Raw genomic sequence first — 139,552 nt, forward strand, 5'->3', positions numbered from 1 at the left:
TTGTTTTGCTCTGTGTAAAATTGATGGAAAGGATGTGTTTTGATGACCATTACGCCTTTAAGATCAAGCTACATCCAGACAAGGTTCTACAAGTGTAAATTATCTTTTTTACTCCAAACCATTTGATGTTCAAATGAAGTATGGTACGACAGATGCCACCTTATATATTGTTCCACATTGCCATTTTATTCAGACTTGTGGTCAATGGCTTCCAGTGATGGCGATGTTAGGCTGACCAAAAGTTAACAGTCGTTTTTTTTTTTAATCTGAAATTTTAACACAATGGAAAGAGTTGATTTAACACTAATTCTGACAAGGACCAAATACACTCAGACACAGTGTTAAATTTAACACTGCAAACTGTACTTTGTGTTTGGAGGACCGGATCATGATCAACAGGCACCCAGGCCAAGTCCTACCCTGGAACGACCTGTCAGCGGGCTGATTGGAGCAGATCTTCTGAGTTTCCTGAGCGTGAAAAAGGGGCACAAAGGGAGAGAGTACGACGAGAGCGGCTTGACTCTCTTGAACAAACAACAAAAGGCATAGATGCCATTCTATTATCTTATTTCCTCTGAACGAGTTGTAATTGAATGGCTGAAAGCAGCGCCTTGTAATGCAAGTTGAATTTCATTTGAGAACTATTAGATTTGAAGATTTTTTTGTTCTTCACAGTTAATAATAAATAAGAATGCATCAAATTTATATAGTCCTTTTCCAAGTGCTCAAAGGTTAGCAAATTGTTCTGCTAGTCAGGGGTGCAGATACCATCTCAGGCGAGGGTGCCTGTATCCAACCCGTACCATGCCCCCATAAATCCCAGCTTGGTAGAGGCTCACCATATCATTAAAACAGTTCTGCATATGGAATCATTACTGTTCTTACATTTCTTGTTTATTTGTCCTAAACAACCAACAGAGTATCACTGTTTATTCACTGTTATATTAGTAAATCATCATTTTAACTGTTACATTAGTAAATCATTATTTTACTGAACTGTTATATTAGTAAATCATCATTTTAACTGTTATATTAGTAAATCATCCTTTTATTTAACTGTTATATTAGTAAATCATCATTTTACTGAACTGTTATATTAGTAACTCATCACTTTACTGAACTGTTATATTAGTAAATCATCATTTTAACTGTTATATTAGTAAATCATCATTTTACTGAACTGTTATATTAGTAAATCATCATTTTAACTGTTATATTAGTAAATCATCATTTTAACTGTTATATTAGTAAATCATCATTTTAACTGTTATATTAGTGAATCATCATTTTATTTAACTGCTATATTAGTAAATCATCATTTTAACTGTTATATTAGTAAATCATCATTTACTGAACTGTTATATTAGTAAATCATCATTTTAACTGTTATATTAGTAAATCATCATTTTAACTGTTATATTAGTAAATCATCATTTACTGAACTGTTATATTAGTAAATCATCATTTAACTGTTATATTAGTAAATCATCATTTTACTGAACGTTTATATTAGTAAATCATCATTTTACTGAACTGTTATATTAGTAAATCATCCTTAACTGAACTGTTATATTAGTAAATCATCATTTTACTGAACTGTTATATTAGTAAATCATCATTTTAACTGTTATATCAGTGAATAATCATTTTATTTAACTGTTATATTAGTAAATCATCATTTTACTGAACTGTTATATTAATAAATCATCATTTTAACTGTTATGTTAGTAAATCATCATTTTACTGAACTGTTATATTAGTAAATCATCATTTTACTGAACTGCTATATTAGTAAATCATTATTTTAACTGTTATATTAATAAATCCTCAGTTTAACTGTTATGTTAGTAAATCATCATTTTACTGAACTGTTATATTAGTAAATCATCATTTTACTGAACTGTTATATTAGTAAATCATCATTTTAACTGTTATATTAGTAAATCATCATTTACTGAACTGTTATATTAGTAAATCATCATTTTAACTGTTATATTAGTGAATCATCATTTAACTGTTATATTAGTAAATCATCATTTTACTGAACTGTTATATTAGTAAATCATCATTTTACTGAACTGTTATATGAGTAAATCATTATTTTACTAAACTGTTATATTAGTGAATCATCATTTTACTGAACTGTTATATTAGTAAATCTTCATTTTACTGAACTGTTGTATTAGTAAATCATCATTTTAACTGTTATATTAGTAAATCATCATTTATTGAACTGTTATATTAGTAAATCATAATTTTAACTGTTATATTAGTGAATCATCATTTAACTGTTATACTAGTAAATCATCATTTTACTGAACTGTTATATTAGTAAATCATCATTTTACTGAACTGTTATATGAGTAAATCATTATTTTACTAAACTGTTATATTAGTAAATCATCATTTTAAATGTTATGTTAGTAAATAATCATTTTACTGAACTGTTATATTAGTAAATCATCATTTTACTGAACTGTTATATTAGTAAATCACCATTTTACTGAACTGTTATATTAGTAAATCATCATTTTAACTGTTATATTAGTAAATCATCATTTTACTGAACTGTTATATTAGTAAATCATTATTTTACTGACCTGTTATATTAGTAAATCATCATTTACTGAACTGTTATATTAGTAAATCATCATTTACTGAACTGTTATATTAGTAAATCATCATTTTAACTGTTATATTAGTGAATCATCATTTAACTGTTATATTACTAAATCATCATTTTACTGAACTGTTATATTAGTAAATCATCATTTTAACTGTTATATTAGTAAATCATCATTTTAACTGTTATATTAGTGAATCATCATTTTAACTGTTATATCAGTGAATCATCATTTTATTTAACTGTTATATTAGTAAATCATTGTTTTACTAAACTGTTATATTAGTAAATCATTATTTTAACTGTTATATTAGTAAATCATAATTTTACTGAACTGTTATATTAGTAAATCATCATTTTACTGAACTGTTATATTAGTAAATCATCATTTTAACTGTTATATTAGTGAATCATCATTTAAACTGTTATATCAGTGAATCATCATTTTATTTAACTGTTATATTAGTAAATCATTATTTTACTAAACTGTTATATTAGTAAATCATTATTTTAACTGTTATATTAGTAAATCATCATTTTACTGAACTGTTATATATGTAAATCATCATTTTAACTGTTATATTAGTGAATCATCATTTTAACTTTTATATCAGTGAATCATCATTTTATTTAACTGTTATATTAGTAAATCATTATTTTAACTGTTATATTAGTAAATCATCATTTTACTAAACTGTTATATTAGTAAATGATCATTTTTACTGTTATATTAGTAAATCATCATTTACTGAACTGTTATATTAGTAAATCATCATTTTAACTGTTATATTAGTAAATCATCATTTTACTGAACTGTTATATTAGTAAATCATCATTTTAACTATTATATTAGTAAATCATCATTTAACTGTTATATTAGTAAATCATCATTTTACTGAACTGTTATATAAGTGAATCATCATTTAACTGTTATATTAGTAAATCATCATTTTACTGAACTGTTATATTAGTAAATCATCATTTAACTGAACTGTTATATAAGTGAATCATCATTTAACTGTTATATTAGTAAATCATCATTTTACTGAACTGTTATATTAGCAAATCATCATTTTACTGAACTGTTATATTAGTAAATCATCATTTACTGAACTGTTATATTAGTATATCATCATTTTATTTAACTGTTATATTAGTAAATCATCATTTTACTGAACTGTTATATTAGTAAATCGTCATTTTAACTGTTATATTAGTCAATCATCATTTTATTGAACTGTTATATCAGTAAATCATCATTTTAACTGTTATATTAGTGAATCATCATTTTACTGAACTGTTATATTAGTAAATCTTCATTTTACTGAACTGTTGTATTAGTAAATCATCATTTTAACTGTTATATTAGTAAATCATCATTTATTGAACTGTTATATTAGTAAATCATAATTTTAACTGTTATATTAGTGAATCATCATTTAACTGTTATACTAGTAAATCATCATTTTACTGAACTGTTATATTAGTAAATCATCATTTTACTGAACTGTTATATGAGTAAATCATTATTTTACTAAACTGTTATATTAGTAAATCATCATTTTAAATGTTATGTTAGTAAATAATCATTTTACTGAACTGTTATATTAGTAAATCATCATTTTACTGAACTGTTATATTAGTAAATCACCATTTTACTGAACTGTTATATTAGTAAATCATCATTTTAACTGTTATATTAGTAAATCATCATTTTACTGAACTGTTATATTAGTAAATCATTATTTTACTGACCTGTTATATTAGTAAATCATCATTTACTGAACTGTTATATTAGTAAATCATCATTTACTGAACTGTTATATTAGTAAATCATCATTTTAACTGTTATATTAGTGAATCATCATTTAACTGTTATATTACTAAATCATCATTTTACTGAACTGTTATATTAGTAAATCATCATTTTAACTGTTATATTAGTAAATCATCATTTTAACTGTTATATTAGTGAATCATCATTTTAACTGTTATATCAGTGAATCATCATTTTATTTAACTGTTATATTAGTAAATCATTGTTTTACTAAACTGTTATATTAGTAAATCATTATTTTAACTGTTATATTAGTAAATCATAATTTTACTGAACTGTTATATTAGTAAATCATCATTTTACTGAACTGTTATATTAGTAAATCATCATTTTAACTGTTATATTAGTAAATCATCATTTACTGAACTGTTATAGTAGTAAGTCATCATTTTAACTGTTATATTAGTGAATCATCATTTAAACTGTTATATCAGTGAATCATCATTTTATTTAACTGTTATATTAGTAAATCATTATTTTACTAAACTGTTATATTAGTAAATCATTATTTTAACTGTTATATTAGTAAATCATCATTTTACTGAACTGTTATATTAGTAAATCATCATTTTAACTGTTATATTAGTGAATCATCATTTTAACTGTTATATCAGTGAATCATCATTTTATTTAACTGTTATATTAGTAAATCATTATTTTAACTGTTATATTAGTAAATCATCATTTTACTAAACTGTTATATTAGTAAATGATCATTTTTACTGTTGTATTAGTAAATCATCATTTACTGAACTGTTATATTAGTAAATCATCATTTTAACTGTTATATTAGTAAATCATCATTTTACTGAACTGTTATATTAGTAAATCATCATTTTAACTATTATATTAGTAAATCATCATTTAACTGTTATATTAGTAAATCATCATTTTACTGAACTGTTATATAAGTGAATCATCATTTAACTGTTATATTAGTAAATCATCATTTTACTGAACTGTTATATTAGCAAATCATCATTTTACTGAACTGTTATATTAGTAAATCATCATTTAACTGAACTGTTATATAAGTGAATCATCATTTAACTGTTATATTAGTAAATCATCATTTTACTGAACTGTTATATTAGCAAATCATCATTTTACTGAACTGTTATATTAGTAAATCATCATTTACTGAACTGTTATATTAGTATATCATCATTTTATTTAACTGTTATATTAGTAAATCATCATTTTACTGAACTGTTATATTAGTAAATCGTCATTTTAACTGTTATATTAGTCAATCATCATTTTATTGAACTGTTATATCAGTAAATCATCATTTTAACTGTTATATTAGTAAATCATCATTTTACTGAACTGTTATATTAGTAAATCATCATTTACTGAACTGTTATAATACAAATGAAAGGACACTAAGTTCATTAATTGATGCAACATGCCAAGAAATGAAGGGGCAGATGCGAGGGGCCCTCAGAATTTACCTGAAACCACATGTCGTTTCCTGCAGGGTGGGAATCACATCAGTAGGGACAACAGAGTGCGAAGCCCGATGATGACAGACAAGTGTTTGGAAATAATTCAAACAGGCAGCCGGACTTCTTTTTGTTTGACGGGAGGATTTATTGCGTATGTAAACCTAATGGTCCACTGGTTTAATTGAGCTTAAAGAGGAAGAGGCCGGTGTGCGCGTGTGTGTGTGAATGAAAAGAGGGGGAGAGCCAGACACGCAGAAGCACCGAGCTGTGCTTTTATTTTGAAAGCAGACTGTATTTATGCGTGTGTTTGTGTGTGTGTGTGTGTGTGTGTGTGTGTGTGTGTGTGTGTGTGTGTGTGTGTGTGTGTGTGTCTGTGTGTGTGTGTGTGTGTGTGTAAGGAAGAAAGGGGGAGAGCCTTCCAGACATGCAGAAGCTCCGAACTGAGCTTTTATTTTGAAAGCAGACTGTATTTGTGTGTGTGTGTGTGTGTGTGTGTGTGTGTGTGTGTGTGTGTGTGTGTGTGTGTGTGTGTGTGTGTGTGTGTGTGTGTGTGTGTGTGTGTGTGTGTGTGTGTGTGTGTGTGTGTGTGTGTGTGTGAAAGGGAAAAACAGAAGAGTCTGTGCCTGTTGCGCACTTGGCGGCGCACACAGACGCAGCGCACCGCAGCTGCGTGGACGCACGGAGACACTACGGAGCCCCTCACTTACACCGTTACTATTGGATGCGTGTCGGCTCGGCGTGTTCTTCAGCAGGAGCTCAGTATAACGTGCCACCTCTGAGCGGATCTAGTCTTTACTCATCCCGGGACCCGGGGCAAAAGGAACTCTGGAGGTGCGTGTGCGTGCGTGTGTGTGTGCGAGAGCTTGGGTTTAGATTGGACTGTTTTAAAGCATGCACAGGTGTGTTCTTGTGTGTGACGCATGTTAATGTGGGTGCCACTGGTGGTGGCCTTCAGATGCCCAGCAGTACTTTCACTCAAGTTATTTATTGATTGATTTATTTATTACAAGTGGCGCTTTATTCTGGCAGAGGGCAGTGGCAACACGGCCCGCCGGGGATGTTTGCGCGGTAAGATAAAGTCAGCCTGCGTGGAGTTATGCAAACCAGTCGCAACTTCACCAACCTCGCAGCAGCTGTAGGCTAACAGATCATGTAGATAAGTTGGGACCCGGCTGGTCCCACTGGGGGACCCCGGCTGATCCCACTGGGGGACCCGGGTCCGCGCAGCACGAGTACAGTAGACTGTCAATATCAGTTTCAGTCGCAGCAGGTTTAAAGAAAGCGCCCGTGCTGCTGGATTCACGGGCTGAGGCTAAGCCAGCACCAGAGCACATATCCATCATGGATGAAGTAACTGTGAATCAGCAGTCCTCCCCTCAGGATCTATTCAGGGGTGCAGATACGATTTCAGGACTGGGAGGGACACAAAAGTGCTTTTTTTTTCTTTCTTTTTGCCATGCCACCATAAATCCCTACTTGTTAGAGGCTCACCATATCTTTAAAAAGTACTGCACATGGAATCACTGACTGTTCTGGTAGAAGCAAGCGGCAGAGAAGAGTACACCTAGCCTCAAAAACCATGGGTTGTATGTAGGAGGAAGTGCTTAGGAACAAAGCTGTCAAAATAGCAAACCATCCCTCTCATCACCTCAGTAGGCAGTTTGAACTTCTTCCCTCTGGTAGACGATATAAATTTCCAAGGGAAAATCGTAATATTTTTTAAAGAAAATTCCTTCATCCCTAATGCCATTGGGGCACTGAACACCATGTCCCGTTGATGCGTTTTAATGGAACTGCCACTGCTGTCCTGAAGATGTTTGTGTGTGAGTGTTGTTGTTGCCGCCCTGCTTGTTGTTTTTATGAGACCAAAGACAATTTCCACATTGTGGACAATACATGAAACTAACTGACTAACTTTCCTTTCGTGTTTATTTGCCCTAAACGGCCAACAGAGTATCACTGCTTACTGAACTGTTATATTAGTAAATCATCATTTTAAGGGTCTTTAAGGGTCTTTATGTAATGTCTGCTCACCCCCGTTCTTCTCATTGTCTTCCTTTTCTCCCAGTGTAGGGGACTACTTTATGCATGATTCATTGATATGGATGAATATGAAAATATGAACCCTTTTTTTTTAAAGCCTGCTGATCATCAGTGTCTGTGTAACAAACTTCCCGTTCATTTGTGTTGTAGTGGAGCAGAGCAGAGATGGATGTGGAGTCACAAATAGATTATTTCTTCCACCATTTTAATCATTTCTTTTAAGATGTGAATCTAAAATGTGAAGAATGTGAAGTCTGAAAAGACATTTGTTCAATTTTGAATCATTTAGGGTCTTTTTTATTGGAGGGGACAATTCATGTTTTTCAGCCCCCCGGGGGTCTGCACCCATGGGTCTATTAGCCTTAGTGTGAAGTAATCACAGGGTTACAATGGGAACATGGCCAAAGTTAGAGTGAATGAGGATTTTTTCCTTTCAGTTCCCAAGCTAAGTCCCTATGGACTGAGCCATAGTTCAAGTCTGCCGTTGGTCTGGTCTCAGCCTGCCTTGTTCACTTCTCTTTATGTAGAGTGTCTTGAGATAACATTTGTCGTGATTTGGCCCTATAAATAAAACTGAGTCGAATTTAATTGATGATAGGACTGAAGGATGCTATACTGCTCAGAGCAGCTCTAAGCTGGTGAGCTGATCCAGATCAAAATTAAATGGTGAAATGGAAAGAGAGAGTAGAGTGCCGGAGACACCGTATACTGTATAATCCTTTATAAAGTACATTGTTTGTATCTGCAACATAATATCAGAAGAGTATTAATAAGATGAGCCAAATCCAAGGCTTTGAATGCTAAAGAAACTGTGCCTAAAAAAGAATTCCGCTTATATCTGATTTTATTATTTATGTTTTACTCAGATGTGTAGTATACAGGCTGTCTGTAGGCTCATGTTTTAATGTCAAGTCTTTCAAAAGTAATAATTTTTGATTTGTGAGATGACCACTGTTCAGGTCTTGTTCAGAAGTTGCTGTAGTGTTGTGAATTTAGTGTAGTGTGCTGGCAAACTGGTGAACTCACAGACATAGAGCAGATCTGAGCTGGTGAGCTGATCCCGAGCAAATGAAACAGACTTTAATACAATAAACTGAAGGAGTGATTAGGCAGTATGTAGATAGAAGCAATAGGGTAAGGGAAGGCAATGATCATACAGAAGGTGGGTTTCCACCATGGTTGAATACCCAGAATGAGGCGGGTCTAACTTACCCCTAATTAGCATGTGAGTCGCTCGAGTGGCCGTTTGTTGACCCTGGGGGAGAGCAGGGCCAACAAACGGCCGCTCAAACCCCTGAGAGAAGCCTGGTTGCAGGAAAAGAAGCCTGGATGTAGCTCTCTGCAGGATGTAACATGTGGTAGTACAGACGCCACAACAACACAGTGAAGTAGAGTAGACACTTTTATCCTGTGGTGTAGTAGAACGCAGCACAGAAAAATGATCTGTGCACGCACAACTTTGCACATCTCTCTCTCTCCCTTTTAAACACACACACGCACACGCACACGCACACACCCACACACACTGACAGCCTGTCTGTCAACGAACGCTTTTACAGCGCCCAGAATTTTTAAGGTGTAGTGTTTTCTTTCATGTTACTTGTACATAAGTTGACGTTGTGAATTCTACGAGCCACCTTAAATCAAACTACAACTATTCTGTATTTCTCTTGAGGAAGAACGCGCTGCTGTATCACTGATCAGCTGATCACCGGCGATCTAAACCCATTCAGAGTGATACGTCACCTCCAGAGTCTTCTAAATCCCTCTGGGGCCTTTTTTTATAATGGAAAACACGGTGAGTGAACAACCATTTGAGAGGGCGTGTCCTGAAACTTTCCCAGCGGCCACATTTTACCCTAATGGAAACACGGCTAGAATGCTATCTGCATTTGCATTCAGACCTGGAGTTGGAGGGTGGGGGCGGCATATGACAAGCTCAAGGGGACCAAACCAGGAACTTGATTTGCAAGCCAGAACTTCCAAATGTGAATATCCCCATCACCATACATGCTGTGATTCTGGCTCTGAAATTAACATTTGGGTTCAGTCATTTGTAGATCTGTGTGGCTTGGCTACCCTCCAGAGTGACTTCACCATTGGTGGCACAGCCAACCAGCCAGGAAGTCATCGGGTTAGTCAGCTGGCTTCTCACTGAGGTAACGTGCAGCTGTTGAGTGCTGGAATGATTATTGGCAAATGCACGAGGGTGGGAAAAAGAGACATGAGGAGGAAGGCAAAGATCTGAAGAGAGAAGAGGAGAAGTAGAAGAGGGAGGGGGGAAACAGACAGGGAAAAATGACTCATCTTTAGTTATGGTTTATTGTCTGGATAAATAGTTTAGTCAATACTGAGACAGTTTAAATGCCTTTTCAATTAGCTATGAAAAATACTATTGGAACGTCATCATTATTGATGTGGAACTTTTTGTCACAAGACTGACCCTTTTCGCTTGCATGTGTGTGACAAATCAGTGACATTCACCGGTGGTTATACAGTTTAGTTCCTGTGCGTTTCATCAGAGGCATTCCTTCTTTGTTGGAGTTAACTTGAGATTGGAACAATCGTGACACGGAAAGCCACGGTGGGTGTGCTGCTCTGAAAGTCTTTAAATCATACGCGGGATGCCTCTGCTCACCCCGAGATGTTTCTAATCTGCGTAAGTAATAGAAATTATGAAACACATTTGAATATAATGCACTCCGGTCCAAGAACACCAAAAAACCACAGCCTCTTAAAGATCACAGAGCTGACAAAGCACCTCTCCAACAGCGTTTATAATGCACATGTCATTTGAATCTTTATGCTGCTTCCTGTGAAGTTGCCCTGAGCTCCAGAGTTGCATCTAAAAATCACCTCATTCGTCGGAGTGATGCAAGGATTTTTATTCTGTGACAGGACAAACATATTGTCTTCAAACCCCAATTCCAATGAGGTTGGGGCGTTGTTTAAAGCAGGTGCATCACTAGCTCATGAAAACATCTGGGGCTGTAGCCTAGAAGTCAGAGTCCTATCCAGACAGGGTTCGGGGATCTCTCCCCTGAAATGCTTGAAATTGGGCTGATGAACATGCAGTTGTGACGTAGTTTGGGAATTAAAGGAAAGACCTGGTCAAGTGTGACTCCTGTGGGGGCAGGTCTACTGAGTAGATTAATGTTTAGGTCAGCACAGACCCCAGCAGCAGAATGAGACATGAGAACAGTCTACAGCCTCAGAAACACTGACATGCACCGACCTGATGTCAAGTGGACCGGGCTGAATCCACAGCAGGTCTCCTAAAATTGTGCAAACTAGAAGACATCACTGCTCCGATGGACGCTTTCTCTCCTGACCGGTATGTGGGTTTAACCAGTGACCTGTTAACCTGACACTTTCAGCTGAAAGCGACCGCGGTTGCCATAGTGACGGCAGATGCGTAGCTGTCCTTGTGAATGCCTCTATGCTTAGTTTTTCATGAATGTTAAACATAACCTCACCTCCCTGATCAGTCTTTATAGTTCTGTTTGAGTAAATGTGTCAGTAGAGTTTATATGTTGATTGTTGTTACAGTAAACAGGAAGAGAGAGAGTCCTACTTATATCTATGTCTAATTAATTTTCTAAATTAATCTATTTGTCTTTGAAACCTGCCTTTGTAAACACGTGCACGTAGAATTTTATTCACCACTTCAAAAAAGAAAACTTTTTTAGGAGATTTGTAGTCATGCTGTTGTAGGAAAATAAATGAAAGTTAAGAGATTAACTCAAGATTAAGTTTGATTTAGAAGTTATCAAGTCAGTCTGCTTTAAGTTTGATTCTGAAGTTATCAAGTCAGTCTGCTTTAAGTTTGATTCTGAAGTTATCAAGTCAGTCTGCTTTAAGTTTGATTCTGAAGTTATCAAGTCAGTCTGCTTTAAGTTTGATTCTGAAGTTATCAAGTCAGTCTGCTTTAAGTATGATTCTGAAGTTATCAAGTCAGTCTGCTTTAAGTTTGATTCTGAAGTTATCACTTGTCAGTGTGTGGACACGTCAGAATTTTGCGGTTTTCACTGCTACAATGTTGCATCTGTGGCTGCTGGTAATGCAACCACTTAAAAGTCTACTATACTGGGCTATTTTCATCATCATAATGTTTTTTTATGATGGCAGAGAGGTCCGGGGATATTTCCAAGAGATCCGGGGCTATAGCCCCGAATGCCCAGATCTAACAAACGCGCCTGGTGTAAAGCATAAATAAATAAAAACAGAATACCAAGATTACAAGTTTATACAGACTAGCCCTCACCTTAAAACCGATTTGACCACACAAGCCTGGGATCAGCTTCATTGGCTGTTGGTCCAGAAAACTATGATGTGGACAGGCAATGGCCTGAATTAATCCAGGAGGGGATAAAGGGTGCTGGTTCCACAAAAAGGAGTGAGGAGAGGCTGTTTTCATGCAGTATATTGCAGTCTTGCTGTCAGTGTTAGTGTCAGCAGAAAACCCTCTCACACTCTGATGAGGTGGCGAGATATGTCCTGTTTGCTGTACACAGCTTTTCCAATGTTTTGCCTGTTGCTTTATCTTGTAACTTCCAGTTGTGGAACTCATCTACTGCCTCTCTAGCTGACGCCCCAAGTTCTTTAGCTATTGTCTGTACTTCATTTTCTCCAAACAGGAACAATGCGTTGTGGAGGTGATTATCCAGGGGCTTTAACATGTGGACATCTGGCATTCACCTTTTAAGGCTGTCAATCACAGACTGATAAAACTGACGCTGGTTGATTTTCCCCCTCCACCCAACAAGTTGAACATCTTTAAACAGGCCCAGGGATGTGCGCTGTTCGGTCTTCAATGTGGATTTACCGCCACTCAAATTCATGGCTGTGATATGTCTCTCTGCTGAAGTTTCAATGAGAGGACCTGCACCTCACGTAGTATGTTTTTCATAACAGCCAGATATGTTAAAAACCCGGAGTTAGTGAGATGTTTGTGTAGCCCCAGGAATTTCTACCTCTCGGTGTCATTGCGACATGAATCCTCGCTTGATGTCTTGAAGTGGTGTGCCGATGCAGGGTAGTTATTCTAGAATGCTTTTTACAGTGTTAAAACTACTCGCCACCCACCTGATGGTGAATATCTGCCCAATACTCAAATTTCTGTACGTATATGCTGTGCAATATGGCCTATAATTTCAGCACATGACTTATCTGATTTATACACAGTGCCTACTTTTGCACCATTGAGCCCCTTTAGTTTCATTCAAGCTGGTAGCTTTTTATATGCCAGCCTTTCCTTGGCCACCATATAAGCCGATTTGAATGAAGATGCCGTTTCTTCTTTTAACTAATCTCCTGTTGCTTGGTTTCTGTGACTTCAACAGCTCTTTATTTTTTACGCAAACCTTTTTGTGTGGCAGCTTACATCTCAGTTAATCCACTGTTCTGATAACTGCATGCCAATTACCTTTTCAGAAGGCAGAAGAGTTTTGCAGCGGTGGTGGCGGTTGTCCTCAAGCTAGCACTTGTTCAGGAACACATTTTACTTTACTGTTTAGCTGTAATTTGCGAAACTTTGTGATCACTGATCAATGCCCCAACTTGCATTAGTCGATCAGTGCCCTTTTGTGTGTTGCCCTGATGGTTGTAGGTCTACCAAAAACTGCATCACTGTTGTCTGTCTCATTGTGCTGTAAGGATATATTGACAATTTCAGCAAATATGAAAAAAAAGAAAAATATTCAGAAAAAGCTACTCACTTCAGCTTTAAAAGACACTATGACAGGAGTTATGACCAGGAATCTTATGAGGGCCTTTGCCAAAAACGTAGATAAAGTTAACAAATAACTAGATGCCTTCTTTAGTTAGCAACAACTAAAAGTAGCTAATAGTAGCTTAAAATTTAACCTCTGAACCTCTGCTAAAGATATGTAGCAATGCCAAAAACTACTTCAACTAGGCTTTTTTAACATCAATACAATACTATACCAATATATCTGTTAGATAATCGCCACAACATGTAAGTGCATCAAAACAAGTTAGCTAAGTATTACTTAAAAGGTACTGCGCTTGATTACACCACATAACTTTAGTGTTTAGGATATCAGATACGTCATTCATTTCACATTTTAAACCTGATATAAATTCAGAAATGGACCAGATAACAATGATGTAAGATCAATAAACTAATGTTAGCTTAGCTATCGGTCTAAGATCATAAAGTAAAACATCATTAAAGAAAAAGGTCTTATGAACGTTATAGCGTTTCTTATCCATTATAATGAATGAGTTCCACTGCCGTTTTGAAGAACAATGCAGGCCTGACACCATCCCCCGTATCTTCAGCCATCAGCCCCGATCATAACCCCCTCCTCCCCCACCTCAGTACGACCCCAGGCTTTGAGACCCCCCCTCTCCCCCATTTAAACACAAACATACACACACACACACACACAAACACACACACACACACAGACACACACACACACACACACCGTACTGCAAGCAGGGTGCAAGCAAAGTGCAAGCAAGGTGGGAGCCTGTCTGTCAACAAACACTTTTATAGCGCCTCAAATTTTTAGGGTTGAGTGTTTTCTTTCATGTTACTTGTACATAAGTTGACATGATTAATACGGGCCACCTTAAATCCAACTAAAACTATTCTGTAATTGTCTTGAGGAAGAACACTCCGCTGTATCACTGATCAGCTGATCACCGGCGAACAAAACCCAGAGTGATACGTCAAATCCTTTGCGGGCCTTTTTTTTGTAAAGGAAACACGGCGAGTGAACGGCCATTTGAGAGGCAGTGCTCTGAAACTGTCCAACGGCCACTCTGTAGGGCTAGTGGAAACACGACTCATCTTGGAGGGAGACGTCAACAGACTCTTCAGGAGGCAGAAAGACTCTGTCTCCCCCTCCACCCTGAAGCATTGTGTTGATCAGTTGCCTCCAGTGTTCACAGAAACACCATGCTGGAGAGACATGCCACAGACCAGCCACTTAAAATCCTTAACCATCATCAACGTCCCCCAAATATCAAGGCCCACCAAACTCAGTGAGTACAGACCTGTTTCCTTGACCTCTGTGGTCATGAAATCCTTTGATTGCCTTGGCCTGTCCCACCTCAAATCCATCCCAGAACCACTCCTGGACCCCCTGTAGTTTGCCATCAGAGCCAACAGGTCTGTGGACAATGCTGTAAACATTGCCCTCCACTTCCGTGGTCATCAGCCAGGACCTCAAGTGGGAGCAAAATATCAGCTGCATCACCAAGAAAGCACATCAGAGGATGTACGTCCTGCGGCCGCTGAAGAAATCAACCTGACAAAGGTAATGATGGTGCACTTCTACACCGCCATCATTGAGTCCATCTTCTCCTGAATTCCTGCACTGGGAAGACTTCCTGCCTGGTACCTATCCATAGACTATATAAAAAATGGACATATCCTCTCCATCGAGGTCCGTTCTCTCAATTTAATCCAATTGTACTCGCCTACAGGAATCACCATCTTGTCAGACTTTGACTCTGCCTCATTTCCGCATACCAAAAAAGGGCATTGATGTGACGTTGGGGGATGGGAGATACCTCCATCTGGCTGACCTATACTTCCGAGGCGAAGTGAGGGCCAGCGGCTAGCTGTCACTTAAGAGGCCACGCCTAATTATTTATAAACTTTATCCTCAAATAAAACAAAAACTAGCCTGGTACAAAAAAAATCACCCCCCTCAGTGTTGTCATGGAGAAATTACCTAAACATACAGACTAGAATGTTTTTTGTTTTTTGCATTATTAATTATGCCGTGAAAACGGCCTGTTTAACGTGGAGGTCAATGAGAAACTGCTCTGTTATGAAACCAACTTTTTGGACTGATGCCAGCGGAACTGCCTCCAGATAAACGTTGGGAAAACAAGAGAACTGGAAATGCAAATACACTCCCCCCTGACATCAGTGAACATCCAGGGAATGGACATAGAGATCGTGACATCTTATGTCAAGTACCTGGGTGTTCACCTGAACTATAAACTTGACTGGACACACAACACAACTACACTTTACAAGAAAGGCCAGAGCAGACTCTATCTGCTCAAGAGACTTAGGTCTTTTGGGGTGCAGGGGGTACTCCTGAAGACCTTCTATGACACTCTGGTGGCATGCGCCATTTTCTATGGTTTGGTCCTCTGGGGGAGCAGCATCTCTGCAGCCAACAGGAAGAAGAAGAAGACTTGACAGATTGATCAGGAGGGCCAGCTCTGTCCCGGGATACCCCCTCAACTCTGTGGAGGTGGTGGTAGAGAGGAGGAGGATGGCAAAGCTGTCATCCATGATGGAGAATGACTCCCACCCACTGCAGGAAACTCTGACAGCACTGGAGAGCTCCTTCAGTCAGTCCACGTATACATGAGAAGGGGTTGAATGGGAAAATGATGGTACAGTAGTTGGTGCTCCGCCAACAAACATCTGGTCGGAATACAGCTTTTTTTCTGGTTCACCTATGTCAAACTCACAAGCGGGGGGAAAATGGCTGACTTTTGGACAAAGCTCTCAATCTACCGGTCAATCTTCGTTCCTACCCTCACCTATGGTCATGAAAGCTGGGTCATGACGGAAAGAACAAGGTCGGCCGAAATGGGTTTTCTCAGGAGGTTGGCTGGAGTCTCCCTTAGAGATAGGGTGAGAAGTTCAGCCATCCGGGAGAAACTCGGAGTAGAGCCGCTGCCCCCTGGGCGCCTCCCTAGGGTGGTGTTCCAGGCACGTCCAGCTGGGAGGAGGCCTCAGGGAAGACCCAGTACCAGGTGGAGAGATTATATCTCCACACTGGCCTGGGAACGCCTCGGGATCCACCAGTTAGAGCTGGTTAATGTGGCCCGGGAAAGGAAGTTTGGGGTCCCCTGCTAGAGCTGCTGACCACACGACCCGACCCTGGATAAGCGGTTGAAGATGAGCTGAGATAAATATGGTATATATTGTTCCCATTATTTTAATATTTCCTTGTGTTTATATAGTTCATATTTATCTACAATTTATTGTTTATTATTAATGCTTCTTCTATGTTTGCTATCCATTTTGCTGCTGTAATAAGGAAATTTCCTCTTTTTGGGACTAACAAAGGAATGTCTGATGTTATCATGGTGTGTCACATTAATGCCATTGCCTGCACTAGGGATGCAAACAATTAGTAGATAAGAAATTAATCGATTACTCACTCACTCATCTTCAAACGCTTTTCCGGGGTCGGGTCGCAGGGGCAGCAGCTCCAGCGGGGGACCCCAAACTTCCCTTTCCCGGGCCAAATTAACCAGCTCTAACTGGGGGATCCCGAGGCGTTCCCAGGCCAGTGTGGAGATATAATCTCTCCACCTAGTCCTGGGTCTTCCCCGAGGCCTGTTCCCAGCTGGACGTGCCTGGAAGGCGACCAGGGGGCTTAAATTAATTGCAAATAATTGCGCTTTGAACACGTAATTCCCCGCCTGTCCATGTGAGGTCGTGCTCGACGCCAGACGTGCTTGACGCACACGTGGGAACACAAGCGAACGGACGGGACATGGAGGTATACCTGAGATTATCAGTGAACTACGAACGTGCGAATGAACGATGGAATATTTTCTGGCCCTTTGAGTAGAAGCCTGTGAAACCTCTGGTTAACAGGTATGTTCATTTAACAAGAATTGTTTTTTGACATGGTTGTTGAGTTGGCCTGTCACAGTTGGCTTTTATGCTGTTGCACTTTGAGGCCTTTAGCTACTATTTATATTGATAAAAAAAAGAAAATATATGCACTGCTACTGTATGTCGCTGTAGTGTTTTACAATATCCATTAATGTGACGCTTATATTTTTCCGGACCCTCATTTTTGGATTATTTTCATCAACCGGCCTCAATTCCAAATTAATTGAATAGCCCTGATCTAATATATATATTCATACTTATTATTTTTTCCTTCAAAATGCATCAGTGTGATGCTTTTAGGGGGAGCGCAGTATGGAGCCACTTTAAGTTGGTTGATGACAACAACAAATACAGCAAATGCACAATATGTGGAAGTATTTTAAAGTACAACAATTCCACAACTTGAATTACCACCTAAATATGTCACAGATTCAGCCGTGCTACAAGCAGCGAGTGGTTTTCAGCCTACAATCACCACAGCATTGGGACGAAGGTTATGTGACTCTATGAAAGCAGAGGACCTTACCCAGCAGATATGTAACATGGTTACTACAGACATGCTGACCATAAATGTCGTTGACGGACAGGGATTTTGAGAGGTAATAAAATACATGGAGCCAGGGTACAATATCCCCTCTCGAACAACCATACCCACCCGCCTGGAAGCAAGCTACGCGAGGAAGAAGGCTGAGTTGAAAACACAACTTGCAAACGCGAATGTGGCCCTCACAACAGACTGTTGGACTTCCTTGACTACAGAAAGCTACATCACAGTTACATGCCACTACATTGAACCGGACTGGCAGGTAATGTCAGCAGCAAAAGATTTTTATGATGCCGTTATTAATGTTTCCAATGTCGCAGATGAGAGAATGCCCAGTGTAGTTTCATGTTTAGTAGCCTGTGTAATATTTTGATATTTTCTATTCAGAAAATGTTTGATATGCTGCCAAAATGTTATTCCCTGCCCTCAAGTGAGTGATTAAGGAATATGATTTGCATTTTTTCTTTATATCATAAGGAAGATAGCATTTTATGTTATGTATAGACCTACATAAACATTCTAAATGTGTCCAAGTTTGATTCCTGTTGCAGTGAATGTGAACGACATCAGCTGACAGGAATTTGACAAGGACCAAGGCTGTTGCGTATTAATGGAATTCCATTAAAAAGGTCTAGAGTATGTCTAGTTTTTTTTCAGCAATACTGAATGGGTTAACTGTAGTAATACATGCTATTACAGTTAACCTATTTAGAGGGAAAGTCAGCTTCTCAGAAGAATATGCACATTTAATTTATATTTTATATTCAATATTTATAACCTTTTAATGTCTTATTTTTTATATAGTAGTTATTGCTAAATTATGCTAAATTTTAAATTTTGTGTATTCTTTATGTGTTTCTATGTGTATATTTGTATGCATCCGCTAAGCACAAAACCACCAGGTCAAATTCCTGGTATGTAATCTGTGTACATACTTGGGGATCAAGTTGATTCTGATTCTTATTCTGGTAACACCAACCACATTACCCCACTCAGACAGGTTTTTTCATGCCCTTTTATTCACCTTCTTCTGGTCACATACAGCCACACATCACTTGACGTCCATTACATTCCTCCTCTTCTTAGATGACAACTTACATCAATAACTTCATAACACAAACAGTTTATCCAGAAACTCAGTTCATCATCTCTGTTGATGATAAAAACATATAACCCTTGAGGTAGCAACTTCAACCTCAACTTATAATATCGATATAAAGTTTAAAATGTCTGTTACATAATGCTGATATCATATTGTTGTTTTTTGCAAAAAGAAATGAGAAACAATATTGCTGAAAAAAAACATACTGTATATCTCTTTTAATACCATGGCAAAAAAATGTCACCGACTTTCTGTCAGACAACCATCCCAAAAGACAAATCTGATCCCAGTTGAACTCGTCGGCAGTGAGAGTAGGGGCAGAAGGTACCCATACAATAGTTTTTTGAGCACTGTGAGCTAGTTTTGCTGTTTGAAGGCTTATTGACACAAAGGGCAGGTCTAACTTCAATCAACAGCAGGCTGCAGTTAATCGATGGCGATTATCTCAAAATGGCTACTGCCGTAGGGCTCATGCGCGTGCGCGTGCACGCGCGCACGCTCGTGCTCGTGCATGTGCAAACGGCTCCGCTAAAGCCCACCTCTTTCAAGCGGGCCGTGGCGGCCCAGCTGGCCCCAGTTGAGCGCGGAGCGGGTGCGCTCACACTACTTAAAGGTACTAGACTTTAGCTGAAAAACCGGTTTTGGCCGCGGCCAAAAGGATAGTGTGAGCACGCTCTAAGGGCGCTCTCACACTGTCCATCCGTACTGTGCCCCCTGCTTTAGGGTACTTGTCCCCCATCCCTCTCCCCCCGCGCCCCAGACCCGTTTGTACTCACACTACCTGGGCCTCGGCGAATGCTTCTTGCTGCCTATACGTCATCACGCCGTAACACGTCACACGCATTGATTGACGTCATCACGATGCGTCGCTTTGTTTAAAAATCTTTCCATAGACCTCAGAGTTTTTGTGCGTCTTGTCGACTGTTTTTGAACATTTTCATCCGACCAAATCTGCAGTAAACACTCCACCTCTGCATCACACCACCGTGAACTTTCACCGCCATTGTTGTTAAATGTCCATGCATGGTCACTCCATCTTTTTTCTATGTCCGAACAGGCGCACATAAAATGACGTCAGAACCGCCGTAGGCCTCGTGCTCGTACACGTGCGCATGCTCGTGCTCGTACATGTGTAAACGTGCTTTACAAAAGCCCACCTCTCCCAAACGGGCCGTGGCCAACATGCGTCTAGGCGCGGTACGGTTGCACTCACACTGGTCAAATGAACTAGACGGTACGGATGGACAGTGTGAGTGCGCCCTCAGAGTCCTTCCCTCTCCCTACTGTGTATTATATATTCATATGAAAGTTATCTGTAGATACTTTCAAGTATCAAGTACTCAAGTAGTTTAGAAATCATTAATAATAATCAGACACACAAAGCAAATCCTACATATGTTTAGTTGACTGCTGATCCCCCTTTGTGAACAATTGCGCTGCAGTAGCGACACGTCACCACAGTATTATTTATTTCTGGCCACTAATGTATGAAAATCTCTATCTGGCTCCCTGACTGGTTTTTGTCTTTGTTTTCAACAGGGAAAAACAGAAGAGCTGTAAAAAACAGGATCTGTCTCTGCTGGTGTGTTCCAGAGATTCTCACGATGCAATGAAGATCTGGAGGCTGACAGCCCATGTGAGTCCCACCAAACACACACACTGAAGAATTGCAGACACCAGTGTTGTGTGCGTGGCCAGCCTTGTGTCTGTGCTGAGATTAAAGCACTGTGGAGCCAAGGACTCAAGATCAAGAGTATGGTCCAACACTCCACCTCAGTCTACCTGCTGGGAGGCATTATGGGTAAGAGACCTGTGTGTGTGTGTGTGTGTGTGTGTGTGTGTGTGTGTGTGTGTGTGTGTGTGTGTGTGTGTGTGTGTGTGTGTGTGTGAGAGAGAGAGAGAGAGAGAGAGAGAGAGAGAGAGAGAGAGAGAGAGAGAGAGAGAGAGAGAGAGAGAGAGAGTGTGTGAGTATTCCCAATTGGGAAAAAGCAGAGCTGCAATGTAATCAAACAATATACGTCAACTGTGAGTATCAGTATCAGTATCAATATCCTTATCATGCACGGATTGTTATCATAAGTGTCCGTGTCTACATGTAGTGTCTACATTGTGGAAAGATGAGAGAGAAGTTGCTGTTATCCTGCCATGCCTGGCTATGGTGACCAGATTTTTTAGGCAAAATCTGGGGACATTTTCAGTTCAGAGGCTCAAAACATGTAGCTTTTTCCTGTTTGAAAAACTAAAAACAGGGTCACCGCCCTTACCATTCAGTAAAGCAAACGAAACGATTAACATTGAGTTTTTTTTTTGTCTGATCAAAGTAGCTGAGATCAAGAACATCCATAAAAGCAGCGGTAATAAACAGGTATCAGACACTTCACCTAAACTAAGGCCTCCTCCTCACACCACATGATTTTCACAAGATTTGGGCAAGAGTTTGAAATGGAAAATGACACAATTCATGTTGAATGACAACCTGGGGTATATGGTTTTAGAATAGATATGGTTTTAAGGTCATCATCACCTGCTTTCAGGTTTCCCTTTCTTTACTAGAGCCTAACTAAACTGGATAAAATATGTAGCATACCCATTATGAACGGAAGTCTTTTTAAACTTTTAGTTCATCCTGCTGCTGTTGGAATATTACTCTAAAGATTGTTTAGCTCTAAGCATTTGAACCATGCTAACGCAACTGGGTAAGATGTCTTGTCAGAGCAAAAACAACTCAGCTCAAAAATATTTACATTGAAGAGTTGGGTCTGTCATGCTGATGTGGAAATAGTAACGTGTTGGACTAGCCTCGTCACTGAAAAAAAGGAGTCAGACTAGAGTAGCGTTACTAAGTAGGCTAACATGTTAGTGGCCTCACTGGTCGTCACTGACACTGATGTTCAAGTTTGTGATGAATAGTTCGTTATAATAAGTTTCTGGTTTTATTTAATGACAAGTTACCAACTACCTCTAAGGAGCTACAGTGAAACTGAAATGTCATAGAAATAAAACTGTGTGACCTAAAGTAGTGTTAAGCAGTTAGTTGCATTGCTGCTAATAATGTTAGCAATAGCTGTGGCTGACAGACAAACAGATCTGTTTTATCACATACATTGTAGATAATAAATGAGCTGGATAACCCACTTTTGCAGAGTACGACTATGATACGAGTAATACGCGTCAATATCCGTGCTTGGATTGAATTAAAATCCTCATTAGAGGACTGTGTCTGCCTTCTGTGATAGGCTTTACACAGCCCCGCTCTGCTGCTGTGTCCCCCTCCCAACACACACACACACACACACACACACACACACACACGCTCTTTCTCTCCCTCACTCACAGGTCTTTTCCTTTAACTTTTAAGTTTCTTCAGCTTCAGGTCTGTTTTAACTTTGGTTTGTACTCACTTATTAACAACAGAGTTCTGTAAACGTGGGTTTGTTCAGACGTGCTGCTTGGTAGAATGGGACTCATGTTGCATCTCTGCCTGTTGGAGATTAGTTTCTTTTTTCTATTTTAACCGAGTGTCTGACACGTTCTTGCTGTATTCAATAAAAAATAAAGGTAGTAGTGGTATAAATGTTACAAATTAATTAGGCTGCACACACACACACACACCCAAACACACACACACACACACACACACACACACACACACACACACACACACACACACACACACACACACACACACACACACACACACACACACACACACACACACACACACACACACACACACTCACACACACACACACACACAATGCTGTTGAGATAAAAAAGTACCAAACAAAAGTTATTCCCACTGATCATAAAAAATGAAAAGTTAGAAAAAGAAAGTTATGTTAAGTATGTTAACTCTTGTTCGTTACATTCATGTGTTGTATTCATTGTTGTTTGTTTGCTGTCGTGATCAAAACCATGGATCTGAAGCTCGATGCTGATGCTGTCCTGGAAATAATTTTCTAATCAGCAATAAACATAACTATTTCTGATCAACTATATCAATATTATGCTTAAAATTACATACTGGTTAAAGGCCTGGCCATTTCAAGACAACTCAACCAACGTGAGGGTTAAATCCCGCCCACCACTGGGTTAGGTTCCGCCCACCCTGAGTACTGAAACAGATAATGCTGTAGTTGCTCATTCCTAATAAATACAGATAACGTTAAATAACATATAACATAGATGATAAACAGTAACACTTAAAGGAACACCTTTAGTACACCAATCAGTGATATTTCTGCTGTGTGTACTATAGCTGGATGAATGAATGCATGAATTCCATGAAAGAATCTCGTACCTGTAGCTGCCTCTCGCGAAGGGAAATAATATTCTACCCTGCAGCTATTGCACCAATCAAAATCCCAGAAATATTGGCGTTCTAGATGGACATTCTGCTCTGGGCTGGGCTTTTTTTCCTATACTCCATTTTGGGATCTCTCAGTCACAGTGGGGACATTTCTGGGGACAGCAGTAGCTGGGGACAGGTCACTGAAAGCGAGGACAGCATTTTTCTGGATGAAAATGTGTTTTGGTAGGATGTCTTTTCTTTGTCTGGCAGTAGTGTCCCAGTCAAACTGCATACCTGATGGCTTTATGATGGTCTTTTATTATTATTATTATTATTATTATATAATATTATTATATAATTATTACTGTAGAAATCAATGCAGCGTAAGTCAAGTGTATTTCACGTATTTATTTTGTGTGTATTCCACATTTTAAAATGAGGTGCCGTAGTATAATGGCTGGTTTCCACCAGCCGCTGAAGCGTAGTGAAGACCCACAATAAATAGAAAGACTGGCGAGCAGGCAGCTTTGCCGTGTGCAATCTCAGGCATTCGCAGCAAATGGTTGGCGCTTGCCACTTGGCAGCCATCTGCGCTTTGCAGCCATTCATGCCGCTTCAGTGGCTGGGGGAAACCTGCTGACCACTTTTCTTAGCTTAGGGAGGTAGGTTGCGCTGGTGGATGGGTTCCAAAACAAGAGGGTGACCGGAGTTTGTGTCCCATCAGTGTTCGTGTCCTTGAAGTACTAAGCCAAACCACAACCTTTTCCTTTTTAATACAATCCTAGCCTTGTCCTTTTGGTGGCTTAATCCTAACCAGCTACTGTTGTTCCTTAATGTAACTGTCGCCAGACCCGCCGCGTGTCCTCCCTTTGCCCGGGACAAGATTTTCTTTATAGTATAGTGATAGTAATCAGGCCCTATGCTGTGTGGGCACAGTTCGGCTCTGACGCACATAACTTCTGCTCACTCTGGGTCTGACTCAGAGGCCGACGCATTGTCTCCCTCCACCCTCTGTCAGGCTCAGCTCGCCTCTTCTGCTCCGCTCTCATCTGCAGACTGACTCTCCCCTCTCTGTCTCTCTCTGTCCACCTGCTCTGGCACTTCCTCTATCCCTCCAGCGCAGCTGGCCTTAACAGCAGTGCTATCTGCATCTGCAGCCTGGCTCCTTTCTCCTCTTTGCCCCTCTCTGACATTTGTACAACAGACATTGCTACAATTCCGCTAATGGTTAAGTAATGGTAAGCGCCCTGGAGATGAGAGGGGCCCAAGAAGACCTTTTCTTCCGACGGTCTGCTTGGTCTGTTTCAGTCCCTTCCAGACCGCAGGGACTTTCCCCAGAGACTCTGAACCCTTGAGGGGCTCGTTGTGTTTGACCGCAGGGACCAGGGTCTAAATCAGGGACATTTTACCCTGCCAAAAAGTACCTGATTGGAGGATGGTACTTTCTGAACCTTCGGGGTGGAGTTAGCAGGGATTGGTTAAACACAGTGTTGCTGCTTCAACTTGTGTTCTGCTTCATTTATAAAACAAGGGACAAGGACTTATGAACATTTCAGGATGAGTGAAGAGGATTTCTATTTGTTTGTTTGATAACATTGAAAGAAAAGTTATGCTTTGTTGTCAGCTTCCTTAAAGAGAGAGAGAGAGAGAGAGAGAGTTGTGAAAGAGTTAAATGTTATTTTCTGATTTTTCTTACAGTGGTTAGATTCTAGCACAAATATATATCCGTTAAGTACTCAACAGATGATTTACTGTGGAGACAGATGCTCTTACCCTGCATTTCATTTATTACGTCCAACATGCAGCAGTAAATTATGCAGTAAATGATGCAGCAGTAAATGTCAGTGAGAAAAAATCAATGATTTGTTTTTCAAAGTCTCATGTAATTGCGACGGACAGGCCAGCAGGCTGCAGTGTTTACTGCTGCGACTATTAGGAGCTTGGGCTGGACGATATGGCCAAAATCTTCTATCATTTCATATTTCAATAACGATAAACGGTATATCATGTAATAGAATAGTTTCTACTAATTTAATATATAAAATAATGGTAAAGTCTATTTTTGTGAGCTACTGTGTGAATACAAATACACATTTTGACAATTTGATTAAGAAAAGTTTCATGTGAAATCATAGAGAAAAAAACAAGTAAACTCTGACCTTGTTTAAATGCATGCACACAAATTGCGTGATCTATTAACAAAACCACAATTTTCAAATGATACTCAAAAAATATATCTTTATTTTCAGAGAAACTTGAGTTAGTATGGGCCGTTATCATTCATTTAGATGATGTAATCGAGTGTCACCATATCAGATATATGATTTCATTGAAAGAAGATAAATGATCATATAAAATGCCCTAGCAGTCCTCGTCACATCTGTTTTTCATACATTAGTGGACTAATTTGCCTAATCTTCACAGAGGTCGAAACACAGACAACTATGGACTAAAGTACCCAAATTGTTCTTATTATTGTTTTTCCTGGACTAAAGGTAAAATGTGTAATATTTCCCTAAAAAATGTATAAACTAATACAAAATGTATCTCATCAATTATCTTATGACCCACTAAGTGGGTGCTGTTAAACGTCTCTGCCCTCTAGGGCCGGGGAGTCACTTTAAATTCTTTACCGTGTTATTCAAAGACTTCATGTTTTCAATCATTGAATCCCTGTCATGTATAGAAAAACATCAGAATCAAAAATACTTTAATAATCCAAGGGGGAAATTATTTTCGTTACAAAACTCCAGATATACAAACAAATATTATACAGACAACATATATTAGAAAAACAGAATATAAATATATATAACATATAACTATATATATATATATATATATATATATATATATATATATATATATATATATAAATATATATATATGACTGACACTGAAATTTCTTAAAATGCAGAGTAAACACAGGCTCAGTGACATTTAGAAACAAAAACTTCTGTCCATTCTCTGGTGAACTGGTGGTTTTCTGTGTCGACCTTTCATTTTTCAGAGTAGAAAGAGACATTGATGTGTTGATTTAACCACAGATTTGACCAGACATAAGCGATTGAGAACAACAACAGAGCGGAGCTTAGCCAGCTGTTGCCAAGAGGATTCAGACTCATGAAACATCCTCAGCATCATCCGGCAGATGTTAAAGGACCTCAGCCTCCTCAGGGAGAAGGAGGCTGCCTTTTTGTAGACAGCATTTCGCATTTCTAGTCCAGTTCAGTTTATTATTTAAGTTCACCCCCAGGTTATACTCCTCTACAGTGTCCACAGGGACCCCCTGGATGGAGACAGGCATTACAGGTGTTTTCACCCTCCTCAGATCCACTACATGCTCCTTTGTTTTAGTCACGTTGAGGTGCAGATGATTCAGCTCACTCCAAGTGACTCACAACAGTCCTGTTTCACTTTCATCCCCCTTTCCAATGCAGCCAACTACTGCTGAGTCATCAGAAAACTTCTGAAGATGGCCGGACTGCAATAGTTGAAGTCTGAGGTGAAGAGGGTTGAAGAGAAAGGGAGAGAGGACAGTCCCCTTTCAGGCCCCAGTGTTGCTGACCACCTTGTCAGACACAGATCTGTAGGCGTACATACTGTGGTCTGCCCATCAGGTAATCCACAATCCAGGACACGATGGGGGCCTCCATCTGCATCGCAGCATCTTCTCACCCAGTAGAGTTGGACGGATGGTGTTGAATGCACAGGAGAAGTCAAAGAACATCACTCTCAAAGTGCTCACAGGCTTGTCCAGATGACTGTAAACTGTAGTGGATCAGTGAAGGGCCTGACCATAGGCCTTAGCTGCTCCAGGACGAGTCTCTCCATGGTCTTCATGATGTGGGACGTCAGGGCCACCGGTCTCTAGTCCTGAGGGCCACTTGGACGCGGTGTCTTTATCACAGGCACGCAGCAGGACTTCTTCCATAGCACAGGGACCCTCTGGGGGTGCAGGTCCAGGCTGTAGAATTGACTCAGTACTCCACACAGCTGGGGGGCCTAGGCTTTAAGCACCGTGGGAAATACGCCATCGGGGCCTGCAGCTTTGCCAGAGTGGAGTCTCGTCAGCTGTCTTCTCCCCAGGTCAGGCGTGAAGGATACTGTAAAGGTGTCCGTTGGGGGAGGGCTGAGGTCGTCAGGTTGTGGAGGACATGATGTAGAGATGGGGGGAAGGGTGGAATAGGTAGGTGTGAAGTGAGGTGGTGAGGGGCAGACAAGGGGTCTGTAAAGAGGAGGAGTAGGTGGCGGAAAAGTGACATTGGTTGAGGGGCCAGCAGCAGCAGATTCACGTGGGGTATGCGCCGCTGTATCAAACCTATTGAAAAATAGGTTCAGTTTTTTTGGCCTGGTCCACACGGTCCTCCAACCCTGTGCTACCAGTGTTCTGGAACCCGGTGATGGTTCTCATGCTCACTCTGCACATCCCTCATGTTGTTACGCTGGAGTTTATTATTTTGATGTATGCATCCTTAATGTTAGCATACATCAGGTCCAGAGTCCTCTCCTCTCTGGTAGGACAGCTCACATACTGTTGAAAAGTCGACAGAACTCTATCCAAAGTGACGTGGTTAAAGTCTCCCAACATGATGATGAGGGCACTGGAGTCTGGAGTCTGTAGATGGTGGTTTGTATGATGCTGCAGGAAGAAGTCGGGTTTTCAGAGGGAGGGATGTGCAGAGCAACAGGGATTACATGCGGGATCTCTCTAGGCAGATGGTCAGCAGTTCAACATTCGGGCTATAGGGCTGCTGTGATATGATCAGGATTACACTATCTGCGGTTTACTAGAACGGAAAGCGCCCTTCCTTTCCGCTTACCGATCTTGGTGCTAACCCGTTTCTTCCCACCTCTGTTTCCCCGGTGTGTATTTCTCCAGAGTTTGGGTGGAATATCAGCTGGTCTTGCCGCTATGCCGGCAGGCATTAGCGTGATCAGCTGTTCACCGGAGTAAACAAAGAGAGCGTGTCCTGGTGGAAGCGGCATTGATAAAAACAGCGCAAAAAGAAACACGAAAGCAATCGAAAGTAACCTCATTGTAGAGGGCAGAACTTCACAGAAGTTAGGGTGAAGAAACAGAACAAACAAAAAGAGAATAAAAGTTTAGAAAGTTAAAAAAAGCGAACTCAAAGACTGGAGCAATAACAGGCTTTCGCTGTTTAAGGTAATTCAGTATTGGGTCCCATGTTTTATCAAACGTATCCCCTCTTCACTGTAGAATCTGTCTCTCCCGATGTAAAGTGTTTAACAGTTCTCCTAACCATAAGTTAAAGGTAGGCACAGAGTCCGTTTTCCACACTCATAAAATCAGCTTTTTAGCGATCAGCATCCCAAATTAAACTGCTCTTCTTTCAAATTTATTGACAGGCGACAGGACACTCGTCGACCCCAGGATAGCAACCAGAGGGTTGGGTGCCAAATTTTTTACCATAATCCTTAGAAAAACACTCAAAAATACATTTCCAAAATAAATGAAGTTTACTACATGCCTAGAATAAATGTGCTAGAGTACCTACCAAGGATGTACATTGGTCACATGTTGGTGGGACATCCGGGTAAAATTTCTGTAGCTTTTCTTGTGAGTAATGGAGTCTGTTGAGCAATTTATACTGTATTAAGTTGTGCCTGGTGTTAACTGAACACTTTTGTACGTTTCTTAGACATTCTTCCCAAATCTCATCAGTTATTTCCATATTCAACTCGTCTGTCCATGCTTTTTTATAAGTTTCTCAATTCACTGGAGCTCCATCATGAGGCATTCAATAGAAAACATAGATTGCCCCACACGTGCCCAGGTCCAGACTATTAATAGTCTCCATTGTGTTTTTTTCAAAACTTTAAAGCTTTGTACCCCCCCCCCCCCCCCAATACAAATCATGTATGTTATTAATACCTTTCCATTTCCAGGCAAAAAAAGCAATACCATTTAGGCTAGGTACGAAAGTGTGATTTTCACAGATTGGAGTATCAATATATACACTTGGGGCTTTGATATGAAGTTTTATCTGCTCCCATGTACGTAGTGTACCATTGATTACAAAGCTGTTATTATACTGTGACTTCCTAATTTTGGCAGGGATGTTGAGCAATGCTAGCAAGGAGGTCTTGTTACATAGCGATTGTTCTAAGCATAACCAGGCAAGGCGTAGACAAATGAGCTGCCTGGCAATACATTTTAAAGTTTGGTAAAGCAAAGCCACACACAGGTGTTTTTTGGAGATCCTGATGGCTAAGGTACAATTATTGAATGTAATTGTTGAAAGTAGTACTGGGCAATGTAACATGGAAGAGACTGAAAAAGATGTAGGAAATGTGGCAACACAATCATCTTAATTGCATTAATCTTCAAGAGAAATTAGAAGAGTCTTCCAAAAATGTATACTTTGTTTAAGTTTCTCAACTTTATTCTACCAATTCTTTTGTAGGACACCCTCAGGGTTTTTGTGCCAATTATACCAATATATACATATCAGATTATATTTCTGAGTATATAATTTGAGCAGGTAAAAGCTATTATACATTATCTGTTCAATATTTCAGATTCCCTGGTCTTATGATCAAAGTATGACAGCCAGGTGAAAAAATGCACACACAATGTGACCGGTGATCCATTTCAAATGTCAAGGCAAAAGTCAGTTTACTACATAAGCAGTTGGACATCTGTTATATATTTGCTTCAGATGTTTCTATAGTAATGCCAGAACACAGGACTGTACAAAGAGAATATTAGCATATTTCCCAATCACAGTAAAATACTCCATGTACCTTTTGTAAAACTGCTTAACCATAAATAAAATAAAATAAAATAAAATATGAGATGCTGTTAAATGTGACCGATTATGTCGAGTTTCAATCATTGCAAATGGATTTATTCCTTCTCAAAATGAAAGGAAGCAGATGGCTGTCTGGATGCTCAGAGAACTTTTAAAACCATTGCATGAATTACCATGTTCGGATATGCTTCTTTAAACTTGTGTAAGAAAATCTAACAGAGTAAATGTTCAGTTAAACAGCAGGGTCTTTTGTAGAGATAATGATGGATGAGTCGCAGCAGATAACTGACAGCTCTTCATGATACAACATCCACGCAAATCAACTGTGTGTGAAGTTTCAGCGTAGCCTGGCAGTATTGTTGCTCAGGAATGCTTTGTGGTGGTAACATACAGTGAAGACTGTCAGGAGAGTCAATATGTGGCTTTTTTCCCAGCAATGTAAACATCCACGCAAGGATACAATGTGTTTTTAATTTAGGTTGTGGCCCATCTGCATTCATCCATTTGCTGCAGTTATCAATCCACATTATAAAGTGTTTACATTGTGTGTGTGTGTGTGTGTGTGTGTGTGTGTGTGTGTGTGTGTGTGTGTGTGTGTGTGAGTCCCTCAAGTTTAAGCTGCTGTGACTGATGGGGTCCACATTTAGCTGGAGTGCATTGGTTTTTGTACTTTATTTGTTTTATTCTGCTCACTTGCTTCACAGCAATAAAGTCCCGGGCTTTAACCAGATCTGATCTTGACATGGGACCCAATACTGAATTACCTTAAACGGCGAAAGCCTGTTACCGCTCCAGTCTTTGAGTTCGCTTTTTTTAAGTAAGGTGAACACGAGTGTGAATGTGTTTGTCGGAATTTGTATGTTATCACTGTGGTATTCTAGTGACCAGACCAGTGTGCATGCTATGATAGGATCATCGTGTTCTCATGAACTCAAAAGTTCCAAAACATCTATTGTGTTATTTTTATTGATGCACTATATAAACATAGTAATTATGATATGTACAATAATACATGAAATGTGATTGGAGACAAGTCTCACTTTGTCCCACAGCAACACTACAACAAATAGTTAAGATGTGTGTACACTGTTTCTGTTAGTAATTTATTGTATTAAGTGTCCATTTCATTATAATATTCAGATTTATCATGAATAATTCAACATGCACATGTATTTTAAGTTCTGTTAAAGAGGGGTAAAATGCTTTGACACATTTGAGCATTTCAAAATTGACTTTAAAGTAACTTTCAATAGTAACTTTCTATAGTAACTAGTTACTTTTAGAACTTGTAAGTCAGTATCTAATTCAGTTACTTTTTGGTAGAAGTAACTAGTAACTGTAACTTACTACTTTTTTAAAGTAACATGTCCGACACTGATCCTGAATATGATCATAACCAGGATAAGCCATGGATATTCATGTCCGGGTAAACACAGTCATTTGTGAATATGCAGAGATCAGAGAAAGAAAAGGAAATATGCAATGTTTATAGTTTATAAAAGATAAGAGAACATTTTTTTTGTAGATATTAATAGAAGGGATCAATCAAATTGTATCGTCAACTCAGTATCGAGAATCGAGTCGAATCGTGAGTCCATTGTATCGTTATATCCCTATTACATCGCATGCAAAGTCGGAGGAACACAACATGCCCACAAAAAAGCCAGCAGCAAACGCCAGCCTACTACAGGATGAGGTTTTTTTTTCTTCTTCGGTTAGATTAACAATGTATAGTGCAAAAGTGATTTTTGAGTGTAAAACGATTCTGTAATGTAACATTGCACTTCTGTTGGTCATGTTCATAAATACACTGACTTGGCAAGTAATTCTGGGACTCAGATTTTCCTTCATGTGCTTCATAATTTTTTGTCAGTATGGATGTGAAATGGGATTAATCTGCATTTATGATGCTTTTACAAAGGTCTAAAAAGTCTTAAATTTAACTTTAAACCTGCAAAGACCCTGTAACTAACACCATAACATAAATCAGTCAATCAATCAATAAAATGTTTACACTGCAGAACCGCATATGGAAAAAGGACTGTTGAGCAATTGTGGTCAAATGAAAAAAATTTCAAAAGCATGCACATCCAATTGGTGCCTGTGGGTTTCCTTAAATATACAGTTACATTACTCCATCCTCTTCCATCCCTGTGGAACATAACACTGTATGTGCTTCCATCTGGCCCTATCCTTTGCAGCATGTTGTGCCTTGACCCATGTTAAACAAGCCGTTTTCAGTTCCAAGGTCACAGTTCTCAGCCAGGTTGTTTTTGGCCTCCCTTGTTTAATCTTTCCAGGTGGAGTCCATCTCAAAGCTACTTTGGGAATGCACTCATATATGCCTTCCAACTTTATCATCCATGGGCGGCAGTTCAGAGTTTGAGATTAGTGTGTGCTGCAGATTTGCGAGGAGACTGGCAGCGTTAAGAAATGCCTTTGCAACTCTACTTGTGGCCGCTTCTTGCGTTAAATAGCAGTCCATTTCCGTGTCTTAGTACAGTTGGTTTTAATGGGAAATGTACCGGAGCACACATAAACTGTATTCAAGACCATCTTTTCAAGTGGACCTGAGCACAGATCAATGAGCTGAACTGGACTTTGGGGTCCCTGATGTGAAAGCCTTGCTAAAGCAAGAGATAAATGAAAATCATTGGCAGCCAAGATTACAACAACAACAGATGTTACTGCAGTGTTTTCACATACCATTACACTGCTACATGTAGCTACATGCTAACACCAGGGAAAGCTTTAATCTTGGTTGGAGATGTTCATTTTTCCTCAGCTTCAGATCACGTTCCTGCTGTAACATGTCCAGTTGCGTAGTTTTTGATTAAGAAGCCTTTATTGTTGACGCCTGTAAAGTATGACAGTGTTGACATCACTGTACAAAAATTAAGCTAACGATACCTGCTTATCATAAATTTCAAACCAGAGTCTCCGCAGTAGTAGTTTAGCATTGCCTGATCAGCAAAAAAGGCTTGGGCTTGTTTCTGTTTCTTTAAACCAATAACAATTATCTTGGGCAGAGCTAATGAGATGATGCCCTTGCAAAACAGATAGCATGTTCCTCATAATCAGTCTTTATTCCACCACTGTGAATGGACTAGCGCAGTAGTGATCGGGGAGTGGAGCCGCTGTATCAAAGTCCCGTCCATACACACAACCAATCGCGATTCAACTTCAGCTGTCAATCACAGCTGTCAATCAAAATGTTATACTGTTACGAAAGCTCCTAACACAAGGACCAGTTTGGAATCAAAATCCAGTCATAATATAAGTGAAATTTATTCTAAGTTATCTCAGCTCTTCCCATAGCAATATGTAGTCTCGCAGACTCTCCTGCCGACTCTCCTCAACATGCACATGGCCAACATGTGGAACACAAAACAAGGAATACAGCCAGAGTTCACACATATAACTCATAATAACGACTGCATTTTGCCATCATGCACCCCATTTTTTAAGCATCAAATAACACACATCAAAGTGATCAGAACTACTGTACATAAAATGACAGAAAACATCTTTGGAAAAAGGTATTTGAGGTGTATTTTGACTTGTTAGTTTTGTCCCCATGTCCTAGCCATAAATATGGAGGGGGGGGGGGGGGGGCACTTTGGGGAGCTGTGAAGTGGTATTTATATACACTGAATGATCCAAACAAAAGTCATGTCTGTTCTTTCCTGAGTAGCTTTTGCCTGTGTTATCGTACAGTAATCAGTGTTGTGTCAATGTTTTTTCTACTGTGCTGTTTACATGCAATGATTTCCAGATGGTGTAGCAGCACTTTCACTCTCCCACCCACATTCAAAAGAAATCAAAATTCAAAATCTTTTTTTAGAAAGTGGAATACTGTAGTCAGGGGTAGAGAAATTCAAATCCACTTCAGACATATAAAGGGGGTTACCATTTATTTAGTTTCCATAATTAATTACAAGTGAAAATCTGTCACATCAATAGCTGGAGAAAGCTTCTTTTCTGGCTTAAATTAGCTTGAGCTGCAGCTGAATGGTGAATGTGACCTACGGTATGAATCGTACAGATTGTATGTATTCATGGTGAAGGTTGGATAGAGTGGTATCTATAGTAAAGCTATAGCTACTTAGGTTTCTTAGGGTGCACTCACACTTGGCCCAGATCTTCCCCCACCGCCCGCTTGTACTCACATTACATGAAATGATCTGGGCCTCGGCTCGAATGCTTCTTGCTTATACGTCATCACCCCTCAGAGTTTTGTCAGACTGTTTTTTGTTTTTTTCATGTGACCAAATCTGCAGTAAACACTCCACCTCTGCATCAACCGCAGCGAACCGTTCGGTGGCATCTTTTTAAAGGTCTAACACAGGAACCGACGTATATAAATAGACATCAGGACTCATAGCCGTGCGCATGCTCGTGCTCATACATGTGCATCCGTGCTTTTCAAAAGCCCACCTCTCTCAAACCGGGCCTTAATAGTTGATAAATGGCAGTGTTTCCCCTAGAATGGAGTTGTAGCAGTGGAGGTGAAGAGCATGGGAGAAAAAGATGTGAGCCTGCAAAGCGTTCACTGCTGGGATGTGCACAGTAATGGGAAAATGTCTAGCATACTACTTTAAAACTTGGTACGTCCAAAACCTTTACCCTGCCTAACCTATCTAACCTCATTCTCCCCATGGTCATCACTCGCCTTTCTTATAATCAGCCATTCGCTTATACTCATCTGGAAATTAAAACATGTGATTTGACAAACAAGCAGTTATGAGTGATCCGTATCACCCAGTGTTCACTTTGGCAGCCATTTAAAATTAAGTCAAAGTCTTTTGAGTTGAAAATGTAATTTAACACATTCTTATTTTAAAGTGGTTTTAGTTTATCAAAATATTTTAAATACAGTGAATGTCTGGTTTTTATATTAAGATACAATTTAAGCAAAAATGCCTATATTTAAATTCATTTTCTTAAACCAAAACATATTATTGATCAAATAAATGTGAATAAAGTGTCTTCATGAATAAATCAATAATACTTCGTAGCTTGATATAATTTGTAGCATCATAAAATATAAAGAGATAGAGAGAAACTTGATGAAACAGCGAGAATACCATTTTTCCCCAGATTCACTGTTTGTTCTTGATTAAGGCTGTTGTAAAAGTAGCGTATCTCTCAGAGAATAGCAGACCAGTACGTAGTGCATGCGTGTACTATGGTGTGTACGCAGGGAGAGTGAGTGGTGGAGCGAGTGAGAGAGTGACGTTGAATGCAGAACATACATGCAGGGCAGAGTGGAGTTTTGTCTTAGTTAATGCTAGTAGAAAAGTTGAGACCAAGTGAATGTTAAGTAGTGCACTGAGCTAAGAAATGCTGCAGCGTCTCAAGACAAAAGACGATTCCCGTGTGATATTTTGCCAGCTGCTAAGTGAACTAAAGGGATTTAACTACTGAGCGTGTGAACACTCCGTCCCTGGACATATAGAAAGTGGGCGTTTCTTAATACCAAGTATGCCAAGTTCTGACTTGGGGGCTACTGGAATGATTTTACGCCAGAATTTCACTTTAACTCCCACTGAATATGCCCACATTGTTTGATTCACCCACTATTGACCCAACTACTTCTCCAACTATCTCTGTATTGTTTATGTAGCCTATTGCTTATCATTATAGTTGATTTCAAGCTCTCAAACAAATATGCAACTCATGAATTGCCACAAACCAATTGACCCTTTTCTAAATCTAGCCTTAGATTGGTCACAGAGAGTATCCTCAGTACAGTTTTGATAGGGATGCTCGATATTGGCTTTTCTGCCGATATCCGATATTCCGATATACCGATATTGTCCAACCCTTAATTTCCGATACCGATATCACCCGATACCATTATATGCTGTCTTTTTAAAACAAAATTGTTAAGATAACAACATCACATATCACCTATTATGGAATTAACACATTATGCCTAATTTTATTGTGATGCCCCACTAGATGCATACATAAATGCAACATGGCTTTTCAAATGTAAACACTGTCTGTACAAAATAAGTTATTGAAAAAAGTGCCATTTATTTGTTTGTGTTTTTAGAGAGAATATTTTGCCTCAAACAATACTACAGACATTATCAAAACAAGGAAGACGCATATCTTCAGTCAAGAGTAGTTAACAAACATAGTCCTCTTTTTCCAGACTGAGTAACTGTCCATAACTTGGCAAATAATACAATCAATAAATTAGCAGTCAAGCAGTCAAGCTCAACATGCTGACCTGGTTAACGCTTGAAGACCAGATATCTGTAGTGGATCTAATGGATACAGCAACAGAAAATTAGCTTCTCGACGTGACTGTAAACAATGCTGTACAATTCGGCTAAGCACTGGTCTGAGAAATACTTGCGACTGGGCATGGCATAACGTGGCTCGAGGAACTATACGTCATCAAGCACGCGCCTGTAAACGTCCCATGTTGCATTCATGCAGACTCGGAAATGCTGAAGCCTACAGAACAAATATCGGTTGTAAAAAACCTGATACCGATAATTCCCGATTATACATTTTTAACTCAATATCGGCAGATAATATCGGAGGGCCGATATTATCGGACATCCCTAGTTTTGACCAATCAATTTGTATAGGTTTCCATTCTAGGTAAGAATTATTACTACTACTATTACTACAACTACTACTACAGTACTATTGTAACTACTGTGTCTCTTAATGTCAGAAATGTAAATATGTATAATGTTGTCATAAACACTGACAGATTTGTAGTTGAGTAGCCTTTACTTGGGCTGGACCCAATTATTTGGATATTCGTTTTGTTATTTTTATTCTTTACACATTCCTTAGCACAGTGTTTGCATTTCAGCTCAGTGTGAGTCTTAACTGCGTTTTGCTGTAATTTACAGTGGCTTTTCTTTTCTCTTTTCCTCTCCTCACGCTTGGATGCTGTGTACGCAACACAGAGCACCTAAAGCCCCCCTGATCTGGGCTAATTGTTGGTAATTTTCAACTGCAGTTAAAGTTTGAGCCCTCTGAGGGCCTACTCACACTGTCCTTCCAGACCGCGACCCGGACTTTAGGGTACTTGTCCCCCCTCCCTCTCCCCCCCGCGCCCCAGCCCCGTTTGTACTCACACTGCCAGGGCCGGCCAATGCTTCTTGCTGTCCATACGCCATCACGCCGTAACACGTCACACGCATTGATCGCGTGTGTGTGGCTTTGTTTACAAATCTTTCCACAGACCTCTGAGTTTTTGTGCATTTTCATCCGACCAAATCTGCAGTAAACACTCCACCTCCGCATCACACCAACGTGAACCTTTCACCACCATTGTTGTTGTTGTTAAATGTCCGCGCATGGTCCGTCCTTCTATTTACATGTCCGAACAGGGGGACATAACGATACTGCCGTAGGGCTCGTGCTCGTGCTCGTACACGTGCGCACGCTCGTGCTCGTACATGTGCAAACGGCTCCGCCAAAGCCCACCTCTTTCAAGCGGGCCGTGGACGGTCCGCTGGCCGCAGTTGAGCGCGGAGCGGGTGCACTCACACTGCTTAAAGGTACTAGGCTTTAGCTGAAAAAACGGTTTTGGCCGCGGCCAAAAGGACAGTGTGAGTAGGCTCTGACACCATCCTTAGTGTAATTGATACAGCCTCTGTGGATCTGAGGTGAACTATCACTAGTTGTGATTGACACACAGATTAGTCTTTTAGAAAACCACAGACCATCTGGAGGCCATCTGGTTTTAAATCTATTTTCTGTCAGTATACATTTTAGCAGTTTAGTGTGAGGAATAATAAAATGTCCTCACATCTTTATTCTTAACAGAATGCATTACAGCAATTTCAGAAACTCTTTTGAACCTAAACAGCGATTCATCAAGTTTGATCCACACCTGCAGAGCTGCTGGCTGGATGGAGACCTGGTTTGGGTCTGTAAAGAGGCTCCCAGGACTGGACCTTAGATTTGGAGTAGTGAAGTCCATGAAATACTGAAATGACAGCTGAAGCATACCAGAAATGAACACTCCACATACTATCAGCAACAGGATGAGTTTTAAAAGGGTATCAGAGGTCAGGGTGAAACCAGATATTTGAAGTGAATAGTATGAATACACAAAGATTGGACATCTTAACAGAAGGTAAAACATTATTGGAGTCCTTAAATAGGAGAAAACACTTTGATTCGTTATAGATTCAAATGCATGTAATGAGCTGTTGCTAACAAAACAGAGGCAGAAGTCATGACGTTCTTCTCTGATTATAGAAGAGAAAGAGATGTTTTCAAGGTTTTATTACAAAGAGGTACGGGGAGTCATATTCAGCAAGGGATGGCGATGTTGGTTGGTTCACCACTTTGATCCAGACTAAAAGATTGATTTGCATGAATTTTTCGAGAGGAGAGAAGTTTTCCAAGAGTCCAACCCAGTCATAGAGTGCTGCAGTGAGTTCTAAAAACCAAAAAGTAAGTTCGTATTTTTGAACTTAAACGTGCTGTCAGCAACATTTGTTTGATCACATTCACTGAAGTCGACACTATGCTCTGATGGAACTACGTAAATCATCCGGTTTTAGGTTTTTGTTTTGCAAGATTCACCGTGCAAGTATCCTCCTGTCCACTCATCACAGAGCTGTGTGAGAGCTTACTGTCAGTCACAGTTCGTGCACACGCCACAGGTCCCCGCTCTTGCATGTTACTATATCACAGGCACACGCCTCAAGCTAGGCATATGCTAAATTACGTTAGCAGGCTGCAGAAAGCAGTGTGGTGGTGGAGCAGGTCGGTGAGCAGGTGGTGTTATTTGTTTATAGCCTAACATTAGCTTTTCACTTCTGGTGATTACATTTACTTCAAAAATCACAAAAGTGGTGCTCATTTGTGAAGAGTACATTCTTTGAAGATGGAGCCGCGCTAGTGGCAGCCTGTAACGGTTGAGCTCTTTTCCTTCTACTTAATATATTCTTTTAGGGTGTTTGGGTTTTTGAATGTGCCAGTGCACCATGGAGAACAAAGTCGGCGTATTTACTCTCTTTTGTTTTCTGCATTTTTCACATCTTTGTCTGAGGACTGCGATCGCAGCCATGGCCCTATTGTTTACAGTAGGGATCAGCTGTTGACGCTTTGCAACACAGTGGTGCTGCCCCATGAGAGACCAGATGTTTCCTGTGAACTAAAGAGGAGGAGAAGGGGGAGCTGCGCCGCCCCAGGAGAAGGAGATACAGACCAGTCCTCCCGTCCATCATCATGGGGAATGTGAGATCTCTCCCCAATTCAAGCTGCTGTGGGCGGACAGGACGAGGGAGAGTGGTAAGAGGAAAGGTGGAGGGCAGGCAGTGTTTGTGAATGATAGATGGTGTAACTCCGGGCACATCACTATTAAGGAGCAACTCTGCTGTAAGGACATTCAAGATTCAAGATTCAAGAAGCTTTATTTATCCCGAGGGAAATTATTTTGCAACAGTTTCAATACAAAGGTGGAAAAGGATCGAATTAACAATAAGCATAAACATAAATCAAATCAAATAAAGCTAACATCAGATAAATCAAGCAATGAACTAAGTGTGACAGAGTGCAACAGACATTGTGGTTAAGCGTAGGTATATACAATATACAACAATACGCAGCGTGCAGTTTAGCAGCAGATTGAAATGAAATAAGTACAAACTAATAAGTGAAAAGGAGCGATAAGTTATAAGTGTTAAAAATGTTAAAAATGTAGCAGCATTTCCTACATAACTAAGTGACAGTATGGCACAGTGGAGTGTAGCAGCATTTCGTACTGAAGTTAGTTACAATAAGTTACAGTAAACCACAGTGAAATGTAGCAGCATGTCCTAAGCACAGTTAATGTATCAGCAGATAGTTACAGTACCATTAATAAATTAATAAAGTGATGTAGTGGTGATATAAAGAGACAGTGTAAAGTGTAGCAGCAGTAAGTTACAGTACCACAAAAATAAGTGATGTAGTGGTGGTATAAAGTGACAGTGTAGTATAGCAAAATTTCTTACTGAACTAAGTGACAGTACAACTGAATAAAGTGGTGCAGTGATGATATAAAGTGACAAAGTGACATTTTCAGGATACAGTGTCTCCACTGTTCCTTACCTGACCAGGGGGAGATGAGTTATAAAGTTTGATGGCCGCCAGAAGAAAAGACTTTCTCCGGCGTTCAGTATTACACTGGGGGAGAATGAGTCTGTGGCTGAAGGTGCTTCTGCTGGAGGTCAGCAGTTGGTGGAGAGGGTGAGAGTTGTTGTCCAGGATGCTGTGCAGTTTAGACAGCATCCGCCTCTCAGACACCGCCACCAAAGAGTCCAGTTTGACCCCAAGGACGGAGCCAGCCTTCCTGACGATCTTACTGATCCTCTTTGCGTCTGCTGCCCTCAGTCTGCTGCCCCAGCACACAACAGCAAAGAAGATGGCACTGGCTACCACCGACTGATAGAACATCCGCAGCATGGTGTTACATACATTGAATGACCGGAGCCTCCTCAGGAAATAGAGACAACTCTGGCCCTTCTTGTAGATAGCCTCAGTGTTCTTGGACCAGTCCAGTTTGTTGTCCAGGTATACTCCAAGGTATTTGTAATCCTGGACAACATCCACAGTCACGCCGTTGATGGAGATGGGTGTGGGGGCAGATTTACTCTTAGTCTTGGTGGCGTTTAGAATCAGGTGATTAGCTGCACACCAGTCGACGAAAGGAGTCCACAACACCCCTGTATTCCTCCTCCTTTCCCTCACTGACACAGCCAACAATTGCAGAATCGTCAGCAAACTTCTGCAGGTGGCAGGCCTCAGAGAGGAACTGAAAGTCTGAGGTGTACAGGGTGAACAGAAATGGGGAAAAACAGTTCCCTGTGGAGCTCCAGTACTGCTGACCACAGTGTCAGACACTCCGTCCTGCAGTCTGACATACTGTGGTCGACCCGTCAAGTAATCCGTAATCCAGGAAACCAGGGGAAGGTCCACCTGCATCGCCGTCAGCTTATGTCCCAGCAGAGCAGGCCGGATGGTATTGAACGCACTGGAGAAGTCCATGAACAAGATTCTCACAGTGGTTCCCGCTCTGTCAAGGTGGGTGCAGGCACGGCTGAGCAGGAAGATGATAGCGTCCTCCACACCTAGACTTGGCTTGTAGGCAAACTGTAGAGGGTCCAGTGATGAGCTGACCAAGGGCCGAAGAAGTGAAAGAACCATTGAACTGTTAGCCGTTGGTATGAGGCCATATTACCTGCCGCGGGAATTTCCGCACGTTATTGTGATAGCTGCGTACATCCCCCCCTCTGCCAACGCTGATGCAGCCTGTGATGTCGTCGACTCTGTCACAGGCAGGCTGCAGACAGAGCACCCACAGGCCCTTCTTCTTATCTCTGGGGACTTTAATAATGCCTATCATTCCTCCACGCTGACAGACAGTAAAATACTGGACTTGTGTTATGCCAACACCAAGGAGGCATACTTCATCACCCCTCCCTCCCCTAGGAAGATCGGACCACAACCTGGTTCATCTCCAGCCTGTGTACAAACCTCTGGTACACAGGCAACCAGCTGTGGCCCACACAGTGCAGAGATGGTCCGATGAGGCTGACGAGGCTCTGAAGGACTGCTTTGACACAACTGTGTAGGAGGAACTCTGTGATTCCCATGGGGAGGACATCGACAGTCTCACTGACACCCGTATCACAGAGTACACCAACTTCTGTGTGGAAAACACCGTACCCACCAGGATGGTGCTTTTCTAACAACAAACCCTGGATTAATACTGATATAAAGACTCTCCTAAAGGAGAAAAAAGGGCCTTTAAGTCAGGTAATAAGGATGAGCTGAGGGCTGTGCAGAAGAAGCTCAGGCAGAAAATCAGAGAGGGGAAGAAGAGCTACAGGAGGAAGATGGAGGATCAGCTGCAACAGAACAACATCAGTGGAGTTTGGAGAGGCCTTAAAACCATCTCTGGCCATAAGAAACCAAACTCCCAGGCTGTGGGGGACCAAAAGTGGGCAAATAACCTGAACTTATTCTTCAACGATCAGTCATCAGACGGCATCAGCTCCCGGCTCCTGATGTCCTGCGCAAACCAGCTATGCGGGATAGTTGAACACATGTTCTACCTGAGCCTAAAGCTGGGGACGGTGCCACAGCTGTGGAAAACATTCTGGGTGGTGCCTGTCCCAAAGATGCCACACCCCAAGGACCTCAGCAGCTACAGGCCGGTGGCACTAACATTCCACCTGATGAAGACCCTGGAGTGGCTGGTCCTTGTCCTTCTCCGCCCCCTGGTGAGCTCATTGATGGACCTGCTTCAGTGTGCCCACCAGCCTGGCATTGGGGTGAACGACGCAGTCATCTTCCTCCAACACCAAGCTCTATCTCACCTGGAAAAGCCTGGGAGCACTGTGAGAATCATGTTTTTTATTTCTCCAGTGCTTTCAACACGATGCAGCCTCCACTTCTGAGGGATAAGCTGGAGCATGCAGGAGCGGACTTTCACCTCACATACTGGATTTTGGACTACCTCACCAACAGTCCACAGTATGTGAGGACACGGGACTGTGTGTCTGACATGGCTGTCTGCAGTACGGGGGCCCCCACAGGGAACGGTCCTGGCTCTGTTCCTCTTCACCCTCTACACTGCAGACGTTTCCCAAAACTCATCCACATGTGCCCTACAGTCTGATTGTTATCCCCAAAGCAATTTCAGTCAAAAGCAAATGGACTTGGTTAGTTGTTTAGGAAGACATTTCACTGAACTGATGAAGCCTCTTGGATGAGAGGTCTGGCGTGTCTCTGCATAACATTGCTGAAACAGTCATCCAACATTATAATCCGTACTTAGGTCCGTTTGTTTCTAAATTAGCTTCTTTCTATCCTTTTGGTTTGTCTTTAGCATGTTTAATCTGACTTTAGATCATCTATCCTTCTGTCACACTGCTGCTAGCCAATGTGAGTAACACGACTCACATTGCCATCATTATCACACGCTATTTTTCAGAACATTTTAACAAATTATTAACGTGGTGGGGAGTGGGGACAAAATTGGCCATTTCAAAAAGTGGTAGGGACATGTCACCTATGTACACAGAGAACCTTGTCGATGTAGATCCAAGTCACCTGTGCCTGCCGTGTTTTAATGAACAGAGACACTACAGTGTTTGATTTTACCTAACCACAGCAGGTGAGCAATGGCTTCTGGTGGGTTATGGCAACTCAGCAGTACATCTAGGACCTGTAGAAATAATGGCAATTTGAGAAGATATGAATATAAGGGAAAGATGTGTGTCCCCCAGTGCATATTATATTTACTGTCTTTGTTGAATGACGCTGGACTTCTGTAACCTGTGGTTATTTTGATGGAAAAAAAGCTGGGATCTTTACTCTGACAACAGCTGCTAAAACAATAACAAGGCTGATTAGATCAGATTAAATGACACGGACACAATTTCCCAATAGCGACTCCTGAGGAGTGGCGTGAAATCTAATATTTCTCCTTATTCATAGTGAGGGTCTAGGGATAGAAAGTCAGACCATATAATTCTGTTCTGTAAAGAAGAGGGAAATCATTTCAACACGTATATGCTTTTTAACTGTACTTTGACTGTATTCTCTATAATATGGTTGATCGGGACACTCCACAAGTGTGAAAAGTAAGAATAAAAGGTTGGTTAATGCAGTTAATCTCATGCTCTGTGGTTTTCTGGTTGCTTTAGGCCTGTTTCTGCTGTCGCCTGTTCTGACGGACCCAACACCAGCCAGCATGTGCACCCCCTTGAAGACTCTCAACGACAGCCTCAGCCACAGGCAACGGTACATGGTGAGAGAAGGATGGCATGTTTGCAAACAACACTGAATATCATCCATGTATGAAGTTTGGCGTATTATAGTTTTTTTTTACTTTTTTTTCACTTTCAGTCAGTCAGTGATTTTCCATGATTCCAACAATAATAACAATATAATGATATGATAATGATAACAGGAAAAAAATCTTCAACTGAAAGTGAAATTTAATAGGGGCACCCCATCGATTTGATGAAATGTTAATGAAATTGGGGCACTTGCGAAAAACACATCCAGACTTTTATTTCCTAAATTTGGAAAGGCTCCATAAACACTTGTTCTTACAATTCCTACAATAGTTTCTTTCTTACCTTCTCTACCTGGTAAATGGTGATGTCTTTACGATGTCTGTTAAAAATGTGTAGTCCTCAAGCCCTAGTTGAGATGACCCTAGTCTGGATGTAGATTGTTTGGATAAAGCCATGGACTGCCTATTTCCCTCTTCTCTATTTCTGTTGTCTATTTTGCAAGGGCAATGTTGCTGCATCTATGGCTTAGCGCCGGCAATAGACTATTTTGATTGGTTTAAAGAAATACAAACACAAAAGTCTGAACATTTTTTTCCTATAAGCGGTGCAGTCAGACTTTTCTTCAGCGCAGTGGAGAGGTCTGGCAATGCAAGATTAAGGTCACACTCACACTGTCCTTCCGTACCGTGCCCAACCAGGTTTCACAGCTAATGTCTAGTTCGTTTGACCAATGTGAGTGCAACCGTACCACAACTAGTTGCTGCACGCTTGCCTTCCACGACCCGTTTGGGAGAGGTGGGCTTTTATAAAGCACATTTGCACATGTACGAGCACGAGCATGCGCACGCGCACGTGTACGAGCACGACTACGAGCACGACTACGAGCACGACTACGAGGCCTACGGCGGTTCTGACGTCAATTTATGTGGGCCTGTTCGGACATAGAAAAATAAGGAAGGACCATGCGCTGACATTTAAAACAATGGCGGCGAAAGGTTCACGTTGGTGTGATGCGGAGGTGTAGTGTTTACTGCAGATTTGGTCAGATTAAAATATTAAAAAACAGTCGACAAGACGCACAAAAACTCAGAGGTCTATGGAAAAATTTGTAAACAAAGTGACGCATTGCGATGACGTCATCAATGCGTGTGACGTGTTACGGCGTGATGACGTATAGGCAGCAAGAAGCATTCGCGCGAGGCCCAGGTAGTGTGAGTACAAACGGGCTGGCCAGCGGGGGGACAAGTACCCTAAAGCACGGGGCACGGTATGGACGGACAGTGTGAGTGCGCCCTAAGATGACCCTAATGACACATCACAGACTTGACAAAGCTCCACCTGAGCAGCATTACATTAGTTGTAATCTTGTTGTATAAAATTGATGGGGTGGCCTTTTAAATTGTCTTTCTAAGTTGATAATTGTCCTGTACAATAAAACTGAAGCAGAAAATGGATCCGTTTTTTCTCTTAATCCATCGTGCACAATATCTTGGATGCCTTTTATTAGATCAGAAGTGTGTGAGATTAGTAGAGTCAGATCGATAGCAGCCAGCTGATATTGGCCTATCACAGACATATGGATATGCGTGGCACAGAACACATAATGCAGGAAATCATTCTTGGGGTGATTTACTATTTTTTTTACTAACTATGTCATATAGCTATTTTTTATGTAAACATTAAGCCTTTGACTGAGTCTAACAAATGAATGATACTGAACATAAATTAATGTTTTGCAATTTAATTTGTTTTATATATTTTTTGTTTCAATTGTGAGAAATTAACTGATACTAACTATTTATTAAGCTATTTGGTTTCTTTTTATCTATTCTTTATTTTCTGTGTCCATTTCTAGAATTTGTTGACAATATAATACATTGCTACGTTATTTGTCTAGGAAAGCAGCCTTCTAAGTACCTTTTTAGAGTCATATCGGTGCAAAATTGATGTACAATCCACACAGAAAAGGTTTATTTTCTCAAATTTACTATATCAACTGCCATGTTGGTAATCTGTGATTTTTTGCCCCTCTAAAATCGGTCTCTACCTCAAAAATCCCATATGGGTCAGGTACGAGAGAGAGGACAAATTTCTTTTTTTCCATGTAATGTTATAAGCAGGAAGTGATGTTATTTGCTCACTAATTTCACTGCAACAGTATTTTTTTTAAAATAATCTGAATCCACGTGGAATTTATATGTACATGATACAAATAAACTAAATTTACAACTCCTCCTAATCCAATTTTGACAAATTTATGGAAATTATTAATGATTGGCCAAGATGGGGATGTTATGATCAATAGAACATGACATATTTATGACTTATTATTGGACAATTTGGATTTAAGAGTGATTTTGTAAGAAATTGATGAAATGTGCTTGGTTTGATAGTAAATGTCAAAACCAATTTGTGAAAGATATGAAGCTCCCTGATTTATGAAATGCACATGCTCATTCTTTTCTCTCTCTTATTCTTTGCATTACAGAAGCACAACTTCCCCATCAACTACACCATCAGGGTCCATCATAACGAAGTCTTTAAACTGTCAAACATCATCACAATGGTAAAGGTCAAGAATCAGTGGCCCCTCTTCTTTTCTCACAAGGCAACAAAGGTCTTGCTATGCAGGCTAATACAACTCCAATAACACCTGAACCTGCATAACTTGTGTCTACCTTGTCTACACTGTTTAGTGCTATATGCTGATGTACTGAAGATTACATGCTGAACAATAGGACATGTTTTAAACTTTGTTATTTAGCATTCTACTTAGTGTTGCAGATTCACATAATCAGATGAATGTATTTATTACACTTCTCTCCTCTTCTCAACCCATCAGAGGTTACAGGTGGAGGGGTTGGATGAGCTAGTTCTCCAGAGGCTGTGGTTCCAGGTCAACCAAGGCGTGTTAAAAAAGGTATGTAGGTTATTGCCTACACTAGTGCCTCTTTTCCTTCTCTCCCAACTGTGTGAAACTGTCAAAGTCATCATAGCACCTGTCATTTATATTGCGTGTGGTCATAGAGCTGGTTGATAATTCAATATGATAATTTATCTTCTTTCAATGGACCTACGGGTGCACAGCTGAAACCATTGCTGTAACTCTTCTAAAGGTTGCACAAAGCATAATTTTGTTTGATGCGAAGAGTGCAACGGCTGAGGCGAGCTGTGAGTGTATTGAGAGCATAGACTGTATAAAAACCGGACCTAGCCTCTCCGTCGAGGTCCGTTCTTTCAAATTGATCCAATCATATTCGCGTCTGGGAGCAGCCATCTTATCAGACTTCTCCTCCTCATTTCCTTTTACCAAAAAGGGCATTGATGTGACGTTGGTAGGTTGACGTTTACTGAATTAACAACATTAGCACCACCTACTACATAAACGGGAGTGGGAGACAATGTTGATTTTTTTTCCGGGACCGGAAGGGAACAGGAGTCATTTTTTTTTAATTTCCTGTGTCTCTAGTGGGGGGGGGGGGGGGGGGGGACAAGTACCGTAAAGCACGGGGCACGGTACGGACGGACAGTGTGAGTGCGCCCTAAGATGACCCTAATGACACATCACAGACTTGACAAAGCTCCACCTGAGCAGCATTACATTAGTTGTAATCTTGTTGTATAAAATTGATGGGGTGGCCTTTTAAATTGTCTTTCTAAGTTGATAATTGTCCTGTACAATAAAACTGAAGCAGAAAATGGATCCGTTTTTTCTCTTAATCCATCGTGCACAATATCTTGGATGCCTTTTATTAGATCAGAAGTGTGTGAGATTAGTAGAGTCAGATCGATAGCAGCCAGCTGATATTGGCCTATCACAGACATATGGATATGCGTGGCACAGATCACATAATGCAGGAAATCATTCTTTGGGTGATTTACTATTTTTTTTACTAACTATGTCATATAGCTATTTTTTATCTAAACATTAAGCCTTTGACTGAGTCTAACAAATGAATGATACTGAACATAAATTAATGTTTTGCAATTTAATTTGTTTTATTTATTTTTTGTTTCAATTGTGAGAAATTAATTGATACTAACTATTTATTAAGCTATTTGGTTTCTTTTTATCTATTCTTTATTTTCTGTGTCCATTTCTAGAATTTGTTGACAATATAATACATTGCTACGTTATTTGTCTAGGAAAGCAGCCTTCTAAGTACCTTTTTAGAGTCATATCGGTGCAAAATTGATGTACAATCCACACAGAAAAGGTTTATTTTCTCAAATTTACTATATCAACTGCCATGTTGGTAATCTGTGATTTTTTGCCCCTCTAAAATCGGAGAGAGGAGATTAGTGGAGATTACACCAGTTTTAGGAGTAAAGTGCAGGCAGCATTTATGATCTATGATTTAAACTGATATTCAACACAGTCCCATGCTCATAGACTGTAGAACACCGACCCTCATGGCCAGAATCCTCCCGCTGCTCCAGATTAGCCTCTAGTGTATGTAAGCAGGCTGTATTGCAAGTCATTGTGCAAGTGCGGCTACTTAATAAACATAACAGAGCTAACGCTAACATGTTGTGTTCCTAAACCACCTGTTTGTACAGTTGATCGAAGAGAAAACCATCTTGTCACTTATGGAAACACCATCACAGGAATGACCGCAGTCCAGGTCGAGATGACGGAGTTAGCATGCTAATGATGCTAATCCTGACAACTAGCCTCCGAGGAGAAGTGAGTGCCAGAGGCTAGCTGTCACTCAAGAGGCCATGCCCCTAATTATTCATAGATTTTAACTTCCAACAAAATAAAAACTAGCCTGGTACACGCCCCCCTCCCCCCTCCTCAGTGTTGCCATGGAGCTATGACCTAAACATACAGACTAGAATGTTTTTTTGTACCAGGCCTTAAACAGGTTTAATGATGATGTGAAAATGGCCTGTTTAACATGGAGGTCAATGAGAAACTGCTCTATTATGAAACCTGCAGTTTTTGGCACTTCCTGATTGGATCATCCAGGAAGTGGCTGTGGTGGGGGCTTGGTTGAGAGATGACCCCTATTAAGAGTTCTAACTTTTAACACAACAATTACATCACCAAACGTAATTTTCTTTAATATTCTATTTACTCCTTGTCTCACATTGCCAGACTGCCACAGTGCTATGACAGCGCTTGAGTATGGTCTGGCTAGAGGGTGGAGCTAAGCGGCCTGAAGGGGTCTGACATGTGAGCCTGTTTCAGAAAGCAGAGCCTACTCCTGAACTCTGTGTTGATCTATCCTGAGATGGGAAACTCTGAGTTTTCGGTTCCAGAACAGCTGATCAGAGTTACTTAAATCAACTCTGAGTAGGTTGAACCTGAACATATAAAGCTATCATCAATGGAGCTCTGATACAACGATTCACCATGGCAACAGGCGAATAAAAGGCAGATCCTCCTTTTGAATCCAGTGGATGCAGAGATATTAATGCATTTAGGGCGCACTCACACTGTCCTTCCGCACGGTGCCCAAACAGGTTTTACGGATACAGCCTAGCTCGTTTGACCAGTGTGAGTGCAACCTCTCCGCGCCTAGCTGCGGCCAGCTGGCCATCCACAGCCCGTTTGAGAGAGGTGGGCTTTTGTAAAGCGTGTTTGCACATGTACGAGCACGAGCGTGCGCACGTGTACGTGTACGAGCACGAGCAGGACGCCTACGGCGGCTCTCACGTCATTTTATTTGCGCCTGTTCGGACATAGAAAAAAGAAAAAAAAGACGGACCATGTGCGGACATTTAACAACAACAACAATGGCGGCGAAAGGTTCACGTTGGTGCGATGGGGAGGCAGAGTGTTTACTGCAGATTTGGTCGATGAAAATATTCAAAAACAGTCGGACAAGACGCACAAAAACTCTGAAGTCTATGGAAAGATTTGTAAACAAAGCGACGCATCGCAATTATGTCAATCAATGCGTGTAACGTGTTGGACAGTGTGACGTGATGGACAGGCAAGAAGCATTTGCGCGAGGCCCAGGCAGTGTGAGTACAAACGGGCTGGCCAGCCGGGGGAGAGGGGGGGGGGGGACAAGTACCCTAAAGCCCGGGGCGCGGTGCGGAAGGACAGTGTGAGTGCGCCCTTATATGCAGACTGTGCATGGTAGAGCAGGGAAAGTGTCAATATGTTAAAACAATAAAGTTTAATTCTGTGTTCTCTATTAATTCATCATTTGAAAATATAGTTGAAAATTAAAAACATATTTAACCTAGATCAAAGACATAGACATGATTGTGTGATCACTGATCCAGTAATAGTAAAGTGTTTGGGATTTGCAGGTTAAAATACAGTAGATTTAAATTAATTTGAACAGTGGTGTGCACAGACTTTTTGAAGGGCCGGGGTGAAAAGGAAAAAGAGGGCAGATATAGCGCTTCCTCGCCACTGAAGAGAGCACTTTAACATGCGTTTTGGCTTCTAGAGAGCACTTTAGCACACGTTTTTGCTCCTAGAAGGCACTTTAGCACACGCCTTGGCTCCTAGAAGGCACTTTAGCACACGTTTTTGCTCCTAGAAGGCACATTAGCACACGTCTTGGCTCCTAGAGGGCACTTTAGCAAACGTTTTGGCTCCTACGAGGCACTTTAGCACATGTTTTTCACCCCGTCTACATGCGACTGAATTTATTTGAATCTTGCCTCAACCGCATTTAGTATGTACTCGATTTAAACACAGTAAGGTGAGATGCTGTTAAAACAGTTCAGACTGTATCAGACTATTTAAAAAACTCACTTTCAAACTTCATTCTGCAGCTCCACCACGAACCTGTTCACTATATTGACATGTAGCTGCTCTCTAATAATAAAGAAATTAAGTTTCATTGTGGAGGCCGATCACATCACAAGTGATAGAGACAATTATTCATTGATCTACTGTCTAAAGCTTCATACTGATTTTCACTATTTAAACTGAGATTACAGTTTTTCTCGATTGCTAAGACACATTTCTTGAAAGCTTCTCTCCTGTTCTCTAAACTGTGAACACAAACCCCAATTTTCAAGCTACATTCACAAAACCTCAGACTCTTCTTGCAAAACCAAACTTTCACCTCAAAACAGTTCAATCTGTGCCCAAAACTGAACTTTGTTGTCAAATCGTGCCCCAAGTCAATCAAAATTAAAAACACTACTGAGCAGTCACTAAAGACTACATAGAAAAATAGAAAACACAATGCTCAGTACATGAAGCTGAATGCATGTTGCAAAACAAAAAACCTGTGCATTTAGCACTTGTACACAAAGACAAAAAACAGAAATCTTGTGCATTTACATGCAGCACTTGTACAAAACAAACAGAAATTGTATGCATTTGCCACTTGTGTACATGTGCCACCTGTCCTCCCACCCCCATGTGGCAGTCTTTCAATTCTACAAAAAGAGAACATGCAGTTACAAAACATATACATGGAATACTAGGCCTACAGACAGTTAGACTAACCCTCCATTACAATACTACAGTACATTGGCACAGTGATGTACTGAAACATATATTTACTTACAGTATACTGTGGGACAGTATATACTGTAATATGTCATACAGTAATTTGCTCTTAACATTCACATACTGTACTATAATGTCAAAAAAGATAATTACCTGTTCTCTTCTCTAAATCTGCGGATTATGGTGGACACGGTGAATCTACCGATGTTTGGTTGTACACTTTGTCCGGCCTCCCTCATGCTCATACCATGGACAAGAACATGGTCAATCACAGTAGCTCTGATTTCATCAGATATTACTGTTCTTTGTCTTTGCTGACCACCTTGACCACCTCGACAACCTCGACCTCCTCAACCTCCTCTCACACAAACTCTTCGTCTCAGATTTCTATCCATTGTAGTGCCTCACAAATCAGTGCTCTCTGAACTGGCTTTAGATATCCCCTCTCATCATTAGCCACAAGTGTGATCAATTTTGAGTTGTTGTGTTCAAGTAGTGACAACTGTGCTTTAATTGTGTTTGACTTTTGCCACCTGTGCTTACCATTATGCAGCACAGGTGCATCACAATGAAAATGTGTTGGGAAGTTGTGTCTAAACAGGTGAAAAGTGCTCATGGTTTTGCCAAAAGTGTGATTGATTCAATCAGTGGGTTCAGGCAACAGAGAAATTGGTTCAGACAACAGGGTTTAGTGTTTTACCAATTGAGAAAAACTGTAATACACATAATGTGCCATAAACATTTTAGTGGAATTGCTCTTACAAACTGACCGCTGTCTGCACAGTCACAGTGTTAATAAAAAAAGGACATGCAGATTTGCATGCACATCAGTAACCTGAAAATGGCCTTACCCCAGTTAAGGGAATAATCAGGTTATTGAAGTTCACCTCGCATACAAGAGCAGGGGGTTGAATGGGAGAATGACGGAGTAACTCTTCCTCCGGTACAGTAGATGGCGCCCCGTTAACATACAGCTGGACTGAATACAGCTTTATTTTCCATTCCCCCTTTGACAAAACCACAAATGGCCGACTTTTGGACGGAATTATGACAGAAACGGGTCTACTTGGTAGTGATGTTAGTTACCATTGCAAAGTCTTCCCTCGGTTTAAAGGTAACTATTATTGTTGTTTTTTTCATGTTGTTTTCGCCGCTGTTGCTTCCTGGTTTATTCTATTTCATGCTCAAGATACAACGAAGCCTGACCAATAAGAGCTTTGTAGGTAAGGAGAACGGTTTTAAATTCTATTCTAGATTTTACAGGTAGCCAGTGCAAAGAAGCTAATACGTGCTTTGTCTGAAGCTATTAGAAGGTCGTTAGTAATTTTTACCAGTGCTGCCTCAGTGCTATGATTCGCTCTAAATCCTGACTGGAAGTCCTCAAATAACTCATTATTATGTAAAAAGTCACACAGCTGATTGGCGACTAATTTCTTGAGGATCTTAGAGAGAAAAGGAAGGTTAGATAAAGGTCTATAGTTGGCTAGGACCTCAGGATCAAGACTGGGCTTTTTAAGAAGAGGTTTTATTACAGCTACTTTGAAAGGACTGTGGTACATAACCTGCTGATAAAGACATGTTAATCATATCTAATACAGGAGGGCTAACTAAAGGTAACACTTCTTTAAGTAACCTAGTTGGAATAGAGTCTAGGAGACAAGTAGAGGGCTTTGATGCTGAAATAGTAGAGGTTCATTTGTTAAGGTCAACTGTAGAAAAGCAGTCCAAGAATATATCAGGTCGTACAGTTGGTTCTAAGGATCCTTGGTTTAAAGACAAATTGGTGCCAAGCGAGTTGATTTTGTCTCTAATATTTATACTTTTGTCATTAAAGAAGGTCATGAAGTCGTTACTACTGAGGGTTATAGGAATACATGGCTCAATAGAGCTGTGGCTCTCTGTCAGCCTGGCTACAGTGCTGAAAAGAAATCTAGGATTGTTCTTATTCTCCTCTATTAAAGATGAGTAATACGCTGCTCTGGCATTAGAAAGGGCCTTCCTATATGTTTTTAGACTTTCATGCCAAACTAAGCGAGATTCCTCCAATTTAGTAGAGCGCCATTTACTTGCTAATTTTCGCAACACTTGTTTTAGTTCACGGGTTTGTGAGTTATACCATGGAGCTAACTTCCTCTGTTTCATTATCTTCTTTTTTAACGAGCAACAGAGTCGAGTGTTGTTTGTAGTGAGCCTGCAACACTGTCAACAAGGTGATCAATTTCAGAGAAACTAACGTTAGTATAAGAATCTTGAATATTAGGATCTGGCATTAAATTAAATGCAGATGGAATCGCTTCCTTAAATTTAGTTACAGCACTATCAGATAAACATCGAGTGTAGAAACGTTTGCCCAGAGGTGAGTAGTCCTGTAATATGAATTCAAAAGTTATTAAATAATGGTCTGATAAAATAGTATTCTGTGGAAAGACTATTAAGTCATTGATTTCCACACCATAAGCCAAAACAAGGTCGAGGGTGTGATTAAAACAGTGAGTAGGTTTATGTACACTCTGACTAAAACCAATCGAATCTAATAGAGAGATAAACGCAATACTAAGGCTATTATTAACAACATCCACATGAATATTAAAATCTCCTACAATGATTACTTTATCAGATTTAAGGAATAAATTTGACCGAAACGCTGAGAATTCAGACAGAAATTCAGAGTACGGACCAGGAGCACGGTACACTTTAACAAGTATGATTGGCTGCACAGTTTTCCAGGTTGAATGTGAAAGACTAAGAACAGGACTTTCAAATTAATTATAATTTAGTTTAGGTTTAGGGTTTATTAATAGGTCTGAGTCATAAATAGCTGCAACGCCTCCTCCTCGACCACTGCCTCGAGGAATATGAGTATTAATATGACTGGGAGGAGTGGATTCATTTAGGCTAACATATTCTTCATGACACAGCCAGGTTTCAGTCAGACAGAGTAAATCAATATGGTTATCTAATATCAAAACATTTAATAATACAGCTTTAGATCTGATGTTTAAATGTCCACATTTTATTTTACAATTTTGTTGCATTATCGCAGATTTGGTGTTGCTCCTCTTCTTTTCATTTTTGATTTAATAAATTTAGATGATTGCGGGGCAGACAGCGTTTGTATAGGATACTGAGCTGGAAAGTGATCCACATGCACTGGGTTGTTGTCATGGTTTTAGACCGCTAACAACATTGCCCAGATTCTTAGATATGAGAGCGGCACCCTCCAAAATTGTATCTCTCCTAATAAGACCAGGTTTTCCCCAGAAAGACTGCCAATTGTGCCCATTATTTACTGGGCACCATCCAGAAAGCCAGAGGTGGAATGATGACATGCGGCTATACATGTCATCGCTAGTCAAGTTGGGCAGGGGACCAGATAAAATTACGGAGTCTGACATAGTTTATGGCGCTCTGGCCCCTGGGAGGCATTTTACTATGGTCCCGTTTCTCAGATTGGAGCTGCCAATAACCAGTGTTGTTCCCTCAGCAGGTGTGTCACTGAGTGGAGAAAACTTGTTTGAAACGTGAACGGGTGGATGGTTTACCATGGGCACCCAGGAGCACCCTGGCTGTTCAGGGATCGGAGGGCTAGCAGAAGCTAATGCTATACTGTGCGGCTCCGCACCGGCTATAATTATAGGTGGCCGGCTAGCTACTGTAGCATAAGACTGAGCTTCCAACTGCTAAGCTAAAGTGGCTAACAGATAGCGTGTGACACTATGGAATTAGCAAGAAAGTTGCTGAAAGAAGGAGAGCTGTGAGGGCTTGAGTAGAACTAGTGGATGTTTAAATGTTAAGCGGTAGTTAGCCTCTGTGGTGGATATTACAGCAAAAACAGCTGAATTTAGTGAGAGCAGCAAACAGTGAAACTACGAGTGACCAACATACACAGAAGCACCGGAAGTTACGCAATACGCTCACCGTAACACGTCAGCACACCTAGCCGTCGTAGCCAAGCCAAGAAAACTGATATGTTAAATAGTCTGATAGTCTAAATCAGTGGTTCTTAACCTTGTTGGAGGTACCGAACCCCACCAGTTTCATATGCGCATTCACCGAACCCTTCTTTAGTGAAAAATAAAATATGATTTTTTTCAAATTCAAGACATAGGTATATGTTTTTTTACTGGTGCACAAAATGAATCGTGCATGAATATCACCTTGTTCAAAGAACAAAACCAACACAGTGCATGAACTCACAACAAATTACATACCTGCAAATCAGTGTGACTTCTGCTGTTGCCTTTGAGAGACCAGTTCAGATATGCGTGGCTTCACCTTGGCAAGTGCCACTCTCATGTCATTCTCACAGCAAAGTCTGTTCCTTTTCTTCGCTTTTATGTCCAGCATCCTCGAAAAGGATTGCTCGCAAAGATATGTTGTAACAAATGGTATGAAAAATTCCAGGGCTTTCTTAGCAATAACTGGATACTTTTCCATTTGTTGACACCAAAAAGTTGAGAGTGTTGTTGTTCTGAAGAGTTGCTGTTGAACCTGGCTCTGCTGAATTTCAATGATTTTGTCGAGGTGTTCATCATTGACATCTGCTGTCTCAACAGCAAACGTGAACGGCTGTCTCACCCATGCTGGATATGACTCTCTTGTAGGGAAGTATCTGTTGAGAGACTTTGCAAGCTCACCTAAGTGCGTAGCAAATGTTTGCTTCAGTTCCATGGGTACAGAAATGTCTCCGATTCCAGACACATCTTCGATCTTACTTACACAGTCGTCCAGAAGGGGAAAGTTTGCGAAGTTATTGTTCTCTGTTCATCGTTTCCATAACGGTAGCTTTTTTTGAAAAACCTTCAGGTTTTCTTCCGCTTCCATGATGTTGACTCCACCACCCTGCATCTGCTGATTGAGATGATTGAGAGCTGCGAATATATCAGCCATGTATACTAAAATGAGAATGAACTCAGAATTTTTTAAGCAATCTGCTTGACAATGTTGGCGCTCTTGCAAAAAAAGGGCTAATTCCACACGCATGGCAAAAACACAACTCAGCACCTGTCACCGGGATAACCACCGAACATTAGAATGGTACAGAAGTACCTCGAATTCAGAGCCCATTTCTTTATACAGCTCACTGAAGATGCGGTGCCTCAGAGCACTATTTCACACATAGTTCACACATTCCACTACAGTTTTTAATACTTCTGCCATTTTTAGAGGCAAGGTTTTTGTTGCCAACGCATGCCTGTGCAGAATACAATGCGTAACAATGGTGTGTTGTGCATCGGCTTTTACTAGCGCGCCAAAACCAGACTTTCTTCCCAGCATCACTGGAGCTCAGTCCACACAAACTGCAGAAACCATATCCCAGGAAAGATTGTTGTCTCTGAAGAAGTCATCCACAAGCTTCTTCACATCGGCTGCCTTAGTTGTTGTTGTTGTAAGAGGCTTACAAAATAAAAATTCTTCTTTTATCATGTCGTCTTTCACATAGCGTACAAAAACAGCAAGCTGGCTTAGATTAGAAACGTCTGTGGACTCATCGAGTTGAAGGCTGAATTTTGCCGGGCTTGAAATCAGATCTGCGACTACTTGAGCCAAGATGTCTTTCCTCATATACTCTATTCTGTCGCTGATGGTGTCATTTGAAAGAGGAATTTGGGTTAATTTACCTTCGGCCGCTGTTCCGAGTATCAGATTCGCCATCTTTAACGCAGCTGGTTTTATGAATGTTTCACCAATGGTGTGTGGCTTGCCCTGCTTTGCGATCAGGTAAGCAACTTCGTACGATGCTGTGAGGAACGGTTTGTTAATGGGTACAAATCCAAAAGCAGGCAGAGTGGCCTTTTCATCGAATCTGGCTCTCTTCACCTTGCAGCGTTGTATTCTTGTATTCCCCATCTCCATGCAGCTTCAAGAAGTGTTCCTTTAGTTTTGCCAGTGCGAGACTAGAGTTGCTCAACTTGGCATTGCAAATCATGCAGATAGGACGCTGGGTCCCATCACGTTCCGTTATACATGTAAATCCATGTTGTACATATTCATCCGACCACTTTCTTTTTTCTAAATATATTTTGATAATGTGTTCAAATAACATCTTATATGATAATGTACAGTATGATCACATGGCACATGCATACAGAATGGGACAAACAAAAATATATTTGTTTGTTTTTTTGATTTCCTAATACAGTACAGAACAGTACAGTATCATTTAGGTATCACAACATTTCTGTAACTTTGGCAATATACGATGTAGAAAAAGTCATTTCAAACAACACATTTTTCTTTAGAGATTAATAAAAATTCACTTTATCACAGTTTACGCTTCTTTTGATGGTTATTTAACTTATTATTATTTTACTTTACATACGCTTTGGCCTGGCGCTGCCTCAGGCGGCAGCTTTTAGCAGCAGCTCCTGTCATGTTTTTTAATACTTTGTTATTTGTTGTTTCAGTCTTTTCGTTCGTTTTGTCAAATTGATCACATTCTGTGCATACACGTTTTTCTCATAAACTGCACCTTAGATTATTATATGATTACATTTTCACTACAATTAGTCCGCTTATTTATACGTTTAAGTACCCTAAAGTCCGGGTCGTGGTCCGGGAGGACTGTGTGAGCAGACCCTTAAGCTGTGAAGCGTGCTTTGGTGCGGTACGGATGGACAGTGTGAGTGCGCCCTAAGAGGGAGGAGACTCAGAGAAACTCAGGGTTTGTGCCACCTGCCAGCGAGCAGGTTTGGTTCACAGAGTCACTCTGTGAATTTAAGTTAATCTCTTTCTTGAACTGAAAATCCAGGGTTTCCCTCACACACTGGATTTTCTCTGAGTAAATGTTGTGTTAAAAGATAAAAAAGGCTTTTGAAGTTGTTTGTTTTTTATAATCTTTTTAATGTGAAAGAAGGTTTATTTAAGTTTGTTTGTGTGATGGAATTTGTGCTCGATAATGGGAATAAATAAAAACAAAAACAAAATAAACAGCAAAAACACATATGGGCCAAATAGTTCTTTTAAACAATGGGTATCGCCCGAGAATTAGTGCATCACTTCTAATGAGTCACTCAATCCATCACAGTGTACTAGCTAGGAAGGAGTAACTGAGGCTGGTTTGCCGACTACAAGTAATCAACAAAAAGTTGATTCCATTAGATTCATCCCATATTGTATTAAGCTTGATTTCGAGAAAGTACAATGATTCTGATTTTAGTTAAATTATTGTTCTCGCTTATTTGTTCTGTATTTGAAAACTTTGAAAAGAAAATGAGTGAGGAGACATATTTGCATGAGCGACAAGACCTCAGCTAATTACAACAGTAAGAAAGGGGATTTGAAAACAATGCTTACATGTATGTACCTAAAGGCCCGTCCATACAAAGACTCGTTTTCCTGTAACCGCACAACTGTAATTGTAACCAGGTCCCAGAGTGAAACCACACACTTTGTTAAACTATGGCATCATCGCCCCACCTCCGACCTCTAACCTTGTGGCGTCACATAACAACAACAGTGCTGCTGCGTAAGAGGAGAGAGACAGACCCATAGACTGTTTACTAAACTGGACTCTGAGCCACATGCATGGGAATGAATTAGGCCGACCACAGATTTCTCCCTTTCCCTGATGCTCTTAATAAGTTGCTAAATTGGTCACTGGTAGCTTTTTATAAATAAAGTTGATAAGAAGGTGTGAAAAGTCTCTAAATGTGGTGAGAAAGTGGCGCCTGTGAGTGCTTTGGGACGGGGAAGGGGTTCCCAGCAGCACCCTCTGCTCGTTGAGGACACTAACTGCTGAGTGATTGGTGCATCAGAGTCCAAACAGCACAAAAGTCTCCACTCACACCAGAAACAGGGACACATTTGTCTCTAGGATGGAGGAGGATTTGGGAAGTCTCCAAATTTGGAGAGAATCTCTCCGGTGTTTGTATTCTCTATAGCGTCCCGTCTCTTCTTCTCTGTTGTTGGTGTATTTCTGTGGCAGTTACAGTGCCACATCCAGGCCTGGCATGTGTACTAGTCGGTTTCACTGGTTTCGCTTGGACACAGATATTTATGAGCCGAGACCGCGTGGACGTAAAACTTTTTAAGAACGATGGAGAAAAAAATACTTTTTTTTGAATGTGTGGAAAAGTGAGGTCCTGCCTGCAGTTCTTTCCCTTTGTCCTGCAATGCTCCCACTTGTTACACAGTCCAAAGCAACCAATCTAAAGCACCCCCTCTCAGTTGAGTCACATCAGTAGTTATTGAGAGGTCAGAACTCTACCTTTCTATGCCTCCAAGCTGGCAACAGCTTGTCATCCCATCCTTGTGAACCCAATAGCTCAGGAACTGAAGAAAATGTATTCAAATTTGGCACAAATGTCCACCTGGACTCAAAAATGACCTGATTTTGGAGGTCAAAGGTCAAGGTCACTGTGACCTCACAAAACGTGTTTTTGTCCTTCCTTCACTAATTCTAATTCTGTCACATTTCACACAGATGTCTGACAGGATAAAATGATGAAGCGATGATATTTTCCATCTAAAAGGTCAAAGGTCAACTTCACTGTGACATCAGAATGTTTCATCACTCAGAACAGAAGAGGAGACATTTGGTCATATACTGAGCTGGAGACACTAATGTTGAAACTGTGCTGATTGTAGAGATCTGAAGATGAGAAGCATCAACGTTTCACTGAAAACCACACATTTATTAAATTCCTTCAGTCTTTATTACATATTTTATTTAAGTGTGGACTGTTTGGATGTAAACTGTAACTTGACTGTTGACTGTGGAATACAAGCACAAGGCAGTAATTACATTTTTTTTCACTTTTTGGTATTATTTTGGAGGGTTTGCAGGCTGGACATATGTTTACTGTTTTTTATTAGATATATTCTAGGGGTGGAGCGGTTTATTAAAAAGATCTGTCCCGTTCGGTACGCTTGTCACGGTTCGGTACACATGTGTAATGTTCGGTTTATGAGGTGCAACGTAGCGTAAGGCTTCATGACCGCTGTCCTCTCTTGTGTCTCAGCGCTACGTCTCAGCACTACGCCTCAGCGTGTCAAATACCGGCTGGGAGACTTGCTCCACGCGCTCCCTGTAGGCACGCGGCCACAATGCTCTGCATGCTCCCGCGCTATGCACGCTCCCGCGCTACGCTCTTCTTCGTGGGTTTCTGAATCCTCTTGGCAACAGCTCGCTAAGCTTTGCTCTGTTGTTGTTCTCAATCATTTCTGTCTGGTTAAATCCGTGGTTAAATCAACACATCAGTGTCTCTTTCTACTGTGAAAAAAAGAAAGGTTGTCACAGAAAACCTTCAGTTCACCATAGAATGGACAGAGAAGTTTTAGTTTCTGTCACTGTGAAGCCTGTGTTTACTCTGCAGCCATATCAGTGTGTAAAGAGGAGAAGTTGATGGGGCATTTTCAGAAACTGGTTAACAGGATTCTTCATTCAACAAGGATTGTTTTTGACAAGCTTGTTGCACTTTGAGGTCATGACTAATATTTACATTGATAAAATAAAGACAATATACTGTATGCACTCCTATGTCCCTGTAGTGTTTTACAATATCCATTAATGGGATGCTCATATTTTTACGGCCCCTCATTTTGGATCACTTTCGTCAACCGGTCTCAATTCCAAATTACTTGAACAGCCCTGATGTCGCCTATTTCAGTCAGTTCAGTGATTGCTGTTTGTGCGTATTTTAGTGGCAAACTAAGTGTTTACCTTTTTGCCAAATAAATATATAAATGCGTAAATGCAGCAATGTCTCTCCTACTGTTTCCAAATCTCACTTCACTTTAATTTAGGATTGTTACAGTAATCCCTAAGCAAGCTGCCTCATGATTGCATGACCTTAAAAATATCTGATTCAAAAATAATCCAATTATTAGGCTTTAGATCTGATACATGGTATTTTTAGAATCTAAAAGAAATAGAAAAAAACAGCTGAACCGAAGCAAAAAACGTTACCCCAAAACCGTGATATGAACCAGTGGATTTTGTGAACCGTTCCACCCCTAATATATTCCGTATAGTGCATATGAATTGTGAATTTCAAACTTTTCCCTGATCTTTCTTTATCTCTGTTCAAGAGGTCAAAGAGCTGAACGGAGAAGATAGTTGAGAGTGTTGTCTTTTAGTTTGAGAGAATCTTGTTGTCTTAAACTAAAGACAAATTGAAATTTCAGATCATCCGGGTTATGCCAGAGAGACATCCTTCACGCCCGTACACCACAGAGTTGGAAAGACGCTTCAAGGATGCAGAGGGCGTGTTTGTACAGTCACATCCCGCTGAGGTAAGCTCGAGTTCACATATCTGTACCACCACAGTATTACGTTCTTCTGCAAATGAAGCAATTCACTTAGTAAGTAAGCCTCCCTCGGACCGTAGGGGTCATGTGACGGGAGATGGATGTCACATTGTTCCTATCTATCAATATTGGGAATGAATGTGACTTCTTTTTAGAGTTCAGTGAATCGAGTACGTTCACTGATCATTCAGTGCAGTTTCTATAAGGGATATTTTGCACGGTAATGAGTACTTGGGAGGTTCTCTAAATTTAGTTTCCTTGAATGATGAGTCATATGTGCTGTTATTTTATCAAACATTTAATATAGGGGTGGTCGATATGGCAAAAATATCATATCACAATTTTTTTAAAAGCAAAATAACTAGGGATGCTCGATATTGGCTTTTCTGCCGATGTCCGATATTCCGATATTGTCCAACCCTTAATTTCCGATACCGATATCACCCGATACCGATATCACCTGATACCGATATATGCAGCCTTTTTACACCAAAATTCATCACATATCACCTATTATGGAATTAACACATTATGCCTAATTTTATTGTGATGCCCCACTGGATGCATACATAAATGCAACACGGCTTTTCAAATGTAAACACAGTCTGTACAAAATAAGTTATTGAAAAAAGTGCCATTCATTTAATTGTTTGTGTTTTTAGAGAGAATATTTAGCCTCAAACACACTACAGACAAAATCACAACAAGGAAGATGCATAGCTTCAGTCCACAGTAGTAAACAAACTTAGTTTTCTTTTCCCAGACTGAGTAACGACTGAGCCGGAACTTGACAAATAATACAATCAATAAATCAGCAGTCAAGCTCAACATGCTAACCTGTATTGGATCTAATGGATACAGCACCAGAAATTACCTTCTCGACGTGACTGTAAACAACGCTGTACAGTTCGGGTCAGCACCGGTCTGAGAAATACTTGCGACTGGGCGTTATACAGACATAACGTGGCTCGAGGAACTCCACACGTTTGGTGAATCCGGCATCCTGAACAATAGAAAAAGTTTGTTTCTCGGTGTCGGCTGTTGCTTCTTTTCATCACTGTGCTGCACAAATGTAGCGTTTAACTCCGCATGGTTCTTCTTGCGGTGGGTTTAAATGTGATGTATTAAAGGGAGACGCCTTGTTTCCTCCTCTCATAACTAACGCCTTGCAGTCATTGCAAAGCGCACATTCACTGTTAGGAGGTGACACTTGGAAAAACTTCCAAACCACGGACATCTCATGCACCGGGAGAGCTGAAGCTTGTTAGCCACGGTTAGCAACCTACGAGTGAGCGTGTTGTTGTTGTTATACGTCATCAAGCACGCGCCTGTAAACGGCCCGTGTTGCATTCAGGTACACTCGGAAATGCTGAAGCCTACGGCCCGTGTTGCATTCAGGTACACTCGGAAATGCTGAAGCCTACAGAACTAACATCGGTTGTAAAAACCCGATACCGATAATTCCCGATATTACATTTTTAACTCAATATCGGCCGATAATATCGGTGGGCCGATATTATCGGACATCCCTAAAAATAACGATTTACGATTTTACCACAGGTTTTGACATTGATTTTTATTATTTTGCAAGTTACTGAACAGTGCAATCAAAGTGTTCCCTATGTAAAAATAGGCTATAACCCTAAAAGAGAAAAAATAGAACAGATAATTTAGGCCAAAGAAGCTTTCTGAACAGATTTGAATCAGTTTGTCTAATTTTGCCAACTTGTTCCAAATACAGTGGACATTTTAACAAAGCTGCTGCTCTGCTGTGGTGAGGCTGGACTTCTCACTGTTTCACTCTCAGCAGACTGTGTAGGATGCTGTCTCTTTAGGTGGTTGAAAAGGTTTGTTGTGTTACCATCTGATGTGTGCACCTTGTGTGACTGTGTGTGTGTGTGTTGCATGTTTGGAAAGAAAGCGGCATCTGTGAAGGTGTGAATAAGGTGCCTCCTTATTAAACACATTAGGAGTCCGCTGGTGCACGGGACATTTATCTGTTTTAAACGCGTATTTTACAGCTTGTTCCACACATTCTAGCGTGCTGTTAAACACGGTAGTTTTGTTTTCATGTTCTGACGAGACATCCTCGTCACTGCCTGTAGTTCGCAATGATTGGTTAATCCGTGTGTGTTTATGGCGGTGCATGAGGCGGACTAGCCAACAGTGTGATTTGGCTGAGGGAGAAAAAGAAACTGATGCGTCTGTGCAGAGAATAGAACAGTAATAGATAGACACGATACTACAATCTCTCTGCTTTGGCAGATCGTCAACACACTCCAATCCTTCACTCACCCCTAATTTAATATCCCTGTCCAGTTTATTCAGTTTGAAAATGTTCCCTCTTCGTCCCCTGTGTTTAACCGCGTTGGCCCAGCGATAGCAGACTTTACATGATAGACATGGACGTTTGAACAATCTACCTACTTTTTGCAGTTTGTCTCAAAAATGCAGCACATGAGGCAGCTTTGCTTATCGGATTAATTTCATGTCCTCACATGATTCTTACTGTTTTTGGGGTGGTTTTGTAATTCAATTGACATACCATAGTCCTATCAGTCATCTTCCTTGCAAAGCCCTGTTGCCTTGTGTTGAAGTAGACAGTTAGTCTAGAGTCAGCAGACAGTAAGTCTGGACTGACTCCAGGCCAGACAGGTCAGATGTCTTAATTGTGATCCATATCTGGTTTGTTCTTTCTTGTGATTTGCAGTAAAACATGTATCCTCTCCCATCATATTTACTCAGGGATTTGCTTACTTGAACTCCTTGTTCTTGAAGTCCTTGACTTTAAAGTCAGCCGGCCCCTGTCTTTTACTCTTACGGCGCACTCACACTGTCCGTTTGTACCGGGCCTTGTGCTTTAGGGTGTGTCCCTCCCTCCCTCTCCCCCCAGGCCCACTTGTACTCACATTACTTGAAGTAATCTGGGCCACGGCGTGAATGCATCTTGCTTTTACGTCATCACCCCTCAGAGATTATTTTTTTCTGACTGTATTTTAACATTTTATTTGACCAAATCTGCTGGAAACATCAGGCCACCACATCAGAACACCGCAAATCAGTCGGCGGCATACGCATATAAATAGACATCAGGACCGACGTCGGCCTCTTGCTCGTTCACGTGCACATGCTCGTGCTCGTACAAAAGCCCACGTCTCCCAAACAGGCGGCTGGCAGGCGTGTCGTGCCTGGGCGCGGTAAAGTTGCACTCACACTGGTCAAACGAACTAGACTTGAGCCTTAAAACGTGCTTGGGCACGGTACGGATGGACAGTGTAAGTGCGCCCTTAGTTTTTACCACTCCAGCTGGATGGCTGCAATGGTCTGACCTCCCTCAGAGTGCCAGATCCACATTCACAAAGCATTTTATCTTGAGTGAGTGATAACACTCCTTGTACTAAATACTACTACTTAAATCAAATTATTTGAGACTTTTGAGAGCAACGTTAATTAATTAAGGAACTGTGATCATATTAAGATAAGAGAAACCGTGGAGTTAGCTTCTATGATTTACATCACACTTCATGAATGCCTGTACTTAAAGTCCCTCTCCACTCAAAAAGTGTTTTCCTTCTGTTTCTGTCCTCTAGAATGTCTAAAATGACACTGACTATAGTGACTTGTATCTATCAAAATTTTTCACTAGAGAGGTGTTTTCACATATTCCTCTACTGAAGGAGGAGAAATCTGACATTCAAACATATCCTGGGCAGCTTTAGTTGGTTTGTCACTAATCCATATACCGATCACTGTCTAAAATGTGAAACACTATTCCACAGCAGAACAGCTTCAACACAACGCCGGCAAAGAAACCTGAAACTTCCAGCTCAGAGTGGACTGTCAGTACAGAGCGAAAACACAACGCCATCATAGCTGTAAGCCACTGACAGTTACAAGCTAACAGACAACAGACACTAATAAAAGACGCTGACTACACTTACCATTCTGATACGTCTCCTAGTCCACCTTTTTAGTGCACAACATAATCCTCATATGAGTCTGGGTCTGACTGACGCCGGGTTCAGGACGAGCTCTGTGAGTCAGCCATCCACCTGCAAGTCTCAGTGAGACAGTCATCTCCCGTAACAGGCTCAAACATGCAGGGTGGATCCTTTCCAGTGTTTAGCCATCTTCAACGAAGAGTCTAAATCTAGCACAAGCACGTGAGTGGGGTGAGGCCAGACCCAGAATTTCTCAATGAGGGAGAAATTGAAGATGTGCTTCCAGCTGCTTTCTATGTGGAAAAAACATGTTAAAATCATATAACAGCTAGGCACAATTAAAGTACATTGTCAACATAATGAAAATTAAGGTGACTGCAACCAAAAAGGGGCAAGCAAAAGGTACGTCTCCATTAGGGTTGAATACCCGGAATGAGTCTATCTCACCGAAATGCCCCTAATTTGCATGTGAATCGCTCGAGAAACCTGGTTGCTGATTGGATATAACCCTAAGTGATGTCACTTGTGGTAGTACAGACGCCACAACAACACAGTGAAGTAGAGTAGACACTTTTCAGAAACAGAATCAGAAATACTTTAATAATCCCAGGGGGAAATTATTTTCCTTGCAAACTCCAGCTATACAAACAACATATTAACAACAACAATATATACATACAATAAACTATATGTTTGGAAAAACAGAAATATAAAACAATATGTATAACTATATAAATACTGTATATATAAAATATCAAATTTACAATAGTAATATATACAAAAGTACTGTAATAATGTGCAAAGTACCATATATGTGCAAAGAACAGATTGTTTATGATTGAGTCCGTGTAACAGAGGGGTGAAAGACTCTCCTAGGGATGCGTTGTATAGTTTAATGACCACAGGCAGGAAAGATTTCCTGTGGTGCTCCGTAGTGCATCTGGGTGCGAGGAGTCTTCTGCTGAAGGTACTCCTCTGCTGGGCCAGTGTGTCGTAGAGAGGGTGGGAGACATTGTCCAGCATAGACCGGAGCCTGGGCAGCATCCTTCTCTCTGCCATGGTCGTCAAGGTGTCCAGCTCCTCCCCCACGACATCACCGGCCCTCCTGATCAGTGTGTTCAGTCTGTTGGTGTCTGCGACCTTTAGCCCACTGCCCCAGAATGTGACAGCAAAGAAGATTGCACTGGCCACAACAGACTCATAAAACATTATCAGCATCGTCCGGCAGATGTTAAAGGACCTCAGCCTCCTCAGGAAGAAGAGTCGACTCTGGCCCTTTTTGTAGACAGCCTCAGCGTTTCTAGACCATTTCAACTTATTATTGAAGTTCACCCCCAGGTTATACTCCTCTACAGTGTCCACATGGACCCCCTGGATGGAGACAGGGGTCACAGGTGTTTTCACCCTCCTCAGATCCACTATGAGCTCCTTTGTTTTAGTCATGTTGAGGTGCAGGTGATTCAGCTCAATCCAAGTGACAAAGTTGCCCACAACAGTCCTGTATTCACTTTCATCCCCCTTTCCAATGCAGCCAACTATTGCTGAGTCATCAGCAAACTTTTAAAGGTGGCAGGACTCAGTTCAATAGTTGAAGTCTGAAGAGGGTGAAGTGGGGTAGTAGAATGCAGCACAGAAAGTGATCTTGCACAGGCTTGATAAAATGAGTGCTGCAGCGGCCGGGTTTGATTCTGACCTGGAGGCCTTTGCTGCATGTTCTCTCTCTCTGTCTCCCTCTCTCTGTCTCCCTCTCTCTATCTCTCTCCCATTTACTTACAACACACACACACACACACACACACACACACACACACACACACACACACACACACACACACACACACACACACACACACACACACACACACACACACACACACACACACTGTAGTACTGCAAGCAGGGTGACAGCCTGTCTGTCAACAAACCCTTTTACAGCGCCCAGAATTTTTAAGGTGGAGTGTTTTCTTTCATGTTACTTGTACATGAGTTGACGTTATGAATCATACGGGCCACCTTAAGCCTCATTCACTAACGCTGGTACCCCTCATGGCTGAAAACGTCCAGACACAAAGCACTGCTATAAAATCATCACATATCAATATTTTTTTTCAGATTTCTTTAAAATTAATCTCTTAAACAAATTCAAACCTGCTCAAAACTACCAGACATTCAATCATTTTCAGGATTTTAACCTTTTGAATGACAGCTTTATTAGTGTTAGTGATTTATCACAAAAAAAACACAAGATATGAAATATTTTCCATATAAAAATAGTTGGTTGATGAAACATTGCCGGTGATTAGAGTCTTGGATATGTCAAAGTTTGGAGAAGAAAATTGATTTGATACATTAGTATTTTTTATGCAGTTCAAGATACCGACTCTGGTCCCCCTCGTGGCTGAAAACGTCCATGCACAAAAACTGCTATAAAATCCTCATACATCAATTTTTTATTTATTTTTTTCACTTAAATCACTTTATCAACATCATCCCTGATCAAAATGATCGAATATTCAATAATTTTTGGGATTTTATCCCTTTAAATGCCTGAAGTTTGAGTTATTTATTAATTTGATTTTATAGCAGAGTTTTGTGCGTGGACGTTTTCAGCCACGAGGGGTACCAAAGGTAGCAAAATGCATTGCAAGAGTAGAAAAGACATGTCAGAGAAAGACACTGGATTTCACAACTTCGGCTAATTAGAGTTTTTACCAAAATACCTGCCGCAAGCTATAACACAGCCAAAATGATCACAAAATTCCCAAAAGCTTGTGAAAAATAGCCTTTTCTGCCCGAGGGAGGCATAAGGGTCGAATGAAACTGCAACTATTCTGTATTTCTCACTTTGAGAAAGAGTGAGCGCCGCTGTATCACTGATCAGCTGATCACCCTCCAGAGTCTTGTAAATCCCTCTGGGGCTTTTTTTTTGTAATGGAAACAGGGCGAATGAGAGGACTTTTGAGAGAGCGTGGCCTGAAACTTTCCCAGCAGCCACATTTTACCCCAATGGAAAACGCTCCTAAAGTGACCCCACATGTCCTTTTATTGAGGGCCTGCATGTGGGTGGATGTAAGGTGTGAGGACACGCAAGTTCTATGTGGACACGTGTGAATTAAAAGCATCTGTTGGCTTTCTCCAAATACATGGTTGAAAACTGTAGCAAGAAGTGATTCACTGCTCAGGGACTTTTTTTGCTTTTTCTTCCATTAGGCCACGATGAACCACCATAATCATCACATTTTGAAATGCCCATGGTGAATATATTTTTTGACGCCAAGTCACGCTGTTGTTGATTGATAACTTATGAGATACTGACTTTTATTGATGTAAACCTCGTGGACCACTGGCATGCATGTGTTTTTTATGTGTGTCCAGGTGTTTCAGCGGGAGCTTCCAGAGACTATCCAGGATACTTGGGATAATTTAACAGAAGAACCTGACAGAGTGCCAGAGTCCAGCTGGCGATTTGCATCCCCAAAGTCCCTCCTGGACAACTTCTGCCACACCATGTCCTGCCTCTTCAGGGAGTGCTTCACCAGCACAGAAGCACAGCAGGACTGTGAGTATAACAAAGGAATCCCTCCAGTGACACCCCAGGTTCTATCTTCAAACTTCAAATAGTTATATTTTCTCATGTGACTGTATTATAATTATTATAATAACAGGATCAAACACACACGCAGGCTGTGGAAAGAGAAAAGAAAAACTATAAGCTTGTCTAAACTCCCCGAGCAGGACATTCTAACACGTTGTCCTGATGTCAAAGGCTCCATCAACATTTTCTTCTTCATTTTGGGTCAGCCAGTGGACAAGACACAATATGGGGTTGAAAATAATGTGAAGCAAATGTCAGAATCAGATTAGATTTGATATTTAAACCCAGTTCAGTGTTGAGTTTAGGATATCATGTCCATCATTTCTTGTTGCTGGGCCTCTTTTGCTCTTCGTCCAAGCATCGCCAAGTCTTTGATGCTCCGGGTCAAGACTTTGCCAATTGGAAAAAAAATTTTTGGCTCCAGATTTCCACAAAGTGCTATTGTTCTACACAGAAACACTTGACATGGACATTCCGACTTGTCAAAAACATTGCCAAACACAGACACTCACTCAAACACACACAAACATTTTTATAATAGCAGGAGTAATGGAAGATATCAACATGGTGTTCTTACTAATAGTGTCACGTAAGCATCCGAAAACTGTTCCAATAGATCACAAATTCATAGGAATCAATTACTAAAATGCACTGAACAAATTCTTCAAATTCATTCTGCATTAACCTATCCATGGTAATCAATACTCCTATACATGTATACACAGCTAAGCTTTGCTGGTGTTGCTGATAGCTGAGACGGTGGGTCAAGGCTGCATTCTCATCAAATCAGGCGTTGCAGTTCCTTCCATTCTTTTGAATGTGGCTATAGTCAGTGCGTTTACATGCAGCTTAAAAACACGATTATATTCGGGTTAAGGGCATACTCTGGTTTCTCAAACACCATGTAAACACTGTACCCCGGGTAGAATCGGGGTTATCATACCCTGGTTAACAGACCTAGAGAATTCAATTCAATTCAAAAAACTTTATTTGTCCCCGGGGGGCAATTCAGGGCACACAGAGCAGCAAATAACGACAGTGCAACTATACAAAAACATTTAACCTAACTATAAGAATAAAGTGTAAAAGAAGAATAAGTGTCAGGATGTTAGTGTGTTAGTACAGGTAGAATAAGTGTCAGGATGTTAGTGTGTTAGTACAGGTTAGAATCGAGTCACAGAGTTAGATACGGAGAACATCGTCGGCGTGAGATGTAGAAAGACATGCGTATATCAGATGTAAGCAGACATGTGAATGGGTGTATATGATGTAAACATGCAGTAGACTGTTGAAACTATAAGCTACGTGCAGATACTAAATAATAAAGTGATAGTGGTGCATGGCAGGAAAACAGCAGTCTAAGTATATGCTAGCTCTGTGTAACCAGATGAATACTGAAAAATAAAGTGACCATAGTGCTATGATGGATACAATATAAGACCTGATAGACAGAATAAAGTGGAGTAGTGCCTTAATACCATAAATTAACATAACTAACAGAATCAAGTAGACCAGTAAGTACATAGTAACAGAATAAGTCCGGTGTGAACATAATAACAGAATAAATAAGTAAGTGGAGTAGTGCAACAGACCGGAGTAACATAGTAAGCAGAATAAATAAGTGGTGTAGCGCAACAAACCAGTAACATTATAACAGAATGAACAGAATAAAGTGGAGTAGTGCATCAAACCAGTAGTTCACAGCTTTGAGGACAGGAGTGGAGGTAGGTAGCCAGTTCACGTGTCCGGTAAGTGTCAGGGGGTGTCCGGGGGGGGGGGGGGGTCCAGGGGGTGAAGGTGTCGGGGGTGGGAAGGGGGGGTGATGGTGATGGTGTCCAGGGAGGGTGTCTGGAGAGGGGAGGAGGAGGGGTGATGGGAGGGATGTCAGGGGTGGAGAGGGGGGTGAGGTGTCCAGGGAGGGTGTCTGGAGTGTGTGTGTGGCAGGGGGGGGGTGATGGTTTCCAGGGAGGGGGGGTGAAGTGTCCAGGGGAGGGTGTCAAGAGTGGGGAGGGGGAGTGTCAGAGGGGTCAGGAGTTGAGGAGCTGGACAGCCCTGGGGATGAAGGTTGCTCTTCTCCTCTGTGTCCTGCAGCAGGGACAGCGAAGACGGCGTCCTGAGGGGAGCCACTCAAACGCTGAGAAGAGAGCATGAGAGGGGTCCTGCATGATCCGACCAGCTATTCTGAGTGTCTGCTGCTCATGGATGGCTAACAGAGTTCTAACAGGAAGTCCAATGATCTTAGAGCAGACCGTGGCTATGCTCTGCAGGCGGTTTCTGTTCTGGAGGCTGGTGGAGTAGAACCAGCATGTGATGGAGAACGTGATGATGCTCTCGATAAAGGAGTAGTAAAAGGTCAGGAGGATGTTCTTGCTGACTCCAAAGGAATTGAGCTTCCTAAGGAGGTATTTCCGCTGCTGACATTTCCTGAGAATCTCCTCTGTGTTGGAGGAGAATTTCAGCAGGCTGTCGAAGATGGTGCCCAGGTACCTGTACTCCTCAACTGCTTCAACAGGCTTCCCGTGGATCACGGTGTTTGCTGATGCAGCCAGTTCCCTCTGCTTGTTGGAGAAGGTCACAACCATGTCTTTGGTTTTGTTGACATTCAAGATTCAAGATTCAAGAAGCTTTATTTATCCCGAGGGAAATTATTGTGCAACAGTTTCAATACAAAGGTGGGAAAGGATCAGAGTAACAATAACCATAAAACATAAATCAAATAAAATAAGCTAACATAAAATAAATCAATTAACTAAGCGTGACAGAGTGCAAAAGACAATATGGTTGAGCGTAGCGCATACAATATACAACAATACGCAGCGTGCCGTTTAGCAGCATACTGAAATAAAATAAGTACAAACTAAATAAACTAAATAAGTGGTAAGGAGTGATAAGTGAAAACAGTGTTATAAATGTAGCAGCAATACCCACATAACTAAGTGATTGTATGGCACAGTGAAGTGTAGCAGCAGTAAGTTACAGTACCACAAGATAAAGTGATGTAGTGGTGATATAAAGTGACAGTGGAGTGTAGCAGCCTTTCTCGCCGGAGTAAGTTACAGTCAGTTACAGTAAAGTACAGTGTAGCAGCATTTTACAGAGATAAGTTACAGTAAACCACAGTGAAGAGAGTAGCAGCAGTAAGTTACAGTACCACTAAATAAAGTGATGTAGTGGTGATATAAAGTGACAGTGTAAAGTATAGCAGCATTTCTCACTTAAGTAAGTGACAGTACAACTGTGTAAAGTGGTGCAGTGATGATATAAAGTGACATGTGACATTTTTAGGATACAGTGTCTCCACTGTTCCTTACCTGACCAGGGGGAGATGAATTATAAAGTTTGATGGCCACCGGAAGAAAAGACTTCCTCCGGCGTTCAGTATTACATCGGGGGAGAATGAGTCTGTGGCTGAAGGTGCTTCTGCTGGAGGTCAGCAGTTGGTGGAGAGGGTGAGTGTTGTTGTCCAGGATGCTGTGCAGTTTAGACAGCATCCGCCTCTCAGACACCGCCACCAGAGAGTCCAGTTTGACCCCCAGGACGGAGCCAGCCTTCCTGATGATCTTACTGATCCTCTTTGCGTCTGCTGCCCTCAGTCTGCTGCCCCAGCACACAACAGCAAAGAAGATGGCACTGGCTACCACCGACTGATAGAATACCCGCAGCATGGTGTTACATACATTGAATGACCGGAGCCTCCTCAGGAAATAGAGATAACTCTGGCCCTTCTTGTAGACAGCCTCAGTGTCTCTGACCAGTCCAGTTTGTTGTCCAGGTATACCCCAAGATATTTGTAATCCTGGACAACATCCACAGTCACGCCGTTGATGGAGATGGGTGGGGGGGCAGATTTACTCCTGCAGGAAATCCACCACCAGCTCCTTAGTCTTGGTGGCGTTTAGAATCAGGTGATTAGCTGCACACCAGTCGACGAAGGAGTCCACAACACCCCTGTATTCCTCCTCCTTTCCCTCACTGACACAGCCAACAATTGCAGAATCGTCAGCAAACTTCTGCAGGTGGCAGGACTCAGAGAGGAACTGAAAGTCTGAGGTGTACAGGGTGAACAGAAATGGGGAAAGAACAGTTCCCTGTGGAGCTCCAGTACTGCTGACCACAGTGTCAGACACTCCGTCCTGCAGTCTGACATACTGTGGTCGACCCGTCAAGTAATCCGTAATCCAGGAAACCAGGGGAAGGTCCACCTGCATCGCCGTCAGCTTACGTCCCAGCAGAGCAGGCCGGATGGTATTGAACGCACTGGAGAAGTCCATGAACAAGATTCTCACTGTGGTTCCCGCTCTGTCAAGGTGGGTGCAGGCACGGTTGAGCAGGAAGATGATAGCGTCCTCCACACCTAGTCTTGGCTGGTAGGCAAACTGTAGAGGGTCCAGTGATGAGCTGACCAAGGGCCGAAGAAGTGAAAGAACCAGCCTCTCCAGGGACTTCATCAGGTGCAATGTCAGCGCCACCTGTCTGTAGTCTTCGGAGGCGCTTGGACGCACCTTCTTTGGTACTGGTACCAGGCAGGATGTCTTCCACAGAACAGGAACCTTCTCAAGACTCAGGCTGAGGTTGTAGATGTACTGCAGTACTCCACACAGCTGGGTCGCACATGCTTTGAGGACCCTCGGGCTGACACCGTCGGGACCTGCTGCCTTGCCTGGGCGGAGTCTGCACAACTCCTTCCTCACCTGCTCTGCGGTGAAGGTCTGTCTGCTCTGTGTGTTGATGGGGGTTGAGAGAGGTGATGGCGGGGGGGAGGGGACAGGTAGGGCAAAATCAGGAAGGGAGGGGGGGGGGGGTGTCAGCAGGACTGGAGGTTTGGAGGTGGATGGTTGTGGAGGAGCCGCGGGGGTTGGTCCAGAGCCCTTTCATCAAATCTGTTGAAGAACAGATTCAGCTCATTGGCACGTTCAGTACCACCTCCTACTGTCTGGCTACCAGATGGTTTGTAGCCAGTGATGCTCCTCATGCCACTCCACACGTCCTTTAAATTGTTCTGCTGGAATTTGTGCTCCAGCTTCCTCCTGTAGGTGTCTTTGCCCTGTTGAATCCTCTCCTTCAGCTCCCTCTGGACCTGCCTCATCTGCTCTCTGTCCCCATCTCTGTAGGCCCTCTTCTTCTCATTCAGCAGGACCTTGATGTCTCTGGTGACCCACGGCTTGTTATTTGGGAAACAGCGTACAGTCACTGTAGGAACAACGCTGTCCACACAGAAATTGATATACTCTGTTATGCAGTCCGTGAGATCATCAAGGTCCTCCCCATGTGAATTACAGAGCAAATCCCAGTCTGTGAGTTCAAAGCAACCCTGTAAAACTTCGTCAGTCTCCTGTGACCATCTCCTCACAGTCCTGGTGGTCACAGGAAGCCGCTGGACTTGGGGCTTTTACAGGGGCTGCAGGTGGATGAGGTTGTGGTCTGATCTTCCAAGAGGAGGAAGTGCAGTGGAGCTGTAAGCCTCCTTAACATTAGCATACAGCAGGTCCAGTGTCTTGTTTTCCCTGTTGGGACAGTCCACAAACTGCTTGAAAGTGGGCAGTGTTGCAGCCAGAGTGATGTGGTTGAAGTCCCCAGATATTGCAATGAATGCGTCTGGGTGCCGTGTCTGAAGTCCTGCGACAACGGTGTGGATGACGTCACTCGCGCGCGCCGCGTTTGCAGTCGGAGGAATTTAAACAACCAGAACGATCACGTGTGAAAACTCCCTCGGCAAATAATATGGCCTCAGACTCACGACAAGCAGCTCAATGTCCGGGCTACACACATGCTCCTTTACAGTAACGTGTCCAGGATGACACCACTTGTTGTTAATAAGAATAGCAAGTCCCCCACCTTTCCTCTTGCCACTCTCACGGTGACTCCTGTCCGCCCGAACAGTCTGAAAGCCGTCCACAGTTACGTTAGAGTCTGGGATGTCCTTGTGGAGCCACGTCTCCGTGAAACACAGCACACTGCTCACACGATACATCCACTGAGTCTTCACCAGGCCCGCCACCTCGTCCATCTTATTAGCCAGCGACCTCACGTTCCCCATGGTGATGGAAGGGAGAGATGGTTTGTATCTCCTCTTCTTTTCACGTTGTTTACGTCCAGCCTTACATCCCCTGTACTTTCTCCTCAGTTCTGTGGGGATTTCAGGCCTCTCCCGCATTAGCGCCGTTGGTGCTAGCGACAACAGCTGTTCACGAGTGTAAACAATGGAGCCGCCGCATTGTTGCGTCCAGACGGAGACGCTGTCGGCAAAAATAGTCCCAAGAATGAGAAATGAGAAACGGACAAAAAACACGTAAGAAAGTTCACGAACATAGTTGGCTAAGGTTAGCACGACGACTTACAGGAAAAAGCACTAATAAAAAGACAGTAAAATAAGATAAAATAGCAAAAAAGTGCGGAAAAGAGAGAGAGCAACTGTTGCTGGCTGCCGCTTTACACAGCGCCGGAACCGGAAGGAGCTGTCACACCACTCCACAAACTCCTGAAGAGCTGGTCCGTGGTGAAGAGATGGGCCTGAAAGCAGAGACAGGAGGACGGTGTCGTCAGCGTACTTCACCAGATGACAGTTAGGCTGTGTGGTTCTGCAGTCATCGGTGTAGAGGATGAAGAGCAGAGGTGAGCCCTGAGGGGAGCCGGTTGAGGTGTGTTGGAGGTCGGAGAAGGTGCTGTTGACCAGGACTCTCTGTGAACGGTTGGTCAGGAAGTCCAGTATCCACAGGATTAGCTGTTGGTCCAGATGAAAGAGTTTGTCAGCCAGGATGTGGGGCTGCATGGTGTTAAATGCAGAGGAGAAGTCTTCAAACCCGAGTCTGGCTGAGGTGTTGGAGCGCTCCAGGTGTTTGTGAACAGTGTCTATTATGAGTGTTTTTGCATCATCGACGCCCCTGCCAGCTCGATAAGCGAATTGGAGCAGGTCCATCTGGGAGTGGGTTTCCCTGATGATGTGTTGTTTCATGATCCTCTCCATGGCCTTCATCACAAGAGGGGTGGGGGCCACCGGCCGGAGGTCAATCAGACATTTGACGGCGCTCTTCTTGGGGATGGGGATAACTGTTGAGTGTTTCCATTGCTGGGGGACTATGCTGCTGTCCATGGATCTTTGAAACAGGGTCTGAAACACGCCCCCTAGCTGCTCAGCACAGTGCTTCAGGACGCGGCCGCTGATGTTGTCTGGGCCAGGTGAGCTGTTCTCCCTTGTCTTCCTGAGGGCTTTCACCACGTCCTCTGCGCTGAAGGTGAAAGCTGCTGAGTCACTGGGCTTGAGCTTGGACATCGCTTCTTCCAGCTGGGTGGTGTCCTGCTCGAACCTTGTGTAGAAAGAGTTAAGGTCGTTGGGGAGAGATGAAGAGCTGCTGCCTGAAACCTGGATGGTTTTTGTGTTGCTGGCAGCAGTGTTCACAGCAGCCATGTTCTTGAGTCCCTGCCAGGCTGAGCGGAGGTTACCCTGCGTGAAGCACTCCTCCACTTTGTTCTTGTACTCCAGCTTGGCAGTTTTTATGGCATGCTTGACCTCTCTGTTGACCTCCTTTTTCTCCATTTCGGAGCCGGTGAAGAAGACCCTTTTCTTCTTGTTGAGGATCTCCTTGAGCTCTTTGGTGATCCAGGGTTTGTTGTTGGGGTAGATAGTGACCGTTTTGGAGGGGATGATGTTGTCCACACAGAAGGAGATGTACGATGACACAGTGTCCACATGTTCATTTATGTCATCAGAGGGGGCCAGGAGGTTGTCCCAGTCAGTGGATTCAAAGCATCCATGGAGTGTGATGATGCTTTTGTTGGTCCACTGCTTGATGTTCTTGACAACTTTCTTCACCCTTGTCATGACAGAGATGTAAGCCGGAGCAAGCAGGATGGCATGGTGATCAGCAGAGAACTCCTTCAGTTCCCGGAGTATTCGTGCATGTAAACAGCTTATCTTGGTTACTATCGGGATTCCCGTCTACTCATGCTCCTTGGGTTATAACTCCCCCTCCCCACTCCGCAGCAGTGGGTTTGACCTGGAAATAGAAGCAACGGAGCCAAAAACAACATGAATAACAACATGAATAAATCAACAATAATACAGCGTTACCTTTAAACCAAGGGAGGACTTTTCCACGGCAAGTAACATCACTACCAAGAAGACCCGTTTCTGTCGTAAGCAAAATAAAGCCAAAATAAAACCATTCACCCACCCATTTGCAGCACAGCGAGTAATTCGAGGTTCAGTGTCTTGCCCAAGGATACTTCGACATGCCGGAGCCGGGGATCGAGCCGCCGATCTCTCGAATGGAGGACAACCTGCTCCACCTCTGAGCCACAGCCGCCCATGCTCTGTGGGTAGCTGTATGTACCGGAGGTCGAGTAACTCCGTCATTTTCCCATTCAACTCCCTTTCATGTAAACAAGGGGAACTATGATAATCCAATTATTCCCTAAACCGGGGTAAGACCATTTTCAGGTTACCGATGTGCATGTAAACGCACTGAGTGTTTTAAGTGTGCAGTTGTTTCAAATAAACAGGTGAACCTGAAGATCATCATCATGTGAGAGATCACTGTTTCAACGTGGCCTCGATTCAACAAATCTTGTTCTGCGGAAAATCTAACTTCCCTCCTCAAATAGTCCACCACTGACACGCTTTGAAGCTCTCGCAGCAGTAGATGCAGAGCCCGACTCCACTGTGTTGGCCACATACGGCATTTTTAGCCATCAAAAACGCCACACACACTCACACTCACACACACACACACACACACACACATACACACACACACACACACACACACACACACACACACACACACACACACACACACTCACACACTCACACACTCACACACTCACACACACACACATACACACATACACACAATGTATCTCTGGTACTTTCATTACTAATAAAACTTTAGTTAGGCTAAAAGATGATGGAATAATTGTGAAACCTGTTTGATTTGTGATCAGAGTGACAGCTGACAGAACAGGATTATTAAACGAGGCTGTTAGGTCCAGACCAGGCTACCAGCACAGAATCAATCTCCATGGTAACTGAGGTGCCTGTGCTTTCGTGCAACCGGATCATGGATAAGTAAGCCAGGATAACCGGAATATCCTGGTGGCCTAAAGGTTAGAGAAGCGAGCTTGTGACCGGAGGGTCATTCAATCCCCGGGACCGGCAGGATAAATCTGCGTTCTGGAAATAGCTGAATCCGATCTGATCTGAATGTGTAACCATGTGAAAAAAAACAGCCCTCTGGTAATTCAGTTACCCACAATCGCAACATCAGAGTCAGTTTTGTGAGTAAAAGAAAACTATATAAAGAGGTAAGATATAGCATTTAGACTCAGTTCCAGTTATCAAACAGCTGAAGCTTGATACTGAGCAGAGCATTAGACTCAGGTTTCTTACAGCAGGGTGAAACAGTTAAGAAATCTGTCCAGGCGCAGGATGTGGTAGCATTTGTGGCACTAAGGCATCATCAATAATCCTCTCTTGGCTCAAAGTCCAAAAGTTGTATAGAAAAACTGAAGAAATTACTTTAATGTTTACATCAGGCTAATACAATATAAAGTCCAAGGGGGCCAATCAGACATCTATTGGAAATGTCAAATTAGATTTGTCCTGTCTTCCGTTTTCCCAGCAACTGTTAAGTCATTGGGTCACTGTCTCCATCAATCAAAGTTACCTGTCGTAGCTCTGGTTTCCACGGTGACAGGTAAACAGCAACTTATGTAGACAGGTCAGAAAGTTCATTTAATTGAGATTACACCTCTTTAATTAAAATATATAATATATAATATATACAATATGATTATCACCAGAGAGAAGAGACTCTGCTGAACACATTGATATACTTTTGATGTTTGTGGGGTCAAATATGTGAGAACCAGAGTAAACCTGGCTGTCTGCTGTAATCCAGACAATTTCTTGAGGTCACTGGAGGGGCCACTGAGGTCACTGGGCTTACTGAGGTCACTGGAGGGGCCACTGAGGTGACTGGGCTCCCTGAGGTCACTGGAGGGGCCACTGAGGTCACTAGAGGGGCCACCGAGGTCACTGGGCTTACTGAGGTCACTGGAGGGGCCACTGAGGTCACCGGCTCCCTGAGGTCACTGGCGGGGCCACTGAGGTCACTAGAGGGGCCACCAAGGTCATTGGGCTAACTGAGGTCACTGGAGGGGCCACTTAGGTCACTGGAAGGGCCACTGAGGTCACTGGACTCACTGAGGTCTCTGGGCCACTGAGGTCACTAGAGGGGCCACTGAGGTCACTGGGCTTACTGAGGTCACTGGAGGGGCCACTGAGGTCACTGGGCTCCCTAAGGTCACTGGAGGGGCCACTGAGGTCACTAGAGGAGCCACCGAGGTCACTGGGCTAACTGAGGTCACTGGAGGGGCCACTGAGGTCACTGGGCTCGCTGAGGTCACTGGAGGGGCCACTGAGGTCACTAGAGGGGCCACTGAGGTCACTGTGCTAACTGAGGTCACTGGAGGGGCCACTGAGGTCACTGGGCTTACTGGGGTCACTGGAGGGGCCAATGAGGTCACTGGACTCACTGAGGTCACTGAAGGGGCCACTGAGGTCACTAGAGGGGCCACTGAGGTAACTGGGCTTACTGAGGTCACTGGAGGGGCCACTGAGGTCACTGGGCTTACTGAGGTCACTGGAGGGGCCACTGAGGTCACTGGGCTCCCTGAGGTCACTAGAGGGGCCACCGAGGTCACTGGGCTAACTGAGATCACTGGAGGGGCCACTGAGGTCACTGGGCTTGCTGAGGTCACTGGAGGGGCCACTGAGGTCACTAGAGGGGCCACCGAGGTCACTGGGCTAACTGAGGTCACTGGAGGGGCCACTGAGGTCACTGGGCTTACTGGGGTCACTGGAGGGGCCAATGAGGTCACTGGACTCACTGAGGTCACTGAAGGAGCCACTGAGGTCACTAGAGGGGCCACTGAGGTAACTGGGCTTACTGAGGTCACTGGAGGGGCCACTGAGGTCACTGGGCTAACTGAGGTCACTGCAGGGACCACTGAGGTCACTGGAGGGGCCACTGAGGTCACTGGGCTAACTGAGGTCACTGCAGGGACCACTGAGGTCACTGGAGGGGCCACTGAGGTCACTGTGCTAACTGAGGTCACTGGAGGGGCCACTGAGGTCTATATATATATATATATAAAGTATATAGAAACTCTGCCTTAGTAAACAACTTTGTAACTGAAAAACACTTTGGCTCAGAGGTAGAGCGGGTCGTCCTCCATTTGGAAGATCGGTGGTTCAAACTGTCCTTGGGCAAGTCACTGAACCACAAATTGCTTCCTGTGCTGTGCATCGGTGTGTGAATATGGTTTGAATTATTAGATTAGATGATGGGCAGGTTGCCTCTGGTTTCAGTATGAATGTCTGTGTGAATGTGACAAGTGTAAAAGCACCTTGAGCAGTCAGAAGACCAGAAGGTGCTATAGACGTCCATTAAACATTTAGCACTTACAATGCTACATTTCAAATCTTTCCATCACTAACATCATGACAAACCATTTTTTTGTCATAATGCATAACATTCATTGTAGTTACATTGAACTGCATACTTTTGTTACTACCACTATACACTAATATACTCAGTAAAGAGGTAATTAAAAGTTACACTTTAGTTAGACACATGGGCTTCTGCTTCACTGAGGATCTTTATTATTCTCCATGTTCCAGATGCTACGTTTCAACCACAAGTCCATTTTCTCATTTTGGACATTCAGTAAGTGACTTCCTGCTGTCAGTGAACAACACATTAATTTGAGAAACACTGTTTTATACGAATCACCAGTCCACATGTAAACGGGTATGTTTTGAAACATAGTCTTTTCTATGCGTTTTGGCCTTTTGTCCCTGTTTTAGGTTACTGAAACTATTTTTGGTGTCCTTCTATTGCAATGGCGGACATGGCCCCATTGCGATCTTTTAAAATGTTTACACATAAATGTACAGTTACTCTTCCACTATATTAAGGAACAGGGACACCTATTGTTGTCATCTTATTATTATTATTGTTATTATTATTATTATTGTAGCCATAGGATCTGTTGTCTCTATGTCTTCAGTCTTCACAAATCAGAAGCTCGCCTGCTGATAACATTAAGTAGAATCTGTATTTGGTAATAAAAACAACATTTTTAAAATATGCAAGCAACCTGTATCATAGCTACATCGGTGACGTTTTTAACAAATCAATACATTTGGAAATCGGGCCAAAATTCAGTTAATGATTCTACTTTAAGATTGAGGAGTACCTCTTTCCTTTGTATGTTGATGCAACGCTGCCTCTGCTAGCCCTGTTCCAAGATGGCGGCGCTTTAGGCACGTCCCTCCACAGTCGATGAAGCATTTATGTATATATGTTTAAGAAGCCGGCAGGCTAAAAATACATGGCTAACGTATGCTAACATGTGGTGACATAGCCGTTTATCAGACCGGGGACGTATAGAGTCATAAGCCAGTATTGGCACAGGTGTAGGCCATTTATGTAACATCTGCCACAATAAAGTGGCCCTCTTGGAAGCCAAAACGTGTTCTAAAGTTCCGTCCAGGAGCCAAAATGCGTGTTAAAGTGCCCTCTAAGAGCCAAAACATGTGCTAACATGTGCTAAAGTGCACCCTAGGAGCCAAAACATGTGCAAACAAGTGCTAAAGTGCCCTTTAGGAGCCAAAACATGTGCTAAAGTGCCCCCTATGAGCCAAAACATGTGCTAACATGCGCTAAAGTGTCCTCTAGGAGCCAAAACATGTGCTAAAGTGCCCTCTAGGAGCCAAAATATGTGCTAAAGTGCCCCCTTCATTGGCGAGGACCTGCCATTGTCACAACTTCAGCCAGGCTTTCATTTTTTATCCATCTGTTTCCTGTTTTGCCGATCTAACGCTCATGTCATTTCAGACTCTGCCACTCCCCTCTGCTCTGCACAACCTGCTGATTTCATTCACCTGGCCTGATCCACCCCCACACTCACCTGCCCCTCATCAGCTAATCAGCCCCTTCAGAGTATATACTCTATATGGTCCATTTCCCTCAGATCTCTGCCAGATTATCCAGTGTGTTGACCTAGCTCTCCAGTGTTCCCTGACCCTGACCCTGACCCTGACCCTGACCCTGATCCTGATCCTGACCCTGATCCTGATCCTGTCTCTGTCTGTGTTATAACTTTCTTTTGGGATTTTTGACTTCCCCTTTTGTCTGCTCTCACTGTATATGTTTTGTTTGCAACATTGGCTGACTACCTGCTTTGACCCCTGCTTTGAATTAAACTCTGTTTTGGCAGCTGAACTGTTTTCTGTAACATGTTATTGGGTTCTTGCCCGCCATTTTGGGAAACCTGACAGCTATACAGTATGTGCCCTTCAAAAAGTTTGTGCACGACACTGTCACTGCCTGATGGTTTGGCTTCTCTTCAATTCATTTTTTTGCATTTACATTTGGACAGAGGTTTCTCCCTGTTTCCAGTCTTCAGGCTAAGCTAAGTGGTATCCATCTTCTCATAGCTCTCGAATAAGAAAAACTGGTGTTATTCCCAGAAGAACAAACTATTATACTACTATTCCTTTAAGCACGGCATCATTCATTCATACATTTCATTTATACCACAGTATCAAAATAACCTTCAGTCTAGACTTGATCCTGCATTGATGCATTTGTACTTTGCAGATAAAAGTTGTTCATGTTTTAAAATAGATGCTTTGTCACCATGTAATGTAATAATTTTCTTAAAATGTTATAATGCCTGAACATGTAACAAAAATTTCCACTTAACCTGATTGAAATAAAACCTAATTAAGTAATAAAATGTCCTGACTGATATTGTATAAAGATTTGCACTGATAATGTTATACCTTTAAGCAGGGTCCTTTTTTTCAAAATAATATAATATATATTAATAAATGTAATAAAAAGTTATGCTTGTTTCCTCATAAATGTAAACTGTACAAGTATAAAAAATATAAAATACACACAAATAGTGTATTTTGAAATGACATATGCATGGTAAGGGCAAAAAGCCATTTCCATGTTCTTTTTCATTGCAGTCAACAGTGATTCCCAGTGAGAGTAGATTACAGTCTCAGAAAAGAAAAGTTTATTAGATTTTTGATCAGATTAAATGCTAATTTTATTACATTTTCAGGAAATTATTACATTATTGGATGCTACATGCCTCGTTGCATAAGGAAGTCTGTGTATGGTTTGGAAATGAACCATATACTATCACTTAAACATGCTGCTGCAGTGCTCCAAATCTCTGTGGTTTGGTCACAGTCTTATAGTTCAGAACAAACATAGTTCAGTTAAACAACTACAGCTGCAACTACTTTGTATGTTATTCCCCGAAAAGGTGAAACCTAAGAGTTGTTTTTAAGTACACACTGAATTGAATGATATATATTCCATAGGAGAGAAAAAAAGTGCTTATAAAAGGTGGAGTTGTTCAAAGGCTCGTACTATTTATCCATATGGAAAGAGACAGAGAAGTGGTCCAGATTCCAAGTGTGCAATAAAACATGCGGTGAGAGACAAGGAATAATATTTATATGATTTAATCAAGTTTTTCTTCTCATCTACTTTTCAGACTGCAGTGTTTCCCATTGGAGGAAAGGCAGGAAGAGAGACTTACATCCTGAGAGCTGAGAAGAGGCCAGCGGGTGAAGCTGTTGATACTGATAAAAGGATGGGTATCATTATCTCCCTTGAGCGAGAGGGAGACGGGTAAAAGGACAATCCGCACAGAATCGAGAAAGTTCAGTCCTGTCTCATGAACATCAATAGGTCTTTCCCAAATCTACCAAACAGAGCTATGATTGTCTAGATGATATGATGTAGACACAAACACTTGCTCCATCAGCCAAATCAGACTGATGTTGTAGGTGTAACAGCATTATTCTTGGTGATTTTATGAGCATATGCACTTTCTGCTAAAATGAAATAAAGCTCCTCCTTCAACTCCTCAGATTTCCCAATCCTCTGTCACTGAGGAGGCCTGAAGTATTTGGCTCTTGATGGCAGCTCAGATTGATGCTTTGATACTTGGGTTTCAAGTTTTGGAAGAGATTTGTTCATGTTCACATACGTGGATGAAATTGATCATGAAATTGAATCACTGTGGCTTTGCCAGATCTCTGGCCAAGAAGCCTGTGATGTGCTCCAGTGGACATGCAGGGTTCTCCTCAGAGACCAACAAGAAGCAGTAAGAGAGACGGCACATTGGAGTTTTATTATATTGAGAAACTTCAGTCGACTTTGTACCATAGCCAGGTTTCTCTTCCACATAAGCCTTTTTCAAACATCAATGAGCGAGAGCAATGTACATGAACTGAACTTCAAACCCACAGGCAGACTGATAACTACTGTTTTCTTTTCCATCATCAGCTGTTGACTATGCATTTCTTACCTTCACATACATTTAAAGTGTTCTTTTTAGATCTGTCCTATAGGCCCACATTATTTATTTAAAAGCTGTCACAACAAATTTGTTAATTTTTGCCCCATTTCATGTGTTTGTGAGAGTTCAATCCCGACAAACAACAGCAACATACTATATAGTCATGTCTCTCAGCAAGCTATGCATTTTACACTTACTCTCTGTTATGGAGTTGTACTTCCCCAGGCAACTATTGAATATTTTGATGACGCAATCACCTGTACAAAACTTGAAGAGTGCCCATTGGCATTTCAAATATGAAGTGACATCAACGTCTAATTTGTTTATACTTAATAATCAGGCCTGAAATCTTTATACTTTATTCAAACCCTCCTCCGCACTGCTCGGCTGGGGGTAGGATAAGATCAAAACACTTTTTGAGCCAAAGTTTGTAACAAAAGACATTTAATGTCAAAATGCAAGTGTGAGGTTTCATTTGAAAGGTAACATCTTCTAGTTTCTGAAAATGTTTTAAGCATTTGGCTGATACACATCCATAACTACATCAGTTCAAACATCGCTCAAAAAAGTTTTGCTCTAACCCTGCCCCTACAACAAGACAAAAGGATAACATGAATTTAATAGTCTTAAATATATAAATAAAGATAAATAATCTAAAAATAGTTACATTGAAAACAATATGCAGTGTGATAGGTTACATTTCGTCAGAGCAAACAAAATTGGCATGCCAGGGTGGCTTGGGGTATTTGCTCCTTTCAGAATTTTAGCTCTGAACATGTAACCTGAAACTTAACTCCATTCCATACTAATAATATAAGTAATAGTATAGTTATATTGAGTTGATTTTTTGGTAGCACCCCCCTGCGGCTTCCACCGCAGCAGCCTAAATAGACTACCCCTATTTAAAATAAATAGGAGGACTTGTGTTTTTGCTCAACTGTCTTATCCAGTCTGAATGCCCTATGACTGTTTTTAAGAGGCTGCAGCTGGCACTGTATTACATCTAGAGTGAATATATCTGTATCATATAAAACTAGACAATCTAAGAAGTCCTTATATAATATATTTGTTACCCATAAAATTGCATTCAGACAGAGCCTGCACACCCCACCTCAACCCCATTTTAAAGGGTGTAAAATGAAAGTTATTCACTTGTTTTGATAGAATATCCTCTGTGTCTATACCACTGCTGTCCGAGAATGTTTTTTTTTAAATAACCAAGGCACTTTAACAAAAACCTTTATTTTGTGAAAGAAACAATGAGCAAAATGAGAGAACACTTTCAGATCCCTCCCAAGTTATTGGTGTTAATCTGCACCTGGTGACAATTTACTTCACTATTGGACACGCACATTTATCTGCAGCTCTCCTGGTTACTTTGTAAGATGGAAGCTGCTCTAGGGAGACTGAAACCCTGAGACAGCAGGTTGTCCAGATGAAGGCCAAAGGGATGACCTTCTCAGCCATCAGAGAGAGGTTGGGCGTTCACCGTCTGTGATTTCAAGAAGATTCAAACTTTACAAGGACACAGATTAATTCAAATCCCCTAAAAAAGCCGGTCGTCCACGTAAAACAAGTGAGGAACAAGAGGACAGGATTATGAGAAGACTCTCAATGGGGAATCGGTTCAACACTGCAGCTGGAGTTGCTCGCCAGTTCAGTGCTGAACATTTAAGACTTTCTGGACTGAAAGCCCACTCTGCAGTGACCAAATCTCTCATCAGCAGAAAGAATAAAAAGACTAGACATGCCTTTGCTGAGGAGCATGTTGTGTGGACAGCGGAGAACTGGTCCAGAGTGACTTCAGTGATGAGAGGACGTTCAGTTTATTCGGGTCTGATGGAAACATTATGTTCCGCAAAGGACTGGGGAAAGACTGAACCCAAAGTGTGTAAAGAAGTCAGTTACATTTGAAAGAAGTGTCATGTTTTTTTTTTCTGCAGCAGGAGTTGGGCCTCTTGTACAGCTAATTGGCAGGGTGAATGCAAATGTTTGTGTGAACCTCCTTCAGCAACATGCAATACCTTCACTGGTACTGTCTCCCAATCAGCCGCAATTTCCATACAAGACAATGTCCCCTGTCACACTGTAGAACAGGTGAAGCAGTTCATTGAAGCTGAGAATATTGAAACAATGAAATGCCCAGAGTGCAGATTTAAACCCCATAGAGAATCTCTGGAGAATCCTTGGCAACAAAGTAATGTCTAAGAAACCCACTACAGTTGCTGAACTGTGGAAGAGACTGAAGAAGATGTATTGTATAAGATAAAATATGAATGACTGTATATGACAGAAATGAGCAGTAAGATTAAATTATTGCACTTAAGTGGTGGATAAAGTGATTGCACTTCTTCCCTTCTGTCCTCTTTATTTTCTCCTCCCCCTGAGTGAGGAGTTGTAGAGTGTGATGGCCTGAGGGACAAAGGAGTTCTTGAGCCTGTTGGTCCTACACTTGGGCAGGAGCAGCCTTCCACTGAACAGGCTCCTCTGGTTGCTGCTGACGGTGTGCAGGGGGTGGCTGGCATTGTCCAAAATGTCCAGCAGTTTGTCCAGTGTCCTCCTCTCTGCCACCGTCACCAGCGAGTCCAGTTTCATGCCAACAACCGAGCCAACCCGCCTGATCCAGTCTGGAGGTGTCCTTCTTGAATATGCTGCCCCCCAGCACACAACAGTGTAGAAGAGGACTTGGCATGCCAGGGTGGCTTGGGGTATTTGCTCCTTTCAGAATTTTAGCTCTGAACATGTAACCTGAAACTTAACTCCATTCCATACTAATAATATAAGTGATAGTATAGTTATATTGAGTTGATTTTTTGGCAGCACCCCGCTGGTGACCACAGACTGGTGAAACATCCACAGCAGTTTGCTGCGCATGTTGAAGGACCACAGTCTCCTCAGGAAGTACAACCTGCTTTGTGTCTTCCTGTACAGGTGGCTGGTGTGTGTTGTCCAGTCCAGTTTATTGTCCAGCCACAGCCTGAGGTATTTGTGTGAATCCACAGCCTGCACCTCAGCTCCCTCTAGCAGGACTGGTCTTGGTCTGGACCTCCCAAAATCATGACCAGCTCCTTGGTCTTGGAGGTGTTGAGCTGTAGGTGGTTAGTGTGGCACCAGAGAGCAAAGTCCACCACCAGACTCCGATACTCCTCCTCTCTGTCACCTCTGATACATCCCATGATGGCTGTGTCATCGGCGTACGTCTGTATGTGACACAACTCCGAGTTGTAGCAGACGTCTGAGGTGTACAGGGTGAGGAGAAGAGGAGCCAGCACTGTGCCCTGAGGGGCTCCAGTGCTGCTGACCACAGTGTCAGACATGGTGTCCTTCAGCCTGACATACTGTGGCCTGTCAGTGAGGTAGTCTCTGACCCAGTCCACCAGATAGGGGTCCACTCCCATCCTGTTCAGCACGTCAAGGATTCTCTTCTACAAACTGAAGTCATCCAAAGCTGTGGTCTCTACACTTCCTGTTCATTTTTTAATCCTATTGAAGAAAACATTGTTGAAATCTTCTATTCTGACACAATGAACACTGTTCTCTGATTTTACTCACTCTTACTTTTCAAAAAATAAAGGTTGTTGTTGAAGTGCCTTGGTTTTGGTGGGATAGACACAGAGGATATTCTATTAAATTATGAACAATAAAAAATAACAGTATTTCAGAATAAATCAAGTATTTATAGTTTAGTCTCTAATTTTGATCTCCACTGTATATAAATATACATACATTAACATACACATATACCTATCATAGGGGTCATACTTAAGTTTAATAGGCACTATGGTTATGAGGATCAACATATCAAGGTTAATGTATAGAAAAGTGCCAACTTTTATCTCGATGCACTTGGATTCCTGCCTACAAATCTTAACTCGCTGCTTTAGTCAGTTTATAGTGTGATGTTTCTTTATCCCTTCAATAATTTTTGGGCTAACTGTTTTTATTATGATAGCATAGTTGTTACCAGAGTTGTTTGCAAAAATACACTCAAAGTCCTGTGCAAATAGAAAAAAATGGTCATGCTTCAAAGTAGCAGTTAAGAGTGCTCATTACTGTTGTGTTGAAAATTAAAGGAAATTACATTGTATTCGGGAGTTAACCAAAAAAGTAAGAGAGTGTAAATTAAATGAAAAAAACACTCAAAATAAATAGTGTCAGTTGTTATATTCACACCTTACTTTACATAGGACATAGTTAAAATCCTGTAAGCTTATTTGTTTTACTTTCAGGGGGAGAATGATGATGTTATATAAACAGCAATGGGTTGAGCCTGAGTCTGAAAGGAGCTTTAATGATGTAATAAATAAATTATAATTATTGGTGTACTGCTCTAAATGCAGCAAGTATATTTTTTTATAATACGTAATCATATATAACTGTATGGTTGTCTTTTTGTAACCATAAGAGCATTTACAGATTTATTCAAAAATCCCTTATTGTCAACATAAAGTAATATTTCACGAAGCTCGCAACAACAGAGAATTGATAACACATGGATACTTGTTGTCCGTGGTTTTTAGAAACTGATTTTTTTTTATAAACAAAATATTGAATTTATTTATTTTTTTGGAAATGTATAATGCTATTTGACAGTACTTCAATGAAAGAAATAGAAATTAAATTGCTATTTTTATCAACTAACCCCGTGTCTGGTGTCCAGTCATTATTAAAGTGAGTCGGTTGTTATTACTCCAATTTGTCCAATTGTTTTGCATAGTGAAATGCAGGACTTTCAATCTTGTGTTGCTAATTTAGAAATTTTACCAATATAAGCATCATCATATATCACCTATACAGGGACGTGACTATGCTTATAGGTCCTGGTCATGAGATATAAACTTCTGGAAAAGTGTTGTATTCTCTGAACCTGGATAGTTTAAAAGTAAAAAAAAAAAAAAATACAAATAAAGTAATACATTTAAAAAGTAGGATAATGCAACTGAACAGAAGACTGTTCCTAATACAAAATTAACTCTGGAAGTTAGAATTATATTTGCTAACCGTTAAAAAAAACAACATGCTTGTGTTCGCTTCCTCCAAGTTTATTACGTAGTCTGTGGTAACTAGACCAGTAGGTTATTGTGAAATAAGATGGTCATTATATGGGAGCCCAGTAAGTAATCACTATGCAGCATATTGACCGCTGTCAGATTATATTATAACAATCATTATTATTTCTGATGTATTCACTTGTAAACTATAAAATTTGTAGCTGTATCGTAGCTGCTATTGCCACTACTCATCATTGATCATGTTTGCCACCATAATTATTATCATTTTCATATTCTGTCACCTTAGCTGTGCTTGTTTCTACTATTCTGTTGTATTAACTGCCTTAACATATACGTTATATTCACATTACTATAAATATTATAGTTACTGTTAGGCTTTGCTTGCATCTCTGGAAGTGTGTCTGTCTGTCTCTCTCTGTCCATCTGTGTGTCTTTTCTCTCTTTCTCTCTCCTTTTCTTCCTCCCCAACCGGTCAAGACAGATGGCCGTCCTCCACAGAGCTGGGTCTGTCTGACGTTCCTGCCTGTTATAGGGAAGGTTTTCGTTGCCACTGTACTCTACAGAGGAATTGTTGGGTCTATGTAAATCATAAATAAGTCATTGAGTGTGGTCTTTACCTACTCTGTAAAGTGTCCTGAGATAACTTTTGTTATGATTTGACACTATAAATAAAATTGAATTGAATTGAATTGAATAGAAGCATTTTAATGTTGCACCTGGTCTAGTTTGACCTAATTATACCATTTCATACTGTTGGGCAGTTAAATAATTAGTAGTTTAATCTATATTAATGCATCATTTTTTATAAACTGACCCTATGCTCTGCAAGTAGAATCTTAATCTTCTAAGTAGTAAGTCCTTTAGGCAGTAAGGCCTTTAAGCAGAAAATAGAAGTAGAATAGAAGAACAGAAGTAGCTCAAGATTGCTGTTAAGTAGAGTACCTCAGTTAGTGCACTGCGTTACTTTCTATCACATCTAACAGATGGAAACTAAATGCACATTTAACTTTACATTTTATATTCTATATACATAATATTTTAGTGCCTTTTTTGCTAAATGATGTGTATTCTTTCTGTGATTTTGTCAGAATCGCCAGGTCAAATTTCTTGTATGTAATCTGCTTACATACTTGGAAATCAAGTTAATTCTGATTCTGATTCTAAAATACAGCCAACAGGCTGCAGATGCTTTGTAACTTCTTTTACAGTGTTGGTGTTATGGATGTTATGCGATATCGTGTAGTTTGTCCTTACGTACTTACCGTAGAGTGTAGAGGAAGTCAAAGAAGGAGAAGGAGAGGAAACAATCCTAAATACGGAATTTCAGGGCAAAGAATGGTGCAAAAAAATTGTGTGGAAACAAATACAGCCGCATTTTAATTTTAGCAACTTTATCGCACACGTGCTTCGTGTATTTCTACGCGTTTAACTTAGGTAATTATGTGTTCGGTTCATCGATGAGACTTTTATTTTGAAAGTACTACTCGGAAGTCTTCTGTTTACACTTGTGTAGGTCTGTTTGACAGTAAGAGGAGAAGTGTTATAAACAGTGACCTGGCTTCTGAAAACATCGGACAATGGCCTCCGGTGGCGGAATTCAGATCCCGAGCCGTCTCCCGCTGCTGCTGAGCAATGAAGGGGTGCTGCTCCCGGGCTCCACCGTCAGGTTCAGCGTGGACTCTCCGCGGAACATGCACCTGGTCAGCCAACGGCTGCTGAAGGGGACTTCTCTGAAAAGCACAATCATAGGAGTGATTCCCAACACCAGAGACCCAGAGCATGACACCGACGAACTCCCCACTTTGCACAAGTAATAAACATTTCATTAAATATCTGGATAGAGAGTAATAGGTTGAGTCATTTCCCGAATTAGATAAGAAGGTGTCTTGTTATAGAGGCGAGAGGTTGACGTACCAGCTGACAGTACAGGATGTCCCCATCTCTTAAATGACTGCCAGTTATACGAGTTATGTCATCACATGTCATCTTTATATTTTTGTGTTATGTGCAGTTCATCAGTCTTGACAGAAGCTGCAGTGTGTGATTTGTTCTAGAAACGTCTACAGTTTAGCAGTAGCTCTGTATCACAAACTGGACTTTAACCTTTCACCAGCAGTCAACCCCATCAGTCTCAGCACAAGTGGCGTGCACAGACTTTTTGAAGGGTAGGGGCAAAAAGGAAAAAAAGGGCACATATAGCACATCCTCGCCACTGAAGAGGGCACTTTAGCACGTGCTTTGGCTCCTAAGAGGGCACTTTAGCACACGTTTTGGCTTCTAGAGGGCACTTTAGCACACATTTTGACTCCTAAGAGGGCACTTTAGCACGCGCATTGGCTCCTAAGAGGGCACTTTAGCACACGTTTTGGCTCCTAGAGGGCACTTTAGCACACGTTTTGACTCCTAGAGGGCACTTTAGCACGCATTTTGGCTCCTAGAGGGCACTTTAACACACGTTTTGGCCTCCATCAGGGCACTTTAGCACATGTTTTGGCTCCAAAGAGGGCACCTTAACACACGTTTTGGCTCCTAAGAGGGCACTTTAGCACACACTTTAGCTCCTACAGAGCACTTTAGCACACGTTTTGGCTCCAAGAGGGCACTTAAGTATATGTTTTGGCTCCAAGAGGGCACTTTAGCACACGTTTTGGCCTTTAGGGGGCACTTAAGAACACGCTTTACAACAATTTAGGGAAAAGATGAATGTACTACTTATACCCATTCAGACTTTCCCTTTGAACATGCACATGTCTTTGATTAATACCTTCAGGAGCCTTCTCAAATCAGCCACAGTGGCGTGCACAGACTTTTTGAAGGGTAGGGGCAAAAAGGAAAAAAAGGGCACATATAGCACATCCTCGCCACTGAAGAGGGCACTTTAGCACGTGCTTTGGCTCCTAAGAGGGCACTTTAGCACACGTTTTGGCTTCTAGAGGGCACTTTAGCACACGTTTTGGCTTCTAGAGGGCACTTTAGCACACATTTTGACTCCTAAGAGGGCACTTTAGCACGCGCATTGGCTCCTAAGAGGGCACTTTAGCACACGTTTTGGCTCCTAGAGGGCACTTTAGCACACGTTTTGACTCCTAGAGGGCACTTTAGCACGCATTTTGGCTCCTAGAGGGCACTTTAACACACGTTTTGGCCTCCATCAGGGCACTTTAGCACATGTTTTGGCTCCAAAGAGGGCACCTTAACACACGTTTTGGCTCCTAAGAGGGCACTTTAGCACACACTTTAGCTCCTACAGAGCACTTTAGCACACGTTTTGGCTCCAAGAGGGCACTTAAGTATATGTTTTGGCTCCAAGAGGGCACTTTAGCACACGTTTTGGCCTTTAGGGGGCACTTAAGAACACGCTTTACAACAATTTAGGGAAAAGATGAATGTACTACTTATACCCATTCAGACTTTCCCTTTGAACATGCACATGTCTTTGATTAATACCTTCAGGAGCCTTCTCAAATCAGCCACTTTCAACATATAACTGTAGCCAACTTAAATTCACATACACTGCCATGTACACCCACAGTGGTAATTCAAGCTGCACTGCTGCTAAGAAACTAGATTTCCTGATTTTATAATCGTAAATTGAAGTCAAGTCTTTTGACTAATGAAGTTATTGATGCCCATACACTGCATGTTTTGAGAAAGTGTCAGCATCACACAATATACTTATTATTCCCAAATGACCAAAGGATTTTGAGAATCTTGCATGTTTTCCTGGAAGTCTTTTAAGTAACTGCTTTACTTTGTACTGAGGAGAAAAAGATGCAGAAGAAAGGTTTGGATGGAAACTACAGCAAACCTGCTGATTCTAACAGTGTTGTTTGATCCTAATCAGCAAATTCAATGACTGAATTTGAACAAACTCGAAACAATCGGATTATCATTTAGTATAAGCTAATGCCTCTGTTAAGCTCAGGACAATTGGGTTTGACCCTCCTCCAGTGAGTTGTCACCTGTCTCACTCTCACTTTCTCTGTATCTGTCTCTGTAGAATCGGTACAGCAGGGATAGCAGTGCAGGTGGTAGGCAGCAACTGGCCCAAGCCCCACTACACCCTCCTCATCACCGGATTGTGCCGTTTTAGTGTGTCAAGTCTGCTAAAGGAGCGACCCTTTGTCCTGGCAGAGGTAAAAATGATTTAATATCAGACAATAGTTTATTAGGATCAACAAATCCATCCTTCAAGATTAAAGGGGAAAGTTCACTCCAACAACAATAAGGATAAAATATACAAATAACTAATAAAGATAATATATACAGATGGATAAGAAAAGCGGCTAAGGTTAAAGGTATTGCACAGTAGTGTTGTCCAGTTTTTTAGTAGTGCAGATTTTTTAAGGTGCTTGGAAATTATATGTAGTTAAATGTGAATGTGTAAATCCTTATTTTGTGTTATTCAGTTAACATACAGCTTGAGGTGCTTAAAGCACCAAAATCATACATTTTAAAAATTCTGCAGCAACATCTCTTTCTTGTGAGTAGTTTCAAGTTGGAACTACAGTATTTTCTTTCTACAGAACTACATCTTTATCCCTACACAGAAGGAAGCATACTCATGGTTGAGAGGCTTGGCCTTCTCGGCTGAAAGGGCTAACTAAAACTGCTAGCTCACATGAGCTAGCTAAAGCTACAGCTCAGCAGAGAAAAACAGGGCTAAAGGTTCTCTGTAACTTTCAAAAAACTCTTTGTTATTAGCAACGATTGTGGCCAGTAGCGAACGTCAGCATCCTGTTGCCCACGCACGCATGCTCGCACAATCCATAGCCAAAGCAGTGAGACTGAACATAATTCACCACCATCATATTGGTATAATGCTGTAAAATGAAATACAATCATATTTACAATATCATTAGCCTGCTATTTGCAAATCCCTTAATCAACCAACACAACGAAGCAACTGACCAAGCCACAGCAAGCTTAGGTTTCGGTGAGCTAACATTAGCAGGCAAGCAAGCTAACGTTAGCCAGATAGCTGAAACTTAGCTAAGTTGCATGGATCTGACATGGCTTGCTTGGTAACGTTAACTGATAAAGTAATTTGCAGGTTGTGAGCCAGCCAGATCAGCCCCGGGAGCCTAGATGAATTATCGGATGTTATCCAATCAAGACTGTCTTGACTGACTAATCTTCTAGCTAAAACCACAGCATATTCCACATGGCCGTCTTTCCTCTAGGATTTGTATCAGCAACAGGAAAAAGGTGTTTTGTTGTACAATCGCGACAGAGTCCACACATGCTGGGCCTCTGCTACACACACCCTGCAGAGGCCACAGCCCACTGACACTCAGCCAGCCTTAACCCCAGCACTGGGGGTCTGATCCTGGACCTTCCCGAGTTCACCTCCGTGACAGGTTGGAGGACAGCCACCAACCTTAAGTCCATCTCGGGGCCACCGCTGAAGAATGTATAACAGAAGAACAGCATGCTCATTTGATTTTAGCGGAGCATAATATCACATCCTTTGGAGTTTCCATGGAAAATCTGTCTCGAAACCTTCACATGGAACTCAGTCCAAAGTGAGTTCGTAAGCATCAGCGCTTGTAGACACCAGACCATATTAGATCACATCCCCTGTAAAGAGTTGACCCCAAATCTCCAATCAGAATGACTTCACTCAGAATTAAAAAATTTGTGGATGTAACCCATGGACTTTAATCCATTCGTCCTCGCCTCTGGGAGTCTCCATCTTGTCAGACTCCTCATTTCCTCTTACCAAAAAAGGGCATTGATGTGATATACATCTGGCTGACGTATACCTCTAGGTAGGGAGAAGTGAGGCCACGCCCCAAATTAGTCATAAAATCTAACCTCCAATAAAATAAAAACTAACCTGGTACAAAAACATTCACCCCCCTCAGTGTTGTCATGGAGATATGACCTTAACATAAGGACTATAATGTTTTTTTCTACCAAGCCTTAAAAAGATTTAATGATGCTGTGAAAACGGCCTGTTTAACATGGGGGTAAATAAGAAACTGCCCTATTGTGCAAACTGCCCCTAGTGGACATTCGGAGAACTGCATTTTTGGCACTTCCTGATTGGATCAACCAGGAAGTCGCTGTGGTGGGGGCTTGGTGTATCCACAGGTATTGTCAAAGGTGCATTTCTGGGGCCTCATTACTAATAACTCCTTTTAAAAGGCAATATTAGAAACACAAACAATAAACAGCTAACTCTCAGTATTTCACCAATACAGAAGTGGGTGACTGCAGTATGTGCCTCTCCAATGTTTAAATGCAGGTGGAGCAACTGGATAAACTGGAGCAGTACACGACCCCATCAACAGAGGGTGTAGCAAAGGAAGATGGAGAGCTGGGGGAGCTGTCCTACAAGTTCTACCAGGCTGCTGTACAGGTGTGTGTGTGTGTGTGTGTGTGTGTGTGTGTGTGTGTGTGTGTGTGTGTGTGTGTGTGTGTGTGTGTGTGTGTGTGTGTGTGTGTGTGTGTGTGTGTGTGTGTGTGTGTGTGTGTGTGTGTGTGTGTGTGTGTGTGTGTGTGTGTGTGTGTCTGTGTGTGTGTGTGTGTGTGTGTGTGTGTGTGTGTGTCCAGCTACGAGAAAAGTCGGAGAAAAAAGTAAAACAGAAGTACAGGGAGGTGTTCCCGGCCAACGCACATGTTTGGGGGCGGCAGTAGCTCAGTCCATAGGTGACTTGGCTGGGAACCAGAGGGTCGCTGGTTTGAGTCCCTGAATGGAGCGTGGACTGGTGGCTGGAGAGGTGCCAGTTCATCTCCTAGGCACTGCCGAGGTGCTGTTGAGCAAGGCACCGAACCCTTCGGTGATCTGAACTGGGTTTAACGGTTAATTTTACGACATTTCTTTTAATGTGGCCAATTCTTGTTAATGTAGCTGCAGGCTTGGGCAAAACAGCCCCTCCTCTCTACCAGCTGTACACAGTGCCACTCCTGCACATGGTTAATTATTATGCATGTCAATGATGTCATCAGACCTTTAGGTCATAGTGGACTACCAGATCACCTCCACATAGGGAGCACAGATACTGACTGTGATCTTCATTATTTAACCCACAGGACAAAACATAATTTTAAGCATCTTACTGATTAGTTATTAATAACTAAATACATGACATAAACTAGTGTTAGCTTCATGTATTATCAGGACGGTAACTTAACTTTATGTTAGCTTTGAATAAGGGGCTACCTCTAGTGATATATTCAATTCAATACATTGTAAACAGTAAAGTATTGAAAAACAACTTCTCATCTGAGAAAATGTTATTCCATATTGCCTAATTTTGGTACTTCTTTTGTTAGAACATCTTAAAACAGTACAAACGTCTATACATACGGTCTCTGGTCAGATAAACAAACAAATGTTTGTTTTATTCAATGCCACTCACCATAACACTGTGGGTATCCATAAGCTTTAACAAATGTGTTTTTTAAGTGAATCCAGCTTTGTTTTCATTTGTGTTGACTAGGGAGTTCTTCACTGCTTTTGTTGGTGCATTGCAGCATAGTTTTGGTATTGGGCACACAAAATTCCTCCAGGATGAATAAAGATCTTTCTTATCTAATCTCCTCTGGAGAGTGAGAAGACCTGTGGGTTGCAGGTGTGTAGCACTTGTAGCACCTATAACTCAAAGTAAAAAAAGGACTTCATCATATATCATCAATGCCAACGCTTTTTCGCGATTCCTGGAAAACTCTATACGTCAAAAGTTAATAACAAGAAACCGGCAACATTCCTTTATCCCCCATAGACAAGGCAATATTATTTGTATTGCACCTTTCAACAATAAGGAATTTCAATTTGGATTACATAGGAGGCATGAAGAAAAGACATAAAAGCAACATAGGTCAATATAAAAAGACACAAGAAAATGATTTAAAAAGAGTCAAACTAAACAAAATGAGGATATAAATAAGCAACTAAACTGTGATGGATTGGGACAGCAACATGATGCAGTTGACTTTAGCCTTGACAATGCACTTCATTTTGTGAGTAAATCTAATCGTGTGTGTGTGTGTGTGTGTGTGTGTGTGTGTGTGTGTGTGTGTGTGTGTGTGTGTGTGTGTGTGTGTGTGTGTGTGTGTGTGTGTGTGTGTGTGTGTGTGTGTGTGTGTGTGTGTGTGTGTGTGTGTGTGTGTGTGTGTGTGTGTGTGTGTGTGTGTGTGTGTGTGTGTGTGTGTGTGTGTGTGTGTGTGTGTGTTCTGTAGTTGTTAGGTATGTTGGATATGTCAGTTCCAGTGGTGGCTAAGTTCAGGCGTCTGTTGGACAGTTTGCCCAAGGAAACTTTACCGGATGTGGTAGCCTCCATGATCCGCACCTCAAACAAAGAGAAACTACAGGTGAGGTTGTCAAAAGTATTGATACATTTGAACACCATGTTTCAAAATGACACGACATTCACATTTAAATTTTGAAATTACCAAAGCTCCCCAAAAGTGAAGCTTAAACATCTGGTAGCAGTATAAGTCATAAAGCCTTCATTAAAAAGTTACAGTACACATCAAATAAAATATTTTTCCTAGAGATGGTTTCTGTCATTTTAGGTAGTTCTGATCATGCTGATCTTTAATTAGTTATTTGATGCTACAATGGGGTGAAATGTCATAATTGACAGCTATGATTGACTTTCTTTTGGTTGGTGGGTGTATGGTCAGGACTTTGATACTGCTCAATCTCTACTGCGCTGAATCTGGCTCCAAATGACAAGACGTCGGTGCCTGTATCCAGGATATTTCACTTTTGAACAGTTGGAGGAAGTAGAGATACACCATCTACATATATTTACAATAACAATACAATTTCTAATTAAAGCTGCAAGCAGCAATGAATGGCCCTTCGCACCTGTAGCGCATCATTTAACTTTTGCTAGGAAAGAAACAGATCTCCATATTAACGTTACATTTAAGTTACTAGCTGTGACTGAAATATGTACTAACATTAAACGCTTGGTGGTAGGACATAAAACTTTTGATACTTGAAATTCTCAATATTTACCAAAGTTACTAGTTTTAATCTGGAATACGTGGGAAATGAATTATTCGATGATAGGACTCTGTTGCATGAGAAATTTGGGGCAGATTGGACAATGTATGCTGAAGTTACAGCAACTTCCTGTTTTATGATTAAAAGTGATATTTTGGCGGCACGCCACATCAACACAATACAGGGAAAAGGTTTTCAGCATCATTTCATCAGACATGTCTTAAGATGTAACTGACCAAGTTCGAAGTTGATTGGGTTAAATCTCTAGAAGGAGTTCATTAAAGTACAACACGTGCAAATATTGGAAAATGGCCATAAAATTCAAAATGGCTGACTGTCAGTTGTATTTAGGACATCGCTCCAAGAGTTATATACTGTATGCAGACTGGTTTCATAAATTTACGTCAACCTTGGAGAAGGGGCTGTATTCTAGGGGGCGCCGGCAAGCCAATTTGCCACGTCCAATTCTGAAACCAATGAACTATGTACATTTTCACCATTCCTGAATCTTTCGCAAGTTTGGTGAGTTTTTGAAACGATAAACCCTCCAAAAAGACAATTCATTGGGGAAAGGAAGAAAAAGAAAAGACAGAGAAAATCCAATAGGACCTTTGCCTAGCCGTATAAATCATCACCCCTCAGAGATTTTTTGTTGTCCAACTGTTTTTTAATATTTTTATCTGACCAAATCTGCAGTAAACACCCCTGTGAACTGTTTGGCTGTGTCTTTTTAAAAGTCTGTTGCGGGGAACAGTAGTGTATATAAACAGACATCAGGACCAGCATCAATGCTCGTGCTTGTGCTCGTACACAATTAATCATGCTTTACAAAAGCTCACCTCTCTCAACTGGGCTGTGGCCGGGAAGTGTACCGTGCCTTGGCACAGAACAGTTGTACTGTTTGGGCACGGTACGGATAGTAAGTGTGAGTAGACCCTTAAGGTGTGTGTTAAAACACAAACAGCACTGACAGACTGTTTAAATTCCTTGCCTGAAGTTTGGAGGAATGGCTCTGCACCTCCTTAGTCAGGACCTGTAGCTCTACGTCTGAACATTTCATTTTTCTTTTTCTCTCTGCTGTTTTGATGACTGTGTTGTTGGCGTAAGAGCATCATTTATACTTTTCTACATAATTGCAATTTTTTTTTCAAAGTGTGTGTATTCTGAAATCAAGTTTTTGCTATGAAGGTCCTAGATGCAGTGACCTTGGAGGAACGATTTAAGAAGGCTCTGCCCATGTTGACCAGACAGATAGAGGGACTAAAACTTCTGCAGAAAACCAGGAAAATAAATCCTGACAGTGAGAAGAGGGTAATAAACATTTCTCCCTTTCCTTTCAAGAGTGTCTGTAATTAAATGCCTGTTCACCTCTCTGAGTCTCATCTGTTCAGGTGTTATCAGGGCGTAAAGGAGGAGTGTTCCCTGGCCGTCAGTTCAACCTGGATGAGGAAGATGAAGATGAGGATGGTGATGACACTGCAGCCTTGGAAAGGAAGGTCCATGGGGCCAAGATGCCTGAAGCTGCACTTAAAGTTTGCCTCAAAGAGCTCAAGAGGTGAACTTGCGTTATAAGCCCTGACATTTGTGTGCACTGTGTCCTAATTATCCCTCAAAAGTTTTTAACAGCCACAGTTTCAAATATCTCTTCATTTGTTGTAAGTTTAAGGGGTTTCCCTGGGTTTTGACAGTGCAAATGACATCATATGTTCATTTGTATATTGGTGATGTCAACGAGGGAGAGATCACCTAAAGCCAAACTTGAGGAGCAGCTTGTCACTTTAATGAGAATAGCTTGTCCACCCCACATTAATGTGGGGTTGGGTTGAAGTAAATCCTCAATTCACAGAGTTAGATGTGAAAATATGCCTTTAAGTGCTGTCTCCCATCTGTCTGCCCGCTGCTTGATGAGCAGCTATCCCAATTGTTCTTTCAATGATTGCCATCAAATTAGCAAAAATGATAACCATTGCCTAAACAAATGCCCCAAAATCTACAACTGGGGATGGAGAGATATTTTTGTCAAATCACCCAAACCTACCTTAAAGGTTGAATATGGAGAATGAGCAGAACCCCGCCATCTAGTGTCTAAAGATCGTAGTCGCAACAACACAAAATAATTCCAGCAGTCTTGTCGCCAGATTGGTCAGACCCGACCCAGTAGACTACAGGAGACCTGAGCCTGTTTGAACCCATCCCCTCCGGAAAATCACACCATAAAAACAAGTATTAGAGGAGTTTGACTGACAGTTACTGTTAGCCGTTACAGCTAAGTAAACATGAAAGTTAGCTTATTGATCAAGGAGAAACAAAGCCATTTCGGCGTGCGTTTTAATGTCATTAGACTATATCTATATATATATAGACTTTATCTCAGGGCGCACTCATGCTGTCCATCCGTACCGCGCCCAACACGCTTCAAAGCTAAAGTCTAGTTCGTTTGACCAGTGTGAGTACATCTGTACCCCGGCCCGGTTGAGAGAGGTAGGCTTTTGAAAAGCACGGATGCACATGAGCGTGCCCAGCATGCCTCAGGCGAGCGACCGGACTAAGAATGGTTCACAAAGACTTTATGGAAGAACGATGAAGAGGAAGAGAGAACCCTTCCCGGAGGAATCCCGGGGCCCCCGTCTGGATCAAGGCCCAGACGGCGAGCGCCTGGTGGCGGGGTTTGCCACGGAGCCCGGCCAGGCACAGCCCGAAAAAGTGACGTGACACGCACCTCCCCCCTCTCCATCCTGTGGGCCCAACACTCACAAGAGGAACCGCTGGGGTCAGGTGCTCTGCTCTGGGCTGGCTCTGGGGACGTGGAATGTCACCTCTCTGTGGGGGAAGGAGCCGGAGCTTGTGCAGGAGGTGGAACGCTACCAGTTGGATATGGTGGGGCTTACCTCCACGCACAGTCTTGGTTTTGGAACCGTACTCCTGGATAGGGGTTGGACCCTATTTTTCTCTAGAGTTTCCCCCAGCTGAGCGCCGCAGTGCTGGAGTTTACCCCGACGGACGAGAGGGTCGCCCCCTTTACACCTGCGGGTGGTAGGGGGGAAAACTCTGAGTGTTGTTTGTGCATATGCACGGAACAGCAGTTCAGAGTATTCGGCCCTCTTGGAGAACCTGAATGGAGTCCTGCATGGGGCTCCAGTAGGGGACTCCATAATTCTGCTGGGAGACTTCAACGCCCACGTGGGCAATGATGGCAACACCTGGAGAGACGTGATTGGGAGGAACAGCCTCCCTGATCTAAATCCGAGCGGTCGTCTGTTATTAGACGTCTGTGCTAGTCACAGATTGTCTATAACAAACACCATGTTCGAACAAAAAGAGGCTCATAAGTGTACGTGGTACCAGAGCACCCTAGACCAAAGGTCGATGATCGATTTTGTGATTGTATCATCTGATCTGAGGCCGTATGTTTGTTAGTGAAGAGAGAGGCAGAGCTGTCAAATGATCACTATCTGGTGATGAGTTGGGTCAGAGGATGGGGGAAGATTCTGGACTGACCAGGTAAGCCCAAACAAGCAGTGCGGGTGAACCTTGAACATCTAGAGGAGGCCCCTGTCCAAGAGATCTTCAACTCACACCTCCGGCGAAGCTTTTCTGGCATCCCTGTGGAGGTTGGACGCATTAAACCGGTGAGGGCAATGTTCCAAGCTTCCATTGCTGAAGCTGCGGCAGTGAGCTGTGGCCTCAAGGTCTTAGGTGCCTCAAGGGGCGGTAACCCTCGAACACCCTGATGGACACCGGTGGTCAGGGAAGCTGTCCAACTGTCCTTCCCGAATATGTTATCCCAGAAGACTCCGGGGGCAGTTGCAAGGTACCGACGGGCCAGAAGGGCTGCAGCCTATATATTTAATCAAATTTTTCTGGTTTCAGATTGAAGAAGATGCCCCAGTCCATGCCTGAGTATGCCCTCACAAGAAACTACTTGGATCTGATGGTAGAACTGCCATGGAGTAAAAGCACCAAAGGTAAACAAAGCTGAAGGCGACTTTTAGCAGAGACCAGTCCCCAAGCCAAAACTGTCAGATTCCTCAGATTGTGAATGATATTTCTGATACCTCTGTAGCGTTGTCTTTGCACTCTGGCCAACAATTATAAGTGTTACAAGTGTAAAAAGATGTTGTCACCAGCGTGGAGGCTGTTATGTTTTCGAGTTGTTCCTCCTTCTGTCCATCTGTCCATCCACTCCTGCTCTTGTGAGTGTGATATCTTGTGAACCACTGGAGGGATTTTCTTTAAATGCACAAACGTCCACTTGGACTCAAAGATGAACTGATTCGATTTTGGAGGTCAAAGGTCAAGGTCACTGTGACCTCACAAACATTTCACACATATGTCTGACAGGATAAAATGATGAAGTAATGATATTTCTTATCCAGAGGTCAAAGGGTTCAGTGACATCATAGTGTTTCATCACTCAGAACAGACATTTGGTCAGATACTGAACTGGTGACACTAATGTTGAAACTGTGCTGATTGTAGAGATCTGAAGATGTCAAGCACCAACGTTTCACAGAAAAATAGTACAGATTTATTAAATTCCTTCAGAGTCTTCATTACATATTATATTGTTAAGTTGTACCCCATGAGTTTTGAGATACGTTGTTTCTAGCAGCCTCTGTGGCAGTAAGATGTAACTACAGGCGAGCCTGCTCTTTCAGAGCAACCATCTTGTCACGTTCAATGTCACTATAGGTGTTGACTATTTAATTTTTTTTGCTCTTTTGTAAACTTTATTGAAAAACATTCTTCACCTCTCTACTTCCAGTCCGTCCCCTATATGTTCCCCTCTTAAAATAATACACACACACATGTTCCCATTACACTTCTGTCCTTACTACAATCCTGACTAATAAGTTGAGGTTCCTAATTTCCGAAGAGAACCGAGCATAACTGTTAGTGACATAAAATCGCAACTTATTTACCTTTAGAGAGGGAATGTCACCACAGACACACAGATTTGAATACTTGGCAAACAGGTAGGTAGAAGGGCTTTCATTAGTGGGTCATATGATCAATCAACATTCAATCTTTGATATCATGTTTGTATCACTCATGTTCGTCTAAGGTTACTTACATGTTTAAGGAGGTAGACATGTTTGTCTAATGTTACTTACATGTTTTAAGGTGGTTGGTCATGTTCATCTAACGTTACTTACATGTTTAAGGTGGTAGGTCATGTTCGTCTAACTTACTTACATGTTTAAGATGGTAGGTCATGTTCGTCTAACGTTACTTACATGTTTAAGGTGGTAGGTCATGTTCGTCGAATGTTACTTACATGTTTATGATGGTAGGTCATTTTCGTCTAACGGTACATAGATGTTTTTGACGCAAATTTTGTATGTGGCCTTCTTGGGGTCATCTTTGTTCTTTTCAAACTGATCCCATATTTTAGATATCTTTCCTGATAATTGTTAACTGCCCGTGCTGTGTTTAAAAAAAAAAAAAAACATTGAGTGAGTAGGCGTCGAGACTTCCTGTATCTGAGCCTTCAAATTAAAAGCCCTCCAGCCTTTTAGGCCAGCCGCCAGTCACATAGATTTTCACTTAATTTTGACAAGACAAAATGTTTTTTTGTTTTTTTTCCTTAGACCAATCGACCAATGAAATTTTGGTCAGCTAATGATTTTTTGGTCGACCAGGGCTTGGTCGACTATTTGGGGGCACCCTTCTGAAAATGCAAGCTCAGGGTAGATTTAAAACCTTTAGCAAATTTAGTGAGAAACTTCAATATTAACACCAGCATCAATGTGTTTCATCACAGTACAGTCATATCATTTAGTTTACAGCTCAAAAGTGTACAGTACCTCTTTGACCTTTAATGTTTCCATCTCATTCACATACACCCCAACACACGCACATACACTCTCTTTAGACTCCCTGGACATCCGAGCCGCTCGCACCCTCTTGGACAACGATCACTATGCTATGGACAAACTGAAAAGACGCGTGCTGGAGTATCTGGCTGTTAGGCAGCTGAAGACGTCCCTGAAGGTGCGTCTTAGATCATTCACCAGTGGCAGTTTTCCTATGTTCTAAAAATTAATGCTGCTATATTTAACCATTTAAACCACTTGAGAATTGATAAAAACTATCAAAACCTTTTGAAATACCACATTATGACACCCAGACATTGATCAACCCAATAGGAAAATCCATGCTTTGATTTGGTATAAAAACTTTAGACATTTAGAGATTCCTGCAAGAAACACATGTGCAACTGCTTAGAAACCCACTCAATGTGAATATCCGTAAGTAAGCCATCCATCCTCTGAATGCCTTAGGTCTTCAGTTAGTAGTCATAAAGTTTCATGAGGCTGTGATTATCCCAGAGGTCACAACAGCTCATTTTATACGGTGAGGTTTCAAAAACAGGGTCTCCAGTCAGTTTTTCGAGTCAGATCCAGTTTATGCAACTCCAATACTGTTTAGGGACATTCAAATACACTACAAGAAACTGTATTGTTTTGCCCAAACTGTCTAGATTATCATACCATGTGCATGTCTGAAAAGAGGGACTTGAGGTCAGAGTTCAAGGTATCCCCATGAAAATAGCCATGTCAGTTTTTCCTTGCCAAAATGTAGCCAAAAAGACGTCTTGTTAGGGGGACCAGGGTGAGGTCCAGGCTTAATATTACAACAACCCCCCCCCCCCCCCCTTTACAACCCACCCCAAGCTCCATCTCCCCCCTTTAGAACCGTCATGGTTGCTCAGTCCATCAACATTTCTATAATGTGTCACATATTCATCAGTGAATCTCATGCCACTGCTTTGTCTCCAGGGACCCATCATTTGCTTTGTGGGCCCCCCAGGAGTAGGTAAGACCAGTGTGGGACGCTCCATAGCCAGGACTCTGGGTAGAGAGTTTCACCGCATCGCTTTGGGAGGCGTCTGTGACCAGTCTGACATCCGCGGACACAGGTATGCTCATAACATAGCAACTCTACACAAGAGTCTATAACAGCAGATATCTCATGACCATAGTGTAGATGCAAAGGGAATGGTTTCCCTATATGGTAGTGGACAACAAAGGTAGGGGGATATATATAAAGATATATACATAAATATACATATGTCCTGAGAGGTATCAAAGATGAGAAAATTCTTTAGAGAACAGTAACCATTGTGTCAGAAGAGAAGATTTCAACACTGTTTTCTTCTATAGGATTAAAAGTGTAGAGGCCACAGCTTTGAATGACTTCAGCACATCTGTGCCCACAGGACATCACTAGTTTCTCACACTGCTCTGGTTTGATCTTGGTCCATTCTTCTTTAGTCTCTTCCACATGTCAGTAACTGTAGTGGGTTTCTTAGACATTGCTTTGTTGACAAAGATTTTCAGAGATTCTCTATGGGGTTAAGATCTGGACTCTGTCCTCGACATTTCATTGTTTCAATATTCTTAGCTTCAAGGAACTGTTTAACCTGTTTTACAGTGCGACAGGGGACATTAACTTGCATGTAAATTGCAGTTGATTGAGAGACAATTGCAGTGAAGGTACTGCATGTTGCTGAAGGAGGTTCACATAAACATTTGCATTCACCCCGCCAGAGACAAGTCTAGCCTTTTTATTCTTTCTGCTGATGAGAGGTTTGGTCACTGCAGAGTAGGCTTTCAGTCCAAAAAGTCTTAAACGGCGAGACACTGTGTGCAGAGACAAATCCTTGCCCTGTTCAGTGTTGAACTGACTCCCCATTGAGAGTCTTCTCATAATCCTGTCCTCTCGTGCACTTGTTTCACGTGGACGACCGGCCCTTTTTGAGGGACTTAAATCAATCTGTGCCCTTGTAAAGTTTCAATATTCTTGAAATCAAAGACTATGAACGCCCAACCTCTCTCTGATGGCTGAGAGGGTCATCCCTTTGGCCTTCATCTGGACAACCTGCTGTCTCAGGGTTTAAGTCTCCTTAGAGCAGCTTGCCACCTTGGAAAGTAACCAGTAGAGCTGCAGATAAATGTGTGTGTCCAACAATGAAGTCAAGTGTCACCAGGTGCCCTCTGTGAAAGCTTTAAAAACTTCTTCATGGAAAAGATTGCTGCTCTTTGGCCTTCTGTTACCTTTACCTTCGCAGATTTAATTCAGCATTTTGTTGGGGTTAGGGATTACTGTTAGGGTCAGGGTTAGGGGGTATTATTAGGGTCTACATAGGCCTATTTGCTGGGGAATTCGGCACTGATTGTGGAAATAATAACAGACCGGGGAACAAAGAACCCGTTCTGTCACAAGCGGGGAACATCTGACCTTTTTCTTAAAAAGCTGGGAACATAGGACCCGGGGAACATAAGATCGCTCCCTTAGCTAAGTATTTGGATGACATTTCAAACAGAATCACCAGACTGACAAAAAAGAAATAAAGACAAATGGGTCTTGTTTCAAGTTCTCTTTAAAGATTAATTTTTGGAGAGGATGAAATATTTGAGACACACTGGCCCAAGATGTCAAAAAAAAAAACTAAGCCAATTTCTCTTCAGCATGTCTGGAAATCCACCTGTGTGTAATTTAGAAGATTGTCAAGGTCCTGCATTCATTTTATAGGATTCAACACATTCAGATGTGCTTTTTTTAGTGATGCTGGAAATAAACCTCATCATCACTGACGTTCAATGAATTATGGCCTAACAACAGTTAGTGTAGCATCGCCATGATTTGGAAATGTTATTTTAAAGATATAATCCATATGTTTTTTTTCTATTTAATTGTCTGCTAAGTTACTTTCTATCAAAGAGGGAGGTAAAACAATGGTGATGGTGCACACCAATCGAAATACTTGACTAAAGATGCAACAAGTGCTTTTATTAGTGGGTCATATGATCAATTACCATTGTTTTAACTCACTCTTTGATAGATAGAAACATAACAGAGAACTAAAGAGATTAAGTGACAAAGAAATCTTTAATGTTAGCCTGGGGCTATAGTGGCTAACTTTTTTTGGCTTAAGATAGTCTAAAATGTCTAGACTAATCAGGCAGCAAAATTACTGTAACACTGGTCTAACACTAAAAACCAGTCCTGTGTTTATGAAACCGGCTCCAGGTCTTGCATTCGAAAGACTCTGATGATCTGATATGATCTGTAGCGTCGCAAAGAGCTTGAAGGACATGGTAGTCTTTCTGATAGTATTTTATATTTGAACTGAAAACATAAAATGAACACAAGTTATTGTAGACATCATGTGTCAATTCAAGTCTTTAACTTCCAAATACAAGTCAAGTCATTTATTTTCAGCCAAGTAAAGTTGAAAGCATTAACTGTATAAAAAATGGTTGAGCCTGTCCATCGAGGTCCAATCTCTCTACTTGATCCAATCGTACTCACCTCTGGGAGTCACCATCTTGTCAGACTTTGACTCCTCCTCATTTCCTCATACCAAAAAAGGGCATGTATGTGACGTTGGGGGGAGGGAGATACATCCATCTGGCTGACGTTTACTGGATTAAACACATTAGCACCATCGCCCGGGAGCTAGGCTAACAGACACGCTACTAGATAAACGGGAGTGAGTCAATGTTGAGACTTTTCCCGGGACCGGGAGGGATCGGGAATCACTCATCAGTCATCTTCAACCGCTTATCCGGGGTCGGATCGCAGGGGCAGCAGCTCTAGCAGGGGATCCCAAACTTTGCTTTTCCTGATCCTCATCCCAGCCGTTTCTCACTTGGCTGCAAACCGATCTGGAGTCATTTTTGTAAATGAAAAAACGGTTACGGGATCTTTAAGAGGGTAGAGACTGACACAGGAGGTCAAGTGCGGCTATTTAATTTGCATAACAGAGCTTACATTTGTGTTCCTAAACCATCTGTTTGAACAGTTGATCGAAGAGCAAACCATCTTGTCACTTATGGTAACACCACCACACGAATGACCGCAGTCCTGGTCGAGATGACGCAGTTAGCATGCTAATCCTGAGAACTAGCCTCTGAGGAGAAATGAGGGCCAGAGGCTAGCTGTCACTCAAGAGGCCGCGCCCCCAATTATTCATAAACTTTAACCTCCAATAAAATAAAACTAGCCTGGTACAACAAATTTCACCCCCCTCAGTGTTGTCATGGAGATATGACCTAAACATACAGACTAGAATGTTTTTTTTGTCCCAGGCCTTAAATAGGTTTAATTATGCAGTGAAAACAGCCTGTTTAACATGGGGGTCAATGAGAAACTGCTCTATTATGAAATCTGCCCCTATTGGACACTCCGAGAACTGCAATTTTTGGAACTTCCTTATTGGATCAACCAGGAAGTTGGTTTGGCTTGGTTTCAAGTGAACAAAACACTGACTTGAGTTTTCTGGAGTCAGAGTCACAATGACTCAAGTCTACAACGCTGAGACACCATCTCTCAGCCAGATGGAAAACGTGTCTCACCTACCAACAGTGAACAGAGTTCAACAGATAAAGATTTCAAGTTCTGTTAAGGTTCTTAAAGGTTGTTTTGTTCAACTCAAACATAATCCTCTCATAGATAGACCACCCCAGTTGTTTCTTTTATATCCTCTATTTGAACCCCAGAACCCTGACATTTCATGCTGTCAGATATTGTTGCGTGGTAGTGCGTGCATTGTTTTAGAATAAGGCAATAACAGCGTGACCATGCAATAATAATGTGGCATGTTGAAAAAGAATGAAGGCACAATGTTCACTTTGACATATGTATTTCTGTACTTTTCTGTTGACATTATTTACACAGTAGGTCAGTAGTTCAAATCCTGCTCATTTCTCCAGACGCACATATGTAGGAAGCATGCCGGGCCGCATTATCAACGGTTTGAAGACAGTGGCCGTCAACAATCCTGTCTTCCTCCTGGACGAGGTGGATAAACTGGGGAAGAGCCTGCAAGGGGACCCAGCAGCTGCACTGCTGGAGGCAAGCTCTGTTTTCTTTCTCAGATGACTCGTGTACTAGTATCAGATAACCTCACTGCTTTTTAATTCTTGCCTGCCGTTTTTAATTTAACCTGCCTGTTCACCTTAACTTTTGATATAATTGCTTTTTTGCCTTTAGTGTTTTTTTTTCATGTTTGTGTTCCTCGGGTTGTTCTGTAAACCGATGATAAATGAAGTAAAAACACACACTGAAAAGGTCTCTACATGTTCCCTTAGGTCTTGGACCCAGAGCAGAACCACAGCTTTACAGATCACTACCTCAATGTGGCCTTTGACCTCTCCCAAGTGCTATTTATTGCCACTGCAAACACCACAGCAACCATCCCCCCTGCCCTGCTGGACAGGATGGAGGTGCTGCAGGTACCAGGTGGGTTTAGGAGCCTAGAGTCAGTCTCAGGAATCATCTCCGCAGTTTCCATTTGACCTTAAAAGCCAAACTCTTGCAACATAACTAATCCCAGGCAGAGTGCATCTGTATAATTGATTTCACACTGGATCCCTGCAGTATGTAGCTTATCTTTACTATTTTGAGAAAATGCATGTCCTAGCAAATCTACCTGCCACCACTCATCCCTATACTTATTCAAGAAGTACTTCTCAAATGCCAAGTGAATTAAATACGGCTTGTGTCAATGAAGCATACTAAGGCAAAGTTCTGTTAGGACTAAAAATCCACACTCACTTGAGGCCTCTTCATCAACGCAAAGGAGCAGCGGTTCTATTACGAGTTCCTCACGGATGGCTGAACTTCTCTCCCTATCTCTAAGGGAGACTCCAGCCACCCTCCTGAGAAAACCCATTTTGGCCTAATTGTGTCATCACAGTTGGTTAGTAGTGCGACGGATCAAAAAACAAAAAAAAGACAAGACAAATACACATGAGTTCGTCTTTCATTATTAACACTTAAAATTAAATTAAAATATATAAAAATCAAATTAAAGATAGCGTTTGTGATCGGATTGTGGAGCAAGGGGCTGCTTAAATGAGAAGGAGGAGGACATGACAGTCTGCCAGTAGAGCTACCTGAACCATAATTATTTAAAGCTTCTTAAATTGAATACTCACACAGTACAATGCCTGAGTAGGCATTAGCACATCTCCTCTGTATCAGCTTGGGCTTGAACGCACAACCTCAGACACCAAAAGCAAGTCATTGTTCTGTTGAGCTCATTTGTGGTGGGACAACGTAGATGGCTTTACACCTCATACTATGACTGAGACATGGCCCCTGTCAAATATTCAGTTATCAAAACAAAACTCTAGAGTGAGAATTTGTGAACTTCATCGAGATAACAAAGAAAGTCTGTTATTTATTTTCTACAAAGATTGATTGCTCCATAAATCAAGAACTGTGTGTGTGTGTGTGTGTGTGTGTGTGTGTGTGTGTGTGTGTGTGTGTGTGTGTGTGTGTGTGTGTGTGTGTGTGTGTGTGTGTGTGTGTGTGTGTGTGTGTGTGTGTGTGTGTGTGTGTGTGTGTGTGTGTGTGTGTGTGTGTGTGTGTGTGTGTGTGTGTGTGTGTGTGTGTGTGTGTGTGTGCTCACGTTTTTTTTTCAGGCTACACTCAAGAGGAGAAAGTAGAGATAGCTCACCGTCACCTGATCCCAAACCAGCTGGAGCAGCATGGATTAACACCTCAACAGCTGCATATACCACAAGACACAACACAGGATATAATATGCAGGTACACACACTAACAAAACATATATATTGTTAAAAGGAAACTAACTTAACTTAAAGGGAAATCCTGGCGTAAAATCGTCCCAGTCTTTTTCGGCAAATAAACTCATCAAATAAGCCATTTAGATGATTTATTTTTTTCGTGTAACAACTATTAACGGAGAAATCCTCCACAGCTGCTAACAGCAGAATATGGCTAAAACACTGATTAGCTCGGGGCAGCACGGTGAAGGCATTAAAACGGCTTTTTTAACCACTAATACTCCGGGCACTCCGGCACTTTTTTCTCCAAGTGAGAAAAACATAATAGTATAATCTGTTGAGATGGCACAACAAATACTTTGTCATCATTTTGATATTTAAGGTAGCTCGATTGATTCAAGATGTCAACTTGTGCACTAAATACCATGAAAGAAAACACTCCACCTTTAAATTTCTGGAAGCTGTCCATCAGCAGCAAAATGCTGAATGATAGTGGAAAAGGATTGAATTATATAGGCACCGTAACAATTTAGCTCAACTGTGGGAAGCAAAATATCCTTCATTTTCTTGGACAAGCTAAGAGGGTAAAATATTGCTAGACCCAAATCAATATCAACAGCGGTAATGGTCAGACATCCTGCCTGTGCAGCGCCCATGTTAACATATTCAGTGCATCCACGCTCATGGATCTGTCACCTTGTGTGTGTGTGGCATTAATGCGGTAAGCTGCTTATAAACATTGACAACACACAAACTGAAATAACGTGCCAACTTACCTGCAAAGTGCAAAATATCTTTCAGATAAACAACTGCCACACAGTATACTCCGTTTTCATCGCTCTTTCTCCTTTGAGGTTTTACAGCAGGTGTTCACGAGACACAACCTGTTACCGATGCAGCGCGCCCAGGTGGGATCTGGGCTTTGGCGTTTCATCTCGTAGAGCAACATTAATGATCAATGTGCAACGTGCGCATGGGTCATCAGTCACCGTCAGTGTGTTATTTCAGGTGCGCAATTAACGCACATGCACGTGCGTCATTGGTGCGCCAGTGGTAAAATAGCACTACACCCCTGCTAATACTGCTCAAAATGAAAGCAAACCTCTGCAGTAGCATGAGAAGAGTCCCTACACAGACAACAAAGCACCAATGGGCTCCTTCTTTTGGGATTGACTTTGGTAATCCACTTGAATGGACTTTACTATGAGAGGAGCTGGTACAGGGGCCAGGAAATAAGTCTTTAAAACACTCTTTTAATAAACTCTGGCTTCACTAACTACATTGTTGGTGCTTTGTTTTCTGTGTAGGGACTCTTCTCATGCTGCTGCAGAGGTTTGCTGTTATTTTGAGCAGTATTAGTGGTTAAAAAAAACAACGTTTTAATGCCTTCATCCTGCTGTCCTGAGCTAATCAGTGTTAGCCACGTTTGACTGTTAGCAACTGTTAGTGACTCTCCTGGATTTCTCCGTTAATAGTTGTTACATGAAAGAATTCTCTCGATGGCTTATTTGATGAGTGTATTTGCCGAAAAAGACCCTGGGTTGATTTTAAGCCTGAATTTCACTTTAAGCTCAACTTAATTACAGAGGTGCAGAGCTAATTTTATGTGCGGTTGTTGTTACTAAAATTATTTTCTGAAAAAATGTACACGTGAGGACAATTTGCCCAGTTTAGTTACTGAAGGTGGTCACACTATACCATATTATGTTCTTTTAATTGAAACCAGATAATCCAGGGTTGTCACTGTTGTTGCTTTATTCATCACCTGAGATTATACAGTATGCTGTCAGAGCCAGTTCCTCTTTGGTTTAGCCTCTGGAAACAACATCATACAGTACTAGGCTTGTCGGGCAGAGGGGACCACCTATGTCCCCTCTGTGAGAGCCACCACAGATTTGTTATAGTGTTCTATGGCCAGTGAATAGGCCAGTCAGGTATCTATTCACTGTTATTCTAACTACCTCTACATAGGGCTGGGAATTGCTAAGATTTAATCGATAACAATGCTGGTATCGATTCTGCTTTCTGTTTGGGAAAAAAGGAGGGCTAAACAGGTTTTCAGCATAAATGTCTTAACATAGTGTAGATGAATAATAATAGATAAGATATATGCATAGTTGTACAGGGTCTGTTTTTATTTAGGTTTAGGTCTTAGTCAAAGAAAAAATCTGTTAGGGCTGCCTGCATAGCCCTAATATTATTAAAACAGGGTATGTACCCTTAACTACTAACTTACCCCAACTACGGCTGAGTTTTATAATAGTAAAGCAGTATAGTATAGTTTTTATAATAATATAATATTGATTGATAAAAACATTTATTTATCACATGAAACACGAAAACTTAAGGAAACCATTGGGGCCGACTATTGCATGCTAGCTGGTCAGGCAGGGGGCTTAAAACACTCCAAAGGAAAAATCTGTTGACCTCTGACCTCAAGATAACGGAATATCACTCAATACTCACTGACTGTGGAGTCTTTAGCGTTTCACTTCATCTGTTGACTAGGGATGCAACCATACACTGAGTTCATGATACGATTTCCCACTAAATGAGACTGAAGACGTATTAGGACTGAAAAAGATCCCTTTATTAAAATCTACACAATATTGGGCTGCCACAAACAACTTTTTTTCTATCGATTAATCTTAACAATTAATTTTGCTCTAACAAAATAAATTGATGGTTTCATTTAGGCTATGTTTATTTTATTTTGATAAACTGGATGTTATTGTATAACGCAACAAAAGCTAAATGTAAACACGTTTACATATTAAAATGCAAACCTGAAGGTCCTCAGTCACTCATGATTCACTACTGAGCCTGTTAACCGCCCAGACAACATTATGTTCACATCACATGTCTCTGCTCTGCTCTGTGTTCAGCGCAGAGCAGAGCCATACCATTAGTCCCTGAATTTTTAGTGTGAACTATCTTTTCACACTGTTGTTTTCAATGTTGAGTACTTCTCTGACAAGGTAACCCTTTGATCAGAGAGAACCTCCTTTAGATGACTGAGCTCAGCCTCCTTTATCTGCAACCATCTAGTGTGTTGGTCTATTTTCGTTTTTCTTCACAGAGTGGATTTGCTTCCAGTTCTGTTGTCCTCTACAGTGGTTATTGTTTCTAACACCATGGGATCTGAGCCAGTGCACATTTTACTCTAGGTCTGGCTTTGGACTTGCAATTATTTGCTGATTAATATGAGTTTGAGTATTTTTTTTTTATGCATTGCTTATCATTTAGTGAGAAAATAGTGCAACATGTAGATCACAATTTTCTGGAGCCTTATGTCCCATCAGTACATCTAAATACATTCAAGTTACAGTGAAAAGAAGCAAATTCTAACAATCGAGAAGCTGGAACCATTCCAATTATCTGTCTATATTAATAACCTAATTTAGCAATAGTGTGACTTTAATAGTATTAAGTACTGATCAAACTGTCTGGCATGTTTAAAAAGAAATCTGCAAACTAGGAGCTTTCTGGTCTGTTCAGATGGTAAGCAGTATGTTGCCTGCAGACCTAACAAATGGAGCCCGCACTCCAGTCTGGTTTGTGGCTACTATAGAAACAGCTAACAGTACACAGCTTGGTGCGCATCCTTGGGGATACTGCTGATTTATCTGGCTGGATCTCTTTTAAATCCTCAAAGAAACAGAAGCAGTCTGGGTTGTTTGGGGTCAAGACAAAGTGCAGAGGATTTAGTAGAAACCAGTTTATTTCTCTCATAATGAAGCATTAATATTCATTTCCAGTATAGCTACAGTGAAACTTCATCCCCCACATAATTGTATCCATCTGCTGATTGTTTGCATGTGCTTGTTCTTTTAGTTACACCCGTGAGGCCGGTGTGCGCTCCCTAGAGAGGAAGTTTGGGGCAATCTGCCGTGCTGTGGCTGTGAAGGTCACTGAAGCTCAAACCGTCACTAAAACAGAGGCTTCGACCCTCCAGGGCCCTACACAGCAGGAGGGTAAGAACCTGACCTCTGACTGTCTCTGTGGGCAGATCGGATTGGTTGAAAGGTAAAGGGTCAAACCCCTAGATTTTAATGAGCGTGCAGGTCTTTGTGGAGTCTAGAGATGGAATAACTTAGCATCTGTCAACTTGAATTCAGAGAGATAGCACAAACCGCAGTAACAGTAATAATAATGCACCACAAACATGGCCCAGAGCTTAGGTGACAGTAGCAGAGTAGATGTTTTTTTCCCAGTCCATGTTTATTTCTCATGTAAAGTTGAGCATTTTAACATGGGGCTTTATGGGGATTTGTGCTTTTGTGGAGCCTCAAGTGGACGATTGATGAACTGCAGTTTTTGGCACTTAATCATTGGTTTAATTTCTCAGACCTGGAGACAGATCATAGACCCAACAATTCTCCCATTGAGCACACAGTGGCAAATAAAAACCTTCCCTTTAACAGGCAGGAATGTCAGACAGACCCAGCTCTGTGAAGGACGGACATCTGTCTGCACCGGTTGGGGAGAAAGAAAGGGAGAGACAAAGAGAGAAAAGACGTTGATGAGACATGAATGATACAGACAGAGAGGAGAGAAGTTCAGAGTATCAGAAACAGGATTATCCCCTGGCAGACTAGGCCTATAGCCTAACTAAGGGCTTGTAAGCCCTAACTATAAGAGGAAAGTTTTAAGTTTACTCTTAAATATGGGGACAGTGTCTGCCTCCTGAACAGGACTTGGAAGTTGGTTCCACAGGAGAGGAGCTTGGTAACTAAAGGTTCTACCTCCCATTCTACATATAACAGCAAGGGCCAACACAGTTGCACATAATAAGGCTGGGGAGGTGTGCTGGCAAAATGCAAAAACGCCCACCCTGCTTTATTCCATATTTCAAGAAATGCAAAGGTGTAATACACCACACTGAACATAATTGCATAACTTTTAGTGAATAAGTTTTCCATGTGATATAGGAATTGGAACTTTTTAAGCTACACATGAATGCACATCTCATGGGAGATGAAGGTGATACAGCGATGCTAAAAGAGAGTGACTTTCGTGTCACGGCTTTGAGCACAAGATACCTCGCTAACCCCAGTCGAGGTTCATAGTACACCGAACTGGTTAAGTTACGTTGGTAGTTGCTAACGTTTAGTGAGCCAGCGGCAGTGTTAAAAAAGTAATGTTAGTATGTATGCTAATGTTAGTATTGTTGGCAATATCATGCTAGCTGGCCAGCTTACATTACCCAAGCTAGCATAGCTACTATTGGCTGCTATTAATAGTTGGTTTGCAACAAGGCAAAACATTTGAAAAGTGAAACTTACCAGGCTCAGTAACGTTGGTTGAACTCTGCAGCAGCATACTATTCAGGAACGCCTTGAGCCAAGCTGCGGCCTAGTTTAATGCCCCAGTGGTCTAGCAGTTACGCCGGGTCTGTTGCTGAGGCCAAAAGATAAGAGGTTATAATGTTCTGATTTTATTGAAGTATCTTCAAATTATAAAACATTTAAGGCACATTTTGTCATACTGATATAGAAAATGTTGAAACCGCTTTCAAGACAAAAGGGGAAAAAAACAGAGAAACAACTAAAAATAAAGAAAATAACAATGAGGGACTTATTCAAGAAGGGTAATCAAGTCCAATAAAGAAGTCATGTAATACAATAATTTTTTGTACAGCTTAAGTGTATTCTTCCATTCGTTGATGTGGGGCTTGACCTTAAGGCATTTGCATCTATGTATAAAATGTTTTCCAATTGTAATTAAATTGTTCAGCAAGAAGTTTAAGTTCTTCTCTATGGCTCCACTCCAACTTTAATAGACAGCCAGTTTAAAGGGTGCAATGTAATTTGTTTGGGTAACAACCAGCTTTGAAAAGATATTCCATAACATGCTCATATTCAAAGAATATATGTTCCACCATTTCAATGTCTCTCTCACAGAAACCACACAAATTATTGTGCATGTAAGAAATGGTTAGATGGATAGATATCATTTAGTATTTTAAAGGTGACCTCTTTGCCTTTATTAGGGATTGGATAAGATAAATATCGCAGTTAAACCATTTCTAATACGTATTAGAGAATAGTTTAATACCTAAAATAACTCCTTCCACACTGAGTGATCTCATTTACAAAACATGTGAATGCACCACGAGTTGTTGAGTCAGGCGTTCACATTTCCATTGCTCTTGTTGGGCACGATAACCCTGCCCACAGCCCTTGACGTTTTAGTCATGTGGCCATTTCCAGGGAAACAGACTATAATCAGCCAGATGACAGAGTTTACTCTAGCCTGTTTAGTGTAAGCAAAGAGGTTATAATATTATTAAGGCCCCATCACAAAAGTGCCAGGGGCCAAAACAGCACGATAGAACGTCGGTACTATAGCACCCCCTAATTACTTTTAGCATTTTGGAGGTGCTAATCGTGCTCTTAAGCACACAAGAAGTTGCACATGCCTCATTAGTGTCTAAACTTAATATCTCAAATGGGTCTTGCTCTTGTGTGTGTGTTAAATTGGCTCGAGGGCGCCCCCTAGAATATTTTTAAAAGTCACTGCCACCACCTTTAAATATGATCTAGGCAGATGTAAAGTATGGAGACTTAGTCCAACAGGAAATCGTCCATTTTGGATTTACTGTGGCATTTTTTTGCAGGGTAGTCAAACGTGTTGTACTTAAACAAACTACTCTCAGGCAATTAACCTGAGTGACTTCAAATCTACTAGGTTGCCTCCAAAGACCTTTGTGATGCTAAATTGCGAAGCTTTTGAGGATTCATGGACCGCCTCGATGTGGCGTGGCGGTAAATTTTGCCTAAAACTTGAAAGAGGAAGTTGTCGTAGCTCAGCTTTACTTTTTCCAATCAGCCCCAGATTTCACATGCTGGAAAACAGGCCTGAAGACATCTAAATGCTGAAATTGAGTCATAGTCATAGTGCCACCTACTGACAACAAGTCAGCTCTATGTGTCAAACTTCATTGCATTTTGAGGAGCTTGGGATTCTCTAAAACTGGCACACAGGTCAGAAGTGGCAAAAAATGCAAAGTTCTGCAGTAATTAGGCTTGGGTAGGGCCAGCGGGCTCCATAGCGCCCCAAAACGCACGCCATGGTTGGGAAACCGTTTTTTTTATGTTCGCAAAATTGGGTTGAGATCATTGCTCTCATCTTGAAGAACATGTTGACATTTTTAGAACTTTTTTGGCCTAACAAAGTCGGCCATCTTTTGTGCATTAATTTTCATTCTACAAATACATATAAAGCATATAACACTGTGCTCTAATCAGACCAATCTCTAATAATATAATTTATATATACATATATAATTATATATATTATAAATTATTTACAAAAATGTACATGCTATGATTTTATTGCCAACACTGATTGACATAAAATGGATCATTTATAATTAGTGTTGTCGATCATACTTGTGGACACTAGCACATGTTCTGGTGAGGTTAATGTCTTTCGCATACAGAGATGTATGAACCACATCTGACAGCTAACTGATTAACTTTGATACTCTGATAGTTAAAAAAGTGTGCTTGTCACAAAATACACTCGCTGGACTTAAAGTTGTACTCTATAAGAATTGAGATTCCTTGTTTATAGCGGTCTCTTCGGCAGTGAGATGTAACTGCAGCCGAGCCTGTTCGTTCAGAGCCTCCATCTTGTCACGTTCATGGATGGTCTAATGTAAACTTTACTGAAACACATTAACCTTTCTACTTCGAGTTCGTCCCCTATATGTCCCCCTTTAAAATCCATAATCGCACATGTTCCTATTACAAGCCTGACTCAGAAGTTGTAAGTTACCGATTTTCAGTTACAAGTGAAGGCAGCATAGCTGTTAGTGATGATCTGGGCTGACAGACCAACCACTGTCAGCAGTGTCACTAACATGGCGGCATATTTACATCCGGCCTGGGAATGTCTCCGCAGACACACAGATTAGAATACTCAGCAAAAGGGCAACAAGTGCTTTCATTAGTGGGTCATATGATCAAAACCATTGTTTTAACTCTTTAATAGATAGTCACCTAAAAGACAATTAAATAGATAAAAAATTTACAAAGTACAATTTATTCTTACATCCAGGGGATATTTATGTTATCTATCTCTAACCTGCAGCTCTCTTAACTCTTTGAAGAAGTTGAGCATCGTTTATAGGCGGGCTTTGTGGTGTCCGTGGGCTTGATATTTTTGGCTACATTTTCGCTCCATACGTCTGCTTATAAACAAGCCTAGGACAGTCAGCAGGAGCACTCATGTCTGTCTCACTCTGTGTGACTGTCTGTCACTATGACACCACACCCACTCTGGCTGCAGGCAGTGATGAAGCAGAGAGGAGCTGCACACAGACACGCTGCCCCACTGTCGCACAAAGTTCATAAAGTACCGATACTAATGAAACGTAAAATAGTATTGTTTCTAAAGTTTGGGCACCGCGGTTCTTTTCTCGTATCGGTTTACCGTGCAACACTATAGCCCCCCTAATTACTTTGAGCATTTGAACTCATTTTCAGTGCCCTTTTTATACTCAAAAGCACACACAACTTGGCAGACACATAAAAACCCTTAGACATGGTGAAAATAAACGGCGATTTGGTCCATGTGTTTTTAGCTGGTTCCATAGCGTCGCCTAACGTCTGAAAGGCCTTAGTTGAAACAAAGTTGCTCTGATATTCATGAAATTAGGTTCGTACATGGCTTTAATAATTTCAGACATATTTCCCATTAGCTTTCATTAGCTCCGCCCAACACTAAGTCTGCCATTTTGAATTTTGTGCAGTTTTCATGTATTTTATGCAAACTTTTTCAAACTCCTTCTTGAGAGATTATCGGATTAATTTCACATTTCCTTGGTATAATCCTCCCTCTAATGTGATGGAAAATTTTGAAGGAATAGTCGATACCTCAAATGATGATGTTATAAGGCATGTGACAACCCAACATTTTAGACACTTTACAGGTATGGAACTTTAACTCCTCCTAAAGAATTCATCAGACCCATCTCAAATGTGTCCAGCAGAATCACAAGTCCTTCACATTGCCAAATTGTGAAGCATTTGGGTTCATTTACTGCAACAGGGTTTCCAAGACGAAGTGGGCAAATTGTATGTGTGTGTGTGTGTGTGTACGTGCATCACCTCTCGCTTCTGCGCTTGACCCGAAACACAAACACCTTCGATTTTGGATGTCAACAAGATAGAAGCTTATTTCAGCGAGCCATGCAATCATCCTCAGAAAAACCAACTGGAGTGGTGGAAGTCCAGAAGGCACTGGTACAAAACCTGAGCGTTCTGGCAAAGCAGCACCTGGTGATACCTGCCACCTCTGTGCCAGCAGAACACCTGCGCTCCATAGCGAGATTGATCATTAACAGAATGAGAACCCGTCACAGAGTGGGACACTTTAGGATAAGAATGGGCCAGTGTTGAGGAGAGCTCTACTCAGGAACAATAAATAAAGACACTGTGTGAATTGAGAATTGAGATACGTTGTTTCTAGCGGCCTCTTTGGCAGTAAGATGTAACTGCAGGTGAGCCTGTTCTTCCAGAGCCTCCATCTTGTCACGCTCATGGCCACTGTGAGTGTTGACTTCTGATTCCATATTTCTGATTAACAGTAAACGCAGCATAACCGGCAGTGATGTGCTCCACCAGCAGACCAACTACTGTAAATTAGAAAATTAGCAAGTCGATTTGTGCTGCTTTGTAAAATGTGTTGCCATGTGAAGGAAGGTTTTTGTCTCTACTCTGTGCACAAGATTGCTGGATTAATACTGTATATAAATATTATTACTATTATTATTAAAGATAGTGCAACTTGTTGCTGCTCATGGGGGAATTGTTGGGTCTCTATAAATCGTGACTAAGTCATAGAGTGTGGTCTGTACCTACTCTGTATATAAAGTGTCTTGGCATAACTTTTGTTATGATTTGGCACTGTAAATCATTGATGTGAGTTGATGTTATGTGATATACTTGTCTCGCTCCCTCTCTGATGTGTGGAGGTTCCAGCATTCAGTGCGTTTATATGCACTTAAATGTGATTATTCCTCACACTCTAACTGTAACCGTTGTCCTTTTTAATCATTTATTCTTGGGACACTTCTAATGGAACCTCTCACCTAAAACCACTCTCACATGAAAGAAATGTGTGTTTAACAGATGATGCATAATGAAATAGCTGTACTTCTCTGTAGGATTCAATTCATTTCATATGTGTTCAGACAAGGTAGCGCCCCCAGAGCTGCCAATAGTGATCGACAACGTGGCCCTGAAAGACATCCTGGGACCCCCTCTGTTTGAAATGGAGGTAAGCAGAACCAACAGGATTCACAACTGCAGAAACTCTAAAAATCTGTTTATTTCCTGTAGCTGTGTGAACTTTCTTGACCGCTCTTGCAGCTCTTGAATTTAAAGCCTGTAAAGATGTCTCACAGCTCCATAACAGCTGCTGTACATTAAGTAAGAATAATGCAGCAGCTACTCAAGGTGTCATTATACAGTATAATGTGTAACACAATAGTTTGTCCCTCTTTTTTCTCATACTTTGACTTTTTCACCCCTCTTTTCTTTGTTCTCCCCCTCCACACTTCCCTCGCCCTCCCTCATACCTTTGCATCTCACTTCCCTTTCTCCCTCCTTCACTATGAGCTCATGCTGGCTTTGTGTTTCACATTCCTTTTTTCAAGATTACAAACTCTCATTGAAGCTTCTCTGTTCTATCTTCTGATTATTCCACCAACTACAGCGTAACAGATGTTTTGTGTGTTGGAAGGTATCTGAGAGGCTCACTCTGCCTGGTGTAGCCGTGGGCCTGGCCTGGACCCCCCTTGGTGGGGAGATCCTGTTTGTAGAGGCCAGTCGAATGGAGGGAGACGGTCAACTGACTTTGACTGGTCAGCTGGGAGACGTTATGAAAGAATCTGCCCATCTGGCTATCAGCTGGCTCCGAACGAATGCTAAAACCTACCAGCTCACCAACAGTAAGTTCACACGGATAAATATGTATACTGTACATGCCTTCACAGGAATACAAATGCTCTGCGGCTAGTAAGTTGTGAAAAAGGCTAACTAAATGAGCTTATACCCAAATATTTGTCTGGGTTTGAACAGTGGAGGGAAGTCCAGACCCACTTGAAGGTACAGACATCCACCTCCACTTCCCTGCTGGAGCTGTGACCAAGGATGGCCCCTCTGCAGGTGTTACCATAGTGACCTGCCTCGCCTCACTTTTTAGTGGCCGATTGGTCAGATCAGACGTTGCTATGACAGGAGAGATCACGCTTAGAGGCCTGGTGCTGCCGGTGAGTTTTCACATTTTAACACATAATAAGATGCAAAACCATCTGCAGCTTTAACAGACAGTATGGGTCTATTTTCCTCAGGTGGGCGGGATCAAGGACAAGGTACTAGCAGCCCACAGGGCAGGAGTGAAGCTCGTCATCCTCCCTAAACGCAACGAGAAGGACCTGGAGGAGCTTCCAGCTAACGTCCGAGCCGACCTCGACTTTGTCACCGCCGCAAACCTGGACGAGGTGCTGAATGCCGCCTTCGATGGGGGATTTCCAGGGTCAGCCAGCACCCACACACAACCTCAGCTGATCAGCAAGCTGTAACACTCTGATGTAATGACACACACAGTGACAATGTGAAGTGAAGGAAACGTTCCTGAATTGTCCTAGCAGAGGAGAGAGTGTGTCATCTTAGTCTGGGGAGTTTTTCCATGATATGCAGTTGCAGAAAACACCAGTCAGTGTGCACAGCTGTGATCCTGACCAGTCATGTTAGTCCTCTGTATTCCTTTGTAAGGTTCTTTGCTGTTGAGTTATTCATGTTCAAAGGCTACTTTCAAATTTTAATTCCAGCATAAAATCATCCCAGGGTCTTTTTCGCCAAATACATTCATCAAATAAGCCATTGAGACATTTTTTCCGTGAAACAACTATTAACGGAGAAATCCTAGACAGTCGCTAACAGTTGCTAACAGTAATTAATGTAATGTAATGTGGCTAACATTGATTAGGTCGAGGCAGCACTGAGAATCAGAATCAGAAATTTTCGTGAAGGCATTAAAGCGTCTAAAATAACACCAAACCTCACACATAAAACAAAGCAGCAACAACGTAGTTAGTTAAGCCAGAGTTTATTAAAAGAGAGTTTTAAAGACTTACCTACTGGCCCATGTACCAGCTCCTCTCATAGTTAAGTCCATTCAAGTGGATTACCAAAGTCAATCCCAAAGGAAGGAGCCCATTGGTGCTTTGTTTTTTGTGTAGGGACTCTTCTCATGCTACTGCAGAGGTTTGCTGTTATTTTCAGCAGTATTAGTGCTTGAAAAAGACGTTTGAATGCCTTCACCGTACTGCCCCAAGCTAATCAGTGTTAGCCACATTTGGCTGTTAGCGACTCTCCCGGATTTCTCGGAGTTGTTACACGAAAACATTGTCTTCATGGCTTATTATATGCCGAAAAAGGCCCTGGGGTGATTTTACGCCGGAATTTCCCTTTAAGAGAGTTTGGGAAGCTGTGATTCAGTGGAGCCCTGTAGGAGAATTCACTTTACATGGATAAATACTCTTATGTGACGTTATTGACCTTTCACAGCCTAGACTACAACCAGGTCACATCACTACTGAGTGTTGTCATGTTGGTGTCTTTCAGGGTTCAGTCTCATTTTTGCTAAACTGACTGGCTGCTGTTTTCTTTGATATTTGCATTATATTATTAACAGCACTGCTGGAGCCAAGCCAAGTGGACGTCAGCTTATTAATGGTGAGCACCTACAGCACCTGTTTATTTGGCCAGAAATTTGAGCTGAAAAGTAAAGGCAAAGTGATCTGAGATGGTCTGTGTATGTGATGATGGTAGCTGATGAGATGTGTTCCGATGGTCTGTTTGAATCACTGTGTTTCATCACACATGGTGATCAGGTGGAGCCTCATTTCAGCCACCTGGTTTTACTGGTTCTTTTAAATGCAGATTATAAAATGAATTAGCTGTGCAAACCTTATAACTAACAACAAAAGAGTACATTTAGTTGTATCATACTGTATGAAACAAACATTTACATTATCATAGGCAGACATGATCCATTGATTCGCCAAATGAATCCATTTGTGAAATACATACAATGCGAGTTAGCTAGCTAGCAAGCTAAAAAAGAAAAATGGGGAAAGATACTTTGAAGATTCAGGCAGACTACGTGGAAAGTGTACAAATTTGGTGTTTAAATTGAGCCAGTAATCAATAAAATGTCAAACAAAAAAGATGAATGAATGGAGATTAATTAAAAACCCCAACCCCTTAGCATGCTTGATCAAGCTATATCACACATGGTAACAGCTAGCTAGCTATATGAAGAGAACATGTTAGCAAGTTATAAAAGTGTACTTGGCTTTAGGCTACTCTCTGCTGTTTCATTGAAATCTAAAAATATAAACTCTTTTCAATCCAGTAATGTAATGATGGTCAGGCTGAGTGGCACACATGGAAGGAGCAGCGATGGCAGAGTTAGAGAGCGTACACGTCCAACATCTGAATTTTGTATTTTTCTAAAAGACAATGACCTGGCTAAGAAGTTAGCCTGTGGAGTACCTTTTCAATAACGATGAGAACTGTCTGTTCATTGTTAAAATGAAGTGAGCCACATGCTCTCATCTGGACTATACTTGTCTAATCCCACAGCATTCTTCTACTTTCCTTCAGCAGGGTTTCCTAATAAATAAATAAATAATAATTCCATTAGAAATGGTGTTCACATGTTTTTTTTTTACAAAGCTCTTGCTGCACAACACTACATCAGGACTACGGCTGGTTTTACTATAGGTAAAAAAAAAACTGTGCGTGACAGTTGACAGTGGTGGAAAGTTACTAAGTACATTTACTTAAGTTCAACTTTGATGTACTTTTTACCTGAGTACTTCCATTTTAGGTTACTTAATACTGCTGCTCAACCTAAACCCCCACCTCCGCACTTCCTGGTTGATCCAATCAGGAAGTACCAAAAACTGCTGTTCTCTGAGTGTCCACTAGGGGCAGGTTTCATAATAGAGCAGTTTCTCATTGACCCCCATGTTAAACTGGCTGTTTTCACATCATCATTAAACCTGTTTAAGGCCTGGGACAAAAAAACATTCTAGTCTGTATGTTTAGGTCATATCTCCATGACAACACTGAGGGGGGTGATTTTTTTTGTACCAGGCTAGTTTTGATTTTATTGGAGGTTAAAGTTTATGAATAATTAGGGGCGTGGTCTCTTGAGTGACAGCTAGCCTCTGGCCCTCACTTCTCCTCGAAGGTAAACGTCAGTCAGATGGACGTATCTCCCTCCCCCCAATGTCACATATATGCCCTTTTTTGGTAAGAGGAAATGAGGCAGAGTCAAAGTCTGACAAGATGGAGACTCACGTAGGTGAGGACGATTGGATCAAGTTAAGAAAACAGACCCAGACGGAGAGGCTACGTCTGGGGGAAGTGCACTTTAAGTTTCACTACTGCTTTAGCAACTTTGCAGATTCAGATAATTAATACAAAATAAAAATCGACAAATTATACATGCTTAAAAATCACTCACCTTTCGGCGAAATTCGCTGTTTTGAAAACAATATTAGGTGACCTATGTGAATCGTGTAGCTCTGATGAGAAAATCAGATTATCTAATATATATTGTAGATAAAATACTGAGCAGTGTATAAAATCATTATAATTAGCTCCACCTTTACAGCTACAGCCTTACAGTGATGAACATATTAAGGCATCACTAATTATGATTAAATAATACATCCGAAATGAGACATTCTGCATAAGGAGTACTTGTACTTTCTGTAATTTAAGAATTTAGTTGATGCTAATAAGTTTGTACTTTTACTGGTGTTCAGCTCTGAAGGCAGGATTTGTACTTGCTTTTAACGCTAATACTGCTTACCTTTACCAGGTACAAGAGCTGAACGCATCCTACAACACTGGTGTACACATGTACTGTCTTAAAGTCACAGTGGCACAAACAAAAACTTACAGCACTAATAAAGAATCATCTTAGTAATATAAAACAACACATAAAATTAAATATCATTCCCTGTAAACTCCATTTCCAGATCTTGGCTCTCAATAATATACAGTATCATTGCAGGCTTATTATTTATGAGTTTGAACTGTTCCTGTTCACCAACATATTTTGCTACTTGACTTTTAGATGTTCTCCTTTTAACTTATTTTTTAATTTAACCTTTATTTTTATATTGTTTCTATTCTGCTTTGTAGCACTTCGAGAGTGTTGAATGTAAAGTGCAATACAAATAAAATGTATTATTATTATTATTATTATTATTATTACTGAACATGTAAATAAGGTGCTGGAAAAGCATCAAAACGGAGCTTCTTCAAGTTCCTATTATTACTATGAGAGACGGGTGGTGTAGAAAACTAGTGGCACTAATGACTTTTAAATACGACACAACTGTGATTTCATAATAACCCTAGAGGCACTTGTGTCTTATTAAATACCTTTAAAAGATGCTTGAACTCTTGAGAAAGTGCTTTTTCATTCCTCCAGATGTCCTTCATTGAGTGACGTATTGAACGCACACAGGGATAAAACTGTATCAGTGTGTGTAAATGGATTTTTAGCCTGAAGCAGGGGGAAAAAGGATTTTCAACTCTGTGCCACAGATGTGACTTTTTCCTCCTGGAGCGATGTAATGTGAAACACCTGCATGTCGTGCATTTGTTCATATTCAGACAGCCATGGAAAGACGAATGGGCCCATGAAGAACACTTTGCACAGATACATTGAGAAAAGCCGGGAACATCAAAAGACTAATACGGGTACGAAAGAGATTTTCCTCACAGCGCTGCAAACATCAGCAGTCCTGTGAGAAGGGCTGAGGCTGCTTTGTGTTGCTAATTATTCAAATGATAAAAACAAAGACAATATCAAGTGTGCTGCTCACAGGTCCCCATTTGGATTTGTCTCATCATTTTAATTGATAAGTCACAAAAATAAAAAATAAATCCAACCTGCAATAACCGGGTTTGTCCACTTTGGGGCAGCATAAGGATTTAAACACAACTCATCACTTAAAGTGAAATTCCAGCTTCAAGTCATCCCATGTTTTTTCTATGACACTTACATACATTTACATACACCAAATAAGCCATTTTAACAACTATTAACGAAGAAATCTGGGAGAGTCGCTAACAGCCGGATCTGGCTAACACTGATTAGCTCGGGGCAGTACAGTGAAGGCATTCAAAGGTCTTTTTTAACCACTAATACTGCTGATAATAACAGCAAACTTCTGCAGCAGAATGAGAAGAGTCCCTACACAGACAGTGTAGTTAGTGAACCCAGAGTTTATTAAGAGTGTTTTAAAGACTTACCTACTGGCCCCTGTACCAGCTCCTCTCATAGTAAAGTTCATTCAAGTGGATTACCAAAGTCAAGTTAAGTTGATAAGTTTCACTACTGTTTTAGCAACTTTGCAGATACAGATAAATAAAATATAAATCAACAAATAAATTATTACTTCAGCTTTAAAAACACTAGATTTTACTTTTGGGTACAAAAATACGAACAGGAAATAAACACTAGTATACAGAATGGTCTACATACTAATTGACATACAGAAGTATAGCGTTTGCTGTTTTTTCTAGGTTTAGCTAGCCTAACCCTAATCACATGATAATAATATGAGGAATATGAGATGTGTAAGAAGAACATCACGATCAGAAACAGAGACTGAGGTCCACTTTCTCCTCTCCTGCCCGCTGAATGAAGCTGAACGAGCTTCCTAGAACACGTCACAGCAGCAGAGACAACATGTGATGATGAACTGATGAAAGCGTGTTAAGCAGGAGAACCCCAATTCATACATTCAGCCGCACCGTCTGTGACACTGCTGCCATATCAGAGCATTAGAACTATTCAGGTGGTATTTCATTATTGTTCAACTATAAATTGGATCATCGTTTTATTATAATTCATTTAGGCCTATCAGTACATCATTTATATATCTGCAGAAAATACACTGTGATGTTAGCAGATGAAATATATATTATTGTTGATTGTTCTGAATTGGCAACAACAGCTCTTTACCATTCATGTCAATAAAGCATCTGTGTGTCGGTCTGATTCAGAGAGAGAGAGGTCACCTACTGCTGTAACATAAGAATTTCCTCATTTGGGATCATCATCATCCATCGAGGAGCTGGTGAACATAGCGGAGCATTTAGCAGCTAAAGACTCAGATATTTGGAGCATAAATGGGTCTTAAAATACTGAACATTCATCATCAAATGTACAGAACTCCAGATGCTAATGTTTTTCTTTTTTTTCTGTTGGATATGCGCACTGCTACCACCAATCACACTTCAAAAACCAGCCATAAGAACAATCAGTAAAGCAGGATATTGGGATCACACCAGCCTCCTGTTTTTATACCTGTACTTTAAAGTTCAGTGACCTGGTTAACTCTCAAATGGCACAATTTAGGTTTAGAGCAACAAACAAACTGTTACCAGGTAATATTCAGACCCTTTTTTTGACAGAGAGGGGAGGGGGGCTATAGTTTGGGGGAAAAGTTCAATTTAAGACGCTAGCTGTTCGCACAAATTTAAAAGGTAAGTGCATTTCAATTGTTAGTGTGAAACTGTGGAATGGAATGAGCACGGAGCTAAAAAAGGTAAAGGGACGAGGGAGGGCTTTAAAAAATAAACAAACAAAAAATTGCTTTTCTGTATAAATATGGGCCATATATGGATATTTACGGTCATATATATATATATGACCGTAAATATATATAAAAAAAAATATATATATGGGCTGTTGACGTGACGTGACAATTTTACTGTCACAGTAATATAATTAGTGTTGGCATGAATTAAAATGCAGTAAATTATTAAGAATTTCTCTGCTTTACAAGGACCTATTGTCATAAAAACTGCTTTGTCATTAGATTTCCTACATTTTTGAGCCAAATCTCAAAATTGTCCTATGGTGTGACATGGTTCAAAAAATTACAATTTTTCTGTAATAAAAAGAAAAGTATAAAAATGTTGATAAATACCTCAAGCATAATGTTACAGGTGTCTAATTTAGTAAATGGAAATCATTTATTTCATCCATATATTTCTAAAAGCGTAGGAACTTAAGACCCGTTGCCACAAAGAATCACGTCCTCTGGTGTGACGCCATATCTTCAATTTAATCGGGCAATTTCACAGCCAACTTGAAGTTGAAGGACCCCTTTAAAGGTCATGTTACTGAGGACCCCAGTGAAACCTAGATGTGCACATGGTACGTTTCTGTCTCAGAACTGTTCAAATATTTGTATATATATATAAATGTTGTGTGTGTGTGTAGATGTGTTTTTATGGGTGTTTATATGTAGGCGTCATATTATATCACTTTATATATATTATAGTTTATGTATTGTATGCTATTTATAAAACTATACGTTGTATTGTATAGTTAGATTTACAAATGACACATAGTAGATAAATGATATAGATTACAGCAATTACTGAATTGTGAAAATTTAATTTTGTGTAGTTTTGTATTTTGAATTCCTTTTTTGACATGTCTGAAATAAAAAAAAACCTCATGAAATAAAAATGTGCCAGGAAACACCTGTTTGCCAACAAATTGGCCAAATCAGTGATGATTCTGATTCTGAGTTGTGTTTAGAACCTTATGCTTCCCCCAAGTGGACAAACCTGGTTATCGCAGGTTGGATTTTTCTATTTTTTGTGACTTCTCAATGAAATGATGAGACAAATCCAAAATGGGGACCTGTGAGCAGCACTCTTAACATTGTCTTTGTTTTTATCATTTGAATAATTAGCAACACAAAGCAGCCTCATCCCTTCTCACAGGACTGCTGATGTTTGCAGCGCTGTGAGGAAAATCTCTTTCGTACCCGTATTAGTCTTTTGATGTTCCCGGCTTTTCTCAATGTATCTGTGCAAAGTGCTCTTCATGGGCCCATTCATCTTTCCATGGCTGTCTGAATATGAACAAATGCACGACATGCAGGTGTTTCACATTACATCGCTCCAGGAAGAAAAAGTCACATCTGTGGCACAGAGTTGAAAATCCTTTTTCCCCCTGCTTCAGGCTAAACATCCATTTACACACACTGATACAGTTTTATCCCTGTGTGCGTTCAATACGTCACTCAATGAAGGACATCTGGAGGAATGAAAAAGCACTTTCTCAAGAGTTCAAGCATCTTTTAAAGGTATTTAATAAGACACAAGTGCCTCTAGGGTTATTATGAAATCACAGTTGTGTCGTATTTAAAAGTCATTAGTGCCACTAGTTTTCTACACCACCCGTCTCTCATAGTAATAATAGGAACTTGAAAAAGCTCCGTTTTGATGCTTTTTTAATGCAAAAAAGAGAGAAATTCCTACTCTAGGTTTTCATGAACTCCTGAGCATTCATAACCTAAATCATTTAGTACACAAGAAATATTAGATCTTTATTTTCCCAATCATGCTGTCCTCATGCTGAAGCCATCTTAAACACTCTAGGAGCCTACAGTGTCTGGTTCTGTAACAGGCCTTGTCATGTGCTGAACACCTTTGAATTTTGAATTCTTCGCTGTAATTATGATCCACTAGGAGCTGATATTAAGAGCGTACTCACACTGTCCTTATGGCCGCGGCCAAAACCGTTTTTTCAGCTAAAGCCTAGTACCTTTAAGCACTGTGAGCACCTCTTTCAAGCACCTCTTTGTGAGCACCTCTTTGTGAGCACCTCTTTCAAGCGGGCCGTCCACGGCCCGCTTGAAAGAGGTGGGCTTTAGCGGAGCCGTTTGCACATGTACGAGCACGAGCGTGCGCACGTGTGCGAGCACGAGCACGAGCACGAGCACGAGCCCTACGGCAGTAGCGTTATGTCCGCCTGTTCGGACATGTAAATAGAAGGACGGACCATGCGCGGACATTTAACAACAACAACAATAGTGGTGAAAGGTTCACGTTGGTGTGATGCGGAGGTGGAGTGTTTACTGCAGATTTGGTCGGATGAAAATATTCAAAAACAGTCGACAAGACGCACAAAAACTCTGAGGTCTATGGAAAGATTTGTAAACAAAGCCACACACACGCGATCAATGCGTGTGACGTGTTACGGCGTGATGGCGTATGGACAGCAAGAAGCATTGGCCGAGGCCCTGGTAGTGTGAGTACAAACGGGGCTGGGGCGCGGGGGGAGAGGGAGGGGGGACAAGTACCCTAAAGTCCGGGTCTCGGTCCGGGAGGACAGTGTGAGTCCGCCCTAAGGGTCGAACCGAAGAAGGCTGCAGATGATGAAACTAGAAATTCTAAATCCCATTTTTGCATACTTCTAAACACAGATCTCATCATTTAGCACACTTTGTCCACCTGAGAAACCCTGACCTTCAAAACAACACACCTCGATTACCAACTGGCCTCGCTCACATCTCATCTGTTCAAAGTCAATTGGGAAAACTCTCCAATCGTGTGGGAGCATGTCAGCATGCCTCAAGTGGATTCTGCAAACAAATATTTCCATCCCCAGAAAACAGTCTAAAGCTCATCCTACTGGGGTGTTTCTCATCAGACCTCTCAGTCAGTTACTGTGAGTTTTGCCACAGTAGGGAACAAGTGTGTTTTCAGAACTCTAACAGTGTTTCAGGACCAACTATAAGTTTACAGTGTGACTCTGGGAAGCTGCTGTGAGTTCAGCCCAACTGGAGCTCACAGGACAGACACATATGTATTGTTTCTCCTCTCTCTATTGTTGAGCTGAGCTGCAGGCCCCACCTTCTCTGCCTGAGTGCTTCAGGTCTGGGTGTGACTCCCAGCCTGAGGGCAGCTGATTGATTGCACCAGGTGACGTTGATTTAATTCAATTCAATTCAATTTTATTTACAGTGCCAAATCCTAACAAAAGGTTATCACTTTACAGAGTAGGTATAGACCACACTCTATGACTTATTTAAGATTTACATAGACCCAACAATTCCTCGCAAGGATCCTGGAGGGGGCCTTGGAGTATGCCCATCCAGTCTACATGTGCTTTGTGGATCTGGAGAAGGCATATGACCGGGTCCCTCGGGAGATACTGTGGGAGGTGCTGCGGGAGTATGGGGTGAGGGGGTCACTTCTGTGGGCCATCCAATCTCTGTACAACCAAAGCGACAGCTGTGTCCGGATTCCCGGCACTAAGTCAGATTCGTTCCCGGTGGGGGTTGGCCTCCGCCAGGGGTGCGTTTTTTTATCCAATCCTGGTCGTGATTTTCATGGACGGGATATCGAAGCGTAGTCGTGGTGGGGAGGGGTTGCAGTTCGGTGGGCTAAGGATCTCGTCTCTGCTTTTTGCAGATGATGTGGTCCTGATGGCATCGTCGGTCAGTGACCTTCAGCACTCACTGGATCGGTTCGCAGCTGAGTGTGAAACGGCTGGGATGAGGATCAGCACCTCTAAATCTGAGGCCATGGCTCTCAGCAGGAAACCGTCGGATTGCTTAGTCCAGGTAGGGAATGAGTCCTTACCCCAAGTGAAGGAGTTCAAGTACCTCTGGATCATGTTCACGAGTGAGGGGACGATGGAGCACGAGTTTGGCTGGAGAATCGGAGCAGCAGGGGCAGTGTTGAAGTCGCTCTACCGCACCGTTGTGACGAAAAGAGAGCTGAGCCGGAAGGCAAAGCTCTCGATCTACCGTTCAATCTTCGTTTCTACCCTCACCTATGGTCATGAAAGCTGGGTCATGACTGAAAGAACGAGGTCGCGGGTACAAGCGGCCGAAATGGGTTTTCTCAGGAGGGTGGCTGGAGTCTCCCTTAGAGATGGGGTGAGAAGTTCAGCCATCCGTGAGGAACTCGGAGTAGAGCCGCTGCTCCTTTGCGTTGAAAGGATCCAGTTGAGGTGGTTCGGGCATCTAGTAAGGATGAACCATTGGGAGGTGTTCCAGGCACGTCCAGACTCTGGGGACACAAAGCAGACCTGTCCCATGTTTAGTCCTGACTCTGGGGACACAAAGCAGACCTGTCCCACGTTTAGTCCTGACTCTGGGGACACAAAGCAGACCTGTCCCATGTTTAGTCCTGACTCTGGGGACACAGAGCAAACCTGTCCCATGTTTAGTCTTGACTCTGGGGACACAGAGCAGACCTGTCCCATGTCATGTTTAGTCCTGACTCTGGGAACACAGAGCAGACCTGTCCCATGTCATGTTTAGTCCTGACTCTGGGAACACAGAGCAGACCTGTCCCATGTTTAGTTCTGACTCTGGGGACACAGAGCATACCTTTCCCATGTTTAGTCCTGACTCTGGGGACACAGAGCAGACCTGTCCCATGTTTAGTCCTGACTCTGGGGACACAGAGCAGACCTGTCCCAGAGGATCCAAGAGGTCTGGATGGTTCGTAGCTGAGCAGAAGATCAGAAATGTATTTTGGTCCTAAACCATTCAGTGCTTTGTAAACCAACAGAAGTATTTTGAAATCAATTCTTTGACAGACAGGAAGCCAGTGTAAAGATCTGAGGACTGGAGTGATATGATCGACTTTTTTGGTCTTAGTGAGGATTCGCGCAGCAGCGTTCTGAATTAACTGCAGCTGTCTGATGGACTTTTTAGGGAGACCTGTAAAGACACTGTTAGTAGTCGAGCCTGCTGAAGATAAATGCATAGACAAGTTTTTCTAAGTCCTGCTGACACATAAGTCCTTTAATCCTTGATATATTCTTTAGGTGATAGTAGGCTACTTTGGAATTGTTTTAATGTGGCTGTTGAAGTTCAGGTCTGAGTCCATGACTACACCTAAGATTCTGGCTTGGTTTGTGGTTTTTAGCATTACTGTTTGAAGTTAGGTGCTGACTTTTTATTGTTCTTTCATGGCTCCACAAACAATCATTTCAGTTTTTTTTCTGTTTAATTGGAGAAAATTCTGCTCCGTCCAATCACTGATTTGCTTGGTGCATCTGCTCAGTGCATCTGCTCAGTGCTTGTTTTGGACTGTAGTCGTCTGGTGATATAGTTATGTAGATCTGTGTATCATCTGCATAGCTATGGTAACATACGTATGTTGTTGTTTTCATGATCTGCCAGTGGCAACATGTAGATATTAAACAGAAGAGGCCCCAGAATGGAGCCTTGGGGAACTCCAACTGTAATTTTTGCCCGCTCAGATGTGTATTTACCTATAAACACAAAGTAGTCCCTATCCTTCTAGTAGGATTCAACCCATTTTAATACTGTGCCAGAAAGTCCCAACCAGTTGTTACAGACGGTCCAGTAGTATGCTGTGATCATCTGTGTCAAATGCAGCACTGAGATCCAATAATACCAATACTGAGATTTGGCCATTGTTCGTGTTTAAATGGATGTCATTGAAGTCCTCAACAAGAGCCGTCTCGGTGCTGTGGTGTGGTCTAAAACCTGAACCTAAAACCTGGAAGACGTCAAAACAGCTGTTCATTAACATGAAGTTGTTCAGCTGCTTAAAAACTACTTTTTTAAATGATTTTGCTGAGGAATGGGAGGTTTTATATTGGTCTATAATTATTCATTAGTGAAGTGATAATTTTTCTTTTTTAAGAGAGACTTGATAACAGCAGTTTTCAGGCCTGTGGGAAAACACCTGAAAAAAGAGACCCGTTTATAATATGTAGAAGATCTGAGGCCATGCAGTTGGATACAACTTCGAAAAGGTCTGTTGGGAGTTAGTGTTAGGCGGGCGCATGGACAGCACATGTCCTGCACCTGATGTGGAGGCACTGGCTGTTTGCCTCATTTTTTTTTTATTTTGTCATAGAACAAGGAGGCAAATTCATTGCAGGCCCTGGTGGAAAGCAGTTCAGGTGCTACTGACACAGGAGGGTTTGTTAGCCTGTCGACAGTAGAAAACAAGGCACGTGCATTATTATTGTTTTTGGCAATGATGTCTGAGAGGGATTGTTTTGCATTTCTCAGTTTCAAGTTGTAGATTTGAAGTCTTTCTTTATAGACGTCATTGTGAACCTGGAGAGTTGTTTTCCACCACCTGCGTTCAGCTTTCCGACACTCTCTTTTTTCTAGTCTTACCAACGTGGCATTTCTCCATGGAGACTTTTTTTTGCCAGAGACCACTTTCACCTTAATGGGTGCAATGGCATCAATCATATTTGTAATTTTCACATTGAAAATTATCAACAACCTCATTTACTGTGACCCAGGGTTCCACAGGTGTTTTCTGTGATATTACATTCTGTGATGACTTTTCTGCGGCAGCAGCTCATTCCATAGGTGACTTGGCTGGGAACCAGAGGGTAGCTGGTTCGAGTCCCTGCGTGGACCATGAATGGAGCGTGGACTGGTGGCTGGAGAGGTGCCAGTTCATCTCCTGGGCACTGCCGAGGTGCTGTTGAGCAAGGCACCGAACCCCCAACTGCTCAGGGCGCTGGTCACTGGCAGCCCCCTCACTCTAACATCTCTCCATTAATTGCATGTATATGAGGCCTGTTTGTGCATGTGTGTGTATTTCGGGCCTGTGTGTGTGTAACATGAATAACAATAATAGAGTGAAAAATCGAATTTCCCTGTTGCAGGACTAATTAAGGAATTCTTCTTCTCCTTATTTCTTTTAACATTACTCTTTGTCAACATGAATGTTAAAATCAGCAACAATAACCACACAGTCAAAGTCAATTCAGATCATAGACAGCAGTTCAGAAAGATCAATGATGAGTAGTGGTAATAACAGCTGTGATACAATGAGACATGTTACTGATGGTGTGTTTATGGCTATGAATGTTATAATTTATAAGACTAGTGATAGTTTATATGAGTAATAGTGATAATAGCAGCAGGAAGCATCATGCAGGACCACAGCAGCAGGCACCACCACGATCAGCAGAGACCTGAGAGACGACAAAGCACAAACAACTCCGGGGAAGAAGTTGAACTAGTAACATGCACTGATGGTCAGAGGTGTCAGAGAGGACATGTGCAGACGTTGGACCTGGAAAAGTGACGCAGGACTAAAAGCTTGTTTCAAACAAAGAAGAAGGAGCCGGTGAGCTTTCGTTTGTGAGGACTTTAGTATTTAGTAAATCATGCAGTTAAATTCATATTAAAATGTGTGTATTTAAAAGTAGTAAATCATATTCAGGATAAAATGTCTATTAACAAATCATGTTAAAATGTCACATATTTAAAATCCTGTAGGTTTTTAAAATTGTTGAAAATGTAGTCTATTTTAAGAGGTTCACAAGCTAAAAGTACGGATTGTGTGTGTTTATAGGAGTTTAAAGCTGCTGAGGTTAAAGGTTAAAATGATCACTGAATAGTGATAAAAAATGTCTATTTCATTTTTTGCTTTAAATATTTTTTCTACATATTCTCCAGATTGATTTCTAGTAAGATAAAGTTTAAAATGACTTATTTGATCCTGTGTTATGTTGATTTATTATTGGGGTATATTTTCTTGCTCTATTTTGGCCTGATTTTGGCCGATGACAACTTTTCAAAACAAAAGAAAGAAGAAAAAAGAATTGTGAGGAGCACTTGACAATCACGGCACTGTGTTTAGTGACACATTAAAATAACTTCACCGCAACGGTCTGAGCCTAATTTTTATACATTTAGTGATAAGTCGACATTTACAGCAGCATGGATGGGCTTCATCACAGCACAGTCATATAATCAAAGAAACATGTTAAAGTGTGCAGTAGCTCTCGTATTACTCATCACATTAACAAACACTGAAGCTGGATTATTAGTGTCTGTATGTTGGTCTTGATGATGTACAGGTACACTGCATGTGTCCCAGTGACTTTACTGCTGACACACCCAGTCTCTGTTAAACCCCAGTATATGGACTCCCTCTCCAAGCCCTCCGGTTTCAACCCCCCCCCCCCCCCCCCCTCACCACAGCACACATTTCCCCCTGAGTAAATGGAGGACCTTAATGTACAGCATAATTACCCAGAGGCCCTAGGGGTGTGCATAACATACTGGCAGCATGCCCACTTCATATGGCAGAGCACCCCCCCCCCCCCCCCCCCCCACACACACACACAAACACACACACACACAGCTCGTACTGTATGCTCTTACATGAGCTCAGTATAGGTGTGGTCGCTGCACACAGGCCGGTCCCCTGTGACCACATGATACCAGGAGAGGGGATCTGTACCGAGGGCTGGACCAACATGTCTGGATTGGGTTTTCACTTCAATTCAGGTTGCGGAAGAAACACTTATTAATATTTCATACTGTGCTGCACATTCTTTTACAGTGATGCCATACGTTCAGGAATATGTGAAAAAAAGGGCACATATAGCACGTCCTCGCCACTGAAGAGGGCACATTAGCACACGTTTTGGCTCCCAAGAGGACACTTAAGCACACTCTTTGCCGCTCCACCCAGGACAATTGTGATTGGTTTAAAGAAATACAAATTGGCCGCAACGTTTTTTCTCCTATCCCCGAATATTAACCTGTGCGTCTGACTGGGACCTGAACAACTGAACTCAGAACCTGACTCCACCAGATGGATTGATTCTCATAGTTCTTTTCATATCCATCATCTGGGAAAATACTGGTATCTGATTGGATAAACCATCTGTCTATCACCAACATACGGGCCAAATCAACCAAGCATATGACATACTAACAGCGTGGAGGCAAAGCTCAGAAAGGAAACATGTGGGTAAAGGATATTTTCCGTTTGTGTAACGTGAATTTATGGATCAAAGGCCCAATTTCAGGAGCCCGGTCCATATTCAACAGAAGGATCCAGAGAAAAAAGAGTTAGTGAGCAGCTTGCTCCATAGCTGCTCATCTCATCTGTGGAAGCCTCCATGTTGTTTACACTCAACAGTCTCTTCTCGTTTCCTCACTTAAATCCACCTCTAAACCAACGCTGATTGGTTCGGTCACTGGTCAAACTTCTCCAAATGTTCTCTGCTGCACATTACCAGACTGATCTGAGAGTAAAATACAATGGAGCTCAGAGATCAGGATGGGCCCATGAGGCTACTGAACTCCTGCTGTCACAGAAAACACCAAAATATTAATTGGAAGGATGAGATCTGATGCTCTGCTACATCTCATTCCAATGTCAGTGATCTTTGGACGGCTGTTACAGAGGAGAGGTTGTCCCTACACTGAAATTTGCTGAAATCCCTCAAAGTTTTTATTGATGCAATATTTCGATCTACACAATCTTTCTCAAGCAAAACGTGTTGTTTATAGTTTACTGCTTCTTGAGGGTCCTTCCCCTGGACCCAACTAGGTTGGTAGTGTGCACACACCTCCGTCCACTGGCAAATATTCTAAGTTTGCGTGTGCTCCTGCCAAAAGATTGGAACTATTTCTTCAGGTCCTTTGATTTATGAAGCATGTCAATTTATCATTTAAAAAGGTGTACTGTGGAGTTTTCTGGTTTCTAAAGTTTGGTTTACATTCAGTGTTTCTCCCACAAATGTATTGCATCTTCACTGCCTTTGCAAGTGCTTTGGTACATTTGCATGTTGCCGTCACCAACTTTCTATTTGTGGAATAAAGTGAAACCAGCTGCAGAATGTGAATCGTGCCGTGCAGGTGCATGCTACAAATAAACCAAACACTCAGAAAAAACACTGCTCCAGAATGCTTCTAGTTGTCAAACAGTCCACAGGGTACACTTTCCTTAAAAAGGACCTATCATGCTTTTCTGACCTGTGCATGCAGTTATGTTTTATAGTCATGTTTAATAATACCAAAGCATCAAATAATGAAGTACTCCATTTAGACGTGAGCCCTGAAGACCGTCTGGGTTTGCTGTGCTCAGCTCTGAACTCTTGGGTGTTGGTCACTATTGGAGATTTCTGAATTTCCTGGATTTGTCTCCGTAGAAGAATCCTGACTTCCCTATTGGTCATGCTTCTACACACAGGCTCAAACTGTAAGCTGTGAGTTCGGCCACTTTTATGCAGTTTATTTTGGAAGTTAGAAAGCTAACGTGAGCATGTTGTGCAGCAGGGGGGCAGAAGCTCAGACAGAGCTGCCAATATGAGAAATACACTCACCGGCCACTTTATTAGGTGCACCTGCAACTGCTCGTCAACGCAAATTTCTAATCAGCCAATCACATGGCAGAAACCACATGCATTTAGGCGTGTAGACATGGTGAGGATGTGCTGCAGCTCAAAGCGAGCATCAGAACGGGGAAGAAAGGTGATTGAAGTGACTTTGAACGTGTCGTGGTTGTTGGTGCCAGACGGGCTGCTCTGAGGATTTCACAAACTGCTGATCTACTGGGATTTTCACACACAACCATCTCTGGGGTTTACAGAGAACGGTCCCAAAAAGAGAAAAGATCCAGTGAGCGGCAGTTCTGACTCGTTGATGCCAGAGGTCAGAGGAGAATTGCCAGACTGGTTGGAGCTG

General features: G+C 41.5%; 2 protein-coding genes across 2 annotated transcripts; both read left to right on the forward strand.

Moving 5' to 3' along the window:
* Window positions 1-20,980: 20,980 nt before the first annotated feature.
* Window positions 20,981-83,987, forward strand: il34 (interleukin 34; the record flags this gene model as incomplete). Its single annotated transcript, XM_083916174.1, has 7 exons — window positions 20,981-21,026; window positions 43,978-44,081; window positions 46,562-46,639; window positions 46,916-46,993; window positions 61,631-61,738; window positions 69,070-69,253; window positions 83,870-83,987. 7 exons carry the CDS (start codon window positions 20,981-20,983, stop codon window positions 83,926-83,928), a joined length of 657 nt encoding a protein of 218 aa, XP_083772300.1. The 3' UTR covers window positions 83,929-83,987.
* Window positions 83,988-91,210: 7,223 nt separating this feature from the next.
* On the forward strand, window positions 91,211-124,913 carry lonp2 (lon peptidase 2, peroxisomal). Its single transcript, XM_083917185.1, has 17 exons — window positions 91,211-91,501; window positions 93,692-93,827; window positions 95,942-96,055; window positions 97,879-98,010; window positions 99,842-99,964; window positions 100,045-100,208; window positions 102,524-102,618; window positions 104,529-104,647; window positions 105,436-105,575; window positions 109,375-109,516; window positions 109,753-109,903; window positions 111,091-111,217; window positions 115,030-115,169; window positions 121,397-121,482; window positions 121,948-122,155; window positions 122,286-122,476; window positions 122,558-124,913. Exons 1-17 carry the CDS (start codon window positions 91,269-91,271, stop codon window positions 122,786-122,788), a joined length of 2,532 nt encoding a protein of 843 aa, XP_083773311.1. The 5' UTR covers window positions 91,211-91,268; the 3' UTR covers window positions 122,789-124,913.
* The last annotated feature ends 14,639 nt before the right edge of the window (window positions 124,914-139,552 follow it).

The sequence above is a fragment of the Echiichthys vipera genome, assembly GCF_963691815.1.
Source record: "Echiichthys vipera genome assembly, chromosome: 7".
Taxonomy (NCBI): Eukaryota; Metazoa; Chordata; class Actinopteri; order Perciformes; family Trachinidae; genus Echiichthys; species Echiichthys vipera.

What these genes read in the sequence shown, in the direction of transcription:
- lonp2 (XM_083917185.1), top strand. Translation starts at nt 91,269, where the DNA reads ATGGCCTCCGGTGGCGGAATTCAGATCCCGAGCCGTCTCCCGCTGCTG. An exon ending in GAACTCCCCACTTTGCACAA is followed by an intron (nt 91,502 to 93,691) that starts GTAATAAACATT and finishes CTGTCTCTGTAG; the next exon opens with AATCGGTACAGCAGGGATAG. An exon ending in GGAGGTGCTGCAGGTACCAG is followed by an intron (nt 109,904 to 111,090) that starts GTGGGTTTAGGA and finishes TTTTTTTTTCAG; the next exon opens with GCTACACTCAAGAGGAGAAA.